General features: G+C 42.9%; 2 protein-coding genes across 3 annotated transcripts; both read right to left on the bottom strand.

Moving 5' to 3' along the window:
• Nucleotides 1-10,779: 10,779 nt before the first annotated feature.
• On the bottom strand, nucleotides 10,780-54,977 carry LRRC43 (leucine rich repeat containing 43). The gene is given in 17 exon segments (XM_040419661.1): nucleotides 10,780-11,015; nucleotides 14,990-15,080; nucleotides 15,815-16,012; nucleotides 16,689-16,796; nucleotides 17,782-17,918; nucleotides 20,364-20,439; nucleotides 39,589-39,761; nucleotides 40,963-40,984; nucleotides 42,227-42,305; nucleotides 43,548-43,594; nucleotides 43,596-43,659; nucleotides 43,661-43,813; nucleotides 48,265-48,404; nucleotides 48,510-48,620; nucleotides 54,306-54,323; nucleotides 54,325-54,555; nucleotides 54,749-54,977. Coding segments are annotated over 17 exon segments (1,839 nt in total). The 5' UTR covers nucleotides 54,836-54,977; the 3' UTR covers nucleotides 10,780-10,911.
• An 8,161-nt stretch (nucleotides 54,978-63,138) lies between these two features.
• LOC120988591 (MLX interacting protein) lies at nucleotides 63,139-142,902 on the bottom strand. Of its 2 annotated transcripts, none has more exons than XM_040416143.1 (17): nucleotides 142,475-142,902; nucleotides 113,197-113,303; nucleotides 112,066-112,151; nucleotides 107,260-107,349; nucleotides 105,583-105,624; nucleotides 100,402-100,558; nucleotides 100,142-100,231; nucleotides 96,130-96,233; nucleotides 95,226-95,808; nucleotides 92,464-92,585; nucleotides 90,197-90,371; nucleotides 87,428-87,540; nucleotides 80,408-80,509; nucleotides 78,892-79,019; nucleotides 77,749-77,872; nucleotides 74,616-74,745; nucleotides 63,139-64,298 (listed from the first exon to the last, which is right to left on the bottom strand). In XM_040416143.1, the coding sequence occupies exons 1-17, from the start codon at nucleotides 142,792-142,794 to the stop codon at nucleotides 64,189-64,191; spliced, it is 2,583 nt and encodes an 860-aa protein (XP_040272077.1). In that variant the 5' UTR covers nucleotides 142,795-142,902; the 3' UTR covers nucleotides 63,139-64,188. The 2 variants fall into 2 exon arrangements, with proteins under 2 accessions (XP_040272077.1, XP_040272078.1); XM_040416144.1 differs by having other exon boundaries at nucleotides 92,479-92,585.
• Between the last annotated feature and the right edge of the window lie 1,277 nt (nucleotides 142,903-144,179).

The following is a 144,179-nucleotide window of genomic DNA, read 5'->3' as shown; positions in this document are numbered from 1 at the left end:
CCGCCACCACAGAAACTACCACCTTGGTGAAAGTGTGAGGGGCAGAAGAAATGCCGAAGGGAAGGGCAACGAACTGAAGGTGTCTGGTGACACCCGACACCTGGACCGCGATCCTGAGATATTTCCTGGAAGCAGGATGAATCAGGATGTGCAAATATGCATCCTTGAGGTCCAGGGTTGCAATCACATCTCCAGGATTGAGAACGTGAACCACTGACCTGATGGTTTCCATACGAAACCTTACTTTCCTTACGTATCGATTGAAGAATCTCAAATCGATAATCATCCGGAGATCCCCTGACACCTTGGGAAGCAGAAACACTGGTGAATAAATCCCTAAGCCCCGTTCTCCGGCCGGAACCTCCTCCAGAGCCCCCTTGTGGATGTAATCCTGAATGTAAGCCTCCAGAACCGACTGCCTTGCGCCCTGTAGAAGTTTAGTTTTGATGAACCTGTCCGGAGGCAGAGAAAGAAGATTGATTGAGTACCCCTCTGAGATGACATTCAGGACCCAGGGATCCAAAATCTCTCGGATCCAGATGTCCTTGAAGTGGGAGAGTCGACCTCCGATGGGAAGATGAGGCAGGGGAGTGGGGAAGTCTTCTGGCAGGATGGCAGGAGTAACGGGAGTCATCCAAGGGCCTCGAGGAGGCCCGTACTCAGGAGGTGGATTTTTTTATCCTTGGCTCCTTCACGAGAGCGCCTCGAACCTCTTCGCTGCGCTCCCCAGTCCCTCCGGGCTCTTGACTGCTGGTCAGACCTACCACCACGGTTTTGTCTGCCCCGCCCCCGAAAGGACTGTTGGGGAAGACTCTTCCCCTTTTTATCTGACAGGCCTTCCATAATCTTATCCAACTCTGAGCCGAACAAACGGTTGGGCTCAAAGGGAAGGCTACATAAATTATATTTAGAGGAATTGTCAGCGGCCCAAGGCTTAAGCCACAAAGGCCTGCAGGCCGCTGACACCAGGGCCATGGTTTTGGCCGCCAACTTCAGCTGTTGTTGCGCTGTATCAGACAGGAAACCCATTGCCAGGTTGACAGTATTGAAAGCTAGCCAGAATGTCATCCCGAGACACCTTCTGATCCACATCCATCTGGATCTGGTTTAATTGAGACCGGAGGAAGGTAGAAACTTCTGTAGCAGCGATGGCCGTAGACGCGGAAGCTGCCGTATAACCTCTCCTGAATGTGCACTCTGCTCTCCTGTCAAGGGGATCCTGCAGACTCGACCCATCGTCCGCAGGAACCAGAGTGCGCTTGGACAGTTTGGGAATAGCCATGTCCACCTTGGAAATGGAACCCCACGATTCCACCAGGGGTTTTTCCATCGGAAACATGGTTCTGAATCTTTTAGTTAGAATCTGACCTTTTTCGGGTTTTTTCCACTCTGTGCGCATGACAGAGAGGAGGGTCTCATTCACTTTAAAGACACAAAGTGCCCGACTAGCAGTATCAGAGGAATCCCCCAGGTCAACATCATGGTCCCCCGACCTGATGGACTTAAGTAACTTTTGCGTCTTATCAGGAGGAACCCAAGGAGACTACGGAAGGTCTCTCTACTGGAGCCGAGGACTCCATAGGAGTCTGAGTAGGAAGCCGCTCATCCAGCAGGCTTATAACCCCTTTGATGGATCCATCAACATAGGTCTTCACCCACTGATACATATCCTGCATCGTAGGTTCGGTGGAAGGTTGGACCCTCGGACGGCAGCCGTCACACCTGGAGTAGGGACAGCTATCCTCCAAAAGTGCGCTACATCATAGCACAATAAATGTTTCCGCTTGGAACCCGCCTTTTTTTGCCATTCGAATCCCGTGGAGACTGCGGGAAAAAAAGGACAAGTAAAACATTTGTAAACAACCAATAAATGTTTCAGGAGAAAGGTAAAAGAAAGGCAGACCGGCGGAAGCTGAAAATGAGGACCAGAAATAAGGCACCAATAAGTGGAGGAACACCAGCTTATAGGATTCTGGGAGCTAGCTTAAAAAGCATGTGCAGCCAGAGAATGACCTGGTGCACAATGCTTCCTTAAATAGGGGAGGGGATGGGCTCAGAACTGAGTCGCCGCCCCAAGAGGAGAAAACACATATCAGTAAATAAAAAGTTTCCCCCCCCCAGGAAGGAATACAATAAATCCTCCAACCGGAGGAAAAATTGCTAATCATATATTAAAAAATCACAAAAGGACACAAAATCGCGTCGTAAAGGAAAAATTCCGGAAGTGAAGTCAGAGATTCCAACATCACTTCCGGAAGATGGTGGCGCCCAGCGGCCGCAAGGAAGAGGACCAGGGACGCCGAAATACACACCGCAGCGAAGCACCGCTGCGCAGCGCCGGCAGCAGGTAAGCTGTCGGACAAACCATCTAGTAAAAGCGAAGGCAAAGTCCGCAGATAAAATGAAAAAAAGATTCCCCCCTAAAGAGGAGGAATCACCGCCTAGTCCACCCACCCGGAGGACAGAAAAAAACACGATGGGCTGGAGGTGATTCCCTCCTTTATAGGGGAGGTTTAAGTGTTTAATTATTACTTGGGCTCATTAAAATTCCGCCGGTCCTACCAGTCCACAGGGGGGGGGGGGTTAACCCCATCTGTCCTGCTGGTAAGGGAATATCTGTTTAGGGTAGCAAACACAGACCAGGAGAGGAAGGAAGGCATAAAGGATGCTCCTGGCAAGATTATCCATACATCTGATGCTAATCTCCCATAAAAATGGTGTATGACACATTAACAAGAGGTGTAATAATGTGCTATGATGGATTTAGTAAAATTTTGAGATGATGTTTCAGGACTCTTTTATGCTGACCATACTATTAAGATGCTATTCAGAAGTTATATATATATTCCGTAAATCTATTCCAGAAATTTCTGCAACAAATCTGCCTTGTGTTAATATACCCTAGGAAAGGGGTCTGCAACCTGTGCCATGCGTGCCAGAGGTGGCGGCAGACCGCATTCTGCTGGCATGGCAGCTGTCACCAGATGACGGTAAGACTTTTCAGTCTTGTCACCATTTGTTGGATGCCCCACTGCCACGCTGTAACACTGAATGATCTTCAGACGTGTCATGCAGGACGCGCCAGCTAGACCCGCCCCTCACACTTACCGCCCTCTGCTACGCTACTGGATGGCCTCTACTGTACCACGCCGCTGCGCATCTTCTCCTCCTGAGGACTGCCATAAACAAAGGTATTTAAATCTACTGAGAGTTTGTGTGTGACCAGATTGGGGGTGAGGAAATGAGAGGGAGATGGGGAAATGAGCATGTGACCAGATTGGGACTGGGGGCAGGAAGGGGAGATGGGGAGACGATCATGTGACCATATTTGAGGGGGGGGGGGTTGAGCTTGGAAGATGGGGGAATGAGCATATGGCCAGATTTGCAGTAGGGGGAGGAAATTGAGCTTGGGGAGATGAGGGAACAAGCATGTGACCAGTTTGGGGGGGGGGGCAGGATTGTGAGCTTAGGGAGATGGGGGAATGATCACTGTGACCAGATTTGGGGGAGGTTGGTGAACCTGAATGCGATTGCTGGGAGAATAAGGGAGGCTGGTTATGAAGTGAAAACAGCTCTTTGACTACTTTAGGGGAAGGAGTGATGAGCCTGAAAATGACTACTTTGGGGGGTGCGGTGGAGATGGTGTCTGAATGTGATTAGTCTGTGAGGGGGTGAGATCTAATTGCGATTGGTGCTGCTCTGTGGGGTCACCAGTACAGTCCCTGACAAAAGTCTTGTCGCTTGTGTACAAATTGACCTGAAGTGCCGCTAAAATATATTTCTAATCAAGATTTTGTTACAAGAAATGGGTCATTTTAATCCCAACAGCTCTTGTAATAATGTTTCAGTGCAAAACGAAACTGACAAAAAGTATTCTAATATTCACAGCTTAGTAAAGCCCATTGAGTAAATTTTTGCCAAGACATAAGTGTTGTCGCCTTGTCATATGAGCTTCACCTGTGACTAATAATGGATCAATTAGGTCTTAGGTGTGTATAAAAAGAACCCCAGTACACTAGACCTTCACATCAACTGCAACTAGACCTCTGCAAACATACCTAAGATTCACCCGGAGACTAAAGTGTTGATTATCAAGAGGCTGAAGACCAGATCCACTGCTGATGTGGCAGACACCTTCAATGTGTCTTAGCGTCAAGTTCAGAGGATAAAAAAAAGATTTGAAGAGACTGGAGACGTTTTGGACAAGGCCAGGTCAGGCCGACCCCACAAGACAACTGCTCGAGAGGACCGTTTGTTGGCTCGAAAATCCAAGGCCAGCCCATTTTCCACTGCAGCAGAGCTCCTCGAGACCTGGTCACCTGAAGTCCCTGTGTCAACCAGAACAGTTTGTCGGATTCTGTCTCGAAATGGCCTCCATGGTCGAATCAGTGCCCATAAGCCAGCACTAAACAAAAGACAATAAAAAAAACGTGTGGCATTTGCCAAGGGCCACAGCCTGCTAAAAGGATGGACGCTGGACAAGTGGCAGAAGGTGGATTTTTCAGATGAATCTTCTGTTGAATTACACCACAGTTTAAACCACTGAGGAAGGGGTTCTCTACCCCAAAACGCGTTTGGTAAATAACAGTGAGGGAATATCAAGGAAGAGCTACCAAGAAAGAGCGCTCTGGTTCGCATAAACATATACCCGGGAAATCTAACAATATTTGAAAAAAAGACCTTTGTATCCAAATACGGAATAAAGCTCCGCCTGAACTCTTGATCACGTGACCTGCTTGAGAACCACGTGGGACGCCACGCAGGTCCTTGCAGGTCACACCGGAGACCAACATCACATAGGTCCTGGCAGACTACAGCGAAGACTAACTTCACCCTGCACAAGTGGAACGCCAAAAGCGGACGTCAAGAGCGGTAAAGTACTGCACCGTACCAGTAAGAGTACTGTCTGACAATTGGCCTTTTCTCATCCAGCATATGTAGTAGAATCCTAAGAGAAATTCCAAAATTGAGTCCTATTGTGTGGATACTATTGTGACACACACATTGTATGCGTCCAACTGACTTGTCTCCTCAGATAGGAGCCTATTGAGACTGTGGTGAACAACCATCCAATTCACCAATCAATTGAATTTACTGCTATTTTGCCAATTTGCACGGTTTCTCACCATATGTTACTAGACGTCTAATATGACTATGTCTTTTACCATTGATCATGGTTTTACTATTATGTTTTTAATCATTTTAATTATGTTTAGTGAATATATGTGATAAAGCATCCCCGATAAACCTTTATACACCTGTCCATTATTTGCCTTATATTGAGTGACCCCCAAATCCCCTTACAATTCACCCATATTTCTTTAAATTGTTGGAAAAACACTTCTGGGAGGCGGCGCTAGACAATGGCCCCGTTTTGTAGGAACTTCTGCCAGTAAGCCTATTTTCTCTGGTGCAAGATAAGGGGTGGACAAGAGTCCTCTGTCACAAAACTGGCTATCCACCTTCCCTGTAGGCACCGGCTGTATCACAGCACATTTACAGTCTTGTGACTGGATACAGCCATTCTCTCACAGCGAGACCACGCTCCAGCTTGTCCTCTCCCCAACTGCAGAGGTATCAAGCCTCACTATAAAGCAGAAAGGCCAGCAGCACCTCCGGTGTGGGGATACGTGGAACAGACCTGGATTGCGGGTGTCTGGGTGGATGCAACTCGGGATCAGATGCCAAGGAGTAAGCCTCTCTTATCGAATGCAGCCATAATACTCAGTTAAAGCCCCATGGAGATATGGGGTGTATGAACTAATAATCACCTCACTATACTCCAGCAGGCTGCTGGTGTTGTGCTTTAGACATTTGCTTCTCAGTGAACAGTGCTGTAAGCCCATTCAGTTTCCTCACTGAGTGGCGTTTTATACAGTGACCCTAGCCATCCTATTTAATTCTCAAATTCAACATGAAATCCTCGATACCCTAGAAGACCCAGTGGGCAGGTATCTCATAATTAAAGTGAGTATTAAGGGAACTGTTTATTGTATAGTGAATGTACACTCACCTAAAGAATTATTAGGAACACCTGTTCTATTTCTCATTAATGCAATTATCTAGTCAACCAATCACATGGCAGTTGCTTCAATGCATTTAGGGGTGTGGTCCTGGTCAAGACAATCTCCTGAACTCCAAACTGAATGTCAGAATGGGAAAGAAAGGTGATTTAAGCAATTTTGAGCGCGGCATGGTTGTTGGTGCCAGACAGGCCGGTCTGAGTATTTCACAATCTGCTCAGTTACTGGGATTTTCACGCACAACCATTTCTAGGGTTTACAAAGAATGGTGTGAAAAGGGAAATACATCCAGTATGCGGCAGTCCTGTGGGCAAAAATGCCTTGTGGATGCTAGAGGTCAAAGGAGAATGGGCCGACTGATTTAAGCTGATAGAAGAGCAACGTTGACTGAAATAACCACTCGTTACAACCGAGGTATGCAACAAAGCATTTGTGAAGCCACAACACGCACAACCTTGAGGCGGATGGGCTACAACAGCAGAAGACCCCACCGGGTACCACTCATCTCCACTACAAATAGGAAAAAGAGGCTACAATTTGCACGAGCTCACCAAAATTGGACTGTTGAAGACTGGAAAAATGTTGCCTGGTCTGATGAGTCTCGATTTCTGTTGAGACATTCAAATGGTAGAGTCCGAATTTGGCGTAAACAGAATGAGAACATGTATCCATCCTCTGATGGCTACTTCCAGCAGGATAATGCACCATGTCACAAAGCTCGAATCATTTCAAATTGGTTTCTTGAACATGACAATGAGTTCACTGTACTAAAATGGCCCCCACAGTCACCAGATCTCAACCCAATAGAGCACCTTTGGGATGTGGTGGAACGGGAGCTTCGTGCCCTGGATGTGCATCCCTCAAATCTCCATCAACTGCAAGATGCTATCCTATCAATATGGGCCAACATTTCTAAAGAATGCTATCAGCACCTTGTTGAATCAATGCCATATAGAATTAAGGCAGTTCTGAAGGCAAAAGGGGGTACAACACCGTATTAGTATGGTGTTCCTAATAATTCTTTAGGTGAGTGTATATACACCCAATACATCTAATCGCTCTTATTTTTCTTCCATCTTGGAGGTTATCTCTAGCTGGGATGTGGTGGATGGGAACTTCAGTGTCGTTCAGGATTTGAATTTGGATAGGTCGGGTACTCAGTCTTCCCCACCTCCCATTACACATAACGATCTTGCCTACTCCGATTCCGCATTCTAGGAGATGGTGATTTTCCTCTTATCCTTTTTGCTCTGCATAATATAAATATATTCTAAAGGGGTTTTGGGAATCCTATAAACTAGATAATGCTACCTACCTCGACAACATTAATCTTTTCTGGTCTGCTTTTAAAGCCGTTTTATGTGGCCAACTAATTTCCTACATATCCCACAAATGAAAACGGTTAATGGAATCTACCTTTAGAGTTCAGAAAACTCTCACTTGGGCTTATAGGGAGTTTAAATTGCTCAATATCCCAGAAACCTGTTGAGCATATCTAAATGCTAAGGTGTCTGCAGATGTGCTGGCTCATGAATTTAGATTATCAAAAACACAAATATTATCGCTGGGGGAATAAACTATATAGGTTTTTGGCTTCTCTTACCAGACCATTTCATGCATTTACTAGAGTCTCCAATCCAAGAGCCTCCTCTGGTTCTCTGGTGATGCATCCTAAACACATTAGTGAAGAGTTTAGAACTTTTTTTGCATCTCTCTATGATAAACCCTCCAATTGTACAGACGAGAACTCTACCTTTTTGCTTCAGGCTCAGTTGCCAGAGTTATCCGAGGATCAGAGGGCTGTCTTAAATTCCCTCATACGTTTAGAAGAGGTGCTCCAAACTATGAAAACCCTGTAACTTTCCAAGGCCCCATATTGTTTCCTCAAAAAGTATCACAGACGGGTTTAATAATATGTGTATTACAGTTCTCCCGAAACCAGGAAAAGACTATTCTCTATTAGGATCTTATCGTAGATAAGATATTGGCCAGTAGACAAACTTATTTTGCCTGATATCATTTGCTTATTTCAAATAGGTTTTCTTCAACGGAAATCTATTACATTTAATATACGGATGGCAATCTGTGCTATATCGCATTGTTGCTCTCAAAAATACATCAGGAGTATATTAGTTGGCTTCAATGCAGATAAGGCGTTTGACTGAGTGTTGTGTTTCCATCTTAATAGAATATTAACTCTACGCAACTTTGGCAAATATTTCTATGGTGCTGTCCAAAAAATGTACTTCCAACCAAAATCATTGATCTGGGTAAATAATATCTGTTGCTCCCTTTTTCCAGTACATATGGATGCTAGGCAGGGATGCCCTCTTTCTTCGTTATTATCTAACATTGCATTAGACCCCTTGCTATGTGCTGTATTGACCCTGAAACTAAACTATTGGCCACAGATGATTATCTCCAACCCAGAGCAGGCAATCCCGGGCATAGTGTCGGTTGGTTATTGAGGATTTTGGGGTATTTTCAGGATTTTTGTACAGCCAGGAACCATTTGGGTCACTTATTTAGGAATAATTTTACCTGCTAATCCCTCCTTGCTACGTATATAAATTGAATATTAAACCTACATAAGTAGCTCTTATCTCCATGGTTCAACTCCGACAGCACTTCTCTGTTTCATTCTCAGGTAAATGCCATCTTCTTAAACTGGTTGCGTTTCCTAAACATCTCTATCTACTTCAAACGTTGCCTATTTTGTTACATAAAACTGATGTCCAGTTGCTTCAGAGAACATTCTTGAAATGTATTTAGCTATTATTGCTAGACAACACTGCTATGAATTTCAGATCTGTCCTTGATTGGATTCGCAGATTCTCTCATTTTGCTAATCTGGACACGGAGAGGCAGGTGTTACCCATATTTCATTGGAGGCAATGTTGCATCTCCCTGCTGAATCTTTTCCCTCATCCATTCAAGACTTCCCAATCTTGTGATCCACTGTACGAGCTTGGAGAAAAGTTAGGAAATTATGTCAACTACACCCTTTTCAATCTTTTGTAGACCCCCTTGGATTTATTACACTCTGGCTACTCATGGTTGTTCATTAGTCTTAGAACTATTTAGATAACAATTATTTCATTCTTTCTTATGAATCTGCAGCTCAAAAGCCTCCTGCATTCAACAATCATTCGTTTCATTTTATTTTTTGGCAAGCCCGTAGTTTTTTGAGAAGCTGTCTATATGGGGTTACTCTGTAATCTTTGGGGGCATGCTTAAATGTATTCCTCAAGCATGCAAAATCTCAGACCTCGTCCACTAGCAATGTCTATAATTTCCTTAGACATTCATGGTCATGGAAAATAGTGGATACTTGCCCACAAAAATTGACTAGTGGTCTCCCTGATGTTCATGCCCTCCTTGTGCCACATAAAAAATTCACAAGCATAACCCAGATACCAGTAGTATTTCATAGAGCCTATATTACCCCATATATCTAACATAAAATTTATCAGAGAGATTCTTTTTGTTGGCACTGAACTTGGACACTGATGCTGTTGGCAGGAGTCTGCTATGTAACACGGCAGTAACCCAACCAGCTATAGCCTCCGCTTAGCTCCTGATTGGGTGCCATCTATGTACAGTGGATGTCAAGAAGGGGTTAAATGTAGCTACTTAGATTTGTTTTATATGTTAGGATATGTCACTTTGTGATGTGAAGGTTGCCTGGACCTTTACTAATTCTGAGAATGAAGCAGCAAAAACATTAGTATATATGTCCCCTACAGCTCCATTTAAGTGGACAGCAGTGAATAGGATGCAGCGCAAAATCAGTGATGCTTCCCATATACATAGTATTGTTGGACAAACCCACTGTCTTCAGCAGGACCATCCAACAATCTGATTTGAGATACTTGCGACTCTCCCCAACAGATAATGTCACAGGTGAAGAGGATTGGGTATGTTGAAATTCAGTGCACAATCTTTTTGTTCTCCTGGGAAACAAGCAGCTCCAGAGATGTCTGGCAGGAGCTTTCTCCATTTCCCCCTTGAAAACAAATACACATGCAGCCAAACCAAACATGTATGTCTATGGGAGAGTCGAGAGATGACTATTAGCTGAACAAGCGTTCAGCTAGCAGCTATTACATTTGTATGGGCACCTTTAGGATCAGTGGAAGTCCTGGTAGTCGGACCCCCACAGATCCTAAAGTGATGGCATGTTCTACCGATATTTTGTGGCAAAGCTTATTGTGTCTAATTAATTAGTGCCCTTGACTTGGTGTCAGTGGTTCATAAGTATTGTCAGCTCTCCTCTAGAAGTTTAGTAATACAGTCCCAATGTCCATTACAGTTTTAGTTCTGGAGTTCATTCGGTCAGGGTTCTGATGACTCAGACATTGTTGCTCAGCAGAGTATGTGAGATTAGATGAAGTCATTCAGGGGTCAGCATGCACATCTTGTATCCTGTCTTCTTGTATTCAGTGATCATCGTTTCACAGGATGATGTCATTATAGCTCCAACCCCATCACAAATCTTTACAGCACACATAGCAATATATTATTATGCATCATGGTGGTCTGTATAATGTGACATTTGTTACCTGTCTTAGCCATGACAGTTGCATCTTGGAACTGTTACATTTTGTTTTGTATTCATTAATTTAGGTATTTATTTTAAGAAACATTAAATGGCAGGCACTGAATTGGCAAAAAAAGATGTACAATTTGTGCACTGAAAAAATAGTGACACTTATAAAGCAATGAATACAATATGGCACTATAAATGGCTCGGCGATAAAGGAAAAGCAACAGTTTTTTTGTTTTTTTTGCAGTAAATTGAAATTGAACAAAATCGTTGGCATTTGTGCACATTACATTTCAAACACATTAACATAGGCACTGTGTCACAGTAATTAACCATTTGTTGTTAGACGCACACAAGCTGGACTTCCATCTCTACAGTTAGTGCTACTGGGGGAGGGGGCCCCGCTTCTGCTGGTTTCATTTCTGTATCTTTTTGTTTTTCTTTTCCTGTTTAACACACAAAGGAAATGGGATGAAGTGGAACAACAATAAAGCACAGGATAACAATAATAGCATACTATTGCAGTTTCTAAAATAAATCAGAGGATTGCATGTTAAGGTCCCTTATATCAAAAATATAAAAAATTCAAACCACCATTTCCCAATTTTTACACATAAAAATAAACAAAAAATTAAACATAATTGGCATCACTGTGTCCAAAAATGTTTGAGCTACTAAAATATTTATGTGAAGTGCGTAGAATAGAAAAAAAATTGGATTATTAGATTTTTTTTGTCACTTCACTCCCCCTCAAAACTGAATAAAAAGTTATCAAAAACTCAAAGTGATACCAATAAAAACTACAGTTTGCCCCACAAAAAAACTATCTACATAAATTTGGTATCACCATTATCATACTGACCCAGCAAGTCATTTTTAATACACAATGAATGGTGTAAAAATAAAACATAAAGCATTTTTTTTTTCAAATTTACCCCACAAATAATCTCCCCCCCCCCCCAATTTCCAATAAAACTATTGGTAAATTAAATGGTGCCATTAAAATTACAACTTCTCCTGCAAAAATAAACCCTCATGTGACTATTTGAATACAAAATTATAAAAGTTATGGCTCTTGGAATGTGGGAAGTAAAAACTACAGAAGTAAAGTACAAACAAATGTCCTGGTTCCTAAGGGGTTAAAGAGCAACTCTGCAAATATGTAACAATCTGACATTTAATTTTTACTTACAATACTTTGAGATGAGAAAGTATTCATATATATTTACAGAATGTATTGTACAAGGGTGCAAATACAGTATGCACACTGACATTAGAAGATAAAACATCTCATTTATTTAGCAACAGTGAGGTATCCTAGGTATGCTCCTATGCTGATATACAGTACGCCAAATGCACATATATCAGTGTAAGTATATGTTCAATTAAATGTACACTATTTCTGTTGAAATAATTGTCAGGAACAAACTAGAATTATTCTATATGTGTAGAGATTGCCCAGCACTCGATCCTGTATAGCACTGCAGCAGGAAGGAACAAGTCCAATATCCGTAATACAAGAGTCCCAGCATCTGCTATTCTGATCTTTAAAGTTTCTTTATTGTATTACTTTATTAAGAAAGTACAGGACGCGTTTTGGCCAGTCCTAACCTTTTTCAACTCCCTTTATCATAGAAGTAGGTTAAAACTAAAGCCGTCCATACACATTGTAATTCTCGGCTGGCAAATAAATTTGGCCGAATTGGGTCCATCATACCCATTCATGTAGTTTTGACCGACCACAGAAAAACCCGGCCAAGCAAATTTCAGCACACAGAAGCCTTTCCATTCGACCTTCACGAATAATGGTTTATAGGGATGAGCGAACTTCAGTTTTTAAAGTTCGAGTTCGGGTTCAGGTATATGGTGAATTGCGTTGTGGATTCCGCTACCACGGACCATAACGCAATTCAAGGACTGAATGAATAACGAAATGTCTTTAGAGGCATTCCGTTATGCATTCCGTTCATAATAGAAGTCTATGGCCTGCATAACGAATCCGTCCGGTTTCCGTTATGCAGGAGAGGACTCCCGCACTCCGTCATAATAGAAGTCTATGGCCAGCATAACGGAAACCGGACTGTTATGCTGGCCATAGACTTCTATTATGACGGAATGCATAATGGCTGCCTTGCCTTAATAGAGGATCCCTGGCAACAGGTCTATAGACCAATCATAAGGCTGATGTGGAGGTAATGTCTCAGCCTCCTTGTTATAAAATATTTTGATATAGCTGGTATGAACAGGTAACTCTTGCAGATTCTGTTGAACAGGTGGAACATAAAGAGGATATACTAGGCATTGGATGTAACATCTAGAACTCCAACAAAGAATCTGCCCTGAGTTCCAGGACAAGGCTGTCCAGGCAGAGCCAGGGTAATCCTAGCAGGAGAGAGTTGGTAGATGCAGGTAGAACAAACAAAAAGATCTTTTTTGTGTGGAGTGCCCCCGTGGGGCACGGCGACAAAGTGAATGGACTCTGTGAGAGCCCTCCCATCAATAGAATTCATCACAAGGGCAGGGGCTTCTCAGGGCACTAAACAGGTATTCATTATGGGATCACCACAGCCTGATGCAGGAAGTTTCCTGCCGAACCAGAATTTGGGAAGGCCGACACAGTAAACAGAGTACCACCAAAGGAAAGTATCACAGGTAAATTCCATCTAGAAGAGGACAGATCTTCCCGCCTTGCGGGTTAATGTGCGGACATAGTGTTCCTCCAAAATACAGTACAAACATAGGTGTCACGAATGATGTTACAGATAACTGGAAGTTATGGATAAACATCCGACTGGCTTGATCCCAAACTAAGGAGCATAAAGGTGACCCCTATAAAACCCTAAGACCTCACCCTGACTGCTAAGCACATACAAGGGTCTCAGAGGTAGACGATTGCATGCCCTCGTACCTAGACTGAGTGACACCTGAAAACCCTATAATAGTAAGGGGACACGACCACCGGCTCCCTGCACTAAATACGGAGGGAGTCAGGGTCACGTAGAATCAAGCTAGCAAGGAAACACAATACATGAAAGGACTTATCTGAACAAGCAGTAACAGAAGTCTCCAGCAGTGAACACTTCATACCAGGAAGTAGTATAAACCGCAAAGTGAGGCAGTATGGGAGGGAATATAAAGGGAGGCAATTAGTGTAAATAGGTGACAGCTGGGAGAAGGAAAGGAGATGACAAAGTGAAACCAAAACAAAGAACATCATGCAAGAGGTACAGAAGAACGTCTGCCAGACCTTCTCAGAGAGCTGGCGGTGACAATAGGTTGTTGGAATGCTTGCGCAGACACTCCTTTTCTGTCACCCTGACTGTGTCTACGTGCATGAGATCTGGTGTAGAAGTTGAGGCAGAAGTAGAAGAACACCAGTTTTTGAAACATATGTGCCTGTCAAGGTGGGCTTCACTCACGGGCTGCCTCATTGGCATGCACCCAGGACCGAAAGTCAATTTGGGTGGGAAGGGATATAAAGGTCTCTAGAGTGTATAGTATGTCTCGACCATTCAGTTCATCCTTGATTCGCTCTGACAAGCCTTCTCAAAAGGCTACCACTAGTGCTTCATTATTCCAGGCCAGCTCCGAGGCCAGTTTTCAGAACTGGATGGTGTATTGGCCAATAGAGTAGTTGCCCTGACGTTGCAGTAGAGAGGAGGCCACGGTAAAAGTTTGCATGGATTCTTTGTGAGCCATTGTGAAATGTGTCCAGGAACTCTTGCAGATTATTAGTGACCGGATCACTCCTCTCCCATAATGGCTTAGCCCAGGCTGGAGCTTCACCAGAAAGATATGAGATCAGAAATGCCACCTTGGCACGTTGGTATGAAACTGGTGCTACAGTAGTTGTTAGAGCGTTATGCTGGGCGTACATGTTGTGCAAATTTGACAGTATTTGCTGCTGGCATTCACGCTGATGAGCCAATTCTAGAAATACTTCAGGTAGACCCACTCGGGGTGGGCCAGCGGAATCCATGTGGAACCACTGTACCAACTAAACAGTTTGGCTTTGGGATAGTCCTAAGGGTGTTAAATTTCCTAAGGGTGTGAAAATTCTAATCACCCCCCTTTCCCCGTATTGCAAAATAAAAATAAGCAATAAAAAAAAAGATTATTAGCATTGCCACATTTCAAAATGTCAATACTAGTAAAATACAAGTGCGGCAATCTTTTTAAACAGCTGACCAGTGGGTGTCCCAGGAGTCGGACTACCATGATGTGATATTGATGATCTATCCAGAGAATAGGTAATCAATATCATAGTACTGCAAAACCCCTTTAAGATACTCACACTAATTCAACAACCAAACTCTGAGTACCTATTAGAACAGAAAGTGTACTATAAGCAGTTTTCTAATCTAAACCAATATGATATTTTGTTAATACAGCAGAAAATCAAATATGAGTCAGAGATTACCGGATGAAGATCGAAAGGTCTTAGGAGCTTCTACATTTTCCCTACCACTTTTCAGCTTGCGCTCCTTGGTTTTGTTGCTGTTTTGAGGACACTGAAATAAAAATGTGGTTGGAATCATAATTCTTATGGTTACAGATGCAAGAAGAATTGCGAATGTAAAGAGAAATATATGAAAACCACACTGACACTTTGTGTGTTTTAAAGGGTCACTGAGCCTTCCGAAAAGTTTTTATATGTAATAGCTACATATGAATGGTTTTAATTGGTGGAGATCTGAGTGCTGAGATCCCCACATCCCCACCGATCACAAGCACTCTCTCTTCTCACTGCAGGAGAAAAAGTCTATGGGCCCATCTTGATTCTGTCCCCTCAGCGAGAAGTGAGTGTATGGTATGTGAGCTCTTCTCTCATTCTAGTGATCAGTGCAGGTCTCAGACCCCATAATTCCAGTCAAAACCTTTGATATGTCACTATGACATATCAAATGTTTTTTGAAAGCTTGGTGACCCTTCAAACATTTGGGGAATTCGAATACCAATAATCCTAAAATGTACTTAAAGAGGACCATTTACCAGTCCTGACATTACCATATAAGTACCTGGCAGGGTAGGGCGTACTGATGGCATGTGATATCGCAAAGACGAGCGTCACAGCCAGGTGAGATTTTGTGCTGAATTGTGCTCTGTATGATATTAGTCAAAAATCGTTATAATGCATCATAAAGCGTTATAACCAGATAATCCTTGACAAATGTATTTTGATTTACACAGTCAATGGTAAGTGAACTATTGTAGTAGGAATACTCTAATAATGGGATTGCATCACCTTTTCATTTGCATGCTGTTGCTCTATGCTGCTGAAAAATGGCTCCAAGTTACAAACAGAAAATGTTTGCATCACCCCCGATACATGATTGTTTAAAGGCATTACAGCAGATCCAAGAGTCTTCACAATTGGGGGATCATGACAAAGTTCAATTAGATTTTCTTTTTTCTTCTTACTCTTTCCATCAGTTTTACTTCCCTGGGACAATAGAAATGAAGTTATAAAGTAATTTTCAACAAAACTGGCCTTATACAAAGCCAATAATTGGTGGGACACATATCGGGCATTTGGACGAAGTATTATTTCTGATAATTGCCCTATAAATGTAACAACAAACAGCCAACAAAAGAACAAATTCTTGGTTGTAAGCTGGCACAAAACATTTTTTGGTAACACATTACTCTGCAAATAGGGATGTGCTGCTAACAATTATATGACATGGGGACGACGACTGTAGTAAGGGCCGTCTATCTCGTACAATCTCTGTATGATTGCTGCATATAAATGTAGCTAACAAGTGGGAAAAGATCGGGATTGAATGTTCTTATGAATGTTCGTTCGCTGTCATTGTCCACTCCATCAGTCCCTGTTAAAAGGGCCTTTTTTTATTGTAGTGAATGGTATGAGCAGTGGTAATTACACTGCACCACCGCTGAAAAGGAGAAGATGGCGCACAGGTAATTTTTAAGAGGAAGCAGCTCTCTCAGAAGCGCTGCTACCCCTTCAAACACCTGCTCAGCGGGGGTGTCAGGAGTCACACCCACGCCAATTTTATATCAATAACCTATCCTGAGGATAAGATATCAGTATTACACCACTGCATAACCTCTTTAAAGATTATCATTTAGTTAGTCAAGACTTAAAACAAACTTACCCTAGAGCTACTTCTGGCCTTGTCCTTTTCCTTGTCCTTCCCACCAACTTTTTTGTCAAGTTTTGATACAGCAGCATTCTCCTCTGGATCTTTGGGCCATGAGAGGATCTAATAGAATCATGGATTTCTGCATGAATACCAATCTTGCAGAAGTAATATGGCGTAATTTGGTGCATCTAGGTTTAGAGAAATGATCTACGCCTAGTATGAAAATGGGGTATGGCTTACGAGAAAGCGGCATGGATTAATACGTATCATTTTGGACCATAATTGCACTACAATTCTAGAGTAAAATTCTGTCTCCAAATAAGCCAATCAATAGTAGGTATAAAGGTAGACAAAAGAGTCTATCCTTGCACCACATCCAGCCTGTGATAAATCTGGTGCATATCTAGACAGCTTATCTAAGTTTATTTAATCTACATAATTGGTAAACCTGCCCCGATAATTGTTAATTAATACTTTTCTGTTATTTAATATGTAGTTTAAAAGGGTTAACTGAGCCTGGCAAAAAAAAATGTTATAAAAATTTAAAATAAAACCCAAAACACTCAACGTTTAGGAGGTTCCTGGTTCCATCAACGGGGTTCCCATCCCCACTGCTTCCAGTCACCACTGGACTGCAAATGTGACTTGCCGCCTACATGGACATAACTGCTGCCAGTCAATGGCCTCAGCAGTGATGTGTGCAGGAACAGCATATGACTGCTCATCCTCATTGATTAGCCATCAGCAGTGACATGCATTTAGATGGCATGCTACATTTCCCAGGTTGCGGGGACCAGGCTTTTGTGCTGGACCCAGGATGCTCCAAAGTGAGTGTTTTTATTATAAAAAAAATTTTTCAATGCACTCCTGGTTTTGGCTTCAAAAGCTGCATCAAAAAATCTGAACATGTGACAGCACCCTCACCCAAATGTGGATGATCATGGGCAACTAAATTGCCACATGCCAGTCCAAATTACTTAAACCAGCATTACATGTACTAATATACAGCAGGAGTGTATTCTCTCCATAGTAAGTTTCTGATTACATTATCCTGTACTCAAATTAAGCATGTATACTTTGTATGGTGAAGGACTGTACACATTACCTTTTCCTCTCTGACAGTCACCTTCATTCCAGAGAGAAGAAAAGACTTTAAAGCCAATAAATCTGTAGATGTGTGTTCCTTCACATAATCGTACTCTATATTTTCATTCCAAAAGGATCCATCAGATTTGAAAAGACCTGGGACAGAATGATGAATTAAAACACATATGGAAGGAAATATAAAACAACAATTTATTGTAATGTACCCATGTGCACCTGCAAGATAAGAAAGTAACAGACAGATAGATTGCATATAGCGTCCTTCAAGAAAGCTCAGTGATACATCACTGTGGGAACAGGTTGGACGATATTTAAATATGTATAAGTGTATGAGAAACTCTGTAGATAAAATGACCCTTTCCTTTTCTAAGAAATGTAATAGGTGCTATCCACTTGTTGAGTGGTCTGAGGATGTCAAAAATCACAGAAAAAGATACAAAACATCCTGCACAATATGATAACTAAATATGCACAATAGATGCAAACATTATATATGGACTAAGCCCTCACTCGGATATGTTAAAATCTGAGACTTTCAGACAATATATTTTGATCAAAACACATCTGTGCCCACCTACCCGCGCCAAGGTGGTCTCAGTCACGCAGGTCCTATGCTAAACCTATCTATGCCGTTTGGCATCTACATTCAGGAGAGCAGACCCTGCACATATAGAGTGCTGCTCCTAGTTACCTCTGTGTGCACCAAGCAACCAATGAGAGAAGCAGCACACCTATATGTACCACCTAATCAAAGTCGCATGTGGGATAGGTGGGGCAAAAGTGCACAAGAACGCTACTCTTCAGAGATGTTTTGTATAATTTTCTGTGATTTTTAATAAATTTATGTGCTTGAAGGAGTGGCACCTTTAAGTGTGAATGCGCTCCTATTATCTGGGGAGTAGCATTCTTGTGCACTTTTTGCCCCACCTATGCCACATGCATAGATGGTACATTTAGGTGTGCGTGATACTCCTCTCATCGGTTGCTTTTTGCACACAGAGGAAACTAGGAGCAACACACTATATGTGCAGTGGCATAGGTAGGCTTAGAGTAGGACCTGCCTGACTGAGAACACCTTGGCGTGGGTAGGCGGGCACAAATGTGTTTTGATCAAAATATATTGGCTAAGAGTCTCAGATTTTATCATATCAGGTGAGGGCTTAGTCCATATATAATGTTTGCATTATTTTCCGTGATTTTTGGTCAGAGGATGTCCAAATATCTCAACAATTGTCAGTATAAAAAATTTAACAGTCACGAGTCATGAATATGTGAAAGAAGTTAATTATAAATAGAAACTGTTAACATAAATATTATTTTATGGGAATGATGCATAAATCAGTGGTATAAATGAAAAAGACAAGGCAGAGCAGAACTTTAGATCAGTCCAGCTGCCACACTGACTATTTCCACCAATTTTGCAGCTTAAAAAAATTTGGCAGTTATGGTGCATGTCATATTTGGGCAATAATTAGTGACTTTACATTTTTGAAAAGTAACAACAAACGAGGGTGCACCTGGGCAGCAAATGGTGTAAAAAAGAAAAAGAAATAAAAGCGCTTATACTTACATTACCTATTAACTGCCGCTGTAATGGTGCCAGGATCCCAACTGCACTCACTTTCTGCTCCTGTCTCAACACAGCAGAAAATGACTGGAATTGCTACTCAGCCAATGACTGGCTGAGGTGGTACATCTCTGCATCGATTGATTGGCTGAGAGGCATTCTTAGCCATTTACAGCTGTGTCAAGACAGAAGCAGGATGTAGCATGTGGCAGGGACCCCTGAACCACCAGAACAGCGGTGGTGGGGGGTCGGTGACGTAAATGAGCACTTTTATGTTTTTTTTATACCATTTGCTACCCACAAGAAATCTTTTTGGATTGGGCTGAAAGTGTGGTTCCTATCAGTCCAGTTCAAATTATAGTGAGAATCATGTATGCTCATAATAGGCATAGATTTCAGTTACTGCCTTTAAAGATCTCAGATGCGCTATTTGTTAGGAGGCATCCGCCTCTTAAAACATTTGCCGCATTTTACTCTAACACACGTCAGTATTAAGATTATTAATAAATGTCTTCATAAATCTCGCCTATGATATTATATTATTGTAAAATACAATATTAAAAAAATACATTTTGAAACAAACAAACAGAGATTAGTTGTGATGTCATAGAAGCTAAAATATACTCATGATTTCTCAACAGATCACCTAACAGAAACATAGTTGTGATTTCACAAGAGTTACCAGAAAGAAATCCACTTGCAGCTGACTTGGCAGAGAATAGTGATGTCTCAACTGCTTACCTGACTGGTATACTGTTCTAATATCATAAAATAAAACTGTGGCAACATTACATGAAATTCACAGCCTAAGGAGGTTTCTGTGGATCTTAAAATCCATAAAACACACACACAAAATTTTGCTGACAACAGCCTTTTAAAATTTGTTTAACTTTTTGTTTAGCGCTGTATATTTCATATCATGTTTTCACATAAGCATAGCTCTTTATATATGTAATATAAGAGGTTCAACTCAAGAATTGCTATTTTTACATTTTCAACAGCATAGACTAAGTTACCAGCATGAAGGTTTAGTGGGTAGAGTTGTTCCTCGTGTCCTTCGATGCTCTGTTGTGGCTGATCGCACGTATATGACTGAAATAAAATACAATGAAATGTACACACCTATTGGATTATACCAAGTCTGAACTTTTACTGAGAACAAGAAAAAATGGATTATAATCAACAATGCAATTTTTTCTTAACTTCAATTTAATATTAATCCACTTCAGAATGAACCATTAGTCATATTTTCTTCAGGATGCAGAATAATTTTTAAAGGGGTTGTCCGACTGTTTGTAACTGATGACCTATCCTCTGAATAATCCTTTTTTTTTTTTGTAGAATATAATACAAGGAACCATAAGTAAACTGCACAGTAAGTACTTAAACAAAAAATAGACATATGGAAAATAATATAGAAAATATAAATAGTATATAAAATATTAATTTATATAATAAAATATAATAAAAATAATAAAATAAAAAATAATAATTAACAAACGATTAATAAATTTATATAATATAACAAAATATAATAATGTAGAAAATAAATTATCTAAAACACTAATATAATAAAACACATATAAAATATAAGTAAAAAGTAAAAAATAATAAAAAGAAATAATACAAATAAATTATATTAAGAAATGAGATATATAAGCACAAATAGTTCACGTAATTAGGGATTCTTTATAAAGTAAGGGATAACGCTCATCTAGCTTGATTATCATGTACATGGGTATTTGTACAGCATTGCACTGTTTATGTCATTTGATGATGTTATTATAGCATATGGCCATTTCAATGAATATGGTGTTTCATGTGCGGTAATCTATTATGGTCATGGATTTTGGACAGTGCATTGCTGCACAATACACATTGTTTTCACATATATTTTAATTTGATGTTCCTTTGTTTGTCTCCTTTTTCCGTGGATAATGTTGACTTTTGTCTACTTAGACAAGGGCTGATTGCGCCTGGTATGTTTAATTATTCTTTTTATTGTTTCATTGTTTTTCTTTCTCTCCCCTTCCCTCCCTTGTTGCCATATTCCGCTTTGTCTCCTTGTCCGCAGGTCCCTTCCTTCCGGGTGTGTCTACGGCGCCTTACACCGTAGGACTTCCGGTGTTTGGCACGCAGTGTCTGTCCTGTGAGCGTGCGCGCCCTGCTATTTCCGGTAATTGGAACGCAGGACGCACCGGCTCGGCGGCACACGCTGGTGCATAGTATTTCTGATTACTGCCTATGACGGAACTTACATGGGCAGCAATAAGCGCATGTTTGAAGCGCACATTTGATATACCCAGCCCCCTCTTCCGTCCCTCATTCCTCCCACTAACCAGCCGAGCGGAAGGTTGCCGCCCCCATGCTCCACTCTGCCGCCTCGACACAGGTGAAATCAACCATTACTAGTGATTATTATGTGTATATATTCACCTATGTGTCATTCAGGAACAGGCACCCCTGAGGAAGCCAGCAGAGCCTGGCGATACGCGTTGGGCTTGTTCTGACCACCACACATACCCCCACCATGCTACTTTAAATGATAAGTATTGTAGCTTTTCATTTTTTTCATTGTTGATGGATTACATGTATTTTCAGCTGCTGTTTATCTGCATTTGTGGGGGTTTGTTCATGCATTTGTGGTGAGTCAGGGGGACATGTGTTTATATTCAGTTCACATGGCCCAGATTCATTGTATACAATGTTTTTAATTCATTCTCTGTCGTGTCTGTTGCTTTAAATAAATTTGATATTTTTATAGATGTGCGGCTATTATCTCGGTATTCTTTCTTCTCTTTTGTTTATCCTATCCTCTGAATAAGTCATCAGCATTTGATCAGTGGGGGTCCGACACCCAGGTAAGCAGCAAGAAGGCCACGACGCTCACAGGAGAGTAAGGGCATTCTCAAATAGCTGATCGACAGGGGTTTCGGCAGTCAGACCCCTACTGATCAGATGCTGATGACCTATGGATAGGTCATCACTTACAAAAAGTCAGATAACCTCTTTAAGTTGAAAAATAATATTTTGGCCATTATGTATTCAAACAGTAGATATCAAACAGTATCTAAACCAGGATAAACATGTTTAGGTCTAAGTGCATTGTTGCATTTACATGTACAGTTTATGCCAGCATTTGCCCATAGAAGATATGTTTTTTTATCTTTCACCAATAAAGCACAGCAAAAAGCAATCCCAAAACCACAAAAACACCACACATGTAAATACAGCCTAAAGGGTTCAAAATAATTATTAGTGAAAGAATTGTAATAGATTTTAAAAAATAACGTGTACATCCGGTATGCAGCACTTCCTGTTGCTGTATTCAAACAAACTCCTGATGCATTTCTCCTTTCTCTGCCACAGCTCAAGCACCACCCATAACAACACCCAGATACTTTATAGCTCCTCTTACCCATCTAGTTACATAGACATCAATAATCTTTACTGTATAACTATCTTAAAAAGACCTGTCACCATAAAATGCAGTGCAACCTGCAGGCAGCATGTTATAGGCAGGAGGAACTGAGCAGATTGATATAGTTTTATAGAAAAAGATTCAGCAAAATTTGTAATTTATAAATTTATATCTCTCCTCTCTGACTTCATCGTTCACCGGGAAGGTGATATCTGTGATTGATAGCATTCATTGTGTAAGTGTGTATACATAGGTAGATGTTGGTCACTGATAGCTGTTCATGGTGGAGGTGATGTCAGTGATTGATAGCATTCTCTGTGTCAGTGTGTATATAAAGATAGTTGTCAGTCACTGATAACATCTCAAATAAGAAAACTCCCAGCAGCTGTGTCTTGATGCAGGTAAACAATTTTATTCCATTTGTAGGAATGGTCCTATAACCAGGACGCGTTTCCGCGATGTGCCATTATCAACAGGTGTATCCAAATGTAGTGAGAACAAGATATATATACAAAAGGTACTGCCCACAGGGACGGGAGGCCCATCCCACAAGGAGAGTGTCCGCAAGAGGATACAAAACATCAATGTGAACATAAAAAAACATAGTAGAATCACAAAAAGCGCTAGGATAAGAGAACCGCCTTACATGTTGTAGTCTAATCCCGTAGTAGATAATTAAATAGTTGATGCCTGAATAAAATAAACAGTAAATCAATTGTGATCAATAAAAATATTACAAATGCATAATCTCATATTCCCTATATAGGCCTCTAGGGTGCAGTGTATCCAGTGTGTGGATCCAAAAGGCTTCTCTTCGTAAGAGGATTTTCTTAATATCACCCCTTCTGCGTGGTCTAGTCACCTGTTCCAGAACCTGGAACTTCAGCTGGGCTATGGAATGTCTACATTTATCGAAGTGATTTGGTATAGGTAACAACAAATTTTTTGTCCTAATAGTTGACTTGTGTTTATTAATTCTGTCTCTCACTGCCTGCATTGTCTCTCCAATGTATAGCAGACCACAAGGGCATTTAATGAGGTAAATAACATTAGAAGATTCACATGTAAAGAAACCCTTTACTTTGAATGAACGTCCAGTATGTGGATGATGAAATATAGGGCCCTTGATGATGTGCGAACATTGGAGACAATGCAGGCAGGGGAACGTGCCTTTACGTGGAGTTGACAGTACACTCTGGCGTGATATACGTTGGGTGTCTCCTATGTCTGCATTAACTAGCATATCCCTATAGCTAGGGTTCTTTCTATTGCAAATTAAAGGTGGGCTTTTAAACTCCATAACCTCTGGATAGGCTTCACCCAATAAGTGCCAATGTTTCCTGACAGTAATATCAATCTGTTTTGTTAAAAGGATGAAATTTATGTATAAATGCTACCCTAGCGGTGTCCCTTTTACTAGGGTTAGTTGTCATTTCAGATTGGTCAACACTACTACTGGCTAGGATATGTAGGGGATATCCTCGTTCCTTGAATCTTATGGTCATTTCTTCAAGTCTCTGGTTCTGTGTAGATGGATCCGAGACAATCCGTTTCACCCGCTGATATTGGGATTTAGGTATTGATTTCTTTAAAGAGGGGGATGTGCACTCGTATAGTGTAAAATGCTGTTTCTATCTGTGTCCTTCCTGTAAAAGGTCAGTGGATAGCTGGCCCTCTTGATTTTTCATAACCATCATATCCAAAAAGCTAACCATGTCCCTGTCACATGGCATGGTGAACTGTAAACCATCACAACATGTATTTAAAGGGATTCTGTCACCAGGTTTCACCCCTGTCAGCTAAACATATGCTGATGTTCAGGGCCTCATCAGGATTCCTAATGTGGACTTCTAAATGTGATCCGTAGCCTTATTTTGCTAAAAAACAGGTTTTACTAACCTGTCACTCAAAGAAATAAGGTGCCCAAGGGGATGTCAGGGGATGTCAAGGGATGCAAGGTGCCCGCTGCACCCACCGCCGTTCGTGCCCAGCGCCGCCTTTCCAGACTTCTGTACCGCCTCCTAATCTTCTGTGCCGCCTCTCGCTCTCCCTCCCTCCCCCCTCCTCCTGCTGTAAGATATCGCGCGTGCGCACAGGGCTCTGAGACGCTGGCGCCAGAGTGCAGGTCATACCTGGGTTGAGCGAAGTGCCGGCGCATGCGCACTTCGCTTCAAGAAGCCAAATCGAGAAGTCCGCACGGACGCATCAGGCAGAGCCCTGTGTGCACGCTCGAGATCTTACAGCAGCAGAAGGAGGGAGAAGGGGGGATGGAGGGAGAGCGAGAGGCGGCACAGAGGATTAGGAGGCGGTGCAGAAGTCTGGAAAGGCGGCGCTGGGCACGAATGGCGGTGGGTGCGGCGGGCACCTTGCATCCCTTGACATCCCCTTGGGCACCTTATTTCTTTGAGTGACAGGTTAGTAAAACCTGTTTTTTAGCAAAATAAGGCTACGGATCACATTTAGAAGCCCACATTAGGAATCCTGATGAGGCCCTGAACATCAGCATATGTTTAGCTGACAGGGGTGAAACCTGGTGACAGAATCCCTTTAAGTGGTCAATGAACGTCGACAGGGTCTCACGTGGCCCACACCAATATGCAAAAAATATCATCAATGAACCTTTTCCAAATGAGGAAATTTTTTCTATATAATTCATGTGTAAACACATGTTTCTTCAAATGAAGCCATGAATATATTTGCATAGGGTGGGGCCACGTTCGACCCCATCATTTACCTCAAGCTTCTGCAACAAATCGACTGGTGCGCGGGAGGCCCGCCCTTTTCAGAGAGGCAGTTGGCATCCGCGCGGAGGAGGCAGAGGCGAGCAGGCCGCAAACATCGCCGGCATCACACCGGAGAAGGGCTTGAATCAAGTGCAGACTCGGTCGCAGGTAAGAGTCAATCACTGGTAATGAATCTGTCGTCCCGGCGTTTAAGTAGCCAGCAAGTTGAAACATTACAGAAAGGCCTGTCATTTAGCCCCTCACCCAGATTCGATAGTTTTCAATTGGACATTGATATACAACAATTTTTTCACAAAGTGAGGCTGAAAGCCCACTTTGCTGAATCGGCCACATCTCTTCAGCGTACCGATATTAAGTCGGAGAAGACATGTCTATGTTTAAAAGATCTAGGATTGAGCACTAAGTCCAGGTTTATGACCCCCAAAATACATCACCCAGTGGAAACATATATACAGCTGGTAACTAAAGAAGTAAGGGAGCATTGTGACAAGATTAAGAATGGTGGACTTATTATGACACATAACATAACAAGAGAAGAAAAAGAAGCGATTAAGGCCCTCATGGAGGATAATTCCTTAACGATAAAACCTGCTGATAAGGGGGGCTCAATTGTGGTCGTGGATAAGGGGAAATATACAAGTGAGGTCATGAGACAGCTGTCTGATTCTCAAACATACCAACTCCTTGATAGAGACCTGGTCTTTAGAATTAAAGAGAAGATTACCACTATGGTCAACTATTTTGAGACAGCTGGGACAATCGACCAAAATATGAGTAGATATCTCATAAATCAGTCACCAATCACCCCGGTGCTATATATACTACCAAAGGTACACAAGACCCTTACAGACCCCCCCAGGATGCCCAATTGTGTCCTCAGTGGACTCTATTTTAAGACCATTAGCCATAGTACTAGAGAAGGCCTTAACGCCACTTGTAAAAAACACGAAGTCGTTTTTACTGGACACACCTCATTTTTTAAGGATTGTTAATGATTTGGGTCATGTTCCTGGAGACAGCCTCCTAGTGACTATCGACGTGGTTAGTTTATACACATCGATTGGCCACAGGGAGGGCATTCAGGCAGTCTCCATGGTCTTAGAAACTAGTGAATACCCGCCATCCATATGTGATTTCTTTGTACGGCTGTTAGAGATTGTCCTGATGGGAAATTATTTTTTGTTTGGAGATAATTATTACCTCCAGAAACGTGGGACCGCGATGGGGTCAAACGTGGCCCCGCCCTATGCAAATATATTCATGGCTTCATTTGAAGAAACCTGTGTTTACACTAATGACTTATATAGAAAAAAATGTTCTTATTTGGAAAAGGTTCATTGATGATATTTTTTGCATATGGGCGGGGCCACGTGAGACCCTGTCGACGTTCATTGACCACTTAAATACATGTTGTGATGGTTTACAGTTCACCATGCCATGTGACAGGGACATGGTTAGCTTTTTGGATATGATGGTTATGAAAAATCAAGAGGGCCAGCTATCCACTGACCGTTACAGGAAGGACACAGATAGAAACAGCATTTTACACTATACAAGTGCACATCCCCCCTCTTTAAAGAAATCAATACCTAAATCCCAATATCAGCGGGTGAAACGGATTGTCTCAGATCCATCTACACAGAATCAGAGACTTGAAGAAATGACCATAAGATTCAAGGAACGAGGATATCCCCTACATATCCTAGCCAGTAGTAGTGTTGACCAATCTGAAATGACAACTAACCTGTCACGGCTGAGGATGGGGGAAATCCTCAGCCGTGTGGAGCCCGGTGATGTTACGGCTGCTTGGCCATGAAGACAGGATTAGGGAGCAGGTCACCTCCTAAACGCATCCCTAACCTGACCCTGGCTCCTAGCTACATGAGCCAACCTTGATGGTAGGAGGGCCCATGCTCCGGAACCTAAAAGTCCCTGCTAGCCCTCAAGATGACCCTCACCTAGGAGCTGAGTAAGACAAGCCCACTCCTCCTAGACACGGAGGAGCCGGAGTCTCAACGGCCAAGCTGCAGGAAAAGGGGAGACAAACAGCTCTATGGATATGGCAGGTGAACAAAGAGTTCCACCTACCTGCCACAGCCTTGCTGACTGGATCCCTGTGTTAGCAGGGTGCAGATCACAAACGCATCCCCACACAGGGACCCAGATCCATAGCTGCACAAAATCACATATAAAACATCACACGGACATCACACATAACTAGAAATAACTTAAAGCGACATTATGGTTATGACCACAGGGGTGGCTCTTACTGGCAGGTAATAAAGACATGAGGCTGCTCTCAGCTAAGCATGGCTGAAGCAACCTGCAGGCCTGCAAAAGCAGTGAGGCTTTATAGGCCAAGAAGCCACACCCCACAGTCGGACACACCCAGTGCACACACACACTAGGAAGGAGATTAACCCTTCCAACACCAGGGAAGGGAAAACACCACTTAAAGGAGACGTGCACACAATAACATAAAAAGGAAGTGCACACATACACACATAACCCAAAACCGCATGCACAACGTAGCGAGCTGCAATGGCACAGCTCAGCCTGCTACGCTGCCACATACACACTGTTGCCAGCGGCAACCACAGGTGAGGCAAATACCACAGCCCTCACCTGTGATTAAACACCAAAGAAAACCGCTGACAACCGCATGCGGTTCAGGAGTCACGGTCATAGCCATGGCCGTGACACTCCCACCCCTCAAAGCCCCCCCACCAAAAAAAAGACACGTGAGGGACTCACACAAGGGGATGAGAGAAGGGGACGTCCACTCTCAGGACATGGTTCCCAGAAAGTCGCCGTCAGCTGCATCCTCTCCCAGCACAACACAGCCAGTCCGACGAGGCCTGCAGCCAACACCAGCGACACAGGAATGGAACCACTGAGAGTGGACGAGGGGACTCTCCACTCACGTCCCCACTCCAGTCGATGCCAGCAGACACTCCTAACCAGCATGCAGCCGGACCACTTACGGAGTGCTGCCAGCAGACGACCAGAGATGGGAACATGGAGAGGGACGAGGGATCCCCAACACGGACACGGAAGGTAAGGTGGCGGGGAATAAGCCACCAACCGTGCCGTTAACGGAGAATCCCCAGGAACGCTCTCCCTCCGGAGAACGCGCATGCAGGCCACAAGGATATGGCACTGCATGCTGCACCCTCTTTCGAAGGTGAGCAACTCGCACACCAAACAAACACCCTAGTGCTATAAAATCAGGGGGACGCCAAACGAGGCAACGGTGAAGGGAAGGCGGGGAAACGCCACTCACCGCGCCATCAGAGGCGAAACCCCCAGAACGCTCTCCCTCCGAAGAGCGCGCATGTAACCCTTCCGCAGAGGGCGGTACATGCTTCACCCTCTTTCGAGGGATGCATACTCCCACCCCTCAAAGCCCCTCCCAACAACAAAAGGGGAAAGTTGGTGAGGCATAAGAAACAATGGGAGGGGGGGAGGGGAAAGACAAACAAAAAGGGGACACCAACACGGACAACGGTGAGCTGGGAATGCCACTCACCGCGCCGTAAATGGTGAGAGCCCCATAACGCTCTCCCTCCGGAGAACGCGCATGCACCCCATCCGTAGACAGCAGTGCATGCTTTACCCTCTTTCGAGGGAGCGCCACGTAAGAAGCGACTGTGGTCATACTGTCACGGCTGAGGATGGGCGAAATCCTCAGCCGTGTGGAGCCCGGTGATGTTACGGCTGCTTGGCCATGAAGACAGGATTAGGGAGCAGGTCACCTCCTAAACGCATCCCTAACCTGACCCTGGCTCCTAGCTACATGAGCCAACCTTGATGGTAGGAGGGCCCATGCTCCGGAACCTAAAAGTCCCTGCTAGCCCTCAAGATGACCCTCACCTAGGAGCTGAGTAAGACAAGCCCACTCCTCCTAGACACGGAGGAGCAGGAGTCTCAACGGCCAAGCTGCAGGAAAAGGGGAGACATAAACAGCTCTATGGATATGGCAGGTGAACAAAGAGTTCCACCTACCTGCCACAGCCTTGCTGACTGGATCCCTGTGTTAGCAGGGTGCAGATCACAAACGCATCCCCACACAGGGACCCAGATCCATAGCTGCACAAAATCACATATAAAACATCACACGGACATCACACATAACTAGAAATAACTTAAAGCGACATTATGGTTATGACCACAGGGGTGGCTCTTACTGGCAGGTAATAAAGACATGAGGCTGCTCTCAGCTAAGCATGGCTGAAGCAACCTGCAGGCCTGCAAAAGCAGTGAGGCTTTATAGGCCAAGAAGCCACACCCCACAGTCGGACACACCCAGTGCACACACACACTAGGAAGGAGATTAACCCTTCCAACACCAGGGAAGGGAAAACACCACTTAAAGGAGACGTGCACACAATAACATAAAAAGGAAGTGCACACATACACACATAACCCAAAACCGCATGCACAACGTAGCGAGCTGCAATGGCACAGCTCAGCCTGCTACGCTGCCACATACACACTGTTGCCAGCGGCAACCACAGGTGAGGCAAATACCACAGCCCTCACCTGTGATTGAACACCAAAGAAAACCGCTGACAACCGCATGCGGTTCAGGAGTCACGGTCATAGCCATGGCCGTGACATAACCCTAGTAAAAGGGACACCGCTAGGATAGCATTTATACATAAATTTCATCCTTTTAACAAACAGATTGATAATACTGTCAGGAAACTTTGGCACTTATTGGGTAAAGCCTATCCAGAGGTTGTGGAGTTTAAAAGCCCACCTTTAATTTGCAATAGAATGAACCCTAGCTATAGGGATATGCTAGTTAATGCAGACATAGGAGGCACCCAACGTATATCACTCCAGAGTGTACTGTCAACTCCACATAAAGGCACGTTCCCCTGCCTGCATTGTCTCCAATGTTCGCACATTATCAAGGGCCCTATATTTCATCATCCAAATACTGGATGTTCATTCGAAGTAAAGGGTTTCTTTACATGTGAATCTGCTAATGTTATTTACCTCATTAAATGCCCTTGTGGTCTGCTATACATTGGAGAGACAATGCAGGCAGTTAGAGACAGAATTAATAAACACAAGTCAACTATCAGGACAAAAAATTTGTTGTTACCTATACCAAATCACTTCGATAAATGTAGACATTCCATAGCCCAGCTGAAGTTCCAGGTTCTGGAACAGGTGACTAGACCACGCAGAGGGGGTGATATTAAGAAAATCCTCTTACGAAGAGAAGCCTTTTGGATCCACACGCTGGATACACTGCACCCTAGAGGCCTATATAGGGAATATGAGATTATGCATTTGTAATATTTTTATTGATCACAACTGATTTACTGTTTATTTTTTTTCAGGCGTCAACTCTTTAATTATCTACTACGGGATTAGACTACAACATGTAAGGCGGTTCTCTTAACCTAGCGCTTTTTGTGATTCTACTATGTTTGTTTATGTTCATATTGATGTTTTGTATCCTCTTGCGGACACTCCCCTTGTGGGATGGGCCTCCCGTCCCTGTGGGCAGTACCTTTTGTATATATATCTTGTTCTCACTACATTTGGATACACCTGTTGATAAAGGCACATCGCCGAAACGCGTCCTGGTTATAGGACCATTCCTACAAATGGAATAAAATAGTTTACCTGCAGGAAGTTTTCTTATTTGATTATCGTGGAGTACGCTCTTCTCCCGGGCAGTGTGCACCTGAGCGAGTGCTGGTTTCTTCATACCTATCACTGATAACATCTCAACTCCCCCATGAACAAAGAAATTAGAAATAGCAGAGATATATACTAGGCATTCGGGAAGTCTTCAGACCCATTCACTTTTTTTTCACATTTTGTTATGTTGTGGCTAAAATATAAAAAGTTCACATTTTCCCATCATTCTGAACTCAATACCCCATAATGAGAAAGGGAAAACAGAATGTTCAAAATCTTTGCTAATTTATTGAAAAGGAAAAACTAAAAAGATGCAGACATAAGTATTCAGATCCTTTACTCAGGACTTAGTTGAAACCCTTTTGGCAGGGATTACAGCCTCCAGTCTTTGTATGATGCCACGAGGTTTGCACACATGGATTTGGGGATTTTCTGCCATTCTTCTCTACAGATTCTCTCATGCTCTGTAGTTGAATGGGGACCGTCAATGGACAGTCATTTTCAGGTCTATCTAGAGATGTCCGATTGGGTTCAAGTCAGGGCTCTGGCTAGGCCACTCAAGGACATCCACAGAGTTGTCCTTAAGCCACTCCTGTGTTGTCTTGGCTGTATGCCTAGGGTCATTGTCTTGTTGGAAGGTGAACCTTCAGCCCAGTCTAAGGTCCAGATCAGGTTTTTTTTATTAAGAAAATCTTTGTGCTTTGCTACATTCAGCTTTCCTTCTACCCTGACCAGTCTCCCTGTCCCAGCCACTGAAAAACACTCCCACAGTATGATGCTACCACCACCATGCTTCACTGTAGGGATGGTGCCTGGTTTTCTCCAAACATCACGCTTAGAAGTGAGGCTAGAAAGTTCAATCTTGGCTTCATCAGACCAAAAAATCTTGTTTCTAACAGCTTTTTTGCAAACTTTCCTGTGTCTTTTACTGTGGAGAGGCTTCTTTCTGGCCACTCTGCCATAAAGCTGAGATTGGTGGAGTGCTGCAGTGATGGTTGACCTTGTGGAAGTTTCTCCCATCTGCACATGGGATCTTTGGAGCTCAGAATGACCATTGGGTTCTCGGTCACGTTACCAAAGCCCTTCTCCCCCGATTACTTAGTTTGGTGAGGCAGCCAGCTCTTGGAAGAGTCTTGTTCCAAATCTCTTCCATTTAAGAATTAAGAACTTTCAGCGCAGCAGAAGTTTTTTGTATCCTTCTCCAGGGTACACAATCCTGCCTCTGAGATCTACAGGCAGTTCTTTCCTCTTCATGACTTGGTTTTTGCTCTGATATGCATTGTCAGCTGTGAGGCCTTATATAGACAGGGATATGTCTTTCCAAATCATGTCCAATTTACTGACTTTACCAAGGTATAGAAACATCTCAAAGATGATCAAGTGGAATGGGAGGCCCCAGAGCCAAATTTCAAGTGTCATGCCAACTGTCTGAATACTTGCATTGATTAAAATTCTTAGTTTTTCCTTTTTAATAAATTTGCAAACATTTCTAACATTCTGTTTTCATTTTTTATTTAGGCCAGATTGAGTGCAATTTGATGGGGGAAACTTGAATTTTTTTTATTTTAGCACAAGGTTGCAACATTAAAAAAAATAGAAAAAAGTGAAGACTTTCCAAATGCACAATAAATGTATAAGTTATAGGTTTTAGTGAACCTTTTCCTTCCAAACTATATATCAATCTACTCAGCACCTCCTGCTATATAACATGGTGCCTACAGTTTGCATTGCATTTCATGCTGACAGGTTCTCTTTAAAGGGAACCTGTCATCAACTTTGTGCTGCCCATACTAACAGCAGAATAAAGTAAAGAGTTCTTTTCAGCGGTCTGTCATTTATAAGTTAAAAGTAAGTAGTTGCGGGGCGTGGCCTGGACGTCTTCAGGAATGGCCGCGTGAAGACAGAGCTCCGCCGCCATTAGCTGCTAAAGGAGACTCTCCTACCGCGCCATCGCAGCACATGGGGAAAAAATTGCTGGGCAAGCCCTCCACCTCGTCCCGATCATCCGCCTGGGGGAATAAGACGCTCGATTCCTACCTCAGCCGTCCACTCCGCGCGGCTCCGTCCGGTTGCGGCCTGCTTCCATCTCAGGCCTCCGGCGCGTGTGAGGGTGAAGAGACGAGCGCACAGCCGCCGACAGGTACGAGCAGTAATCCAGCCTTACGGCTTCCTACATCCTCCCTGTCCCCACTAGCAAGGACTTTCCTACCCACTAGCGCTGTGGGGACACAGCTAAAACCCACAGGGGCAGGAGAGGGGCTACATCTAACAGGAGGCATAGCCGCCATTATGCCGCCAAAATCGGCAGCTAAACAAGCCAAACCAATGGCCACTCCATCCCAGAGGCGGCGAGATTGGGCCGAATCCTCTGAAGATCCCCCTAACCAGCAGCATCATAGAAGGAGAGAGGGAGGAGAAGCTGTTACTTGGGAGCAGGGAAGTGAATATGAGGACGAGGGAGAGGGAGATCTGCAACCTTCCCAGGGCCCTACAATACTTCAGCAGACATTACAACATTTGCCTACTAAGGATGATTTTAAAATGCTGGTCTCAGAAGTCAGAAATGCCTGTAAATCGGAAATCTCAACTTTAAGGCAGGATCTGAAGCACTTAGCAGACCGCATGGACACTATTGAAATAGACCATGATGACACCCGTAGAAGTGTGGCACATTTACAATCTGTTATTGCTTCTCAATCCCAAGTTATCAGGGACAATGCACGTCATCTGGAAGACCTAGATAACAGAGGGCGCAGAAATAACATCCGTGTACGGGGTTTGCCTGAAGCTAATGCGGAAGAAAATCTGCAGGAAATATTATCTGAACTTTTTAATGCTTTATTAGGCACACAGCCACCCCAGTTTATCAAGCTTGATCGAGCTCACAGAGCGCTGCGGCCTAAGTCCTCATCCACGCAGCCCAGAGACGTAATTTGCTGCGTGCACGATTTTCAGGTGAAGGAAAGCATTATGTCCAAAGCCAGGGAAGCACGCTCCATTGATTTCCATGGCGCTTCTGTTCATTTATATGAGGACTTATCTTGGTGCACACTCCAAAAAAGAAGAGTATTACAGCCTTTATTGCAACTGCTGAAGGAAAAGAAGATCCCTTATAGATGGGGGTTCCCGTTTGCATTAATAGTCACGAAAAATGGCAGATCCTCCATCTTGCGTCAGCATTCAGACCTCCCTGATTTTTGTGCTGCTTTGGGCATTGAGATTCCATCCATCACGGACTGGGAACTACCGGATCCACAGCCTGCCCTGGGTCCAATTTGGCAACCTGCCAGACAAAAGAGAAGAAGATCTTCCCCCGCTGGAGGGACCCCTCTACGTGAGCCACAAGATGAACCCCCATGATTGCTGCATGGACTTCATTAGCTTAAATTGTATCTCCTACTGTTCTTATTCGCCAGGAGGCGACGGCCTTATGGTTCTCTGTTTAAGGTCCTATGTTAGTAGAATTGGTTTATTGTTCAATTCTCTGGTTATTTCATGTTCTAATAAGCTTTGAAACCTGGCCCATCCTGTGCCAGTCCAGTCATGCTTCCAATAAGCAGACCAGTAGTTTCGCCCTCCCCCCCCAGCTTCTGTTGGTTGGGCTGGAGGGGCGGCAGTTTGCTGATATTAATATCACTAGTTGCTGCTCACTGATCTGTATCTGGGTGACAACACCCAATGTTCTGATACTAAATGGTGTATTCTTTATGTTTGTATGGTCTTGTGTCTCCCCCCCTTCCCTTTTGTGTCTCTTTTTATTGTTTTTTATACTCAGGTCTCCAGAACCCAAATCACAATCGACTGAATGCCTTAAGGTGTTTTCATCTATGACAGTGTCCTTGAGAAGGATCCATTGCAACCACATAGCAAGTACATATATTCCATGCTTTGAAAATGATTAAATATGTCTCGCTTAATGTAAAAGGTCTTAACTCTAATGTGAAGAGACGCCTGGCACTTACTGAGTGCAAGTCTCAGAAAGCTGACATAGTCTTTCTTCAGGAGACCCACTTTGATCACCAGGGCTCTTTCAAGTTTGCGCAATATTTATTCCCTCGTATATATTCTGCTTCCTCTGGGAGAAAGAGAGCGGGTGTTGCCATTCTCATATCTGCTGATTGCCCTTTACAGGTGGAAGATGCTATTATTGATTCAGCTGGCAGGTATATTATACTAAAAGCCACACTCAATGGTAGCCCACACGTACTGTGCAATTTATACGCTCCGAATACTGCCCAAATCCCTTTTCTTAATAAGGTGTTTTTGAAATTATCGAAGTTGCTCCCAGCTGCATTGCTAGTAGGAGGAGACTTTAATCTCTCCTTCTCCGAGCGTCTAGATAGATTAACCCTTCAGAATAGACCGCCTACTAAGGATCAGTGTCGAAACTCACGTCTTTTTAGGCGTCTTATTAGAAAATTCGAATTATATGACCTCTGGAGAATTAACTATCCCACTGCAAAAACGTTTTCTTTCTTCTCACATCCACATAATACACATTCCCATATAGACTACTTTTTTGGTAATATCCCAATTTTAAGGATGCTTGCAGATGCCGACATAGGACCAATTTCCTGGTCGGACCATGCTCCAGTGTCAATTAACATTAAAACATCAGGTTACTACCCTAGAGTATGTCATTGGCGCCTTAATGAATCCTTGCTACACCAGCTGCTGCTTAGGCAGGAGTTACGTGAGGGCCTCACAGAATACTTCACCTTAAATCAGTCCTCAGGACCCCCTATATCTATGATATGGGAAGCCCACAAGGCAGTCTTTAGAGGCGCATGTATAGCTATGGGGTCTCGACTGAAAAAAGACCGTACTATGCAACAACACAATATCACCTCACAGCTGAAGGATTTAGAAAAGATGCTAGAGTCCCGTTGCTCGCGGCCTCTGCTTAGGCGCATTATAACCCTGCGTGCTAGATTGAAGGAATTATTGTTTTATAAAACTGAGAAAAAATTACTATATTCGCGTCAAAGATTTTATATGTGGGGAAACAAACCGCATACCCTCCTGGCTCGACAGCTTCGGGACTCTGGCACTATAAACACTCCGACTGCAATGAGGCGAGGGGATGGGGCAATAGTGTATGACCCAGAGGTCATTTCCAACTTATTTCAAGATTATTATAAGGCACTTTACTCTATCCCTCAACAACTCCCATCTGACCCAGGGCGCAGTAGACTCCTCCTAGATTCCTTTCTTTCTAAGTGTGATCTTCCTCAGTTGTCAGGAGAAGCTCTTGCCTCATTAAACGCTCCCATTACTGTGGAGGAACTACAGGAAGTACTGAAACAGCTGCCCAATAATAAAGCCCCTGGGCCAGATGGTCTACCATACATCTATTACGCAACATTTTCTGATATTCTTTTGCCACATATGACGCTGTTGTTCAACTCTTTCCTACAAGGGTCACCAATACCCACTCCTATATAACTTTAATACCTAAACCGGGTAAAGATCCCCTAGAATGTGGAAATTATAGGCCCATTGCACTTCTTAATTCGGATCTGAAAATTTTCACGAAAACTCTGGCTAACCGACTTTCAGACTGGCTACCCCAACTGATCCATAAAGATCAAGTGGGCTTCGTTCGAAACCGACAGGGCGGAGATAATACAAGGCGCACCATTGATTTAATTGATATCACAAATAAGCGCAGAGACTCGGCGTTGTTGCTAAGTCTTGACGCAGAGAAAGCGTTTGATCGCTTAGGGTGGCCTTTTATGTTCTCTACCATGGAGGCCTTCGGTCTGAAAGGCCCTTTTCTTACAGCCCTCCATGTTCTATATGCCCAACCTACAGCGATAGTGAAAATGAAGCATGCTCATTCTTTGCCTTTTCCTATAAAAAATGGTACGCGACAGGGATGTCCACTGTCCCCTCTGCTCTTCGTTCTATGCATAGAACCCCTAGCGGCGGCCATTAGGTCTCATCCTGATATTCATGGGATTAAAGTGAATGCAGTAGAATTCAAACTTTCACTATTCGCAGATGATATCCTGCTAACATTAACTGACTTACATATTTCGCTTCCCAACCTCTTTAAATTACTAGAGACTTATGGTAGATTGTCCGGTTATAAAATTAATACCACAAAAACTGAGGCTCTCCCTCTTAACCTAGCCCCTGATATTTTGACCACCTTAAAATCTAGCTTTAATTTTCAATGGACGGAAACGTCCTTGAGGTATTTGGGGGTCAACTTAACCCCTACTTATTCCTCGTTGTATGCTCAAAATTTTCCATCTATGTTCCGAGAACTCAAGGCCTTACTGATTAAATGGATGCCTTTTCCCATTTCCCTTTTGGGCCGTATAGCATCAGTTAAGATGAATATTTTGCCTAAATTACTGTATTTGTTTGAAACTCTCCCAATTCCTGTCCCTGAGAAGGAGCTGCGTGATTTTCAGTCATCCATATTCAGGTTCATCTGGAATGGAAAGAGGCATCGCATAGCTTGCTCAATTTTAATGTCACCCAAAACTCAAGGTGGATTAGCAGTTCCAAATATTAAAAAATATTACTGGGCTACACACCTTAGAAGACTGCCAGCCTGGTCCAATATGTACGCGTACTCCAGATGGATGGAAATAGAGAAGTTGTGGATAGCCCCTGTACATCCGAACTCACTCATTTGGTACTCCCTACAACCCTCACTTAGACCTGAACTACTGGGTCCTATGTCTTTTACATGTAACATATGGTCGAGATGTAACAGACTGTTTTCACTTGCATCGGAAAAATCTTCTATGGTCTCCTTTCTGTATAACCCACTATTTAAGTTGGGAATGAGCACAGCTTTTCTTAAAACATGGTTTCCCAGGAAGTTGTTCAGATTTGCGGATGTTGTAAACTATAGGACTCTGGGCTTGTTCTCATTTGACGAGGTACGTTCCTTGCATCAATTACCAGAGTCTTGTAGGTATCAATATGTGCAGATTTGCCATTTTTTTTCGGACCTCTTTCACTCAACGAAGGTGTCAACCCCCACGCCGTTTGAGAAACTTTGTAAATTGACTGTTACAACGAAGGGTCTCATTTCAGACATTTATCTTATCCTATCATCCTCCTCTGTCACTCACTCCTACATGTCTAAATAGGAAGTAATTCTAGGCCATCCTATAACGTATGCAGAATGGAAACAGATATGGGAACGAGCAGCGAAGTCGTCCTCATGTATCACATATAGGGAAAACACATATAAAGTGCTTATGTTTTGGTATCATACCCCACAGCTATTAAAACACTTTAGCCAAGATATCTCTGATAGATGTTGGAGGTGTATGATAGGTGAGGGGACCCACCTTCACATTTTCTGGGAATGTCCTGTGATTGTGCCCTTTTGGAGAATGGTGGAGTCTGTCTTTTTTCAACTCCTCGCAATTCGTTTTCCTTTTACACCTTTTTTTTACTTATTGAATATGCCAAAAATGTCATTAAAAAAACAATTCCTCCTATTAGTCCTTCAGGTGTTAACGGCGGCCAGACGCCTAATTGCGAGGTTTTGGTTGAGGGCAGACGCGCCTACCCGAATGGACCTCATACATAGTGTAAGGGAAGTTAGGAAAATGGAATACTTAACTGCATGTATTACTAACTCAGTCGATAGATTTACAAAGATCTGGCAAACATGGGATGACGCTTTTGATCACTTACAATAAAAGACCTTTGATTACCAGTTAGATTATTATTTTTCCCCCTTCCTCTAATTTCCCCCCATGTGTCGTGTCATTGTAATTGTCTTATGTCCTTTTGTGGTTTCAGCCCTTAGTGCGTTTATTGGCCTCAGATGCAAAATGTATGTTTTGTATACTAATGTACATTTGTTGATATTGACGTTATGCAACATAGTATTGTACCTGTATTGCCTCTTACGATTGTGCTATGAGACAATGTACCTGTATTGTTTTTTCATTGATAAAAAAATCAATAAAATAAACAATTAAAAAAAAAAAAAAGTAAGTAGTTGCAGAGAACCAACATCACAATCATTGCAGACTGGGCCTGGAAAAGTCACGGCCACCTGAGAAGAGTCATGGTTATTCATGAATTCCTGTTCTCCCTGCCCACCTGCTGATGTCTGACCGTCTTCTACCCAGTTTTTTCCCTTTCTCTCTAGGAGAGAACTGCCAATCATCAGCAGATGGGCGGGAGAGCAGGAGATTATGAATAACCGTGACTCTTCTCAGGTAGATTTGACTCTTTTCAAGGCCTGGGCTGCAATGATTATGATGCTGATTCTCGGCAACCACTTACTTTTAGCTCATGAGTGACATACCGCTGAAATCAGCATTTCTGTCCCTTATTGCCCTCAGTGAGATCAGCATAAAGTTGATGACAGGTTCCCTTTAAGCGCAAGCTGGCTTTCTCAATTTAACTTCAGTAACAGATTTTCCATCTTACCTGGCATATGTCGCTGCTAGGCTGGTCTTCTATGAATTCATAGCATACATGATAAGTGACTGTAGTTACTGGATAGTCCCCTGAATTCTGCTGTTCTGCGTGTGCACTTGGGTTTGGAATACCTTGTACTTTCCTTATGCGGACATAAAACTTTGCTTTATTCTCCCTGTCTTCTGCAAGACAGAAAAAAAGGTTCATCCCATAAACAATTCATATCATTAGAACAGAAGTGAATCTGGACATAAAATACATTAATATGCAGTTTCATAAGGAAGATATATACAGTACAGACCAAAAGTTTGGACACACCTTCTCATTCAAAGATTTTTCTTTATTTTCATGACTATGAAAATTGTAGATTCACACTGAAGGCATCAAAACTATGAATTAACACATGTGGAATTATATACATAACAAACAAGTGTGAAACAACTGAAAATATGTCATATTCTAGGTTCTTCAAAGTAGCCACCTTTTGCTTTGATTACTGCTTTTCACACTCTTGGCATTCTCTTGATGAGCTTCAAGAGGTAGTCCCCTGAAATGGTTTTCACTTCACAGGTGTGCCCTGTCAGATTTAATAAGTGGGATTTCTTGCCTTATAAATGGGGTTGGGACCATCAGTTGCGTTGAGGAGAAGTCAGGTGGATACACAGCTGATAGTCCTACTGAATAGACTGTTAGAATTTGTATTATGGCAAGAAAAAAGCAGCTAAGTAAAGAAAAACGAGTGGCCATCATTACTTTAAGAAATGAAGGTCAGTCAGTCAGCCGAAAAATTGGGAAAACTTTGAAAGTAAGGGCTATTTGACCATGAAGGAGAGTGATGGGGTGCTGCGCCAGATGACCTGGCCTCCACAGTCACCGGACCTGAACCCAATCGAGATGGTTTGGGGTGAGCTGGACCACAGAGTGAAGGCGAAAGGGCCAACAAGTGCTAAGCATCTCTGGGAACTCCTTCAAGACTGTTGGAAGACCATTTCAGGGGACTACCTCTTAAAGCTCATCAAGAGAATGCCAAGAGTGTGCAAAGCAGTAATCAAAGCAAAAGGTGGCTACTTTGAAGAACCTAGAATATGACATATTTTCAGTTGTTTCACACTTGTTTGTTATGTATATAATTCCACATGTGTTAATTCATAGTTTTGATGCCTACATAGTCATGAAAATAAAGAAAACTCTTTGAAATAACGGAAATGTTGCAGTGTGCAATATGGCTACACTATAGTATAATGGTTTACAAAATCACTAGCAGAAGGACCCGGCTTCGCATGGGTATATTTCATCTATTTTATTTAATGTTTGTGTATGTCATTAAAAGACAGTATCCCCCTTAACAGTGACCTCTACAGCACCCCGCCCCTTAACACTGACCTACATAGCGGACCGTCCCCTTAACTGTGACCTCCACAGTTCCCTGTCCCCTTATCAGTGACCTCCACAGCAGCCCGTCCCTTTAACAGTGACCTCGACATCATCCCGCCCCCTTAACAGTGACCTCCACAGCAGCCTGCCCCTTCATTAGTGACCTCCACAGTACCCCATCTCCTTGACAGTGATTTCCACAATACCCAAAAAGACTGTGTGCTGTAAAAAAATCTAAAAGTGCTTCAACAAAGTATTAGTTTAAGGGTGTGCACACTTATGCAACCATATTATTTAATTTTTATATTTTTTCTTCCCTCTACTTAAAAGATTTCAGTTTGTTTTTAATTTGAGTTGTACAGTTTATAGGTCACATTAAAGGTGGAAAAAGTTCTGAAATGATTTATCTTTGTCTAATTTTTTTACAGCACAGAAACCTGACATTTTAACAGGGGTGTGTAGACTTTTTATATCCACTGTATATTCACTGATTAGAATCATATCAGCATCCTTACCTATTATGGGCAATGACATAGAATTCCCCTTTTTCTTTGTTTGTGCTTAGCTAGTATGGTGTTGGCCCCTCCTTCCTCCGCTCCATTGGCATTAATTTATCTACATATTTGTCTTATCTATCTATTTTTCACTCTCCATTTTTATGATTACTTCAAACAGGGGGCTATGATGAGAAATTATTGATTAACTAATTTTTAGATATGGTGGAGCGCATTTGCGTTCCACCTGTAATCAATGAATGTGTATGGAGTGTTGCTGCGTTCCACCAGTACTGGGGAATGATGACAATTAGTCTTCTTTCGACCTGTGGAGCTCGCTCTACATTCCAGAAGAATCAGGAACGCCTAATTTAGCCTCTGTCCAGCTTGTGGAACACATCTGCGACGAGAGCGCTCAACTCCATTTCCGGGCAAACGCACATGCGTTCCACAGCAGCGTTTTTGTTCATTCTGTGCCAATTATCACATGTATATGGGAATCAATAGCTGCCCCTCTGAGTTATTACTTGTAGGATATCTCCAGTGGGGGCAGACATGATTTAATATATATCTATGACCACTTATCTTATAAGTTTTTCCTGACATACACAGGAAATTGGGGGAGGGTTCCTAGGGGACTTCACCTATTTAAGGCGCCAGATATGAACTCACTGGAGACGCCTTGTATACAATAGCCCACACCTGAGCTTAGGCTTCTCAAATCCCTGACCAGGGGGCCCCATGTTTTGCTGGGTAACGTATAGTGCAGAGGTCAATACCACAGGACAGTCTCTGCTCTGTTTGTTGTTACCCAACATTCCATATTTTTTGTCCCCTAAGGACAGCACCAGTTGTGTGCTGGAGAAACGAAGCGTCAGGACGCTTTGAAATATTTTAGGAACGGTATATATATTTTTTCTGTCTTATCGTTTGGACAAGAACTTATCTGCTTGCAGGGTGCGAAAAGGTACCAGAGAGGGCTTAGACATGGAAAGGTGGGGTCGCCCCTTTCGGGGCGGGTGCTCTGCCTGTAGGAAGGGTGAGTTTTAGGGATATGGTAGAGACAGTAAAGTTTATTGTCCCATAGTCCCAGGACAGGTGTTCCTCAATATCAAGAGATGCAAGTCATCAAACCATGAGTAAGAAGAACACTTTTAGTGCCGCCTTTTGAAAACCTGTTCACTCTCTGTGCATTATTGGATAATCAAGGTGCATCATGATTTTTTTTTGGTTTAACCATGGGCTGAGTTCAGGGCCTCCCAGGGGTATACCCGATGGGTGGAAAGGGGTCTGCCTTAGGGATTTGTCAAGCCATATTTTTAATTTTATTTGCTTTTACCATTTCTTTGACGTCGCTATAATTGCAACATTAAAGGGATTCTGTCACCTCGTTTTAGGTTATAGAGCTGCGGACATGCACGGCTAGATCCCCGCTAGCATGTCCGCAGTATACCTGTCCTATAGGGCTGTGTGCTTTTATTGTGCTTAAAAAATGATTTTAGAGATATGTAAATGAGCCTGGTAAGGTGTATATTGCGGAGATGCTAGCGGCGATCTAGCCGTGCATGTCCGCAGCTCTATAACCTAAAACGAGGTGACAGAATCCCTTTAAACTGATTCTTATTTTTTATTTTTGACACTGGTGAGGAGTCTCACCTTTTGTTCTAATCCTTCCATTTTATGTTTATTCCTGGTTTTTTTTCTCTTGTGAAGTCCTGTCTTACACCATAAAATTCCTGCATCAGTATGATTATCATCCTTATTCATGTTATTGCTGAATACTGTATTCTTGACTTGCTTTTGATATACATCGTTATGTATATGCAGATTTATATAATAAAAATACTCTTTTTAGGCTGGAATTACATTAGACTTTTATGCGTTTTTGTGATCCAAAGCCAGGACTGGATCCAAAAGGAAGTATGAGGTGTCTTCTATCTTTTGTATCCAGTACCTGCTTTGGCAATAAAAACGACATAAAAAACCGACACAAAAAACATCAAAAAACTGTATGAGCGATGTAGAACATATTGGCCATTAAAACCTAATGATTTTTAAATGGACCATACATGTCATTACTTCATTAGTCATAATCTCAACCTTTTCTTTTGTGACAGTCCACTGTACTTATATTTTTCATCCGGGTAATATTAAAATTATCATCCCAGAAACACATAGCTTTGGCAGAGAGTCTATAGTATAGCCTCTATATTGGTAACAAAAGTCAGGGATTTCCTTGCAGCATGAGAATGCGGACAGATTTTTGTAAAGTAGAGATTCTGGATACTAGGTTAAAGAGATCAGTAAGATCATTGTAACTAAGGTCAAGAGAAACCAAATTTGGCCAAAAAAAAAAAATATAAATTCTGTTAAACTGTGACCTAAAGAAAAATGAGTCGGAAAATAGGTGGTGCAAATACCAGAAACCTTCTAGGTGATACACATTTTTGGATGTAGACAATTTAAATATTTTAGGAAACTCTTAGTCCTCATGCACACGGCCGTTGTGCAGCCGTTCCGTGCATTGGGGCCTGCAATTTGCAGTCCCCAATGCACGGGCAACGTCCGTGCGCGGCCGGGACGGATCGAGACCCATTGAACTTGAAAGGGTCCGTGATCCGTCCACACCGCAAAAAAATGTTCCATTTTTTTTCCAGTGCGGAGGCACGGACAGAAACACCACGGAAGCACTCCGTAGTGCTTTCGTGGGGTTCCCGTGCCTCTGTCCGCCACCGCAGTCCGGATTGGGAGCGCATCCGTGATGCGGGGAGCACACGGCTGGTGCCCGCATATTGCGGACCCATACATGGTACACATACATAGTATACATCATTTATTGGAAAAGATTCAGCAAAACTCTCTGCTCTTTCTATGCTTAACCCCTTAATGACCGGGCCATTTTGCACCTTCGTGACCAGGCTTATTTTGAAAATCTGACATGTAACACTTTATGTGGTAATAACTTTGGAACACTTTTACTTATCCAAGCCATTCTGAAATTGTTGCACATTGTACTTCATGACAGTCATAAATTTGAGTCAATATATTTCTCCTTTATTTATAAAAAAAAATCCCAAATTTACCCAAAAATTTGAAAAATTCACTTTTAAAACAGAAAGTGATCCATCATAAAATATTTATTAATTAATATTCTCCATATGTCCACTTTACGTTGGCATGATTTTGTAAATGTCATTTTATTTTTTGGGGACGTTAGAAGGCTTAGAATTTAAGAAGCAATTCTTAAAATTTTTGAGAATTTCCAAAACCCACTTTTTACGGACCAGTTAAGGTCTGAAGTCACTTTGTGGGGCTTACATAGTAGAAACCACCCATGAATGATCCCATTTTGGAAACTACACCCCTCAAGTTACTCAAAACTGATTTTACAAACTTTGTTAACCCTTTAGGTATTCCACAAGAATTAAAGGATAATGGAGATAAAATTTCTAAATTTCACTTTTTTGGCAGATTTTCCATTTTAATCCATTTTTTTCTTTAATCATCGAAGGTTAACAGCCAAATAAAGCTCAATATTTATTACAGTATTTATCATGATTCTGCGGTTTACAGAAACACCTCACATGTGGTGGTAAACTGCTGTATGGGCGCATGGCAGGGCGCAGAAGAAAAGGAGCGCCATATGGATTTTGGAAGGCAGATTTTTCTTGACTGGTTTTTAGACAACATGTCCCATTTGAAGCCCCCCAGATGCACCCTACAGTAGAAACAATCAAAAAGTGACCCCATTTGGAAACTACGGGATATGGTGACAGTTTTGTTGGTACTATTTTGGGGTACATATGATTTTTAATCGCTCTATATTATGTTTTTTGTGAGGCAAGGTAACCAAAGAATGGATGTTTTGGCACCGTTTTTATTTTTTGTTTTTTACAACATTAATCTGACAGGTTAGATCATATGCTATTTTTATAGAGCAGGTTGTTACGGATGCGATGATATCAAATATGTCTACTTTCTATGTTTGTTTCAGTTTTACATAATAAAGCATTTTTGAAAAAAAATGCTTTTGTGTCTCCATTTTCTGAATGCCATATTTTATTTATTTTTCTACCAATCGTCTTGTGCAGGGGCTCGTTTTTTTCAGGAAAAGTTGATGTTTTTATTGGTACCATTTTTGTGTACATATGATTTTTTTATCATTCATTATTACACTTTTTGGGGCAAGGTGAACAAAAATGTTTTTTATTATTTATTTATTTTTACGGCGTTCACCTGAGGGGTTAGGTCATGTTATATTTTTATAGAGCTGGTTGTTACTGACATGGCAATACCTAATATGTATATTTTTTATTATTTATTTAAGTTTTACACAATAATAGCATTTTTGAAACAAAAAAAATTGTGTTTCAGTGTCTTTTTGCAGGATAATATGACGGTTTGATTGGTTCTATTTTGGGAGGCATATGTCTTTTTGATCGCTTGGTGTTGCACCTTTTGTGATGGTAGGTGACAAAATAATGTCTTTTTGGGCACTGTTTTTATTTTATTTTTTACAGTGTTCATCTGAGAGGTTAGGTCATGTGATATTTTTATAGAGCTGGTTGCTTCGGACGCGGTGATACCAAACATGTTTAGGGTATTTTAATTTTTTTATTTTTACCCAATTATAAATGTGTGTATATGGGAAAATATTAGATTTTTTTTAAAACTTTTTTCCCCCCACTATTTTGACTCAGACCCATTTGGTTCTTGAAGATCCAGTGGGTCTGATGGCTCTACAATACACTGCAGTACACTGTATAGTGTACTGCAGTGTATTTTCATTCACAGTATATTTGATGAAGTGAGACAGCCCCTTTAATTATTTTTTTATTTTTTATTTGAAAGTGGCATTAATACCATGGTGTTGTACAGCAAGAGGGGATTACACATACATAATTTAAAAATATAGTAAACAATAAACTATTAGATTGGTACAGAGGGGGAGAGAACCCTGGCCAAAAGAGGTAAGGGTAAAAACTGCTTATTATATTTTATATTAATAAAACCACCCACTTCCCTAAGCATTAAAAAGACATACTTATTATAATGGATCTTTTCCAACAAAAGTATATATCAATCTGCTCAGCTCCTTCAGCACTATAACATACCTGCAGCTCAGATGTTTAGCTTAACAGATTCCCTTTAAGCTTTGATAAATGATTCTCTGTTAAAATATATAAATCTAATTAATGCCAGTTATGATGCCCTGTATACAGTGGCATGCAAAAGTTTTGGCACCCCAGCTCAAACTTAGCTTCTGTGAACAGTTAAGCAAGTTGAAATGATCTCAAAAATGCATAAAGTTAAAGATGAAACACACTTTTCAATATTTTAAGCAATAGCAATGTATTATTTTGGTTTTGTACAATAGAGTAAAAAAAAAAAAAGAAGAAGAAGAACCTCACAAAAGTAATTGAACCCAAGGAGATTTGAGCTCTCAGACTGAACTTTCCGACCTTAAATAGGCTATTAGGGTTAAAGCTTATTCACAATCATCATTAGGAAAGACCAGGTGATTCAAATTTCAAAGCTTAATAAATACCCAGACTCCATGGGTTGTTCTAAGCATCTGCCTAACACTCTGAAAATGAAAATGGTTGAGGTCCACAAAGTAGGAGAAAGCAAAGCCTTTCAGGTTGCCATTTCCTCAGTTTGAAATGTAATTAAGAAATGGCAGTTAACAGGAACAGTGGAGGTCATGAGAAGATCTGGAAGACCAAGAAGCATTTCAGAGACAGTTGCTCATAGGATTGCTAGAAAGGCAAATCAGAACCCCTGCTTGACTGAAAAAGACCTTCAGGAAGGTTTAGCAGACCGTGGAATTCTGGTACATTGTTCTACTGTTCGGGCAACACTTGCACAAATATGGCCTTCATGGAAGAGTTATCAAGAGAAAACATCTCCTGCATCCTCACCACAAAATTCTGCGTCAGAAGTTTGCCAATTAACATCTAAACAAGCCTGATGCATTTTTAAAACAAGTCATGTGGACCAATGAGGTTAAAATAGATATCTTTGGTCACAACGAGCAAAGGTATATTTGGAGAAAAAAAGGGCACAGAATTTAATGAAAAGAACACCTCTCCAACCATTAAAAATGGGGGTGGATCAGTCATGCTTTTGTGGTTGTGTTGCAGCAATGGCACAGGGAACATTTCAGGGTAGAAAGAAGAATGGATTCATTGAAATTCCAGCAACTTCTGGAAGCAAACAACAACACCAAATGTAAAGTAGATGAAGTTGAAAAGCAGATGGCTTTTACAAATGGATAATGATCCTAAACACACCTCAAATCCAAAATGCACAAGCTGAAGTTTTACCACACAGTCCCCTGATCTGAACATCATTGAAAATCTGTGGATTAGACCTCAAAAAGAGGCAGAGCATGCAAGATGCCCAGAAGCTCACAGACTGAAGACTTTTGCAAGGAAGAATGGATCAAAATCCCTCAAACAAGAACTGAAAGACTCTTAGCTGGCTACAAAAGTCATTTACAAGCTGTAATACTAGGGATTGCTACTGGGAACTAACCATGCAGAATATCCAAAGTTTTGCTTCGGGCCCTTTTCCTGTTTTGCTATTTTAAAAATGTAAAAGATGAAAATAAAAAACATTTTTGTGTACAATACAAAAAGGGAATGTGTCATATTTAACTGCATGCCTTTTGGAGATTACTTCATCTTCAACTTGCTTAACTGTTCACAGTAACATTAATTTTAACCAGGGGTGCCCCAGACTTTTGCATGCCACTGTAGATATTAGTGTAAACCTAAATGTATTCCAAATTCATCCATAAACCAAAATATCTTACCAGATGTCTGCAGTCAGGAACATACTCTCTGAAGAGCCATGAATTCTGTTATACGCAAGTCCTAAATGCTGTAACAATGGTGGAGGATTTACACTTACATCCTTTAAGCTTGAAATGTGATTAGAACATAACTCCAATATCTGAAACAAAGAATAACAAAGTATACCTGATAGTTTTTACTGCCATGAAACTGTGATTAGTCATGAAGAAATGGGTAGAGAAAAGACATTGATCAGTATATTCACCTTTAATTTTCTTGGAAGATTTCCAGAGTTCACTGTATTTAATTTATTTACACTTAACACAAGTTCTTCAAGGTTCTGAAATTTAAGTAGCTGTGCATCTACTTCAGTTACCTATGTAAGAGAGAGTGGTAAATACAGATTGTAAACATCAAGATCAATCATCTGAATTAAAGATTTCACCAGTTCGGGATTCGGTCTGAACTTCTCAAAAAGTTCGGATTCAGTCGAACCCAATTTTTTTGTGATTCATTTCGGGAGACAGCGAGACAGCGAGAGAGACAGCGAGAGAGAGAGAGACAGCGAGAGAGAGAGAGAGAGACAGCGAGAGAGACAGCGAGAGACAGCGAGAGAGAGAGAGAGAGAGACAGCGAGAGAGAGAGAGAGAGACAGCGAGAGAGAGAGAGAGACAGCGAGAGAGAGAGAGAGACAGCGAGAGAGACAGCGAGAGAGACAGCGAGAGAGAGAGACACAGCGAGAGAGAGAGAGAGAGAGAGACAGCGAGAGAGAGAGAGAGAGACAGCGAGAGAGAGAGAGAGACAGCGAGAGAGAGAGAGAGACAGCGAGAGAGAGAGAGAGACAGCGAGAGAGAGAGAGAGAGAGAGAGAGAGAGACAGCGAGAGAGAGAGAGACAGCGAGAGAGAGAGACAGCGAGAGAGAGAGACAGCGAGAGAGAGACAGCGAGAGAGAGAGAGAGACAGCGAGAGAGAGAGAGACAGCGAGAGAGAGAGAGAGAGACAGCGAGAGAGAGAGAGAGACAGCGAGAGAGAGAGAGAGCGAGAGAGAGACAGAGCGAGAGAGAGACAGCGAGAGAGAGAGACAGCGAGAGAGAGAGACAGCGAGAGAGAGAGACAGCGAGAGAGAGAGACAGCGAGAGAGAGAGACAGCGAGAGAGAGAGACAGCGAGAGAGAGAGACAGCGAGAGAGAGAGACAGCGAGAGAGAGACAGCGAGAGAGAGACAGCGAGAGAGAGACAGCGAGAGAGAGAGGCAACAGCGAGAGAGAGAACAGCGAGGAGAGAGAGAGCAGCGAGAGAGAGAGAGAGACCAGCGAGAGAGAGAGCGAAAGCGTAGACGAGAGAGAGGACAGCGAGAGAGAGAAGACAGAGCGAGAGAAGGAGAGAGTGAGCACAGCGAAGGAGAGAGAGAGACAGCGAGAGAGAGAGAGACAGCGAGAGAGAGAGAGAACAGAGACAGAGAGAGAGACAGAGGACAGAGAGAGAGACTGGTTCAATAATAAAAATTGTACCCACGGCCAGGTTCCCCCCTAAGGCCTTGCAAATAGAAATGTTGTTTTCTGCTTTTTCTCTGACTAAGGCCTCATGCACACAAACGTATTTTCTTTCCGTGTTCCGTTCCTTTTGTTTGTGGACTGCATGCAAAACCTCATCATTTCAATGGGTCAGCAAAAAAAACAGACGGTACTCCGTGTGCATCTGTTTCGTATGTCTGTTCCACAAAAAAATAGACATGTCCTATTATTGTCTGCATTACGACAAGGATAGTACTGTTCTATTGGGGGGCCAGCTGTTCGTTCTCCAAAACACGGAATGCAAACGGTCGTCTCATCCGTAATTTTTTGCTCCACAACAATACATACGGTCGTGAGCATGAGGCCTAAAGGCTTTCGTCCTGAAAGAACTAGTTGCAGATGTGAGTCTGGCTTAGGTATTTTTCTAGCTTTGTTACATAAGCCTTTTTAAAAGTCAGGAAAGTATCTCTGCCAATCCCCTGTGATAAAAAATAATGCAGTGTTCATTGCTGCTGTGTTTTCCTTACTGTTTATCTACTTACTGTACAGGCAGCAAGTAAGTATAATTATAGCTCTTTGCCGTTTCACTTCAATGGGACAGCTCCTTCCTAGTCACCTGAGGATACATTAATCAGTATAGCAAAGATAGCTAACGCCTTCAGCAATTTTATTCACTGTTTTGTATCAATTTCAGACAAAGACACCTCCAACAGTAACCTTTAACTGAAAAGGAGACAAGAGAATTACAACAGCCTACAAAGCTTACACCTCTCTCAATAAAGCATGCAAGCTAGTTATTTATCTTTTTTTTTTTTTTCTTAGGCCTGAGGAACATGACTTTTTAAACTCGTGCCCAAAATCATGCAGCATGCCACACAAAAAACATGCACTAGGTCATCGGTCTATTGCAGGCCCTCTCAATAAGATAATGCCCCCCCGTTAACCATTCCCAGACCCTCCGGGCAAGGTGGATGAGGAACCTGATAGTCACACACACCCCTCCCTAGAACTCAGGGCGTAGCCTGTAAGGGCGCCACAAATTCCTAGTGATAAAACAAATGTAACACAAAAGAAAAGTGAATACGTGCCAAAATTCCTCATTTTACACAAACCAAAGCTGAGCTAAAAAGAGGTTTGTGCGGTCAAAGTGTGTGAAAGTGAAGTGCATGCAAATGTGCTGTCACTCAGCAGGCTCCCACCCCTAGTGAGTTCAGGCACCCCAGGGTCACCACTTACCTGGGGCACTTCCTGCATCCCAGGCTTTCTAGCACATCTCAGTCCATGGCCTTGATCTGGCAGTCCTTAGTCAACTAGCATATTGCACCAATGGCCAAAGTCATACACCCTAGGGACAACCATTTTGTTCTCTGCTGTACTCAACATCTTAGAGGCCCAGACTAAACCTCCTGGATGGATAAGAACAAATACTACATTTAATCTTAGCCAAAAGGGCAAGCAGCTAGTTCTCTTTCTAGAAGGACAAGAGAACCAGAATGTCTCAAGAGACTTGTCTTACTTGGTTGACTTGCCTTGTGTGGGTACTCTTTGGAGTGCTGTTTATCATTAGGGAGACAAAAAAATAAGCATGAAAATTGTATGCCAGTGACACTAATTTTGGTTTCTAGGAAGGGGCATATGCAAATCACATATTTGCCTGGCATGAGAAAATATTAGCATTGTTTTCTGTTTTGGAAGAAAAGCTAATTTGAATGTTTTCCCAGAAAGCCAAAAAGGTATGGAAATTCGCTTGCCTGATAAAAAAAAAAAAAAAAGAGTGGATATCCTATCTAATGCCAGAAGAATTAAGATATGCGATTTGCGATATACTCTTCCTAAAAACCACGAGTAGTGTTGCTAGGCATACAATACACATGCATATTTTTTGGTATCCCTAATGATAAAAAGCACCCAAAGAGAACCCCACAAGGCCAGTCATATAAGAGACATTCTGGTTCTCTTGTTCTTCTAGAAAGAGAACTAGCTTGTACGTTTCATTGAGAGATGTATTTTGTGGGATGTTGTAATTCTCATGTCTCACTTTCAGTTGAATGTTACTTTGGAGGTCTCTCTGGTTCATATGACGTTGAATCAAAATAGTGAAATAAAATTGCTAAAAGGTGTTGTCTGCTCAGGTGAACAGCAGAACTATAATTATATCTACTTGCTGTTGCACAGCAAGAAAGTAAACAGTAAGAAGAACAAGGCAGCAAAACGAGCACTGCATTATTTTCACACAGCAAATTAGCCGAGATGACTTCCTGCGTTTTAACCATGCTTATGTAGCAAAGCAAGAAAAATAGCTGAGTCAGCCTCACATATTCATGTAGTTCTTTAAGGACAAAATCCCTAATTAGAAAACCTGATAAGAACAGCTTTTCTAGGTTGCGAGGCCTTAGGGGAATCTGCAGGGTGGGTACTATTTCTATATGGAGACCAATTGATATGCGTTATGACCTAATGTAGGCTAGACAATGCTCCTCTGGATTTTGAGTAAAATATATGCAAATTATCAATTTCTAACATCTTCTGGCATCAGACAGGTTTAGGAAAGCTATTTGAATATCTTTCCCAGAAACCCAGAGGGATATCACCTGGACTTACAATACTGCACATATGTACTAGTCTCTCTCTCTCCCTCTCTACAAGCAAAAAAATAAATAAAAAAATTGCCAAACTTTAAATGAAATAAAACTTGTCTAGTTCGCTGATCTCTAATCTGAATGCAGGGTGGGTCATTCAACCAAGACCTGTCGATCACTGTTAACCAGCATCTGGGCTCAACCACTGGGCCATCATAGACAATAGACTTTCTCCTGCACTACCTGTAAACTGGAACTTGAGCACCGACTCACAAACAATAAAGCAGTAAGCCAACCCAATTGGAAATAGATTTTGTTAATATTAGTACTTTTGTTTTCTGCTGCTATAAGTTGAAAACTCATTACCTAGTGGTCAGTGACATTTCTAATTCTGACTAAATAAATTTACTCTTTTCCTTAGTATGCTAGCCTAGGAGGACACCATTGTCTCTTATTAGTCACATCACAATGTAGTGTTCCTGTGAACCTCTCATTCATGAGATCAGTGATATAAAGGTAAACTGTAACCATGAACATGCAGGGCAATCTATGGGCAGCATATGTTATAGAGCGGGAGGAGCTGAGCAGATTGATGTATAGTTTTGTGGAAATAGATTCAGTATAAACTTGTAGTTCATTCATTTAAATTCCTGCTCATTCTGGGCTTTGAAGGTAAGGAGGCGGTCCTATTAGTGACTGACAGATTTTTTTGTATGCACAGTCATAGAAGGAAGGCTGTCAATCACTAATAGGACCAACTCCAAAGTCCAGGATGAGCAGGAATTTAAATGAATAAAATTCCTGTTTTACTGAATTGTTTCCCACAAATCTATTTAACAATATGCTCAGCTCCTCCTGCTTTTGTAACATGCTGCCCTACAGCTCAAACACATGTTCAACGTGACAAGGTGGGTTGAACATCCTGACGTCTCGCAGCCTGAATACTGGAGTCCATACTAGACCCCACATATGAACAGGTGTCAGACTGGGGTGCCTAGGGCCACCAGTAAAATTTATTTGGGGGTCCTTCTTATGGATACAGTCAAATATTACCTGCTCACACAGCAGAAGATGCTACCAGATTGAATATGAGGGTCCCGGCAGCAACTTTGAGAAGGTAGTCATGGGGAGAAGAGGATAATGGTAGCTTTCCTCTATACCTAGATCTCAGCTCTGATCATGTCTATAATAATAATAACTGGGGAGTTTCTTTAATAAACTATCAAGTTTTTTATATAACATAGGCTGGTGGAGGTGCTGCACATTGAATATATGTATGTAGTGCGGGTAAGTCTACTGTGTTATGTGCACTTGTGTAGGGGGGTGGGAGTTAGGGGCCCACCGGGAGATTCCCCTGTACCGCTGTGGGCAGTCCGAGCTGTATATGAACCCACTAGCTTTGAGTTGGAGAATAAATCAGCCCCTATCCTTTGGGTGGGGGAACTTCTCTTACTGTAGCATAAACAGTGACCCAAAATCTCCCAGTTTATCACCTCTGTTCTGTTCACTGCTTCAAATATGGGATCCTACAGAAAATCTTAATCAACATACATAGCTTACTCTTATCTAGAGTGGGTTTATAATAGCATGAGAGTACCTGTAAAGTTTTTCCCTGAATTGATGGATGGTCACTTTTGTGCTAACAATGAGGCCTGTCAACACCAAACCTGTGTTTGATCCATTGAACCACTGTTGAGGGCACAGTGGACAGGTTCTAAACTGTTTAATGGGAATAAAAGCAATGATACCAACATGTATCCTCCTATTTACTCCAATTAGACTTTATACATCTATACATCTTGCTAAGCTACCATTCAATATAAAAAAAAATTCTATGCTAATAGGATAGAATCCAAGTTCTATGAAGTTGGATAGTTTCACCTAAGCAAAAACTAACTGACAGCCTAGAGTCAAAATAAGGAGCCACCATCATACATTCTAGATTACAGTCCGCTACATTTACACCCACCTCTTTATCAACTATCCTGAAGCCGTTTGAAATAAGAATAGATGAACAGATCAGTGATGTTTTCCGGACATTTGACTGCAAGTTCCCTCAAGTGTTGAGCTTCAGAATTGTACTTGTCTTCAGGTTCCCACGGTGAGTTCTGTTGATTCAGAATATCCTGTAAAGTGCCCTGGCTCTCCTCATCTGGGTCACTGTCTTCCCAGTAGGTGTCTGCAGGAATTCTTCTTCCTTTAACCAGATGAGGCTTGTTCTAAGCAGAAATATACATACGGTTAATCTCAACAGTAGGGCACAAGGAAGTAAGATATAAAGTCAAATATAAAACCGCTTCTATAGAACATCCAGCATTTTATTAAGATATATTAACATTGCCTACATAAATGGGGAAGAACGTCACAGCCCCCCAAAAATTATGAAGACATTACAGATAAAGGATGTTTTACCCAGCTTCCAGAACCACAGGGAAAGGACTTCAAGCACAATGCTTCCAGTTGCTGCCTCAGAGCCTCAGACACAGTGATGTGATCCATGATGACATCTCAGTCCAGGGCAGCCACCATTCCTCCACTACTAGAATGGAGAACACGTGTGAGATTCAGGAGAAGCATTCTTCGTTGCCTGGAGACAGCGTTCTGTTGCTGCGTAACCACACAATATCCTGTTTGGCTAGTTTCAAATGCTTCCTTGTATTCTTGGCTTTCTTGTAGTTACACGATCTTGACAGCATGGATCTGCAGAGTTTATATGATGTGAAAGGAGGAAAAAGTCCACAACACTTTATTTGTAGAAAATTACAAAAAAGGCATCGGGTACACAGGTTAAGAAATTGCTTACACATTTCGCAAATGTACTTACTCATAGCTAAATTACACAGTGGAACATAAAGAGGGGAATTTATCAGGAGGGGAAAATTTGAAGTCAGTTTTCCTTGAGTCTGCGTTGGAGTACTTTGTGCCACATTTAGCAAATGTCTCATGTGGTTTGATAAATTTGTCTCATCCTGAAACCTAAGGCCTCTTTCACACGGGCGTCGTGTATGAGGGCCGGATAGGATGCGGGTGTGTCGCAGGAAAATGAACGATTTTTCAGCTCGAGTGCAAAGCGTTTTAATGCATTTTGCACGCGCGTGACAAAAATCGGCATGTTTGGTACCCAGACCCGAACCCGGACTTCTTAACAGAAGTTCAGGTTTGGGTTTGGAATCGGTGTTGTTTAGATTTTATTATTTTCCCTTAAAACATGGTTATATGGAAAAATAATAGCATTCTTAATACAGAATGCAAAGTAAATTAGGGATGGAGGGGTTAAATTTTTTTAAAAAATTTAACTCACCTCATCCACTTGTTTGCGCAGCCCGGCTTCTCTTCTTTCTTCTTCTTTGAGGACCTGGGAGAAAAGGACCTTTGGTGACGTCTCTGTGATCATCACATGGTCCATCATATGATCCATCACCATGGCTCCGTGCTCATAAGATGGTCCATCGCCATGGTGATGGACCATGTGATGAGCGCAGTGACGTCACCAAAGGTGCTTTTCTCCCAGGTCCTCAAAGAAGAAGAAAGAAGAGAAGCCGGGCTGCGCGAACAAGTGGATGAGGTGAGTTTAATTTTTTATTTTATTTTTTAACCCCTCCAACCCTAATTTACTTTGCATTGTGTATTAAGAATGCTATTATTTTTCATTATAACCATGTTATAAGGGAAAATAATAAAGATCGGGTCCCCATCCCGATGCGTGAAAATCGCACCGCATTCGCACTTGCTTGCGGATGCTTGCGATTTTCATGCACCCCCATTCACTACTATGGGGCCTGCGTTGCGTGAAAAATAGAGCCTGCTGCGATTTTTACGCAACGCACAAGTGATGCGTGAAAATCACCGCTCATGTGTACAGCCCCATAGAAATGAATGGGTCCGGAATCAGTGTAGTTTGTCAGAATTAGTGGGTTTTTTGTTTGTCCACCCGCCTCTTGAGGATTGACCACAAGTTCTTAATGGGATTAAGATCTGGGGGAGTTTCCAGGCCATGGGACCCAAAATGTCAACGATTTTGGTCCCCAAGCCACTTAGTTATCACTTTTGCCTTATGGCACGGTGCTCCATCGTGCTGGAAAATGCATTGTTCTTCACCAAACTGTTTGTTGGATTGTTGGAAGAAGTTGCTGGTTGGAGGGTGTTTTGGTACCATTCTTTATTCATGGCTGTGTTTTTGGGCAAAATTGTGAGTGAGCCCACTCCCTTGGATGAGATCAACCCCACACATGAATGGTCTCAGGATGCCTTACTGTTGGCATGACACAGGACTGATGGTAGCGCTCCACCTTTCTTCTCCGGACAAGCCTTTTTTCCAGATGCCCCAAACAATCGGAAAGAGGCTCTCATCGGAGAATATGACTTTGTTGCCCCAGTCCTCAGCAGTCCATTCACCGGATACTTTCTGCAGAAGATCAATCTGTCCCTGATGGTTTTTTTTGGGGGAGAAGTGCTTCTTTGCTTCCCTTCTTGACACCATGCCATCTTCCAAAAGTCTTCGCCTCACTGTGCGTGCAGATGCGCTCACAACCTGCCTGCTAGCCATCCTGAGCAAGCTCTGCACTGGTGGCACTGCTCCGATCCTGCAGCTGAATCCTCTTAGGAGACGATCCTGGCGCTTGCTGGACTTTCTGGACGCCCTGAAGCCTTCTTACAAGAATTGAACCTCTTTCTTTGAGTTCTTGATGATCCTATAATTGTTGATTGAGGTGCAATCTTAGTAGCCACAATACTCCTTGCCTGTGAAGCCATTTTTATGCAACGCAATGATGGCTGCACGCGTTCTTTGCAGTCACCATGGTTAACAATGGAAGAAAAATGATTTCAAGCATCACCCTCCTTTTAACATGTCAAGTCCTGCCATTTTTAAAACCCAATCAGCCTGACATAATGATCTCCAGCCTTGTGCTCGTCAACATTCTCACCTGAGTTAACAAGACGATTACTGAAATGATCTCAGCAGGTCCTTTAATGACAGCCTGAAATGCAGTGGAAAGGTTTTTTGGGATTAAGTTAATTTTCATGGCAAAGAAGGACTATGCAATTCATCTGATCACTCTTCATAACATTCTGGAGTATATGCAAATTGCTATTATAAAAACTTAAGCAGCAACTTTTCCAATTTCCAATATTTATGTAATTCTCAAAACTTTTGGCCACGACTGTACATGAAAACTAAACTATGGAAAACAGCCCGATACCATGATTGCTTATGAATTCCAGTAGGTAGCGTAGTCCAGGCATTTACTAAATCCCAGATTCGTCTATTCAGGACTGCCAAATATACAAACCACGATTCATCACTCCAGAGAATGTTTCCACTGCTCCATAGTCCAGAGCTGCATGCTTATGCTACTTTAGGGTGACGTTTGGCATTGTGCTCTCTGAATTTATATTAACCTTTTGATTTGTGGGTGAGTTACTCTTAAATGCTTCCATTATAAAATATTAGCACATACAATTTACTAGGACACACCCAGGGTCACCTCCATAGAGGCAGGTCTGCGACCGCATGAGGTGAGATGCTTACCTCGCCTAATAAAGTGGCACACCATGGGGGCAGCAGTTTGAAGGCCTGAAACCTATGAGGCAGTAGAACAGCGAACAGAACATTGCTACCTCCTGCGCCGGGACGTGTCAACGCTGGATGAGGCTTGTGCCCTGCGGTTAAAAAAATTGATTATGCAAACTTTATTAAATACATCTGGCCAATAATCTTACAAAATAGTCAGCAAAGAAACATTCAAGATTCCAATATTAGATACCACATTGTGGTGAATTTGGAAGTCAGTTACAGTCAGTAGAAGGTCACCATGAGGATTTAATTTGGGTTGTTGATCTTTCAGATATCCAGGTGGTACCTGTGAGTCAGGAGCAGCTTGATATATCTTTACCTACACGCTCCCTTCCTGACTGTGGGGTGGTCAGCCCAATAAGAGCAACTCCACAAATGGCTCTCACCTTTTAAGCCACAATTGGGCCCTTGAAACGTACATTATTCTGACCTGATGCATTTCCCCTTTACCAACTGATCAGATGTAAGGGATCCCACACTGAGACTCCAAGGTGTTCAACGTTCAGTTAGTGTCCCCCGATGTACCCATTATTGCAAGGGGGAAATAAGTCAAGAAGAGAGTAATGTATATGTCAAGATCCACATAGTGGTTGATTAGGCGAGAGCCATTGGAGAGTGGTCAGACGGGGAAGTGCAAGGAGAGTGTGTGGTTTAGATTTATATAGGGTATGTTTTTGTTGCAGTGGTATTATTGTGTTGGTCGTCCTAGGTAGTGGTGTTATTTCCAGTTATCTATGCATACAGAAGGGTCTGTAAATCAAAGCCCCCTCCCACTGGTGATGTATGATTAGTATATGGCACATCAACATTTATTTAAAAGGAAGAAAGTTTTTTTTGGGATCACCTATATATTTCTTCATTAAAACCATATGCTGACATTTTTAACCTGTTTTCATTTTGATGGTCGATTTTCTTCATATTTTTTTTTTGTTCTGTACTCGATTATGGGGGTGGCAGGGCTTGTTTGAGTTGCTACTCTGCCTTTTTAAAAGGGAACCTGTCACACTGAACATGGTGTTTGAGCTGAAGGAAGCATATTCTAGAGCAGGAGGAGCTGAGCAGATTGATATATAGCAGGGGTCAGCAACCTTCGGAAGTATGCATGCTGGGAGTTGTAGTTTCACAACAGCTGGAGTGGCGGAGGTTGCCTACCCCTGATATATAGTTTTGTGGGAAAAGATTCAGTAAAACTTGTATTGTATTTATTTATATTCCTGCTCATTCTGGGCTTTGAAGTCAGGGAGGTGGTCCTATCAGTGATTCAGCTACCTCTGTATACACAGTCATAGAAGGAAGGTTGTCAATCACTGATAGGACCATCTACTTGGCTTCAAAGCCCTGAATAAGCAGGAATTTAAATGAATAAAATGCAACTTATACTGAATCTTTTCCCACAAAACTATATATCAATCTGCTCAGTTCCTCCTGTAGATTACTTGGCATTTTCCTGGAACCAGGTTCCCTTTAACTGCAGTTCCATGATCAGTATGTTGCTTTACAGCAGCCACATGGATGTATTGAGACATTAGTCTAATGATGGCTCATTGACTTCTATGGGAGAATGTTCAGGGCATGCTCTGTGACCTTTGCAGCTGGGGGAGGAAGTGAACTGTGACCATTGTGAATGGTGGATCCTGTGTTATCTACAACTAGGCTTTATCAGACATTGTAATCCTGCTTGTGATAATGAGATGATTGCTGAGAAGTGATCTCTACAGAACAAGAAGTGTCAGACTATTGAGAGTGGAAGGTGCCAGAATGACCTAATGGAGAGGAATGCCTACTTGGGGTTCATGTTCTCATCAACCCCCTATTCCATATTTTCTCAGTACATCAGGTTGGAATATTATGGCATATGGTAGAAGGGGGATAATTACCGATTTTGCACTTGGACCCAGAAGCATTAAGTAACACCTCTGACTGTATGATAACACATGTACGTAGTATACAGCAAATAAGTGGCGCAGACTGTTAGGGCTAAAATTTATAATATATATATATATATATATATATATATATATATATATACACACACACACATATACACACACACACATACATATATATATATATATATACACACACACACACACATATATACATATACACACACACACACACACACACACACACACACACATTATGCCATTTATTTTTTGACAAATTAGAAACCAAAACAACTGGAAAAATGTCAAATTTGTATTGCTTTATTCTGTTGCTGGTAAACATTAAACCCATGCATGGGACTATAAATTCCATCAGCAATTAAAAGTCTGTTTAAGATAGCGTACACATCTTTAACCCCGTGCCAAGGTTTGTAACATGAAATAACATTGGGATTAGGATTCCCACTACAAAAGGTTATTATGAAGATGGAAAATGGCTTTTTGGAAACAACTCCAGAGTCAAATATTGCAATCTGGCCATCTCTTCAATTGTGCGGCTAGTTAAACTTTATAACTTTACAGATTACATCTGTCATCCACATTTGTGACAACACTAAATATGCACAACTAAACAAAAAAAAAACTGTAGGTTGGATCACTGTTACACAAAATTGATGCCAACACACTTTACTGTATATGAAAGCTGGAGGCTCACTTACATGGGCCGATTATCTGAAATAAATGCTCATATGTAGGCTTGATCCTGATAAATTGGCCTGTGTGCCATCGAACACCCAAACAACGGCAAAATGCTTGTTTGATGGCTGATCGGATTGTTTATGTGGCATACAAATTCATTGTTGTAAACAGTGGTGTGCTGTCGACAAACATTATGGGAGCGAACTATTATAGCAATGATCGATTGTCCCCATACAGACCCAATGATCGCGGCATGTAAATGCAGCTAACCAATGGACAATGATCAGGAACAAACGTTCATATGAAAGCTCATCATGGACATTAGCCTATGCAAATGGCCCCAAGTGTGTTTTTTCTACAAGTTGTAACACCAAACACCAAATCAGCTAATGGGTAGTCTGATACTCAGTACCCCAACAATGAGTCGTTTTAGGAACTGCTGGCTCATTAAACTATACAGTCGAAGAAGCCAAAAGAAAAAAGGCTCCGTTCCCGGCGTATGGTCCATACTCAGGTACTGTGGTTAAGCAACCATGCAAGTTAATGGGACCTCAGCTACATTATCCTGGCACTGGAAACTACACAGTGGACGGAGCATTCAGCTACCGCTACGTCCCCTGTACGGTTCTAGTGCAGCGGCTACCTGAAACAGCTTGGTCTGGTTAGGCTGCTGGGTAACAGAACAGGATCCCTGAGGAAAGGTTATCAATATCTAAGTCCTGGAAACCCTTTTAATTTTCAAGATTTCCCTTGAATGGGCTGTAAAATCAGATACAGCCAATGCATGGCATTCTTTTTTTTCCCTAAACTCAAACAAGCCCTTTAAACATGTTTAACACTTTATCTTACAAACTGATATCTCTTGCGAGCAAGGACTGTTCAAGATTTTCATTAGCAGTTACTTATCCATTCAAATACTGCAAAGTACAAAAGGGAAAAAGAGCATATAATAAAATAATTCTTGACAAATTTATTTTTTCATTTCTAAATCCCCATTAAAAAAAAGTCATGCAAAAGCTAAAAAAAAGGGACAAACGCATAAGATTCGAAAGAATCTGAGCACCAGGAACTTACACAACCTTGTAATGAAATAGATTCTTATATTGTGCCAAACTGTAAGCAATGCATGCTCTTTGAGAAGAATATCCCACATTTTACAGGGAAGACTTATACAAGTTTGTTTTTAAATGGAACAAACATGTAATGATTTCCATGATATCCGTTTTGGGGGGCGTTTTACCTCTCTTCCACCAATCAGCTGTTACCTCGTAGCTCTGGAACCACACAGCGCTGTCCATTCTGCAGTGGACGGAGCTGGAAACTGCAGCGCCATTTCCATTCACATCAATGGGAGCAGTACTGCAGTTACCTGCTCCTTCCAATATACAAGGGACCAGAGCTACAAGTTAAACAGCTGATCGGCAGGGTGCTGGGTGATGAACCCACACCAATTGGATATTGCAGGCATATCCAGAGGATAAATCCTGGACAACCCTATTTATGGCCCTTTGAGGCGTGTTCTGTATATCAGTAGTCTCATACCGTAAACCAAATTTAGACCAGTACAGGAGGTAGTTTACCTAGATCCAGCAATCATAGTCTATTGGAATGCAGGTTTTATTCTAATGAAACAGTGACCGATATACGTGCCAATGTACAATGTATTTGGGGAGCTAGATGGAGAGCTCCATATATTGAAAATCATAAGAAATAATACTATAACCAAAAGGTATTTTTGACTATTAAATACAATGAGAGCAACCACACTTTCTCCTTGAAATGTTTAACAACCATTTCTCAAAAAAAAAAAAAAAAAAAAAGTCTAGAAGAGCGTTCTGTAACAAAAACCACCAAATAAGCATGGAATCCTTATAAAATACCAATCACAAGCTTATATCAGAGTCTGCATTGTCAGGTAGGGAGAGGAAGGACAGCAGAAACCTCTGCCAGACCTCAGTTACCAGCATCACAGTGCGAATGTAGAAGAGCATGTAAATAAGAAAACATAAGTCCTGGTACATTATTGCAAATCACTTCAGAAATTTAAATAAAGAAGCAAAAACCTGAGTCAATTCAAATGTAACATAACAGCTTAATGGGAGCTTTTGAATATAATACCTAAAAGATGCTCATTCTGTTTTATTGAATAGTAGTAAAGGAAAAACTCCAACAAACTCTGTATAAAAGACTCATCAATTACCTCATCTTTGTGCCAACTTATTCGTACTTCCTTGCCAGTTCAAGGACCCCAGACCTCACAGCTAGCAATCAGAATTACTAGCACAGGTAAGGCTACTTTCACACTCGCGTTTGGTGCGGATCCATCATGGATCTACACAGACGGATCCGTTCAGATAATACAACTGTCTGCATCCATTCAGAACGGATCCGTTTGTATAATCTTTAACATAGCCAAGACGGATCCGTCTTGAACACCATTAAAAGTCAATAGAGGAGGCATCCGTTTTCAATTGTGCCATAGAAAACTGATCCATCTCCATTGACTTACATTGTGTGTCAGAACGGATCCGTTAGGCTCAGTTTCGTCAGACGGACACCAAAACGCTGCAAGCAGCGTTTTGGTGTCCGCCTCCAAAGCAGGATGGAGACGGAACCGAGGCAAACTGATGCATTCTGAGCGGATCCTTTTCCATTCAGAATGCATTAGGGCAAAACTGATCTGTTTTGGACCGCTAGTGAGAGAGCCCTGAACGGATCTCACAAACGGAAAGCCAAAACGCGAGTTTAAGACAATGATGTAGCTTAAGACAATGATGACCTAGTTGGATACTATGGGGTCCTGAGGCCCCATGAGAATCCTGTTCTGCAGAGCCCAGTGATAATTACTGCCACCGAGAAGTTCTACTTTCTACTATTTGCTTGTAGCTTCAACTTCTAGTAGCTTGGCATGGGAGCTGGCTATAGGCATCACTCAGCCATCAACTGAACAATCGTTCAGACATCCATCAATCCCCTTAAACAAGCATGTCCAGCTTGGCCAAACATTTAAATTGACCAAGACGACAAGTGATTACTAGACAGAATGACGCTTATCTCCACATCTGTCCAATCTTCCAAAAGCAGCCATTGAAGGAGGCCCCATAAACATCAGACTGATGGCAGATCCCATTAACATCCAAGGATTACTTTTACGTTGCGGCCGAGCCCCAGTAAACCCATGTGGATTATGTCTAATTGCTGTACTACACCAGAGTGCAATTAAAAGTAATCCACATGCGGTTACTGCGGCTTGGCCATAAGATGTACTGGCAACCTAATGGGTGACCGATATCTAGTGTCTTTTATACAGAACATGTGAGATCTCCTTTCATTATTGATATGTTACTATAGTACAGCTGCTAAAATGTTAAAGAATAAAAACACTTAAAACACGGAGGCGGTAAGGGTTCAGTGAAAACAAAAATCTTTATCAATTATATCACAAAAAACTTATTTCCCTTTGACAGTTTCATCAGCTTCATCTTCTTGGTTGCAGTAATCAGAACAGAAAGTTTCCAGCTGTTTCTGCTCTTTAAAGAAGAGATGCCTAGCACAAATCACCACGACAGCGATTCCTTGAATGCATTCAATGACCGATAATGCTCAGGCGGAGTGTTGAAAGACGTCTCACAGAGCAATGCAGGGTAACAGCACAAGCTTTTAGATCCACTCATAGGGAAGTCCATCTAGTTTCAAGTCTTACTGTTCCTAGTGACAGCCTGCTTGGCTTGCTCTGGCAAACTTAACGGATGAGATAAGATGGACGTCGTCGTGCTCAGATAACGCAAGGTCTTCAGCACCACTGTGGGAAGGATAAAGGTTTCGAAGATGAAATGAGTATTATCAAAAAGGAGAGATATATATATATTATATACACACACACACACACACATACATACATACAGTGAGAAACAGAAGTATTTGAACACCCTGCGATTTTGCAAGTTCTCCCACTTAGAAATCATGGAGGGGTCTGAAATTCACATTGTACAGTAGGTGTATTCCCACTAATTTTTAAAGACCTGTTACTGTGCCTTTAAAATGTCCACCTCTACTCCACTCATTAATCTAACTTAGTAGCACCTGTCTGAGCTCTTTAAAGACCCCTGTCCACCCCACAGTCATTCAGACGCCAACTACTACCATGGGAAAGACCAAAAAACACCAGAGACAAAATTGTGGACCTCCACAAGGCTGGAAAGGGCTACGGGGCAATTGCCAAGCAGCTTGGTGAAAATAGATCAACTGTTGGAGCAATTGTTAGAAAATGGAAGAGGCTAAAGACGACTGTCAGTCTCCCTCGGACTGGGGCTCCATGCAAGATCTCACCTCGTATGGTATCACTGATGATAGGAAAGGTGAGGAATCAGCCCAGAACTACAAGGGAGGAGCTGGTCAATGACATGAAGAGAGCTGGGACTACAGTTTCAAAAGGTCACTGTCGGTAGAACACTACGCAGTCATGGTTTTAAATCTTGCATTGCACGGAAGGTTCCCCTGCTCAAGTCATCACATGTCCAGGCCCGTCTGAAGTTTGCCAATGACCATCTGGATGATCCAGAAGAGGCATGGGAGAAAGTCATGTGGTCAGATAAGACCAAAGTAGAACTTTTTGGTCTAAACTTCACTCCCTACTGTGAAGCATGGGGGTGGTAACATCATGCTTTGGGGGTGCTTTTCTGCGAAGGGAACAGGGCGACTGCACTGTATTAAGGAGAAGATGAATAAGGCCATTTAATTGTGAGATTTTGAGCAACAACCTCCTTCCTTCAGTCAGATCATTGAAGATGGGTCGTGGCTGGGTCTTCCAACATGACAACGACCCGAAGAACACAGCCAGGATAACCAAGGAGTGGCTCCGTAAGAAGCATATCAAGGTTCTGGAGTGGCCTAGCCAATCTCCAGACCTAAATCCAAAAGAACATCCTTAGAGGGAGCTGAAACTCTGTGTTGCTCAGCAACAGCCCCGAAACTTCACAGATCTATAGGAGATCTGTGTGGGCCAAAATCCCTGTTGCAGTGTGTGCAAACCTGGTCAAGAACTACAGGAAACGTTTGACCTCTGTAATTGCAAACAAAGGCCTCTGTACCAAATATTAACACTGATTTTCTTCGGTGTTCAAATACTTATAGCAAAAAAAGCCAGTGGAGATAATATATCCAAAATAGTATCAATTTTATTGTATATTAAAATATGTAGAAAAAGGAAAGATGGAAAAAAGTATACAGAGAAGCGAAGGGCAAAATATACTACTGGACTGTCATGTATTCCTACAAGGCTGATAAGCACTTACTGGGTACCAGGTCAGACACTGACTCACAGACACCCAATGTGTGTACCACTGATGGAAAATAACAAACACCCCAGTGGGTGTGCAAGACAAATTCTTTAAAAATCATACAATGTGAATTCCTGAATTATTATTATTTTTTAAATTCTGTCTCTCACAGTGGGAATGCACCTACAAAGTGAATTTCAGACCTCTCCATGATTTCTAAGTGGGAGAACAAAATCGCAGGGTGTTCAACTACTTCTGTTCCTCACTGTAATAATATATATATATATATATATATATATATATATATATATATATATTTTCATTACGCCCCATGACAGCAGCTGTGAGAGATCCTCCCCCTTCTTTAAATAAGGTTCTGCACAGTGCATCCTCAGTTTCTTCCTATTTCCTGTCCTTAGGACAGGGGGATGGATCTTTCCCGAATCGTTTAGGGGGCTTCAGGGCTTCTAGGGTTTACATCCCATACCAATTAGAGGTCCTTGACGGCGCAGGTCTCCACTAGGAGCCTCTGTAAAAGCCCGGTGTATCGCGGCCCTCTTTTTGTTGCCATGAGGGGGTGGGGATGCCTGGCGGTCACCTCGTTACCTTCAGGCCTGCAGACGGGCGAAGTTCCGGAGGGAGGAGGAAGGCATCCTCTGCCTGGCTCGCCGGTACGGCGTGCTCCCGCAGGTCCCGTTTCCGGCACGCATCCACAGGCATGCCGGAAGTGACGTGTGCATTCCACACGGGACAGGGAAGGGCTGTGCGCAGCCCATAAAAAGAGGACGCCGGACAGCCAAGTTGGAAGGCAAGGTGTATACAGCGTGGGCGAGTTCAGCGGACAGCCAGACTTTCCTTCCAGAGTGTATCAGCAACATGCAGGAGGAAGGGGAAGCTCAGCAGCGCATGGAAAAATAGGAGCAGCACACAGAAACCGGCATGGTACTCCTGGGAGGGATAAGAGAGGTTGTTCCCCAGTCTCCCTTTGGGGAAATTATTTCTTTGTAATATTCTCGAGTAACTTGTATGGGCTATGTGTTGATACAGGTTAAAGAGGCCCCCAGGAAGGCTACCCACAAGTCAAAAGGGAGAGAATGTGGGATATGTAAAAAGAAGTTGAGCCCGTCTTATCCAAAAGCTTGTTTTAAACCCTGCCTGGACAAATTGGTAGCGGAAGAATCCCCATCTTTGTTCCAGAATATACAAGTAGTATAGGGACCCATGTCTCGTCAAACTCAAAGTGACAGATGCCCCGCCCCTTTTTCACACCATAACCCCTCCCAAAAATGCCCTAACCCCACCCAGATCCACCCATTTCTCTCCCCTCGCCTGTCCCAAACCACGGCTAAATGCCGCCCACTTTTATATGCTTTTCATATCATTTTATACGGCTTAATATAAATTTTATATCAAATGAAAAGCTTTTCATATCACTTTATAAGTCCTTATCAAATGATAAGCTTTTATTAAGTGATATGAAAAATGCATGGGCATATATAAAATTCATATCAAAATGATATCAAAGCACAAAATGATATAAAAAGGTATATAAAAGGCATATCAAGGTGATATCAATGCACAAAATCGTATCAAAATGTTATAAATGGTATAAAAAGTGTTAATAAAAGCTTATCATTTGATAAGGACTTATAAATACTTTTTATACCATTTATAACATTTTGATACGATTTTGTGCATTGATATCACCTTGATATGCCTTTTATATACCTTTTATATCATTTTGTGCTTTGATATCATTTTGATATGAATTTTATATATGCCCATGCAATTTTCATATCACTTTATAAAGGCCTTATCAAATGATAAGCTTTTTATAATCAATGCCTTACAGACAATGACATGTCTGGACAAGCCTTTTTGGTTTACCTCCCACCACACAACGGACAGATGTGTCAACACACTGACTTTGAATTAAAAACCTGAAATGTCACATTCCTGCTATAAATGTACATTTTCCCACAGGTCCACAAGCGTACAGTAGATTGAAACTTTTCATTTTCTACAAGACCACACACATGAGTATCAGGCCAGCAGCTGTGTCAACCTTAGAGGTGTTAATTTTCTCAGGATCTGTCCATAGCAGAGTTCATACAGAAACTACAGGGTGGGCCATTTATATGGATACACCTTAATAAAATGGGAATGGTTGGTGATATTAACTTCCTGTTTGTGGCACATTAGTATATGTGAGGGGGGAAACTTTTCAAGATGGGTGGTGACCATGGCGGCCATTTTGAAGTCGGCCATTTTGAATCCAACTTTTGTTTTTTCAATAGGAAGAGGGTCATGGGACATCAAACTTATTGGAAATTTCACACGAAAAACAATGGTGCGCTTGGTTTTAACACAACTTTATTTTTTTATGAGTTATTTACAAGTTTCTCTTTGTTTACAGCCATTGACATGTCACCGAGGTTAACACGTGAGGAGCGGATAGAAATTGTGTTGATGTCTGGTGAACGCAGTAACCGGGTCATTGCAGCAGATTTCAATGCAAGACACCCTACGAGACCACCCATCTCCCATGCTACAGTTAGCAAACTGCTTGCCAAGTTTCGTGAAACTGGTTCAGTGTTGGGATTTGCCAAAATGTGGACGCATGAAATCGGTCTCTAATGAAGAAACATCAGTGGCTGTCCTAGCTTCATTCAGCAAGAGCCCACAGCGTAGCACTCGCCGCATGTCACTGGAGAGTGGCATTAGTCGAACATCCCTTCGGCGGATATTAGCTACTCACAAATGGCACCCTTACAAACTCCAGCTACTGCAGCATCTCAACGAGGATGACCCAGATCGGTGCACTGAATTTGCAGAATGGGCAAAACAAAAATTGGAACAGGACCCTCAGTTTACGCAGAAGATTTTGTTCAGTGATGAGGCAAACTTTTATGTGAATGGTTAAGTTAACAAACAAAACCACCGCTATTGGTCTGACACTAACCCACATTGGATAGATCCCTCCAAGACTGTTGGAACAAAAAAATTGATGGTATGGTGTGGTATATGGGGTACAAAGATAGTGGGGCCATTCTTCATCAATGGAAACCTCAAGGCCAGTGGATATGCAAAATTGCTACATGATGATGTGTTTCCCTCTTTATGCACTGAAGCTGGCACGTTCCCCGAGTTTTTCCAGCAAGATTGTGCACTACCACATTATGGGTGTCAGGTCCGAGCATTCCTAGATGAACAGTTTCCTGGAAAGTGGATTGGTCGTCATGGGCCAGTTCAATGGCCCCCAAGGTCTCCCGATCTGACCCCCTTAGACTTTTATCTTTGGGGTCATCTGAAGGCAATTGTCTATGCTGTGAAGATACGAGATGTGCAGCACCTGAAACTACGGATACTGGAAGCCTGTGCTAGCATTTCTCCTGCGGTGTTGCTATCACTGTGTGAAGAGTGGGAGAAGAGGGTTGCATTGACAATCCAACACAATGGGCAGCACATTGAACACATTTTATAAGTGGTCAGAAACTTGTAAATAACTGATGAAAGAATAAAGTTACGTTAAAACCAAGCACACCATTGTTTCTTTTGTGAAATTCCCAATAAGTTTGATGTGTCACATGACCCTCTTCCTATTGAAAAAAAACAAAAGTTGGATTCAAAATGGCCGACTTCAAAATGGCCGCCATGGTCACCACCAATCTTGAAAAGTTTCCCCCCTCACATATACTAATGTGCCACAAACAGGAAGTTAATATCACCAACCATTCCCATTTTATTAAAGGTGTATCTATATAAATGGCCCACCCTGTAGTTTCTGTATTAACTCTGCTATAGACAGATCCCGAGAAAATTAACAAATCAGTTCTAGTCCCAGTTCCAACAGAAGAAATAGGCGAGGGGCTTTATTCGACGCTCTTTTTAGTCCCCAAACCAAAATGGGTCCTATTGAACTATAATAAATCTAAAGGAACTGAATTTATATCTAACATACCAAAAATTTCGCATGGAATCGATATCATCAACAATTCTGCATTTGTTTCCCAACTGTGTCATGGCCTCAATAGATATCAAGGACGCCTATTACCATGTACCCATTCACCCCTTCTCTCAGAAATATCTCAGGGTGGTAGTACAGGTAAAAGAATCAGTTGTCCACCTTCAGTTCAGGGCCCTCCCCTTTGGAATATCGCAGGCACCCAGAATTTTTTCAAAATTCATGGGGGAAGTGATGGCACAAATAAGGAGGTCAGACATTATAATAATTATTCCTTATCTAGATGACCTGCAAGTGGTGGGCAATCTCCAGAATCCCTTTCAGCTCAAGTTCAGGAAGTATTGAAGACATTAATGAACTTGGGCTGGATTATAAATTGGAAAAAATCGTGTCCGACGCAGAGTTTCCAATGCACCTTACTAAGAATTTAACTAGATTCCTTATCCCAAAAGTCCTACCTCCCAAGGGGGAAGCTTCTGTCAATTCAACAAAGGATAGAGTAATTTAGCAGGATCAATGACATCCTATATACCAGCAGTAAAATGGGCACAGTTACGATCCAGAATTCTTCAGATGCACATCCTTTCTATCTGGGACAAGGACCTAGTTTCTCTAGATCTCAAAGTTCCGCTACCCTTGTCGGTAAGAGACTCCCTAATATCGTGGACAAGGTCAGAGAACCTAAGTCAAGGGGTGGAATGGATAAAGGACAATTCTCTAATCATCACAACCGACACCAGTCCCCAAGGGTGAGGGGCTCACTCAGTTTTGAGGTTTTCCCCAGGGGCAGTGGTCAGTGTTCCAAAGCCAACAATCCCAAAACTACAGAGAGCTAAGAGCGATATACTGTGCCCTGATACAATGGTTTCCCTCCCTAAAAAACAGACATGTCAGGATTCTGTCAGACAGTGCGACAGCGGTAGCCTACATCAACAAGCGGGGGGGGAAATCTCCTCAACTTCTAAAATGGTCATCCAAGATCTTCCAGTCGTTAGAAGGTGAAGTCTGTTCTCTTTTAGCAGTTCATCTAAAAAGGGTCAGAAAACTCCCAGGCAGTCTTCCTGAGCAGGCACAAGGTCAGTTAGGGCGAGGAGGTGTTCGATCAGATAGGTCTATTGATGGGAACCCCAAAAGATGCACTATTTGCTTCCCAAACAAGAAATACAAAAAGGTTTTTTTCCCCCTCAACCCAAGGGATCAGTGCCAAGGGGATCGATGCGCTGTCACAACCTTGGGGCCAAGATCTAGTGTATGCATTCCCACCTCTCACACTTTTACCCAGAGTAATCCAGAAAATAAGGAGGGAGGAGGCAACGGTAATCTTAATAGCCCCCTATTGGCCAAAGACAGTATGGTTTACTTGGTTAAGGAAGCTGTCTTTTGCAGATCCCTGGATACTTCCAGAGAGGGAGGATTTGTTGTTTCAGGGGCCCCTTCATCATCCCGAGATAGGGAATCTACACTTACAGCATGGATATTGAAAGGAAATTCCTTAGAGCCAGGGGATTATCAGATCAGGTAGTAGAGACACTACTAGCCAGTAGGAAAAAAGTTACCACTGAGAATTTGGAAAACCTTTATTAGGTTTGCGGGCACGGGTTTGGATCTGTCAGCCCCACCAGAGATCACTCCGATTTTAGATTTCTTGCAGGAAGGTCTAAATAAAAAATTTAGGCCTAGCACACAATTTTTAGGTCTCTGCCCTTAGTGTATTGTTTGACTGTACTTTTGCATTTCATCCTTGGATCAAAAGATTCATAAAATGCATCAATTAGATCAAATCAATTCCCTAAACCCAGATCATCTCCCTGGGATTTAAATATTGTCCTTTCCATGCTCACGCAAAGTCCTTTCGAGCCATTGGACTCAATCTCCCTGAAGATGCTGTCTTACAAGATGGCCTTTCTTGTAGCCATTACATCAGCCATATGAGTAGGGGAGATTTCGGTCTTATCTGCGTCCCCTCCTTATACCTTAATTTTGGAGAACAGAATTGTGTTGAGACCGAACCCGGCCTTTCTCCCTAAAGTAGTTTCTGATTTCCACAGGTCCCAAGAAATCAATTTGCTGTCCTTCTGCCAAAATCCCAAAAATCAAAGGGAGGAAAAATTCCATGCGCTAGATGTAAGGAGATGCATGTGAAAATACTTAGACGCAACAAAAGGGTGGAGAAAAGCCCCTCAATTATTTGTTCAATTCCAGGGCCCAAACAAAGGTTTAAAAGTTACTAGCCGTACGATTGCCAGATGGATAATGAGAACCATAAGGCTAGCCTACTCTTCTGCAGATCTTCAGGTACCTTTAGGGTTCTTGGCCCATTCTACAAGGGCTATAATGGCTTCCTGGGTAGAAAAAGGCTGTGCCACAATTAACCAAATTTGTAGAGCAGCTACGTTGAGCTCTCCAAGCATGTTTTATAGACATTATAGATTAGATCTATCTTCTGCTCAGGACTTGGCCTTTGGGAGAAAAGTCTTGCAGGCAGTAATCCCACCCTAAAGTTATCTAGTCTATTCTCTCACAGGTGCTGTCATGGGGCGTAATGGAAATACATATATTACTCTTACCGGTAATCTGTTTTCCCATGAGCCCATGACAGCACCTACTTTATTCCCACCCTGTGTGTATATATATAAAAAATAAATAAAAATATATTATATATTAATAAAAAGATATATATAGATGTACATAGTGTTAAAGTAGTCTTAACCTCTTGGGGACACATAACGTACTGGTACCGAGCGGTGATCGGAACTGGGTGCCTGCTGAAATCAATCAGCAGGCACCCTGGGACAATGCGTGGGGGGGTCCTGTATCGGTCAATTCAGATTTGCGGCGTTTACGGGTCGTTCCGGAGGACGGTTGGCGGTGCCATCGGGTCCCCGTGATGCTGTAATGGGGACCCGTTGGCATGGAAGGCAGCACAATGCCTTCCTTAGGCATCGGCGCTGCCTTCCGGTGAAGAGCCTGTGAGATCCAGCCCCCTGGATCTCACAGGCAGGAAGCTGTATGAGTAATACACACTGTATTACCACATACAGCCAATGCATTCCAATACAGAAGTATTGGAATGCATTGTAAAGGGGATCAGACCCCCAAAAGTTGAAGTCCCAAAGTGGGACAAAAAAAAAAGTGAAAAAAATAAATAAAAAAGAAAGGTTTTCCCCCCCCAAAAATTCAACGTTTCAAGTAAAAATAAACAAAAACTTCATTTTCCCCAAATAAAAGTTAAAAAAAAATTGTTACCTTACATCACAAAAAGTGTAATAGCAAGCGATCAAAAAGTCATACGCACCCCAAAATATCAAACTGTCATCTCATCCCGACAAAAAATAAATAAAACTATGGCTTTCAGAATGTGGAGACACTAAAGAATAATTTATAAAAAAAAAAAAAAAAAAAAAAAAAAAGAAAAAAAAAAAGGAGCTTTGTTATGTAAAACAACCAACCAAAAAAAAAAAAAAAGTTGTCTGATTTGGTATTGTCGCGTCTGAGACAACCTGCTCTATAAAAATACCACATGATCTAACCGGTCAGATGAATGTTGTAAATAACAAAAAATAAAAAAGGGGCCAAAACAGCAATTTCTTGTTATCTTGCCTCACAAAAAGTGTAATATAGAGCAACCAAAAATCATATGTACCCTAAAATAGTACCAACAAAACTGCCACCCTATCCCGTAGTTTCTAAAATGGGGTCACTTTTTTGGAGTTTCTACTCTAGAGGTGCATCAGGGGGGCTTCAAATGGGACATGGTGTAAAAAAAACAGTCCAGCAAAATCTGCCTTCCAAAAACCGTATGGCATTCCTTTCCTTCTGTGCCCTGCTGTGTGCCCGTACAGCAGTTTACGACCACATAACAGGCTGTTTCTGTAAACTACAGAATCAGGGCCATAAATATTGAGTTTTGTTTGGCTGTTAACCGTTGCTTTGTAACTGGAAAAAATTTATTAAAATGGAAAATCTGCCAAAAAAGTGAGATTTTGAAATGTTATCTCTATTTTCCATTAATTCTTGTGGAACACCTAAAGGGTTAACAAAGTTAGTAAAATCAGTTTTGAATACCTTTAGGGGTGTAGTTTCTAGAATGGGGTCATTTTTGGGTGGTTTCTATTATGTAAGCCTCACAGTGACTTCAGACCTGAACTGATCCTTAAAAAGCGGGCTTTTGAAAATTTCGGAAAAATTTCAAGATTTGCTTCTAAACTTCTAAGCCTTGTAACATCTCCAAAAAAGAAAATGTCATTCCCAAAATGATCCAAACATGAAGTAGACATATGGGGAATGTAAAGTAATAACCATTTTTGTAGGTATTACTATGTATCATAGAAGTAGAGAAATTGAAACTTGGAAATTTGCTAATTTTTCCCAATTTTTTTGTAAATTTGGTATTTTACCAGTGTCATGAAGTACAATATGTGACGATAAAACTATCTCAGAATGGCCTGGATAAGTCAAAGCGTTTTAAAGTTATCACCACATAAATTGACACTGGTCAGATTTGCAAAAAATGGCCTGGTCCTTAAGGTGAAAATGAGCCCGGTCCCTAAGGGGTTAAAAGAAGAAATATGCAGTCAGTCATATATTTAAGATTCTTTCTTTATGTATAGTATGTTAGTTTCTTTGTATTCAGAATATGGAAGGTCCTAGGAATCTTGTCACAAACTGAGGATGGACTGTGGAGAACCCCATTTAAAGATCCGGGAAGTTCCTGTTTCCTGTCTGGAAGGGGGAGGATCTCTCACAGTTGCTGTCATGGGTTCATGGAAAACAGATTATATACACACACATATAATTAATATATATGATATATATATATATATATTTTTTTTTTTAAATTATTTTTATTTTTTTTCAGCAGAACCATGGTACTTACTGGGTCTCAAAGACGGTAGGGAGCAATGCTGATCTAGCCATTCTAGAGTAGTACTGTATAACTCATCGATGTTGGTTGTCGATACCATGTCATTGAAGGAATCAAATAATGGTTTAATGATGATGCTGAACTGGATTGACATACTTCGTTAAGGAGAGTTACGAGCACCATTATATACTACATGAGGTTTCCATTCACTGACTGGAGTTCTTCACTAAACACTCTGAGGTAATAACGTAAATTTAGCTTTGAGCCCCCATCCTGGAGCTCTACATCTTCCCAAGGTTTTTTCCTACCTGAATGCAGCCATTTCAGAGATGATCTATAGTCCTCTATTAGACTGCAGTTGACATTTTGACCTGCCATGACAACTTAGCAGCACAGACATGAGCCACATGGTAGTCAATATAAGAAATACTGCCTCTCACTACTAAAACACTACTGAAAATAGAAGATATGAGCATCTTTCTGACCTGGCTGAATGCTTCATTTGAGAGAACCTACCACACTTTTTCAAAACATTCAATACTATTCGGCATAAAACGTTGGTACATAAAATGAGAATGCTTGGACTGAGGGTAAATGTGTGTATGTAGTTAAGTACCTGGTTAATAACGGTATATACCCTAATTGGGTCACCGACACCAGTGGGGTACCACAAGGGTCAGTGTTGGGCCATATTCTCTTCAATATATGGTGCCTTGAAAAGTATACATACCCCTTGAACTTTTCCACATTTTTCCACGTTACACCGAGAAACTTAAATGTATTTTATTGGGATTTTATGCGATGGACCAACACAAAAGTAGTGTGAAGTGAAAAGAAAATGATACATTGTTTTTAAAATTTATAATAAATAAAAATCTAAAAAGGTGTGGCATGCATATGTATTCAGCCCCCCTGAGTCAATACTTTCTTAGGACCACCTGTCACTGCAATTACAGCAGCAAATCTTTTGGGAACTTTTTGCCCATTCTTCTTCGCTAAAGCTGTCAGATTGTAGGGAGAGCGTCTGAACAGCAATTTTCAAATCTTGCCACAGATTCAATGGGATTTAGGTCTCGACTTTGGGCCATTCTAACACGAGTACACTTTGATCTAAACAAGGAATGCCTAACCTGCGGCCCTCCAGCTGTTGCAAAACTACAAGTTCCATCATGCCTGGACAGGATACAGCTATCAAAGTACGTTGGGAGTTATAGTTTTTCAACAGCTGGAGGGCCTGGTTGTATGTTTAGGCTCGTTGTTCTGCTGGAAGGTGAACCTCTGTCCCAGTCTCAAGTCTTTTGCGGCCTCTGCCAGGTTTTCCTCCAGGATTGCCATGTATTTAGCTCCATCCATCTTCCCATCAACACTGACCAGCTTCCCTGTCACTGCTGAAGAAAAGCATTCCCACAGCATGGTTTCACAGTGGGGATAGTGTGTTCTGGGTTATGTGCAGTGTTAGTTTTCCTCCACACATAACGTTTTGCATTTAGTACAACTTGAGTCTCATCTGATCAGAGCACCTTCTTCCACATGTCTGCCATGTCCCCTACATAGCTTGTGGCAGACTGCAAACAGGACTTCTTATGGCTTGCTTTACAAAAGGCTTTCTTCTTGGCACTTTTTCATAAAGTCCAGATTTGTGGAGTACACGACCAATAGTTGTCCTGTGGACAGATTCTCCCACCTGAGCTGTGGATCTTTGCAGCTCCTCCAGAGTGACCATGGGCCTCTTGGCTGTTTCTCTACTTAGTGTTCTCCTTGCCTGGGCTGTCAGTTTAGGTGGACGGCCATGTCTTGGTAGATCTGCAGTTGTGCCAAACTCCTTCCATTTTCAGATGACTGATTGAACATATACCTTTTTTAACCTAACCCTGCTTTACACTTCGACAACTTTATCCCTGACCTGTATGGTGTGCTCCTTGGTTTTCACGCTGCTGTTTGATCACTAACAAACCTCGGAGGCCTTCACTGGACAGCTGTAGTTATACTGAGAATACATTTTTGGTCACACTGGATTTTATTTAGGGGTATTAGAGTACGGGGGGCTGAATATAAATGCATGCTACACAGTTCAGAATTGTATTTAATAAATATTTGGAAAACCATGTATCATTTTCTTTTCACTGCAAAGAAAAAGGGGATCAGCACATCCCAATGCGCAGGTGCGCGCTGCCATGGCTAGAAACACAAAGAAAAAAAAGAAAAAACGCAATGCAACAGCAGTCTGCAAACCAAATAAAGTACAATAATGCCATAGTAATAGGCCATTTTGGCACCAAAAATGATAAAAAGCAGAGAGTGGACCCAGCATGCATGTGGAACCTGCACTCCCTGAATTATGGCACATAACTGGTAGCATTTAGTGTTAGGTTACAGAGATCTCCTTGACGTGTGGCAGACGAGCCCAAATAATTTTGTACAAAATTTGCCAAGAATCTCAAATTTACAAAATAAGCATAACATTAGCACCAGAATATTTTCTATTACTATGGCATTATTGTACTTTATTTGGTTTGCAGAGTGCAGTTGCATTGTGTTTTTTTCTTTCTTTGTGTTTCTAGCCATGGCAGCACGCACCTGCGCATTTGGATGTGCTGACAGACCCCCTTTTTCTTTGACTCCGTTTAGTCTTGCACCCCTTACCAGTCTGCCCCATAGGCGGATTTTAATTAGTGTAAGTATAAAGCTGTAGCCTGCTCTCCCTTCACTCACTGGAAGCCTTTTGGCACCAGGAAAGGTATAGAATGGACTCTCATTGCATTCATTGGAAGCCGTCTGGCACCAGGAGAGGTATAGAGTGGGCTCAGCATGCAAGTTGGTGCCTGCATCACCTGAATTTAATGGAGGCCATTTTGGCACCACAAATGATAAAAAGCAGAGTGGACCCAGCATGCATGTGGAACCTGCACTTCCTGAATTTTATGGTGGTCGTTACGGCACATTACAGGTAGCATTTAGTGTTAGGTTCCCTAACGTGCATGGGGCATTATATTGATTACCCAGATGACAGTTCATCAATATCAGAAAGCTGGAATACCCCTTTAAGATCTTTGTGGAGAAACAACTAAATATATGCAGCTCTTCTAGGTCTATAGTTCTATAAAAATAAAAAAAAACACAACACTGCTTGATCCAGAAAGGATACAATCCAGAACTTCCAGTTCTCAAGTGTTCTGCTTTTCACATACTTGTCAAATAGATCCCTTGTGTGCTCAACCCTCTGCGGAGCGATCGGCACGCCAGTGGCTGGAAGCTGCGCTTGATAGGAACTGAAAATAACAGCAAATGTCATGAACTTACACCTTCCTCTAGGGTTAACACTTCACAAGAAGATGTAGGTCTTAAGCCTCATTCACACGTCAGTGTTTCGGTCAGTGATTTCCATCAGGGATTGTAGGCCAAAACCAGGATTGGGTATAATGGAAAGATCTGCACCTGTTCTGTGTTTAGAGATGCCCCTGGTTTTGGCTCAAAAATCACTGACCAAAGACCAAAACACGGACGTGTGAATGAGGCATTAAAAGTGAAAGCCCATCCAAAATGGATATTCTGACTTGTCAGAAACGTTGCATCAATGCATTAAAATCTATAACTGAATTTGCAACCACTAGTTCAGTGCTGCCCTCCATTCTTCAGCTGGTCTTAGGCCCCTTGCAGACGAGCAGTCCTCCCGCTGCGAGTCCGCATCGCAGCACCCGGCCTGACCTCCCAGCACTGAAGGGATTCACATAGCATTAAATGGATTTATGATGCCATGTAACCCTTACAGTTCTGGAATGTATTGGATAACACTGTCAGCATTATGCCAGTGTTATCCAATACATTACAGAACTGTAAGGGTTACATAGCATCATAAAATCAATGTAATGCTATGTGACCCCCGGCAGCGCTGGGAGGTCAGGTCGGGAGCTGCGTTGTGGACTCGCTGCGGGAGGAACGCTCGTCTGCAAGGGGCCTTAGAAAGGTCAAAATCACTGAGCCCGGACCACCACTGCCTTCCAGGTAAGTGACTGCCACAATGACTGGACAATTCCAGTTTGCATAGAATGTTGGGTGAAATGATGAACATGTCAATGATGTCTAAGGAGTTTGGGTGCCCTACAGTTCAGGAAATCTGTACATTTTAGAAAATGTGGGTGGGCAGGGTTCCTCTTTAAGCTTCCCTCTTCAGTCAGCAAGAAGAAAAAATATATATTGGTGCATAACTTGGCAGATATGCCATTCAAGCTGAGGAGATTTTACGGCCAGGTTTCAGAGAAGGTGAAGGCTACAAATGTACAATACAAACCTGATAGCATGATGCAACTCTTCTACCTCTTCCTTCAGTCGTCTGGATTCTTCTAACACGTGGTTCCTTTCTTGCTGAAGTTTGGCAATATACGCCACTGTTTTCTGTAGCGTAATTGCATGGCTGATCTGTCAGAAAACAGATAGGCAAACATGGAATCAAATGTAGACTTTATAATGGACCAAGGATGAATAAAGTCCACAAGTGTTAGGCTACTTTCACATATGCGTTTTTTGCTCGATCCGGCATGGATCAGCAAAAACGCTTCAGTTAGGATAATACAACCGTCTGCATCCGTTATGAATGGGTCCGGTTGTATTATTTCTCAATTAGCCATGATGAATCCGGCATTAATACCATTGTATGTGGCGGATCAGTTTTCTTCCGTGACGCGTTTTTCTGTCAACCATGGGAAAGCAACTAAACGGAATGCGTTCTGGTGAACTCCGTTCAGTTCGTTTTATCCCCATTGACAATGAATGGGGACAAAACGGAAGTGTTTTCCTCCGGTATCGAGATCCTCTGCCTCAATACTGAAAAGGAAAAACGCAGATGTAAAAATAGCCTTATGATAAACCTGATGTCCTTGCCTGAAGTACTGATAACAACTCTGCATGGTTTCTTCAGGAGTGAAACAGGGCGGGCTCACTTTGACATCACTGCAGCCAATCGCTGGCCACAGGGGTGACCTGCCCCACTTCGATTCATGGTGACGCAAGGAGGCAGGTCAATTGGCTGCTGCAGTGTCAAAGCAGATGTTGACAGAGGAGGACCCAAGGGAGACAGCTGAGGCCAGGGAACAAAAGAGTCGGGACAGGGGCAGGGAGCAGGGAAGTATGCTTCCTTTTGCAGGTCTGCCCTGGATAAATCAACCCAGAAGGTGGCCAGCCCCTTTAAAGTGTACCCAATCCATAGATCCAAATCAAATGCTTCCACTTTAATGTAGCATGTCACTGCATAAGGGTGCATTCACACGACCGTATGTATTTTGCAGCTCGCAAAATGCTGATAAGGTCCGTATTGCATCTTTTTTTTTTGCGGATCCATTGTAACAATGCCATCCTTGTCCACAAAACTGACAAAATTAGGACATGTTCTATCTTTTTTAAGGGACTGCAAAAAGGACATAAGGATGCTGACGGCACACACTGCGCCGTCCGGATTTTTTGCGGACCCATTTACATGAATGGCTCTGCAAAAAATGTGGATCAGATGCAGTCCAAAAATATGGTCGTGCGAATGCGGCCTAACACTACCAAGTCATTGCGTTCTACTAGTTACAGTGGGCGGCCTGGGTCCATTTTCGTACTGGGTGACTCCATTTTAATGACTGCATGTACTGTATGTGTATTTTTGGATTCAGAATTATTGGTTGTCGTGTACATTTATTTGCTATAGGAGATGTTGTGTTGCTGAGTGAGACATTGGGCATTATACCCGTGCAGCCTAGCCATCATTCAGGGTAACATCGGACACCGGACATACAGCAGTTTCCGTGGCATGTGGATTTAGTTACCGGTTTGTTGCTTGAAGACACAAAACTGTTTAGTGTGTTAAAGGCAAGTTTTATATTAAACCTCCTCTTCTGTTCTGCAGAAATATGCTTCAACCTTTGTGTCTGTAAGAAAGGAATTTGTTTGTTTGAGAGAGTGTTGGACACAAAGTAGGATTCATGGCAGGTCGGGTAATCAGTAATGAATGATCATTGTTATTCTCTAAAATCACCTGGATTGTAAACAGAAAACTCAAATAAGGTATCCTCTTGTAGCCCGACCAATACACCAATAAATACTTACTAAGACACAATCCAGTGTTAGGTCCCACCTGTCATCTTCCTAGTCCTTCAGCAAGAACATTTAAATCAATGACCTGCTTGATATTGAGGACAATGACACCCATCGAGTGGTGGGATATTTTTTGCAGGGAATGAACAGTCAGTTCTTGAAGTTCATGTGATTGGCAGCAGGAAAAAATGTGTAAGTATGGAAATGACTTTGACAAGGGTCAAATTGTAACAGGTAAACAAATGGGTCAGATCATCTCCAAAAGAGCAGGTGTTCTGCAGTGTTTCTGGTATGAAGTGGATAGTACCTACCAAAAGCGGTCCAAGGAAGGACAACTGGTGAATTGGTTTAAGGGTTATGGATGCCGATAGCTCATTGGTGCGCATAAAGAGCTAGCCTGCCTGGTACGATTGCTCAAAAAGCTACTGTAGTACAAGTTGCTGGCTATGATAGATGTACAGTGGGTATAAAAAGTCTACACACCCCTGTTAAAATGTCAGGTTTCTGTGATGTAAAAAAATGAGACAAAGAAATCATTTCAGAACTTTTTCCACCTTTAATGTGACCTATAAACTGTACAACTCAATTGAAAAACTAACTAAAAATCTTTTAGGTAGAGGGAAGAAAAAAATATAAAAATAAAATAATATGGTTGCATAAGTGTGCACACCCTTAAACTAATACGGTGTTGAAGCACCTTTTGATTTTATTATAGCATTCAGACTCATACCCAAAAAGACTATCAGCATGGCACATTTTGGCTTGGCAAGATTTGCCCACTGTTCTTTGCAAAACCACTCCAAATCCAGTGGCGGATTATAATTGGGGCGTTTGGGTCGGCAGCCCCGGGCCCAGGGTGAGTGAAGGGCCCACCACCAGACCCAAAGTTACTAAAATATATCTGCAGTAGCGACGCACAGCCAGCGCTTCACTTACACGCGCCGCTGCGCTGCCTGCTGCAGTGCAGACAGTAACAACCGGCCGGCTTGCTTGATCCCGCCCCCGTCAGCGCCGCGGTGGAAGGAGTTAAAAATGAAGCAGGGCAGATTCGGCGAAAGACAGAGTGCCGAGGAGAGGAGGGGGGGCACGTGACTCAGTCAGTAACTCACTGTAGCTCCGCCTCCTCCGTCACAGAACACAGAAGGCGCGCTGCAGTGCTTTATTCCCGCCACCGATGTGCCCGCCCCCGATCTTCTCAGTGCCACCACTACTATTGCCAGGAGTCAGGACAGCCTGGCTGGAGTGGCTGGGTCTGTGAGAGAAAGCAGCAAGGAGGGAGGACCTGCTTCGTCGGGGTTAACTTCCAGCATTCCAGTGAGCAGGCACAGCAGCAGCCAAAGCTAGTACATTTTAATGAATGGTGATGGCCTGGGCAGCAGGGCAGTGGGACTGTGGGTTGTGTCTGTGAGTGAGAGGCAGAGCAGCAGTGGCCATTTTAGTCAGATTACAGGTTACAGCCACTCTGCAGCTTTGGCTCTAATCTGACTGAAATGGCTGCTGCTGTCTGGCCTCTGCTCTGCCTCTTTTTCACAGGTGCCACTGCCCATCACAAAGTGTGTTTGACTATAAAAATGGTGGATTATTACACCAAGTGTTTGATATTAAAATGGTGGATTACAATTGATCCTTCTCTTTACAGGTGCCTAGCCCAGCACACCAAGTTTTTGACCATCAAAATCATGAATTATTAATCTCTGTATGATATAGGGATTTATAATCCAGCATTTTGATGTTCAAACACTTGGTGTGCTGGTCTGGGCACGTGTGAGGAGAAGGATCAATAGTAATCCACCATTTTGATGTTCAAACACTACCACGCTACCACGGACCATAAGTTATGATTCCTGTTTGCAGAATCCATAACGGAATTCTTAGATAACCCATACCTTATATACCGTTTACCGAACTTGAAAACAGAAGTTCGCTCAACACTACTGGGCACCTGTGAGGAGAGAGACAGAGCAGTGGCACAGAGACATTGGCCAGCAGCCGCCATTTTAGTCAGATTACAGGTTACAGCCACTCTGCAGCTTTGGCTCTAATCTGACTGAAATGGCTGCTGCTGTCTGGCCTCTGCTCTGCCTCTTTTTCACAGGTGCCACTGCCCATCACAAAGTGTGTTTGACTATAAAAATGGTGGATTATTACACCAAGTGTTTGATATTAAAATGGTGGATTACAATTGATCCTTCTCTTTAAAGGTGCCTAGCCCAACACACCAAGTTATTGACCATCAAAATGGTGGATTATTAATCCTGTATGATACAGGGATTAATAATCCACCATTTTGATGTTCAAACACTTGGTGTGCTGGTCTGGGCACGTGTGAGGAGAAGGATCAAAAGTAATCCACCATTTTGATGTTCAAACACTACCACGGACCCTAAATTATGATTCCTGTTTGCAGAATCCATAACGGAATTCTTAGATAACCCATACCTTATATACCGAACTTGAAAACAGAAGTTCGCTCAACACTACTGGGCACCTGTGAGGAGAGAGACAGAGCAGTGGCACAGAGACATTGGCCAGCAGCCGCCATTTCAGTCAGAACAGAGCCAAACCTCCAGAGTGGTTCCTCCTCAAATATAGAGATTACTAATCCACCATCATGTTATATTTATTCTACAGATCTGCTTATTCCACCATCATTACCTCCTGTGAAATCCAGCATCTCACAGAAGTAAAAAACACAAGGGCAGGCAGCCCTACAAGAGGATCACAAGCCATTCATTTTGACGGTAAGAAGCTGTGTCTGTGCAAACTGTTTGGTAGGCAGGTCGCTGGTGAGAAATTCCCTTTAAAGGGGTTGGCCACTTTCTGGTAATTGTTGACCAATGTGTTTCTGAGATGATATGACACTTACCTATAGTCCTTGGTGAAATTCTGCACCATTTTCTATATTTCATAAGGTATTCTCCCTTGTTTACAAAGTCTCTTGTGCTGTCCACACAGAGGTCCTGTCCATAAGATGGCCGATAATGGAGGGTCATGTGACCAGGCAAATCACCTCCATGTGATGTCTCCTCTATTCAAAGCCACTGCATCTGCCATCTGTACTTGTTCTGTTGGGGGTTTAGTACAGGTGCAGTGTGTTTGAATGGATGAGCCATCAAATGGAGGCGACATTATACACTGCTAGTTTCCATAGGTACGACCACCCTATAATCCAGCAGCGGTGGTCGTGCTTGCACACTATAGGAGAAAGTTCCAGACTCACTGGTGGCCGGGACCACATGGGTGCACAATCTTTCCTATAGTGTGCTATCATTACCACTACTGATGGATTGCAGGGTGGTCATAATAAGCATGAAAATGAGCAGTTTTATAATGTGATGGAAAAATGCATCCAGCAAAGGAAGCAATATGGACAATCACAATACATTAGTAAGTGTCTTGTATTAACTTTCTCTACATGATAAATGCCACTTACTGAAGTGAGACAAAGCCTTATACTGGGGTCTCATTATACACAAGGCACATTTACTTGCGCCAACCTTGGAGGTAGTTACTGTGTGGAGAGTGCACATATGATTTTTTTTAATATTTTTTGTAATATTTTCGGATGCTAGATTGTTCGTTTCCTGAACATGATTATGGGGGATGTTATAAATGTATGTGGTCTGTAAGAGTGTATGTCCTCTGACACTTACTATTGTATACAGTATGGCACTATTGTACATTTTCCAAACTGGTTGTACAGAAAACTGACTTAGTTGTCCCGAGCAACCAATCAGATCCCACCTTTCATTTTTCAGATCTCATTTGGGAAATGAAAGGTGGAATCTGATTGTTTGCTATAAGTAACCAAGTCACTTTTCCTTTTAATTTAGTTTGGATAAATCTTTCCCTGTAATAAAAAAAATAATAATCCATTTAATATATTATTTGAAGGACCATTTACCATTGTTATAAAAACTTCAATAAAGGTTTGAAGTTTGCAAAGAATTTCATGTTGTGTAGTTATCTTTAAATATTTACTATAAATATGGGGCAGAACACCGAATTGGGGGGGGGGGGGGGGGCGGGGTCATTGATAAATAGAGGAAAGGGGCCCAAGTTTGGGAAACAGCCCCGGACCTATGATGCACTTAATCCGCCCCTGTCCAAATCTGTCAGATTGCGAGGGCATCTCCTGTGCACAGCCCTCTTCAGATCACCCCACAGATTTTCAATCTGATTCAGGTCTGGGCTCTGGCTGGGCCATTCCAAAACTTTAATCTTCTTCTGGTGAAGCCATTCCTTTGTTGATTTGGATGTATGCTTTCGGTCGTTGTCGTGCTGAAAGATGAAGTTCCTCTTCATATTCAGCTTTCTAGCAGAAGCCTGAATGTTTTGTGCCAATATTGACTGGTATTTGGAACTGTTCATAATTCCCTCTAGCTTAACTAAGGCCCCAGTTCCAGCTGAAGAAAAACAGCCCCTTGGCATGATGCTGCCACCACCATGCTTCCCTGTGGGTATGGTGTTCTTTTGGTGATGTGCAGTGTTGTTTTTGCGACAAACATATCTTTCGGAATTATGGCCAAAAAGTTCAACCTTGGTTTCATCAGACCATAACACCTTTTCCCACATGCTTTTGGGAGACTTCAGATGCGTTTTTGCAAAATGTAGCCTGGCTTGGACGGTTTTCTTCCTAAGGAAAGGCTTTCGTCTTGCCACTCTACCCATAGCCCAGACATATGAAGAATACGGAGATTGTTGTCACATGTACCACACAGCCAGTACTTGCCAGATATTCCTGCAGCTCCTTTAATGTTGCTGTAGGCCTCTTGGTAGCCTCCCAGACCAGTTTTCTTCTCGTCTTTTCATCATTTTTGGAGGGACGTCCAGTTCTTGGTAATGTCACTGTTGTGCCATATTTTCTCCACTTGATGATGACTGTCTTCACTGTGTTCCATGGTATATCTAATGCCTTGGAAATTCTTTTGTACCCTTCTCCTGACTGATACCTTTTAACAATGAGATCCCTCTGATGCTTTGGAAGCTCTCTGTGGACCATGGCTTTTGCTGTGGGATGCGACTAAGAAACTTCCAGGAAAGACCAACTAGAGCAGCTGAACTTTATTTGGGGTTAATCAGAGGCACTTTAATGATGGCAGGTGTATACTGACTCCTATTTAACATGATTTTGAATGTGATTGCTCAATTCTGAACACAGCTACAGCCCCAGTTTATAAGATGGTGTGCACACTTATGCAACCACATTATTTTAGTTTTTTTTGTTTTCTTCCCTCCACCTAAAAGATTTCAGTTTGTTTTTCAATTGAGTTGTACAGTTTATAGGTCACATTAAAGGTGGAAAAAGTTCTGAAATGATTTATCTTTGTCTCATGTTTTTACAGCACAGAAACCTGTCATTTTAACAGGGGTGTGTAGACTTTTTATATCCACTGTATATATCAGGGATCAGCAACCTTCGGCACTCCAGCTGCTGTGAAACTACAACTCCCAGCATGCAAATATGCTCAGCTATTCTCAGAACTCCCATAGAAGTGAATGGAGCATTCTGGGAGTTGTAGTTTCAGAACATCTGGAGTGCCGGAGGTTGCTGATCCCTGGTATATATGATATCAGGAAATATAGCGCATCACAGTTTCCGTGTATGGGGCTGTGTAGCTGTGACCAGCTGTGTCAGAGGGCTCATAATGAACCTTCTCCCCTGCAGAACACACCTAAAATGTGCATATGAGCATTAGAAGTGGACCAAGGAGCAATGGAATAAGGTGACCTGGTCATGTTTTCTTTCATGTGGACAGCCAGGCTTACCTGGGTGCAAGATAGCACCAGGATGCACTATGGAAGTAAAGCAAGATGGCGAAGGCAGTATGATGCTTTGGGCAATGTTCTGCTTTGAAACCTTGGCATTTAGGCTACTTTCACATTAGTGTTTTTTGCGGATCCGTCATGGATCTGCAAAAACGCTTCCGTTACAATAATACAACCTCCTGCATCAGTCATGAACGAATCCGGTTGTATTAAGTCTTATATAGCCATGACGGATCCGTCTTGAACACCATTGAAAGTCAATGGGGGACGAATCCGTTTTCTATTGTGTCAGAGTGAACGGATCCGTCCCCATTGACTTATTGTGTGTCAGGACGGAACCGTCTTGCACCGCACCACATCGCGGACAGAAAAACCCTGCTTGCAGCGTTATATTGTCCGCGATGGGAGCGCAACCAAATGAACGGAATGCATTTTGCTGCATTCCGTTTCATTCAGTTTTGTCCCCATGGATAATGAATGGGGGCAAAACTGAAGCATTTTCCTCCACTATTGAGATCCTATGACGGATCTCAATAGCGGAATTGAAAGTCCATCCGGGTGAGAGCTGTTTTGACGGCAGAAGTGGGATCTACACAACATTAGGCAGTGGTTTAATGTTATGGCTGAACATTGTGAACAGTAAAAAAATAAAAAATAAAGTTTACAAGTGGCAAACAACAGCAACGAGCATTCTTAGGAACCTTTATTCATCAGACCATTGGCCCATGTAAATTGGCCTTTACAGTACAGTTATGTACTTCTGTCTGTAAATATCACAAAAATTGGCAGATTTGTATGCCCTAAATAACTAATGACTGCAGGCAGATCATGATAATTATATAACTTCATTATACAACGAATAACCCCGCATACCACTGAATGTATATTTGATGGTTACAGTATATGAAAATCCAGGGTTCACAATGCACTGAAAGCAGGCAAATACGCTATGAAATATCAACCTTTCTGGGTTGCTACTATACCTTGAGTGCAGAGCTTTGTTGGTCAGCAGTGTTTTTTCCTGAGCTATGCGGTGGACTGAGGCTGTGTTCAGATGCACACGGTGATCCTTGCCTTGAATTCTGACAATCTCGGTCTTGAAACACAAAATACAGTTAGTGATAAAAATAAAATGTACAGGCAGATACAAAACCAAATTATCAGTTCAAGTCTAAGAAGAATTTAGTGTCCCCGCAGGTAGAGGAGATCACTGGTGAGTAGTGTTTCCCCCTATGTGGCAGCAAATGTGCGAACCCTACCAAACAATTGCACATACCTTCGCTTCCTGGCTATATATCCACATATGCGATGTGGTCTATTGTCTGCTGTGACTGAAGTACATGCTCTTGCACATTTATTTCCCTATGTAACTAAGGGCCCTTTTACACATGCAGACGATGGGGTCAATTATCGTGAATTAACTTTCATAAGAATTCTAGTTTGTCAGGTGAGAACATTTTCATGGGGCATTAAATGTTGTTGGTTGGCAACGTATTGCCCTGTGTGAATATGGGATGCACTGCCGACAATCTGCAATCTCACTATAATTATGGTTCACTTTGTAACAGACTGGTAAGGTACTTTAAACGAGCACCGATTGACTATCATCAATCAGCACTCATACCAGCCTGCAATTGGCCGGTAGGAAAGGAACCCAACTTTGTGTGTTGTGCATAATACCTTAGCCTCCTGGACTCCTGTGTCTGTGGCATACAGAGTAGGATTTTGGGTGACATCAGAGTAATTAGACTTTAAACTAAATCCATTATTACCAACTGGAAGCTAAGAACACATTACATTAAAGGGAACCCGACAACACGGAACGTAGTGTAATCTGCAGGGATCATGTTATAGAGCAGGAGAAGCTGAGCAGATTGACAAAGCTCTCTGGAAAACATTTAAGCTAAACTTGTAAGTTATAAATGTAAATTTCTTTTCAATGAGTGATGGTATTGTGTGTGTAAATGTGTAAACACAGATAGCTGTCAGTCACTGATAACACCTCCATAACCCCCCTGTATATCAGTGTATACACACTTAGGCCTCTTTCACACTTGCGTTGTCCGGATCCGGCATGTACTCCACTTGCCGGAATTACACTCCGGATCCGGAAAAACGCAAGTGTACTGAAAGCATTTGAAGACGGAACCGTCTTCCAAATGCGTTCAGTGTTACTATGGCACCCAGGACGCTATTAAAGTCCTGGTTGCCATAGTGGGAGCGGGGGAGCAGTATACTTACAGTCTGTGCGGCTCCCGGGGCGCTCCAGAATGACGTCAGAGCGCCCCATGCGCATGAATGACGTGTCCATGCGATCACGTGATCCATGCGCGTGGGGCGCCCTGACGTCACTCTGGAGCGCCCCGGGAGCCGCACGGACGGCAAGTATACTGCTCCCCCGCTCCCCGCTACACTTTACCATGGCTGCCAGGACTTTAGCGTCCCGGCAGCCATGGTAACCATTCAGAAAAAGCCAAATGTCGGGTCCGGCAATGCGCCGAAACGACGTTTAGCTTAAGGCCGGATCCGGATCAATGCCTTTCAATGGGCATTAATTCCGGATCCGGCCTTGCGGCAAGTGTTCCGGATTTTTGGCCGGAGCAAAAAGCGCAGCATGCTGCGGTATTTTCTCCGGCCAAAAAACGTTCCGTTCCGGAACTGAAGACATCCTGATGCATCCTGAACGGATTTCTCTCCATTCAGAATGCATTAGGATAATCCTGATCAGGATTCTTCCGGCATAGAGCCCCGACGATAGAACTCTATGCCGGAAGACAAGAACGCAAGTGTGAAAGAGCCCTTAGGGTACTTTCACACTTGCGTTTTTCTTTTCCGGCATAGAGTTCCGTCCTAGGGGCTCGATACCGAAAAAGAACTGATCAGTTTTACCCCCATGCATTCTGAATGGAGAGCAATCCGTTCAGGATGCATCAGGACGTCTTCAGTTCAGTCTTTTTGACTGTTCAGGACGGAGATAATACCGCAGCATGCTACAGTTTTATCTCTGGCCAAAAAAAAAACTTAACACTTGCCTGACTGCCGGATCCGGCATTTTTTTCCATAGCAAAGTATTAGTGCATTAAAAATACTGCAATGCCGGATCCGGCCTTCCGATCTGCGCATGCACAGACCTTTAAAAAAAAAAAAGTGATTTTTTTATTTTTTTTATTTTTTAAACGGATCCGTTTGTCCGTATGACAAACGGACAGACGGATCCGTTCTTGCAATGCATTTGTTAGCAGGATCCGCATCGGTCTACAAATGCTGTCTGTTTGCATGCAGATTGCGGGATCCGGCAGGCAGTTCTGGCGACGGAGCTGCTTGCCGGATCACTCTGCCGCAAGTGTGAAAGTAGCCTTACACAGACAATGCTATCAATCACTGAAAACACCTCCCCCGTATTCAATGAAATCAGAAATAGCAGAGATCTAAATGTACAAATTAAAAGTTTTATTGAATCTTTCCCACAAAACTATCCATCAATCCGCTCAGCTTCTCCTGCTCTATAACATGCTGATTGCACAGCATTTTTGGGTAACAGAACCTCAACGGTGCTAATGTTCAAAACACAGGATAAGAACACCCAGCTGTGTATCTATATATTTTACTTAAATCCACGCATACACTTACATAATCCACCAATGTCTGAGTTAAGAGGTCTATCAAAACTAAATGGACAACGAATAAACAGACAAATAACGGATATATTGCAATTAAATACATCATAGCATGGTGTATTCTCCTGAGCTCACAGGATGAAGGTGAGGTGCTGCAGTTCTGTAAGGGGGTCATCTCTCTCTTCACTACGTTCTCTTGACTTGGACTAGGAAAGAGTCGAGAAACAGCAGACTGGGACTTCTGGTTGCCCTGGGATTGCTTAGATGGTCCAACAAGAATACTCCCATGAAACTCTGGCATTCCAGAGGCCTGTTAGATGGAGATATAGTAGTGGATATGGTGTTCTACAACCAGCTGTCATACAATACTGAGCAAAAGTTTTAGGCAGGTGTGGAACGAATGCAGAAATTTAAGAATGCTTTAAAAATAGAAGTGTTAAATATTTATTTTTTTATCAGTGAAGAAAATGCAAAGCGAATGAACAAAAGAGAAAACTAAATCAAATCAATATTTGGTGTGACCACCCTTCAATGCCCTCAAAATGGCATCAACTTTTCTAGGTACACTGACTAGAACACAGTTTTTGAACGAACCCAGCAGTGAGATTGTTCCAGACATTTTGGAGAACGAACCACAGATCCTCTGTGGATGTAGGCTTGTTCAAATCCTTCTGTTGCTTCATGTAATCCCAGACAGACTCTATGATACTGAGATTAAGGCTCTGTGGGGTCCATATCATCACTTCGAGGACTCCTTGTTCTTACACTTACGATAGTTCTTAAAAGGGATTCTGTCATGAGATTTTACCCCTATAACCTAAACATATGCTCATGTCCGGAGTAATAATAAGAATCCTAAGCTGGCATTATTAAACTTCACTGTGGCTCCATTTGCACAAATAACAGGTTTTTATAACCTGTCAATCACTCAGCCGGCGCATGCGCACTTCGCTCAACGAAGCCGCTGCCAAGAGTCCGCGGCGCATCAGGCTGAGCCTAGTGCGCAGGCGCGGGATCTGGCAGAGCGACGGGTAGGATTGCGGCGGCGGAGCTGAGCTAGGGAAGGCAGCGCTGGGCACCGGACGGCGAGGGGTGCAGCCAGGCACCCTGTATTAACGGACCTCCCCTTGGGCACCTTAAGTGAGTGATTAACAGGTTATAAAAACCTGTTTTCTGTGCAAATAGAGCTACAGTGAGGTTTAATAATGCCAGCTTAGGATTCTTATTATTACTCCGGACATGAGCATATGTTTAGGTTATGGGGGTAAAATCTCATGACAGAATCCCTTTAATTACATTGGCTGTATTTTTGGCATGGTTGTCCTGCTGCAGAATAAGTTTGGAGACAATCAGATGTCTCCCTGATGGTACTGCAAGATGGACAAGAATCTGCCTGTATTTCTCAGCATTGAGGACACCATTAATCCTGTCTAAATTCCCAACTCCATTTGCTGAAAACAGCAGACGAAAGAGACATCATGCTTACTTCCTTTCGAAATCAGAAGATGTCCAGCCCAGCCATCAGCTCAGTGCTGGCAAAAACCAGGGGGACCCATGTACACCCATCTACTGTATGGAGAAGTCTGGGCAGAAGTGGTCTTCATGAAACAGATGCAGCAAAAAAGACCAAACGACTCAACTATGCATGAAAACAAAGGAATTTTTGAAATATTGATATATAACAGATGGCAGTTTGTTCGCCACCCTGGAAAGTGGTACAGTAATTTAAGTCTGCAGGCAACAGTGAAGTATGGTGGAGGCTCCTTGCAAGTTTGGGACTGCATGTCAACAAATGGAGTTGGGTATTTGGTCAGGATTAATGGTGTCCTCGATGCTGAGAAATACAGGCAGATACTTATCCAAATGAAGTACCATCTGACTTGCTCCAAATTTATTCTGCAGCAGGACAATGACTCCAAACGTACAGCCAATGTGATTAAGAACTATCTTCAGCATAAAGAAGAACAAGTCCTGGAAGTGACGATGTGCCCTTGCAGAGCCCTGATCTTAGCATCGAGTCTGTCTTGGATTACATAAGACCGAAGGATTGGAGCAAGCCTACATCCACAGAAGATCTGTGGTTAGTCTTCCAAGATGTTTGGAACAACTTAGAAGATCTGATGCTGTTCTGAAGGCAAAGGGTAGTCACACCAAACATTTAATCTATATTTCTCTTTTGTTCATTTACTTTGCATTTTGTTCACTGATGGAATGTAAACCGTTAACACAATTTTTGAAAGCATTCTTACTTTGCAGCATTTTTTCCACCTAAAACATTTCCACATGAACCAGCTACCATAGAGGGTTTTACAGAAAAAAAAAAAAGTCGTGAATATTCCTCCACATTGTCCATTTACATGAACAGGTAATGCAAGTAATGGTAAAAGCCAACAGTGTCTTACTCCTGAAAGTCCAGCTGGTGCGATGACAACACTGGACTGCGTGATTCTTGGTGCTATTAAGGTGTCTGTCTTGAGGGAGGCAGGAGATACGATCACAGCTTGAGTTTGACCTGAAAAGTGTGCTGAAAGAGACAGGAACAGTCAGAATTCAGGCCATGCAATACCTACTGTACCCATAGGACAAGGGTGATGATAGACGATTACTATACTCAAAGGGCTATAACACTTTCACCACATAAACGTTATTCTTCATACAACAAAAAGATCATACAATATTCAAATATACTTTCTGTATCAATTCCTGACAGGTTCACAAGATCTCTGCTTACAGTCCTTTTTACTAGAATATGCTATCGATATTAGATTGGTGGGAGTCAGAATCTCAGGGCAGGTTTAAAACACCAATTCCCGGCGACGGTTTAAACCTGCACTTGTGACAGTAAGTGCGAGGGTTCAGAGCTGAATCTGGACATACCCAGAATTTCATCCAGGCAGCCCCCTGTTATGAGCATCGGAGCATTTCATGCTCTTCCTTGCCCTGCGCTGGATCGCACGGGGCAAGGGCTTTTTTGTTTATAACACACTGCTGGGCGGAGGCTCCTGCCTACCAGTGTTCCTGGTGAAGCTACCAGCTCTGATGGGCGGGCTTTAGCGCTGCCCTATCTGTTTTACAGGCTAGTGCAACGCTAAAGCCCGCCCATCAGAGCCTAGCAGTCCTTATGGAGAGCCTGATATGTAACTGGAACTCCATAAAATGCCTTTGCCTGCGCGATTCAGCGTAGGGTAAGGGAGAGCATCGGAGCGTGAAATTGCTGCTTGGGTGAAATTCGGGGTGTGTACGGGTTTAGCTCTGAATGTGGACAACCATTTTAATTGACGCTGGGGAGTCAAGTAGTTATGCGACCACAGATACCCCCCCTGATTTCTGAATTCAATTATATTCCCATCCTGAGGCAACTAGAGTAGGAGGAAAAAACATGGCATCTGGCGCTGGCAACACAGAGGGACAGCCTCTGAGGAGGGATTTTGTACTGCACTTCCGTTTCTGATGCGGCTGGAGCAGTTTATTGTCTTGCATCAAGGTATTTGGCTCCGCTGAGGTATTTTGTGCCTCAATATGGTATTGCTGACCTTGCCTACATGTGTTGCTCTTCCTCGTTTCAATTTGGACCCACTAACAACAAGGGGCCAATTTTACATTTATCCAAAGGCCACTTTAAGTTCCCAGTCTGGCCCTGACCAACGGGGCTAGTAAAGTATCCACAAGAACTACTTTACATGCAAGACAGAGGAAGACTGAGGAAGTGAGGGGGAGAGCTTGGATCTACTGAAAAAAAAAAAAAAAAACCACACACTATCTCATGGCATAAAACTGCATTGAAGATCTCCTCTTAACAGTTACTGTATTGTAGACTGCGTGAAAGTCTTTACCCTAGGCCCGACACCATCACTCTCTTACCGTCTCCATGTCATAATACGAAATCCGGCTGTTATCGCATCTACCACTAGGGGTCCCCGTTTACTTTCAGCTTGATAAAAACCATTTCCACTGGTTCTTTATTTTTAAATTGTGATATGGGATTGAGACCATTCCCTCTAGGTGATCATCACAATTACAGTTGAGGATATCTACTGAACACCTAAACTAGAATGGGGGCTACTAACGAAGCTGCCATTTACACAAATGCTTTTACCAGGACACGTGGAACAACAGGAATTATTTTAAAGACATTTTGGCATGGACACCCTTAATGACCATTCTCGGTGCGGTTTTAGCTTTAAACTGCCATTCTGTGATCTTCAGTGCTGCCTCCCATTGAAAAGAGCCATATGTAGAAATCACTTGGCCATTGTTAGAATTTTGGCATCTGTGTCCGCGCTGAAATTCCGCAGGGAAAAAACATTGTCATGCATGGAATATTGTTGAGCATGCAATTATCTGGAAAGGACCGTTCCTTCCTGATATCTGCCTCATCAGTGTAGGTTAAGAGGTGTATTTACACTCCGCAATCACTTCCACTTTATGGGGACAGCAGCTGCAATCGCTCATGCTCATACAGATTCATTGTTTCTGGACAGCAGATCGCTGGTCACACAGCATGATTTAATGTGCTACATAAACATGAACAGGCATACAAACCTTTGTTACCAATAATCAGCCCGTGTAAATTTGCAATTATTTGGAGCCAAAATAATTTTTCCTTCTTAGATAGAAATATCGGCTTCTGGAGATGGGGGGTGCATTCAACATTGTAGGAGAAATGTTTTTTTTCCCAACCCTATCACCTTACTAGGTAGGGACCTAAAACAACCCAGTCGACTTCCAGCTAACTACATGTACAATTTTGACTGTGGGTGATGTTCCAACACACACTGAAGGCAAGCAGTATTAGGTTCCATTCACACGTCCACAAATGGGTCCGGGTGCGGACCCATTCATTTTCTATGGGGACGGAATGGATGCGGACAGCACACAGTGTCTTCGGATCCGCAGCTCCGCAAAAGATAGAACATGTCCTATTCCTGTCCGCAGCTGCGGACAAGAATAGGAGAATAGGCATTTCTATAGAGGTGCCGGGCGGGTGTGTTGCGGATCCGCAATTTGCTGGTCCGCAACACACCACGGACGGGTGAATGGAGCCTTAAGGTAAAAAAAAAAAAAAGCCTGAAAATAAGGTGACGTTTGTGCAAGACATGTTCATTCTGCCACAAATCCTGATTTTCATGAAGATTTATCGACACACTGCCTTATATAATCTTACCAGGAGTAAATAGCAAGGACACAGTCTCTGGCTGGGGAGCAGGTACAATTTTCTGAGGCTGCTTTTTCTTGGCTCCGGAGTTGGAGATAGTAAAGTATGTATTAGAATGAGGGGCATTTTGCTGCGCAACCCCTGAAATGTTGCAAGGCACTTGTTGCTGAGTAGCAAGAATGAGGTTCTGGCTCTGGCTGAAGGTAGTTGCAGAAGGATTATGAGCAAGTGTAGCAGAGGCCGTGTGCGTGATTACTGAGGAGTTACACAGGGAGAACTTCTCACTGTCTGGGTTAACAAAGGAAGGCAGGGGTGTCAGGCGACGATTTGGAGGCACGGTTGGTGGAGCAGCAGGGGTTTGGAAGATCGTCACTGGAGGGGAAAAGACAGGGACAAAACCGTGCTGGCTGCTTATAGCAGTCTCTGAGTTAAACTTGACTGGCCCGTTGACAGCAGCGATGCTGCCTAGACTGGATGCTCGCCCTCTTCTCACTTCAGGTACTCGAGGAAGGATGGAAGGAGGACCTGGGGACGGGATTAACTCCTCATCAAGATTCACTGGTGCCAGCGTGCTTGATGGCAAAATAGAAGGCTGTAAGAGATAGGTTTGGTGAGTACTACAAAATTCAATACTGCACTAATATCCTGCAGCACAACAAAAACCGTTTCCAGCAGACTCACAGTTCAGTACAAGAGACACACGATCAGATATAAACTGACTGCAACATAAAACATTATGATACAGTCCGCCGGGGAGATCCGGCAGACACACGGACCGTGTTTCTTGGGCTGATCGCGCTCGTGTGCATAAGCACTGAACATGTACAACTCATTTACTGAATAAAGCAAGCCTCCCCTACATACAGACACCTAAATGCTTGAAGGAGTAAAATACCAATAAAGGGCATCTTACCGCCTGATTACAGGAACGCAACGCAGGGTCAGGCAGTGGAACGGCAGGCACAGAAGAGGAAGAGCCGAATAAGGTGGATGACAGCGATTTGGAAGAGAAGATATCTGTAAAATGAAAAGAAAAAAGGTTAAGTAATAGCTTCTCATAAATAGCGATGACCTATCATCTGGATAGTTAATCAGTATCTGATCGGTGGGGGTCTGCCGCTTGGGATCCCTGCTCATCAGCTACAGTAATGCCATGGCCTTCTTGCGGCTTTCCCTATGCCAGTGACGACACGTTCATCTGTCATGTGGCCTAGGCGCAGCTCAGCCCCATAGAAGTGAATGGGGCTGAGCTGCGATACCAAACACAGCTACTATAGAATGTACGGTGCTCATAGGAGCGCCAGTGCCTTCTCAAACATCTGATCGGCGGGGGTCCCAGGTGTTGGCCCCCCACGATCAGATAATGATGACCTTTCCAGGCGTTATGACCACCCTGCAATCCAGCAGCGGTGTGACTTTTCAGGAAAGGGTCATGGCCTAATGTGTTATACTGAATGCCAAACTTGCTCGACAATTCCAAATAGTTGATATAAAGTTAGCTAAAACGGTCTATCCCTGTTCCAGAGTTCTGATCCAACCTGAGCCCCTGTGATAAATCGGGTCCAGGCCTAGACAACCTGTCCAAGTTTACGCCATCTACAGAATTAGCCCCACAGAATTTTAATTAAAGATTCCCCAGAACAGTTATTTGTTGGTGAATTTAACAAATCAGACATGTCCGGAGGTCTGTCCCGTCCTCCATTAGGTTGCTCATAAATGATGGGTCCTGGCAGCATGACTCACATGCAGCTCAACGCTAATTGCCATTTTGAAACAAACAGCATGTACAGGCGTGGCCTGGCAATTAGCGGTGAGCTGCATGCAGATCGGGACACAAGGTGTACTGCATTGTGCCTGATTTAGTCCCAAAATCAGAACCCGAATTGTGATCAAACTGCTAACGTAGGGACTACTACCACTCTACGTGTGATAAAGATCACATGGAGTGACTAACCTGCAAGACCTGTTTTTGATTTGACTCCTCAAGCTCTACCCAACTTTTTACCTCATCAACGGACAATTACGAGTTTTATTTCCTCGTTGTAGCCAGTGACTGAATGAATCATGCATCATTAAGATTTATGTAATGGATGTTAAACTAACATACAGAAACTGAGCCCAACACATGGCTCAGTGAACATCAGCACAGGCCTTAGCATTCTAATACAATAAGAAACACCAACACATGAACTCGCATAAAAAAAATACATCAATCTTTATGGTTACCAAAAAGAGCATAAAAATGAAGTAAGATCCACATAAAACACAAGACAAGGAACTAGGGGGACATGTGGTGGTTGAAAGTATTGAAAGTAGAAATGGCATTCAGGCTTGCGGCTAGATTACCTATACTCAAACACCCATAACTTGTCACATGGTCAGGGTAAGTGTGGATGGGGCGGATTTTTGTCCGACTAACCCAGTGTAGGTAATCTAGCCGCAAGCCTGAATGTGGTTTCTACTTTCGACTACCAGATGTCCCTCTAGTTCGTCTTGTGCTTTAATAAAGATTGTTGATTTTAAGTTTTACCTTTGTCTTTTATGCGAGTTCATTTGTTGGGGTTGCTTGATGATACACATTGTACGTTTAAGGCCTCATGCACATGACCATATCCGTTTTGTGGCCCACGAATCGCAGATCTGCAAAACATGGATACTGGCCGTGTGTGCCCCGTACGTTCCCATTCAGCAGGTCCGCCACTTTTGCATAAATGCCTATTCTTGTCTGTAATACGGACAAGAATGCGACACATTCTATTTTACTCTGAGCCATGGAACCGACACACTGATGCGGACGGCACACTATGCGCTGTCCGCATCTTCAGGGGCCCCATAGAAATTAATGGGTTGGCAATTGGCATCCGATCCACAAAAAACACAGATAGGATGTGGACCAAAAATACACCGGTAGTTGTGTGCATGGGACCTAATAGGAATAATGCAATTAAAAAAAAATAATAAAATAGGACAATCTGGTAAACTGCACACAAAAAAAAATTAAAAAATAATAAATTGTTAGAAATATTTCTGACAGACATCACGTTTCAACCAATTAAACTCTTAGCTATCGAAGACATGAAGATAAATCAGCATTAAAACGGCCAAACAATGAACAAACAGTATTGTGCTCACATGATGCATTACACCCTGTTTAGCCTAGGAGGTTATAAACAGAAAGTAACTATAAATGGTGCAGCTAATTATCATAATGATTATGGTACTGGAAAATCCAGAACGCTTCTCTGACTAATAGGTGGCTTTGCAAAACTCCTCCTCACGGTTCTGGTCTGTTCACCCTTTCTATTCGAAAGAAACAGAATGAACTCAAAGAAAGAAATGTTCTGCACCGGGGGGTTTAGAACACACTGGGGGACATTTACTAGGCATGTTGCACCAGAATTATGGTGTAAAATGTGCAAAAAAAAAAGAATGGAGTTTTAATTTGCGCCAAATTTATCAACTGTTTTCTCCAGAATCTTCACCATAAAGAATGCATCACATCAGAAATGAGTTATAGATTTAAAAGTGGGCGGGGCTATCAAATTGCGCATATTACGCCTTACGGGCAGAAATGGCTCAAATTGTTGTGGACAATTAAGCCAGCTTATGTGGTGGTGTTTTGTGTAAAAAATGGAATTTATGGCAGAAAGATGCAACTTTTTGTCAAAAAGTTGCATTTAAGAAAAGGCAGCTTGTCGTGGGAGCAAGTGATGGGTAAGCATTAAAGCAGGGCGCATTTATTTTTATCTAATAGAAATGAGCTGAGCTGACAGGAGGTTGTCAGGAAATGGACATTTAAAAAAAATAAATAAATGGCCCGCATCTGAAACAAAAGTCGCAATTTACCATAGGAAATGTCGCAAATATGGGTCTCAAGGGTTGGCTGAAATTGCGCATTTCAGTTTAAAAAGGTCACATTTTAGTGCTATTGGCATTACAATGTTTCAAAATCGAGAGAAATAAGCTGATAATGAAGTTTATATATATATAAAAAAAAGTCACATTTGTAATGTTAGTATTTTTTTGGGCGCAAATGACACCATTATTGATAAAATGTCCCTCAATGAGTTTGAGGGCTCTACTGCTTAATGGCTGGATCTAAGGCCTCCATACACATTAGTGTATTGTGCAGTGAACCGGCCCAGAATGGCAGGTCCAACTGACCGTCCTAATGTGGGGGAGGCGAGAAGGTTCTGGTGAAATGAGTATTGTCTCCTGGAGGCAGCTTATCTCCCCATTGAATACACACACATGTTCGGCCAAGCCGGGTGTGTACGTGCATGATGGAGTCCGGAGAGATTGCTTGGCCGACAGCTGTTGATTGTGTATGGTCACCTTTAGATACTCAAGGGCACTGCTTTAGTGGCAAGCTATGTGCCAACAATACATTTTATATGGAATTAATACAGTAGAGTTTTTAAATCATTGCTTCCCAGCATTCTATAATCGCAATGCCCACAAAAAAATTAAAAAAAAACACGAATTGCAAGCGCTAACGGATTTACATAAAAACCTTGTGAAGAATATGTTCAGCCGTCTCTGCATATATACAGTCTATATGCCCGCTCTGAATGCTTAGAGGGTCACAGAACCATAAAGGAACAATGTCCATGTCTACGTCCAATATTATTAATGGACAACTGACCTCGCAGTTTTTTGGCAAAGTACTTATTTTTCAAGCCAACACAAAGGGGGATCCAAAGCCTCGAGCTATTCCTATGCCATGACGCCAGGGAGTGTTAAATGATCACAAGTAAATGTAAGCGAGTGCACGCAGGCGGATCTACCACATCTATTCACGTACACCGATAACACCGTTTGTCCAAAGCGATTTATTCGGTTCCTAATGGTCATCATCCGCGTACCCTTCCCATAATTGGCCAAAGCAATAGGACATTGTTCTTCATAGTAGAACATCCACTAACCTGGAAAGGATTCAAATGTATCCATCAAGTCCAAGTTGGGCTGCAGTGGAAAAAGCTCTGGTTGGATCATGTCTGCATTCCCTGAATGTGCTGTAATGAAGGGGAAAGGATTAGCAGACGTTCTCCTGTTTAAAGGGACAGCGTATTAATTATTCTAAAGGGAAGCGAAGTATAGGGCGTACACTTGAAATCTCTGCACAAGTCATTAGTAAGTAGTACAGTGGTCCGGTAGTGTAGTAAGGCAGATGGAGGACACTTACCATTCTCTTTTGGATTGTGCTGATGTGAATAAATAGTAGAAAATAAAGTGTCACTGAATTCTGCCATAAGCATCTCCATGTCCAGAAGAGGCTCTTCTTCCATCGGGACTGGCGTTTCTCTGCCATCCACGCTGGTATGCCAAAGAATGTCATCGTCCTGCAAGAAAAACAGAAATCCTTTACCAGTTCTCGCCCGTCTTTGCTACTCATAGTCTGCCTCCTGTCACATACGGATCCTGCAGAGGTTTTACTGTGGATCTGCCAGAATTCACCAGATCCATAGCATGGCACAATTCAACAGAAAATCTGGTATACAAAAATCCTTGCACCACTTGCTCACGACCTTTGAATGATATTTTGTAAAACTGCGATTACTAGTACTGTATATTGCACTTTGATACAGATTTTGGTTTAGCCATTCGCACTAGGAATCCAGCACAAATCCGCCATGTCTAAATGTGGCCCAAAATAAAAGCACGTCTCGCGCTCCAGAATCCCGCCTGTGGGTGCACTGGACAGCACCTCTGTAGTTCTCTAGCCGTATTCATTGGCAGTAATAGGGATATATTAACAGGATTCGCAGCAGAAATCTAGAGCCGGCACATCGATTCTGCAGCAGATATACAGGATAATTAGCTCAATTGTCATTCAAATTGGACAAATCTATGGCAGAACAGAGAACATGCTGCATAGTCCATCGGGATATTTTTTGCGGCATGGGAATGGGCTATGAAATGCCCCATTCACTGGATTCAAAATGTCGGAACATTTCACGTGAATTTAGGTGTGGAATCAGTGCCCAAATCCTCATCCAATCTTACATCTCACAAAGATGGCCATACACCTTCAATAGGTATTTCCCATACACCTGGACACATTGTTCGGCTGAGCATGAGGGGAACAAGTCTCCTGTGATAAAGGAACGGGCATCCAACTTGCCAACCCCTCTTTCCCCAGACATCTGCCATGGGGGAGCTGGCGCCATATCTCTCTCTAAAAAGGCTCTGATGTGTGTGGGCACCATTATAGCGATCCCCAGGCCAATCACCTCTTCGTAGGCTGAGGCCACACTATGGCATAGAGAGTGTGGGCATAGAGAGTGTGGGTCCAGCATATTTATCTTTTCTTATGCCAGTCTCAGTGTAGGAAGATGAGCGAAATCTATGCCAGCTCCGAGCTGGTGTAGATTTCACTTTAAACGTGTGCCTTATCATAAATTAGGTGCAGGGCATATCATAGACCATAAAATGCGACATTCTTCTGGCTTGTATGAAAAAGCCATGATATTCTGGTGGGGGGTTTTTTAGAAGCATTTTTTAGTTTTTGAGTTTTTTTTATTCACACAACCTTTTTTAGCCCCAGACTTTTTATCCTATACAGAAGTCTATGGGAAAAACATCTGGCGGGGAGGGGGGGGGGGGGGGGGGAACCATCCTTGGAGCAAAAGCATGCTGCAATTTAAAAAAAATGCCAAGAGAACAAAAAATAAATAAAAACAAAACAAATAAGATAGTCTTAACACCACTTGAAAAAAAAAAAACTGTTTTATAATGTCCTATTAGTCAACATGTCTAATCACCATGTACCTTTTGCTCTCCCTCTACAACCCTGCCCAAATAAAAGCCTTTTTTTCTGGATTTCATTTGTGCATCCCAGGTCAATTTAAAGCTTCAGATTTTATAGCTACGTGTGGATGAGATTTTTTTAAATCTCCCTCACATTGCTGGCTAATAAGCAGCCTTCATGCCCTATGTTAATGTACTGTAACAGTCAAGCAGCCCAGTGATCAGCCGTCGGCATTAAAGGGAACCTGTCACTTCCAAAAACCATCCCAAGCCGCCAGCAGTACCCGAGAGTAGCCAGCAGCGTGTTTCCGACTATCATTTTCTTCCTGAAGGCAGATGAAGCAAAAGCTCCGAAAACGTTATTTTATCCCCTGTCCGCATGATTTTCTGGACACGCTTGAAGTCAGGGGGGCAGCGGCCTCCTTTCTTCAAGTCCAGGTAACCGCGCCCCCTTCCCTGCCCCTTCGCTGTGACTGACAGCCGGCTGTTCGGCAAAGGCAGCCAGCTGTCGGGCATAAGCGCTGTCAGTCACAGCGAAGGGGCAGGGAAGCGGGCGCGGTTACCTGGACTTGAAGCAAGGAGGCCGCTGCCCCCCTGACTTCAAGCATGTCCAGAAAATCACGCGGGCAGGGGATAAAAGTAAGTTTTTGAACTTTTGCTTCATCTGCCTTCAGGGGAAAAAAAAGATAGTCGGAAACACGCTGATGGCTACTCTCAGGTACTGCTGGCGGCTTGGGATGGTTTTTGGAAGTGACAGGTTCCCTTTAAAGCAATGCTTCATGTTGGAACTACTTTAAAGAGGACATGTCGCCACTCCTGACATGTCTGTTTAATAGCTTCATGTATTCCCCATGTCCTAACAATTCTGGAGCATCTATTCTTATGGCTGTATGTTGTGTCATTTCTTTATTATTTCTACTAGAAGTTATGAATGAATTTCTAGCAGTCTGCAGTAAGGGCACAGAGGGGAGGTAACCAGTTGGGGGGGGGGGGGGGGCCATTTTCAGACTGTGCAGGGAACCCCCCCCCCCCCCCCACCCCCACCCCCAACCGGTTACCACCCTCTGAACCCTTACTGTAGACTGCTAGCAATTCATTCATAACTTCTAGTAGAAATAATAAAGGAATGACAACATACAGACATAAGAATAGAGGCTCCAGAATTGTTAGTATGTGGGGAATGCATGAAGCTATTAAAATAGGCAGGTCAGGAGTGATGACAGGTCCTCTTTAACCCCTTCCCAACTGCCATAGGGCTATATACGTGCTATTTGCACATGCCCCGTGCAGCTAGCACGTATATACATGTGCTGGCAGCGTTTTAATCCCAGCGCTGATCAGCACTGGGATTAAAGCTCCTGCAATCTAGCAGGAGCAGTTCCGGGTCCCGGCTGACAGATGCAGCAGGGACCCTGAGGAGAAGACCAGAGCGGTTTATTACTGCTTCTGTCTTCTCCTGTGCCGGCAGGAGGACAGCGCTGAACGAGCGCAAGGGGGAGGAAGCAGGAAGCGGAGCCGCCTCCTCTGTTAGTCCCGGCGGTCACATGACCTCCTGGGGGACAGATTATGTGGCAAAAAAAAAATTAAAATAAGTGAAAAAAGAAAAAAGAAACAGTCACCATAATCGCCCCGTTCTCTCAAACCTATACATGTTATATATGAAAACGATCATCACAAAATAGGTAACCCATTGCAATAATTAATGTTTGTGTCAGTTTTAATATTTAAGAAATAAAAAGCTATAATTAAAAAATATATACTTTATAATAATTATTAGCAGTTTTCCTCCAAATTAAACAAAAAAAAAACAAAAAAAAAAATACAAAAAAAATCCCCAAAAAATTAAAAGAATCTCAATTTTTTTTTGTAGTCAAACAAATAAAAAAAAAATACGTCGCTAAACCACCAGGTGCATAAAATCACAAAAAGCTGCCCTTTTTGGGCCCGGTCATGAAAGGGTTAAGGGTACTTTCACAATTGCGTTAGAAGAATCAGTCAGGGAGTGCCGTTGCCAGAGCTGTCAGCCGGATCCGGAAATCGGTATGCAAATGGTTTCATTTGTTTCCGGATTCGGATCCGTCTGACAAATGCATTGAAATACCGAATCAGTCTCTCCAGTGTCATTCGGAAAAACGGATCGGGTATTTTATTTTTCACATTTTTAAAGGTCTGCGCAGACCAGAAAACCGGATCCGTCAATGCGGCAATTTCCGGAACACTTGGTACCGGATCCGGCATTAATACATTTCAATGGAAATTAATGCCGGATCCGGCAAATACCGTAAAAGGGACGGAACGGAAGACATCCTGATGCATACTGAACGGATTGCTTTCCATTCAGAATGCATTAGGATAAAACTGATGCGTTTTTTTCCAGTATTGAGCCCCTATGACGGAACTCAATACCGGAAAACTTTAACGCTAGTGTGAAAGTAGCCTAAGAATGCAAATATATCAATTTCCTATTTAAAGAAATTGCTACCACAACCTTCAGGAGTTCTTATCAAGCTTTACGTTGCACATTTCCTGCGCGTATTACAACCTGCACATTTCAACCAAAATAGTGAAGTGGCCTATGTAATTCTGCAGGCTGCACAGGAAAGCTTGTGCTCGTCTCCAGGCAATGCAAAGCAGTCTGATGTATGCAAAATTGTCCAAATACCTTCTAACACCCAGCAGAATTGTGAATGCTGCTCTGGGTTATAACACAGGCTTTAACTCGGACCATTACAAGGAGTAAGGCCATATATTTATAAAGTAATGCCACCGTTTTCTGCATATTGTATCTGGGTAAAAGGATCGCTGGTGCGGTCAACATTTTCTGCAGCAGATAGTTCCATCTAAACAGCCTCTGCTGCCAGCAAACAATGATTCTGTATGGGGGATCAGCGATGATACTAGCAACCGCTCCTTCCTATACTGTGAAGGGGATCGCTGCATGTAGATGCAGCTCTATACCTCCTCGCTGACGAGCAGGCTATTGTCAGGAAGGGCCCTTTACACGGGCAGAGAATCTTAAAGATAATTGTAAACAAGCAGATCATGCGGTGTAAATACAATCTCCTGCCGGCAAACAACGATTCAGTATGGGGACGAGTGACGGCATTAGCGATCGCTCCTCCTCACACTGTGGAGGAGATTGCTGCATGTAAATACAGTGCTCTCCTCCACCAGCAAGCAGCAGTTTGTCGAGAAAGAATGCTTCCTTCCAATAATCTGCTGCTCTGTCGTCCTGTGTAAAGGGATCTTTCCTTCCTTACAATCGTCTGCTCCATCAGACCATGTAAAAGGGGCCTTTACAGTTCATCTGTCCTAATTTCCACAACTTGGAAATATGGGTACATGGCCATTAATAGGACAGCAAGATAAGAAACAAGTCATGATTTACTTCCTGGCTCCTATCCAGTCCCCTGCAAAAATAAAAAAAATTAAAAAAATGGCTGCTATCCATCTACTCAACATAACTTGAAAGGCAACGATTTTGGTGTCGGTCCTAACAAGGAGTCTTGAGTACTGGATGTGGCAATACGTTCCTGGCTCTGGGCACAGTCACTCATCACATTCTGCTCCAACCAGTTGGTTTCGATACAGCGCTGAAGGGGGAAAGTTAAATTACCTTAACCAGGCTGGAGAGATCTTCATCTTTGTGCTTTTGTAACTGTAAAAAAATGGAAGAAAAAAATAAATAAATAAATTTCCATGTGGTCACCGACTCCTAATCTCCTGGCATTTTTCCTGGCGTGAACATTTCCCTGGCACCCAAACAGGTATCTCATTGTGAGGGAAAACAGTAACTGTTCGGGGCAGGCCGGGGTAATAAACAAAGCCAAATTTATCATTATCTTGTAACGCGTTTCTCTGATGCCAAAGAACAATGCCAGTGCCAGAACGAACTGGAAGAAGCTGTTCTTTTGGAGAAATGAGAAGCCTACTGCTGGCAATCATTTATTAAAGTGGAACAACTCTGGATGAAAAATAATCTATATGGGAAGCGCTACCATATTACTCCTAGCACTTACAGGGAATTAACCATATCCAGATTTATTGCAGAAGTTTCTGAAAACTCCATTCTAACTATCTAAACAGCTTTGTGTCTGCAGTGTGTGAATAATGTTCTGCAAGCCTCATTCAGATGGATAGGAAGGTTACAGAAATGTCTGCAACAAATCTGTCACGTGTGAATACAATGTAATTAGGAGATGCGACAAAGACGGCCGTATGGCGAGACAGTCTCTGACAATGTCTGTGAAATAAGAGGTGATTAGCGCCACTCCCTTAGGTGTAGTATATTCAGTACATACAATCACAGAAAATAATGCACTATAATAATAGATGCAAGCATAACATATGGACTAAGCCCTCACTCCATTGATAAAATTGGAGCAACTTGATCAACATTTTGATCAAAACACATCTAAGCCCACCTACCAAGCGACAAGGTGGTCTCAGTTCAGGCGGGTCCTACGCTAAACCTGCCTATGCCGTTATGCATTTATGTTCAGGAGCGCAGACCCCGCACATATGTGTTGCTCCTAGTTACCTCCATGTGCAGCAGCAACCGGTGGGAGGAGGAGGAGCACACCCCTATATGTACCACCTTAAATCAAGGTCGCCTATTAGATAGGTGGGGCAAAAGTGCACATGAATACTACTCCCAAAATAGCAGCGCATTCACAAATGAAGGTGCCACTCCTTAAAGACAAGTTAAACAAATCACGGAAAAAAAATAAAAAATAAAACATCCTGCATGATATGATAATGAATGTTGCGGATGTACATGGTAGTATATTCAGTACATAGGTCAAAAGTGTACTTGAGATAGTTGGATGGAAACAGGTAAAGGGGGACTCCCAGGTCCCAAGTAGGGGATAAATAGGTGATCTTGTGACAAAAATAATCAAGATAATAAAAATATAGGAAGCATAGGGATCAATAAATAATGACGTAATAAATTTTGAAACTATATAATAAATAAAAGTAAAATTTGTATGCACTCACTTCGCTGGGGGGTAGTCAGCAGTATAAGCTCAAGACACCTGTAACCCTGAACCCCCCCCAGCCAGGATTGCATGTAGAGGTGTCAAAGATTGATGGCAGCACACTTCAGGAGGCTTCTGATCAATCCCTTTATTTCAGTAAATGTATGGTTGGTTTGGCAGACAATACACTAATATGTATGGGGGCCTTTAGACAAATCTTTTAATATTCTAATTTGTTCAATCGTTGCCTCTAATTTTTTCTGTATTTTTTTCTAGGAAAAAAAAATACCCTCAAAGAAAAATGTAAATCTTACCCTTTTCTTGAAATAGGTCCTCCACTTGTGATATTCTCTTACCACTATCTCTATTCTTCTTTTCCAATACTTTCCTTCTGTTGCAATGGCCTATAGAGAGATAGGATACTTACAGAACACTGACCGTGCATCGCATACAAATATATAATAAGGGGCAGGAAGGGGGCGACTAAACATCACAGTTGGTTTCAATCACGTGGAGAGCAGATACAGTCAAGTCCATATATATTGGGACATCAACACAATTGTAACATTTTTGGCTCTATACACCACCCCAATGGATTTGAAATGAAACAAACAAGATGTGCTTTAACTGCAGACTGTCAGCTTTAATTTGAGGGTGTTTACATCCAAATCAGGTGAACGGTGTAGGAATTACAACAGTTTGCATATGTGCCTCCCACTTGTTAAGGGACCAAAAGTAATGGGACAGAATAATAATCATAAATCAAACTTTCACTTTTTAATACTTGGTTGCAAATCCTTTGCAGTCAATTACAGCCTGAAGTCTGGAATGCATAGACATCACCAGATGCTGGGTTTCATCCCTGGTGATGGTCTGCCAGGCCTCTACTGCAACAGTCTTCAGTTCCTGCTTGTTCTTGGGGCATTTTCCCTTCAGTTTTGTCTTCAGCAAGTGAAATGCATGCTCAATCGGATTCAGGTCAGATGATTGACTTGGCCATTGCATAACATTCAACTCTTTGGTTGCTTTTGCAGTATGCACTGTGAAGTGCCGCTCAATGATTTCTGAAGAATTTGGCTGAATATGAGCAGATAATATTGCCCGAAACACTTCAGAATTCATCCTGCTGCTTTTGTCAGCAGTCCCATCACCATTAAATACAAGAGAACCAGTTCCATTGGCAGCCATACATGCCCACGCCATGACACTACCACCACCATGCTTCACTGATGAGGTGGTATGCTTAGGATCATGAGCAGTTCCTTTCCTCCTCCATGCTCTACTCTTTCCATCACTCTGGTACAAGTTGATCTTGGTCTCATCTGTCCATAGGATGTTGTTCCAGAACTGTGAAGGCTTTTTTAGATGTCGTTTGGCAAACTCTAATCTGGTCTTCCTGTTTTTAAGGCTCACCAATGGTTTACATCTTGTGGTGAACCCTCTGTATTCATTCTGGTGAAGTCTTCTCTTGATTATTGACTTTGATCTGGCCAACTGTTGAAGGGTGTTTTTTTCACCAGGGAAAGAATTCTTCGGTCATCCACCACAGTTGTTTTCCGTTGTCTTCTGGATCTTTTGGTGTTGCTGAGCTCACCGATGCGTTCCTTCTTTTTAAGAATGTTCCAAACAGTTTTGGCCACGTCTAATGTTTTTGCCATCTCTCTGATGGGTTTGTTTTGTTTTTTCAGCCTAATGATGGCTTGCTTCACTGATAGTGACAGCTCTTTGGATCTCATCTTGAGAGTTGACAGCAACAGATTCCAAATACAAATAGCACACTTGAAATTAACTCTGGACCTTTTATCTGCTCATTGTAATTGGGATACTGAGGGAATAACACACACCTGGCCATGGAACAGCTGAGAAGCCAATTGTCATTACTTTTGGCCCCGTAACAAGTGGGAGGCACATATGCAATTGTAATTCCTACACCGTTCACCTGATTTGGATGTAAATACCCTCAAATTAAAGCTGACAGTCTGCAGTTAAAGCACATCTTGTTCGTTCCATTTCAAATCCATTGTGGTGGTGTATAGAGCCAAAAATGTTAGAATTGTGCTGATGTCCCATTATTTATGGACCCGACTGTATACTCTCACGCTGCGTTTTGCAATGTCCGTCCGAGGTGTAGGTCTGGAGGCTTTCGTCCATAGGCTACCATATTCAGAAGAATACTGTCTAGAATAGCGAAGAACACGTCAGCAGAAAAATAGGTATACCTGCGTATACCAATGTGAAAGAGGCCCGAAGGACACTGTTTTGGACTGAACAGGGACCTATGGATACTCCTGAATCAAGTCATTTTTATTGCAGTTTAGGCAATAGTAAAATATACAAAACAAACACATCCTCGGCTCCACCCCACCCCAGGAACAAGTATGATATTAATATCGACTGACAGACAAGTCCCAGTGTGCAGAGGGACTTGTAATAGGGAAGCAATAGGAAAGGTCATGTCGGAGTTCTCGAACACAAGCTAGCGTAACCATATATTAGAGTGCTGCCATTACTCATGCTAACAGTAGTGCGAGTGAGAGGTAGAGGGGTTATGCCTGGGGTATCCAGCCATTTGGACCACAATGTCCCAAATTTAAAGTTGGAATTTCATTTCAAATAAACTCCAGTTCAGTAGTTTTCTAATAAATTCCCCCATGGATGGAGGTTTAACATCTAACTAGGGCTGGACAATTACTTTCCAAGCTATATAAAGCAACCTAGCTATGACTTCTCACCTTAACTGATCCCAAGATCATCTACATAGCCAAGAATGCACGCAAGGGGTGTAAACCTATGAATACGTTTGATGTATTTGACGCACACCACAAACAGACACTGTAAAATACAGTGTGAAAGGAGTCCAATCCTCAGCTTGAGCCATCTTTTATCCCTTATGGTCACTATTTAGGCTCTTGCCTCTTCTTCCCCCCCCCCCCATGCTGCAGAATCCAGGGAGGTAGCAAAATTATGGCAGCCATCTAATAGTAATGCATAGCCCGTGAATTTCATACATAATATAATGCAGTGGCTGATCAATGCAGAAACCACACAGGGAAGGGCTTTTTTGTAAATTTTTAAATGCATTCTAGCCACAAGTAGAGTCCATCACTGATATTAATCCCTTAAGGACTCAGGGCGTACCAGTACGTCCTAAGTTTAAATCGCTATTGCAGCGCGGCGGGGGTTAATCGCAACAGGATGTCCGCTGAAATCATTCAGCGGGCATCCTGAATGTTTGCGGCATCCTGAATGTTTGCGGCTTTTGCGGGCATCCTGAATGTTTGCGGCTTTTACCTTATACGGCGGTTGCGGGCGGCGGTGCCATCGGGTCCCCATGCTGCTGTAGGGGGGACCCGATGGCATGGAAGGCAGCGCGATGCCTAAGGAAGGCATCGCGCTGCCTTCCGGTGACGAGCCTGTGAGATCCAGCCCCCTGGATCTCACAGGCCGGAAGCTGTATGAGTAATACACACAGTATTACTCATACAGCCAATGCATTCCAATACAGAACCCCAAAAGTTGAAGTCCCAAAGTGGGACAAAAATAAAGTTAAAAAAAAGTTGAAAAAATAAAGTTTTCCCCACCAAAAATTCAAAGTTTCAAGTAAAAATAAACAAAAACTTCATTTTCCCCAAATAAAGTTAAAAAAATTGGTAAAAAATAGGGGGGGAAAAATAATAAGTATACATATTAGGTATCGCCGCGTCCGTATCGAACAGCTCTATAAACATATCACATGACCTAACCCCTTCAGATAAACACCGTAAAAAAAAGAAAACTGTGCTAAATAAACCATTTTTTGTCACCTTACATCACAAAAAGTGTAATAGCAAGCGATCAAAAAGTCATATGCACCCCAAAATAGTGCCAATAAAACAGTCGTCTCATCCCGAAAAAATCATACCCTACCCAAAGTAATCGCCCAAAAACTGAAAAAATTATGGCTCTCAGACTATGGAAACACTAAAACATGTTTTTCTTTGCTTTAAAAATGAAATCATTGTGTAAAACTTACATAAATAAAAAAAATGTATACATATTAGGTAACGCCACATCCGTGACAACCTGGTCTATAAAATTACCACATGATCTAACCTGTCAGATGAATGTTGTAAATAACAAAAAATAAAAACGGTGCCAAAACAGCTATTTCTTGTTACCTTGCCTCACAAAAAGTGTAATATAGAGCAACCTAAAAATCATATGTACCCTAAACTAGTACCAACAAAACTGCCACCCTATCCCGTAGTTTCTAAAATGGGGTCACTTTTTTGGAGTTTCTACTCTAGGGGTGCTTCAAATGGGACATGGTGTCAAAAAAACCAGTCCAGCAAAACCTGCCTTCCAAAACCCGTATGGCATTCCTTTCCTTCTGCGCCCTGCCGTGTGCCCGTACAGAGGTTTACGACCACATATGGGGTGTTTCTGTAAACTACAGAATCAGGGCCATAAATATTGAGTTTGGTTTGGCTATTAACCCTTGCTTTGTAACTGGAAAAAATTAAAATAGAAAATCTGCCAAAAAAGTGAAATTTTGAAATTGTATCTCTATTTTCTATTAATTCTTGTGGAACACCTAAAGGGTTAACGACGTTTGTAAAATCAGTTTTGAATACCTTGAGGGGTGTAGTTTCTAGAATGGGGTAATTTTTGGGTGGTTTCTATTATGTAAGCCTCGCAAAGTGACTTCAGACCTGAACTGGTCCCTAAAAATTGGGTTTTTGAAAATTTCAGAAAAATTTCAAGATTTGCTTCTAAACGTCTAAGCCTTGTAACATCCCCAAAAAATAAAATATCATTCCCAAAATGATCCAAACACGAAGTAGACATATGGGGAATGTAAAGTAATAACAATTTTTGGAGGTATTACTATGTATTATAAAAGTAGAGAAATTGAAACTTGGAAATTTGCAATTTTTTACATATTTTTGGTAAATTTGGTATTTTTTTTATAAATAAAAATGATTTTTTTTTACTTCATTTTACCAGTGTCATGAAGTACAATATGTGACGAAAAATCGACAGGGTTCCCTACTGCAGAGCGTTTGATCAGTGGACATGTTTACCGAGGCCAGTGATCAGGTACCCTGTGTAAAGGGCCTATCATATTAACACATTCATACCTCTGGTCTTCTAGGTTCATAAAAATCAACCGATGCATCCAATGGGGTCACAAAATGGCACACTGGGTTTTGTCTTTTTTCAATATCTGGTAAGCACAAAATAATCTGTATAAGAACACAGGGTGGACAATCATATGATAAATGCTGGAAACTAGAAAGTTGCTCTTTCCCCAATATACATGCATATCAGTCATTAAAGGAGTTCTCTGGGATTAATTTAAATTGGCGCCTGAAACTTGTCCTAGAAGGTAAGCAGGACTGGTTGCCTCCACTTGCAGAGCTGCCTGGGGGATGAGGGGCTGGAATTTAATACACTGCTCTACAATAGATGGTAATGATGTGATCCTACCTATGATATGTCATCATGGCTGAGCAGCCCGACAGGAACACTCGTCAATGTGTAGTATGTACCAGGGTGTACTGTGAAGTGAGGTCTCACTTTCTTACCCACCTAGGCAGCTCAGCAAGTGGTGGCAACCAGTCCTTCTCATATTCTAAGACAGACTGCTGGCGGCCATTTTGAAGGGGTTGTATCATCATAGCTAGGATATTCCCCTAATGTATGATAGGTGCGTGTCCCACCTCTTGGACCCGTACCTATCTTTAGAATGGAGCCCGCAAAGTAAAGGAGGGCGCACTTCATTTCTATGGGACTGCCAAAAATAGCTGAAAATTTCAGTCAACCCCACAGAAGTGAAAGGAGCGCGCTGCTCGGCCATTTTTGGCACCCCAATAGAGATGAATGGCACTGTGATGGCCACGGAGCATGCGTGGTGCACCCTCCTTCACTTTGCCGGATCCGTCCTGACACAGGTAAGATCAGAAGGGAAGGGATAACTCAAACATACAGTCACTGATAAGAAGATTATCTTCACTTCAGTTTACATCATGCACCTTTCTAACAGGTCAGGGAACAAAAGTTCTGTGGGAGCGCTTCTATAAGTATTTTGTTTTGGAGCATCACAAGTACTGACAAAGGATTAGTTATACAGAAAGTGGGGGCGGGAAAGAAAAACACGGCAACCTGACAAAACTTCTGGTGTGGTTGTGCAACACTAAATTCCAATATTAAGACACAGCCAGGAGGAAAATACTTCTTGTAACACCCCGTGCATTCTGGTTTATACTTACACTGCATGTACCAAGCGCGCCAAATAGCATTGTTCAGCCGGATTTTATCCCTCCACTGAAGCTTCAAGCCTTTAAAGTTCTTCCATTTTGGAGAAACCAATTTCCCACTAAAAGAGAAAAAAAAAAAAAATCAAGTTATGTGCGGGCGGTCGTAATAATAACCACCATCAGGGTAAATACACACGTTCAGGATTTATGTGTGGATAATCTGCACTGAAATCCGCAGGTGATCGCAGGGAAATCCGTTAAATCAATCCGCATCAATTGGTGCAGATTTTCCACATGCGGATTTTACTCTCCCTATTGAAGTGAATGGAAAAAATCCGGTCAGGAAAAATACTAATAAATTGACATGCTACAAATTTTTAAATCCGCATCGTAGATTAAAAGCCGCATCGTGTGTATGAGAATTTAAAGTTTCTTATAGAATACAAAGCAAACGACCTACGGTGTGATTTTTCCACATGCAAATCCGCACACAATCTTGATCGTGTGCATTTACCCCAATAACAACCTGAGAAAAACGCTTCCATAATAGGAATCAGGCGGAATTCGAGTGATTCTGATATCACCTATAACGAGAATCTGTATTTAGCTTACCGAGCCAGAAAGGTGTCAGAAAGGTGCACCTTTCCAAACCACGTGCTATTTCCTGAACTGACTGGCCTTTGCTCTTTTTTTACGAAAACTTGTCACGCTGAACATGCTGACAGACCTGCGGACAGCATGCTATAAAGCAGGAGGAGATGAGCAGACTGATATATAGTTTTATGGGAAAAGATGCTCATAGGTATATCAGCTGTTTCTAAGCTCAGGAGTCCAGTGGGCGGTCCTACTTAGTGATTGACTACAGTGATTGACAGGAAGACTGTCAATCACTGATGAGACGGCCCACTGGACTCCTAAGCATAGAAAGAGCAGAGGTTTAAACGAATATGGGAATCTTTTCCCATAAACTATATATGTATGTAGGTTCTCTTTAAAGGGACTGTGCCTGGTGACCGATTCCCGTTCACGGTTTTTATAAACAGCGCTCAATCACTGTATAATGGAAAAGTCTACAAGTCACACTGTCTAGACCAGATACAATTGTGTCATTCTAGAAGTATTAGATCTGTACAGGTTTTAGACTCTGGCGTTCATCCACAGCAAACAGATGGTAATAAAAGGTGAGGAAACAAAGTATACTAGAAAGCAGCCAAACTTTTCATTATATAGGCATTAAGCTTTATAGACATAAAAAGGGAAACCTTAAGAGGAACAAGCCCGCTAGCAGTACGTAGACAGAAGACTGGTACCGGCTGTTCTGACCTTGGCTCCGAGACTAGACACAGTTTCTCAGAACTGAGAACACAGAGCCACTGGTGCCAAACTGTGCCAGATATCCGGCATGTGTTCCAGTAAACCCAACAACGGGACCTTTAGCGGAGGACAGTCCTCAGATAACGCCGATCCATGCCCAGACGCAGTGTGGGAGTAGACAGGGACACGTACAAAGTCAGCTACCGACCCCCGCCTCGTAAAACAAACCTATGCAATTCTGCTTAATAACAGGATTTACTCTTCACAAGGGAGGATTTCATTTTAAGGATTCTTTATATGATGCGATGAGTAGATGGAAACCATCACACTCTCTACTGGGAGTGCTGGACAAGTCTCTATTAGACTGCGCCTATTGCTTTTTAAAAGGGAACCTATCGGGATCTTTTCACTCATCCAGTACTCAAGATTTCATATGAGGGGAGACAATCGCTTTCAGAATGGAGCGGTGGCATTAAGGCCCCATTAAACGAACTGACTTAAAAAAAAGGGATTGTCCCACAAAAAATATTCTACAGTTTTGAAACCAGCACCTGGATCTGAATACTATTGTAATTGCATGTAATTAAAAATTTGGCCTAACCAGCGAGTTATTCAATAAAGTGATCGCTAACGCCATCGCTCGTCCCCATACAGAATCACTGTTTGCCCGTAGCAGACTGATGTTTAGATGGCACAATCTGCTGCAGCAAATGATGATTTTGGTGACCGCACAAGTGATCATACTGCTCGTTCATCAGGTAATCCGCCGTACCTTTACACCGGCAGATTATGGCTAACGAGTGTTCCTATTAACCCTTGTTGGCGATTATCTGGCCAATGCTCGGCCAGACTCCCAGCACCTCTAGAAAACAGCTGATCCTGCGGGGCGGGGGAACCGCAGACAGACATATTTCTGCTGCAGGGGAAATGTAGTATTTCATGGGATTATTCAGAAGAATGGCTGTTGATAATACATGGAAAGCTCAAGTCCTGCCAAAGCGGCTCCATTCTGGTTTACAGAGGGGGTCCTGTGTGAGGACCCCCTATTTTATAATGTTCATATGTCCTAAATAGGTTATTTGGATAGGGGCTCTATTCATTGGGCAATTGTATACAACAAAAGGATGAAAAGTACAAGCAGTTATAATGGTTTCATAGCAGCGACACAGGGACATTAACATTCCTGTAATTATGACCAGTAACTCTAATTTTATTCCGAGCATCAAATTTTTATGGCATTGAACAATACATTTAAAGGGGTTATCCAAAGCCTAAAACATGCCCCCCAATGCCAGGGCCCCTTATATAGATTATACTTACCCCGCTTCCTGGCACCCATGTCTCTCCTTCGCGCGAATCAAAACATCCGGCGATGGGGGGCAGCCAATAGCAGGCCGTGATGGGGACGAGCCTCCCTAGTGTAACCCACAATGCTAAGGAGGCTCGTCCCTGTCATTGCCTGCCCTCTGTCGCCGGATGTCGGGGAGCAGGGTAAGTATAATCTATATGAGAGGCATGTGTTAGACTTTGGATAACCCCTTTAAAACTAATATACTGCATTAACTGTAGCTGCATGTGCTGCAGGCAAACAGTGATGCCACTTTTTGAAGCCTTAAAAGGGTTGGACATTGGGGGCATATCAATGTCGGATAAGTGCCTGGAGAGTGTGGCCACCATTCACTTCTATGGGGCTTATGGAAATAGCCGAGCCAGCGGAGGAGAGTCACAGGCTGGTATGACTTAAATGGGGATATCCAATGATTAATGTAAAATATAAAAAAAATCAGACATTATATAGTACATGACAGTCTCTAACAATTCAGAATCAGCCATGTACCTCACATGGAGCAATGAATGTGGAGATCTGAGCTGGACAGAGAAATTAGAAAAAGAGCAAAAAGCAGATGGCGGTATACAGCTAGATTTCAGTGATCACTCTTTTTTGTGGGACAACCCCTTTAAGGCCAATACTGGATTTTTAATCCTTTAGGATTTATACATAGGATTCTATGCAGTCACTGAGTTCCTACATGGCGTCTAAGGCTACTTTCACACTAGCGTTTTAGTTTTCCGGTATTGAGATCCGTCATAGGGGCTCAATACCGGAAAAAAACGCTTCAGTTTTGTTCCCTTTAATTGTCAATAGGGATAAAACGTAACTGAACAGAAGGGAATGCTCCAAAATGCATTCCGTTCCGTTTAGTTGCGTTCCCAGACCGGAGAGCAAACCGCAACATGTTGTATTTTGCTTTCCGTCCTAGGATGGGGAGCAAGACGGATCCGGCATGACCCCCAATGTAAGTCAATGGGGACGGATCCGTTTTCTCTGACACAATAGAAAACAGATCAGTCATCCATTGACTTTCAGTGGAGTTCATGACGGATCCGTCTTGGCTATGTTACAGATAATATAACCGGATCTGTTCATGGATGCATGCGGTTGTATTATCAGTAACGGAAGCGTTTTGGCTGAGCCCTGCCGGATCCAGTAAAAACAATAGTGTGAAAGTAGCCTAATAAACCTCAAATTTGTTGCATTATATTTAAACTGACATTATAATTGCCTTTTATGACAGGATAATCTATTTTTACACCGGATTATACTAGCATTAAACCTAGTCTGTGCCAAAGTAAACCAGCCATATCCACTTAATCCTTCATTATGAAGTATAATGTGACTCCTATCTATGGGGAAGAACACGGCAGCCTTTCATCCCAAACAAAATAAGGAAAAATACATCAATGATGCAATTATGTATGGATCTATATAGATGTACAGTCTCAAAAAAAGGCAGTGTCACAAGATCAAAATGTACATCGCTTAAAAAAAATCATACGTGTACAGGCACACGGAAGAGGAAAAGTCACATGTTAAGGGAAGGTTAGGAGATACAAATAATGTAATATTATTATTATTATTATTATTAATAATAATAATAAACAACAGCCAATGTCACTATAAAAGTTAAAAAAATTATGGAAGAGAAAAATAAATAAATCCAATCAGTAATTTTATGTAAATTCTAGGATTTGAGGAGGATGGTCAAGCAGCATCAATCTCATCCTTTATACACAGAAAAATACTAGAAAAATACTTAACGCGGCTGTTCGGCCATGAGCTAAAAGTGATTAGAGATGAGCGAATTTCATATTTAGAAATTCGTTCTCACTTCGTTCGTTGGTAAAAGGTGAATTGCGTTATGGATTCCGTTACCACGGACCATAACGCAATTCTATAATGGAATCCATAACGGAATGCCTCCAAAAAGGTCCTCCCCTGCATAACGGAAACGGGACGGATCTGTTTTGCAGCCCATAGACTTCTATTATGACGGAATGAATAACGGAATGCCTCTATAAGCATTCAGTTATGGATTCAGTCATAGAATTGCGCCGTGGTCCGTGGTAACGGAATCCATAATGCAATTCACCTTTTAACAACAAACAAAGTGAGAACGAATTTCATAAGCGGAAATTCGCTCATCTCTAAAAGTGAGATTTAATGCAGTGCCTATAGGGGATGATTAGTTCCCTCTGATCTTGCTCCTTAGCTGCTTTGTAGCTCAGCTACACTAAGGCCCAGCTGTGATCTGGGACTACAGTTTATGTGCAATGTCTAAAGGGAGCCTGAAGTAGTCTAAGACACACCCCTGTTTCATCATTGGTTGAGGCAGCTGCTCTTTCCCCTCAGATTGGCTGCTATGTATAAACACAAGTCTGCAGCAGGCTCACCGGTGAAGTCAGTTCTATTAGAACAAGAGTGGAATGATTAGACTAAACAAGGACAAAATGAGTATAATACTAGTGTTAATTACACTATAAAACCTGAATCAAAAGAACGCAGATCACACTTGCTAGATCAAGTGTCCGCATTATTGACTTAACAGGTTTAACCTTTCTAGTCCGCCCCTGATCAAACAAATATTAACCCCGGTAAATCTGTCTACTCGACAGAGCACATATCCAGAGTTTAACCTTTATCCAAGTTAGACAGACATTTGAGAAGCAGACCTGTCCTCCCAGGCAGCACTTCACATTTCTAACACCTCATGTAGAAGAGCTGGTGCAGGCAGACAATGAAGCATTTGCTCACACCAACCAGTCAGATCACTTCTTTTAGTTCTAAACTCAGAAGAGGAAAAAAAAGCTGAGATCTGATTGGCTGATTTCCACAGCAGGTCCAGGGAGGTCGCTTTCAAACGTTTATCTTAGGCGAGACCTTCTATGGTTCATGACCAAAATCTGCCCACATGAGAACTAAAGATTCACAAGGGCCCTCTCACATATCGGAACCCAATGGCATATCGGAACCCAATGAAAAACAGTCCCTGAATGCTGACCGTGCGCAGAACTTGGTCATGTCACATTTGTATATGATGAAGGCTCGAAATTTTGTCAAATAATAAAGTAAGAGGACCATGTCAAGTTTTATTAAACATTTTTATTACCCGGAGTTAACTTCTGATTCTGACTATACGTGATCTTCTGGGCCCACCAATTTTCAGTGGAACCAGCTGACCATCTAATGTATATAGACTACCCCTGATGCCAGCTGTTAAAGAAGAGAAAAATTTAGCTGTTGGATTTCTACATGACTGATCCTTCTGATCTTGGAGATAAGCTGTGGTTAGAGCAGTGGCTGACCAAAGCATATGTACAGGGACAAGGAGAGATATCTGCTCATTTGGTTATACACATCTAACGTGTATGGCCAGCCTTAAAAATGGTTTCCGGGAGAAAAATACTGATGAGTTGGATCCCCACCGATCAGATATTAATGGTGATAGGTCAACAGCAACCCAACCAATCAACTGTTGGCGCTGAGGCCCCCGGCAATCAACGTGATGTCACGTTCATTGGTCACATGAACTAGGAGATCACTGAAATTCAAAAAAATGGACCTGGGATGCAATACAAAGCACCGCCGGTACCCAAAGTATGGAGGTGTGCTTGATTGGTTGTGAAGAGGCCACAGCGCTAACCGAAGCACTGTGGCTCTTTAAACAGCTGATCGGTCTATACTCCCACCGATCAGATGTTGATGACCTATCCTGACAGACTATCAATACTGAACTCATGAAAAAAAAACTTTTGGCCGAGTGTGCGCGTTTGCAATTGGTAGAGAGGAGAAAGCCGCCGACATACACCACTGATGGTGGATTATGGTTTGGGAGACCAAAAGGATTGGGCATTGAAATTCTGTGAGAGCGCCACATACACACTATTGGCCGGCCCCACCAAAAAAATGGCAGGTTTCGACTGACAATACTCTGTTATGGGGCCTTTAGACTTCTGCTTTTTTCCCCACAGATATAGCTATATTCCAGCTAAAGCCATAAACTTCTAGAGTCCCCAGACATTTGCTACTGGGTGAAACAAGCATCCTGCTGTGAAGGTTTTATCTGTTACGCTGCGTTCAGACCTGAGCGTACGGGATGGAGCGCTCTGTATGCGCGATATATATAGACCATATCACCTTGTCTGGTCCACCTGGATAGAAGAGAAAACACATGCATTTTACATTCATTTTCCAAGTCTCAACAATTATACTGAGGCAAGGCCCTGCTGTCATGATACATTAGGGGGGTTGCAGATTTATCATGGTAGAAAGTCAGTTTTGGCGTGATTTGTACCACATTTATCAAATGTTAAATTTAGTGCATATCTAAAGATGGTTAATCCTGTACATATGCCAAATTTTTTGTGCAAAAAGTCACCATAAGTTGCGAATTTTTAACAAAAAAAAAAAAACAGCATTCAAGGCTTCATAAAATTTCCCCGCTAAGTAGTGATAATAAGGCTGGCATCTGCTCAAATGTGATGTATGGCTATTTAACCCTATAAAAATATCAGAAGTAAGCCGTGCTGGATAAAGGGGAGAAGCAGACATCTAATTTTAGGAATTGACACCGACTGTATCACCTTCCATCCAGTTCTCTGTAAGGATCATGTTCTTCAACCCCCCCGTCCAGCTCTAAAAATATCCAAGACGAGGAATCCCAGAAAACAACGTGCCCTCGGAATTCAGATTGTCAGTGTATACCCATATTACACATAGGCCGTCCGCCAAAGCTACAACGTTACTATTCAACCACTGTGCACACAGAACTTACAGGGTTAATATTTATACATGTTCTGACCTAGTGCTTAGTATCAGCAAGAGCCTGGGAGGCAAACTCAGGGCACAGATATCTGTCCTTGGCTAAAGGAATGCAAGATGCAGTATAATTTCTACTTATAAAGCATGGAAAGACTTTACAAGGACAGATCATGTGTATACAAGACTACAATAAAAAAAGAAAAAAAAAGTCCTGAAAACAAAACAGACTATACTCTGAAAACAACATTTCTATCAAAAAGATAATGGGGGGGAAAAAAAAAAAATAGATTCCTGGAGGGCTTTCAGTCTTCGGAATCCCTTAAGGCCTCTTTCACATGGGCGTCCCGGATTTGCTCTGGATGAGACGTGTGTGCATTGTGGGAAACCCGCGCGAGTGCGCAATTTCAGTCAGTTTTGATTGCGTTGCGTGGTTCAGTTTTTTCCGCGCGAGTGCAATGCATTTTGCACGGGTGTGATAAAAAATTTAAAAAAATGAATGTGGTACCCAGACCCGAACCCGGACTTCTTCAGGTTTGGGTTAGGTGTTGTGTATATTTTATTATTTTCCCTTATAACATGGTTATAAGAGAAAATAGCATTCTTAATACAGAATGCCTACTATAATGTTGCTTGAGGGGTTAAAATAAAATTTACTCCCCTCATCCTCTTGTTCGCGCAGCCGGCATAGTCTTCTTGCTTCATCTTTCAGGACCTGCAAAAAGACCTTTGATGACGTAATCGCGCTCACCACGTGGCGAGTGCGGCGACGTCAGCTGAATGAAGATAGAAGATCCGTCATGAACGGATCCAGTTGTATTATGTCTTCTATAGCCATGATGAATACGTCATGAACACCATTGAAAGTCAATGGGGGACAGATCAGTTTTCTATTGTGTCAGAGAAGACGGATCCGTCCCCATTGACTTACATTGTGCGTCAGGATCCTTTTCCATTCAGAATGCATTAGGGCAAAACTGATCCGTTTTGGAACGCTTGTGAGGGCCCTGAACGGATCTTAGAAACGGAAAGCCAAAACGCCAGTGTGAAAGTAGCCATAGTGTTTTGTTTTTTTGTTTTGTTTTTATATGCCAGCCTAAGCATAGTATCCCATAGGGATATTTGTAAGCCCTTAGATTAAAGGGAATGTGTCATCAGAAATAATCTTTCGTTTAGGACTTCTCAGCAGTTATCTCATTATAATCACAGACGGATAACACAGGATCCACCATTCACAATAAATGCTCACAGCTTATGTACCCCCCCAACACACACACATAATGACTTCTACAAAAGGTCACAGGGCAAGTCTTGAAATCTTTCCCATAAAAACCAATCTCCTGTCTATTCTGGTCTAGGTGGCTGCTTTGAAGGGATGTTCCCACAGGATATGCCGTAGATTCGTAGAAGGTATGATAGATCCAGATCTCACCACTGACATATTTCAAGAAAGGTCCCTTCCCATACAACTATTTTCAAAGCTCTAAAGAAGTGAATAGTTGTGCATGTGTGGCCACTTCTCCACTCATAGCGTTAGCAAGACTGGGTTGGTGGGCCCGTTCTAGAAACAGGAGGGGCGCATATCCATCAGAAATTTATGCCATATCATGGAAAAAATGCTGTTAAAAGGGTTTCCAAGATTTTTTTAACTGATGACCTATACTCTGGATAGATCAGCAGCATCTGTTCGGTGGGTGTCTGACACCCGGGACCCCGCCGATCAGCGGATTATCGCAGCCTTCTCACCGTTTACCGCAGGCTAAGCTCCGCTCAAGTGAACAGAGCTTAGCCCCGCTCAGGCCAGTGATACTAGTCGTGATGTCACTAGGCCTGGAGCCGATCGGCGTGGGTCCCAGGTGTCGGACCCCCGCCGATCAGATGCTGATGACCTATCCAGGAGGATAGCTCATCAGTTTTAAAGAACTGCAGAACCCCTTTAAATGGAAATACACTGTAAAGGGTGTATTAGACACCCCAATCACGCAGACAGTTGTCGGGAGGCAAGCGTTCACTCTTAAGTGAGATAGATTGGATTTGCAATAAAATGCTAATGTAACAAATGTGCCCAATGGACTTTTCAGATCATAGAAATCACCTTCATTACACTAATTTAGTAAGTAGTGCAGGTCCTGGTCTATAAACGCTGTGGGATTCTGTACAAAAACAGTTTCTACACGAACCGCTGATGAGAAGCTCAAAGCAGCGAAAATGACTTCTGGGAGATACCAGGCTCTCTGGTAATGTTTTACAACAGGCCACACAGATTTATTTTACTAAAAGGAGGTCACCTTCAACTTCACCCTGAAGGTGGCCATACACATTAGTCTAAAGCTGTGATGAAACTACAACTCCCAAGATGCACACTTGCTTGGCTGTCGTAGTTTCACCACAGCTGGAGTGTCGGAGGTTAGCCATCACTGGTCTAAAGTTACTCAATACAGAAGATTTCAACCAAAATGGTTGGTCAGCTAAAACGGATGTTACATTTCACATGACGAACAAAGATAAACCATCATTGGCCAGTTTCAGACGAGAGAGTTCCCTGCAAGAAACATACTTTCCTGGCCTGGGTTCTTTCCTATAAGGGGTTAATGATGGCCAAGCTATATAAATTCTTATATTTATGTAAAACTACCTAGTTGGAGCACCAGGGGCCTGGCCATAGAGCTGGAGCACTGCTAGCACAATGTGCTCTCTGTACTCGCCTTTGAGTGACAGGGCTAGTCTTCTCGTCAAGCCCTGCGCAGTGGATCTAGGGATCTCGAAAAGCAGTGCTCAGATCCACTGAGAAGACGCTGAGTCAATGAGCTGACTTGGCACTTGTGCAGTGGATCTTCTGCCGCTTATCAAGCGCAGGAAGTAGCATATGATTCACTGCGCCAGTGCCGGTTCAGTGAATCGGCATCTGCGCAGTGGATCGGTTGAGCACAACTTTCACGGCCATCGTTAAATCTTTATAAAAAAAGAAAGATTGTTTGACTCAACATGATCAACCCTACCAGGCAATACGCCTGGTTTTATAGGGCTGATCATGCTGACAGAGGATCTTTAATGTGCGTGGCCACCTTTACAGTACAGCTCAAAAGTTGTAGTCCAATTATCAAAAATCATTCAGGTACTGCTGGACTGACAGGACTTGGAAAGGGAAGGCGACTGCAACATGGCAAGCACCTAGGGGAGACAAATGGCTAAGACACCATCTGTTCTTTCACTTGGCTTTAGTCACACACTTCATAGGGCAAACTGCTATGGTACCAAATGCTTTTATTGACAATGTTTCAGTTTTTTTGGCTAAAAAAAATAAAAAAAACAAAAACTTTAAAATGTTAGTCTACTATGTAGCTGGAATCCCTACTATAAGGATTAGATAAAGTCATTTTGTTATATGGAGAACATTTTACTGCATGGACATTGTCGATACGAAAAGAAGCGCCTTCACAAGTGCTGATGACTTCAAGTGGCCTCATAGAGATGACTGCATGCCCCTAGTGTGAACACTTCATGAAACAATTACTTGTCACTCATCGCTCCAACCACTGCCAAGACTTCACTGGCTGCAGCAAACCCGCAACCTCTGGAGATATCCCAGCAGAAGGAAAGTACACAGCACTCTGCAATGCCTAGGTCAGGGATCAGCAACCTTCGGTACTCCAGCTGCTGTGAAACTACAACTCCCAGCATTCAAACTTACTTGGCTGTTCTTGTAACTCCTACAGAAGGATTCTGAGAGTTGTAGTTTCACAACAGCTGGAGGTTGCCGATCCCTGGTATAGATGGTCAGGACCCGAAATGAGGTTACAAAGCAAAAAATAAAACTATAACTACAATGCTACTGCGTAGAGAAGGATCAGATCTCTCCTGACATACCTTCACTGGAAGCCTCCATACTGTGCCATGCATGCTACCATGATTTAAAAGTAAAATGTATAAAAAGGTACTTTTTTGTGGGATGCCTCTGTTTATTATGGTGTTTATGGTATTTCATACAGGGGGGGGGGAAAGGTATGCTGATTCCGTACCATAAAGGATCTAAAAAAAAAAAAACTTGATAGCGAGAATTCTTCTGTGGCATACGAAAACAATAAGAGATATATAGAACGCACCAGCCATGCCATCCTCTAGTAATAAAGCGGTTGTAGATTCCTCCACGCAGAACAAAAAATATAAAAATACAAGAAATCCAACCCAAAGTCACATATGTTATATTACGTACAGTTGTTTAACCAGGATAAACCACAGGTATGCTCAGCTTCATATAAATGCTGAATATAGTAAAACTGTGAATGGGTGCTAAAATGCCTTTTCGGATTTCATGCGAAGCATATCTTGCCACGTGGCACTCATAAAAAAAAGACAAAAAAAGGGGTCAGTCATATTTGTATTTGGAATCTGTTGCTGTCAACTCTCAAGATGAGATCCAAAGAGCTGTCACTATCAGTCAAGCAAGCCATCATTAGGCTGAAAAAACACAACAAACCCATCAGAGAGATAGCAAAAACATTAGGCGTGGCCAAAACAACTGTTTGGAACATTCTTAAAAAGAAGGAACGCATCGGTGAGCTCAGCAACACCAAAAGACCCGGAAGACCACGGAAAACAACTGTGGTGGATGACCGAAGAATTCTTTCCCTGGTGAAGAAAACACCCTTCACAACAGTTGGCCAGATCAAGAACACTCTCCAGGAGGTAGGTGTATGTGTGTCAAAGTCAACAATCAAGAGAAGACTTCACCAGAGTGAATACAGAGGGTTCACCACAAGATGTAAACCATTGGTGAGCCTCAAAAACAGGAAGGCCAGATTAGAGTTTGCCAAACGACATCTAAAAAAGCCTTCACAGTTCTGGAACAACATCCTATGGACAGATGAGAGTCTGACCAAGATCAACTTGTACGTGAGTAAGTGATGGGAAGAGAAGAGTATGGAGACAGTTGAAGTAGAGGCCTGGCAGAGCATCGCCAGGGATGAAACCCAGCGTCTGGTGATGTCTATGCGTTCCAGACTTCAGGCTGTAATTGGCTGCAAAGGATTTGCAACAAAGTATTAAAAAGTGAAAGTTTGATTTATGATTATGACTCTGTCCCATTACTTTTGGTTCCTTAACAAGTGGGAGGCACATATGCAAACTGTTGTAATTCCTACACCGTTCACCTGATTTGGATGTAAATACCCTCAAATTAAAGCGGACAGTCTGCAGTTAAAGCACATCTTGTTTGTTTAATTTCAAATCCATTGTGGTGGTGTATAGAGCCAAAAATGTTAGTATTGTGTCGGTGTCCCAATATTTATTGACCTGACTGTATATGTAACAGACCCCAAAGTTGATCAGGTGGACACTTACCTTAAGGGGCTGAGTACATCATGCAAGTTCTTCTACACATGTACTGGTAATGCTCCTGACAGGCACAAACATGGACAACCCCAAATAACCCATTTCCTGGTACTTGAATACTGCTGACCTATGCCCAGGATAGGTCATCAATATCAGATTGGTGGAGGTCCTCCACCCCACACCTCCACTGATACGCTGTTTGGGACTATACGCCGACACTGTATAATTTCTGGTACCACATACAGCAGCTTGGCTCCATTCATTTAATTAGACCTGAACTGCAGCACTCCGGCCACTACACAGCGGACAGAACCTCGTGCTCCCGACTCCATCCATTGTATCGTTTCCAGAACAATCAATAAGTGGGGGTGCTGAGTGGAAGGATATTAATGACCAATATCTAAGTACTGGAAAAGCCCTCTAATACTATATATCAGGATAAAGAAGAAACCACAGCAGGCACACAAGGGCACCATCCCACAACGGTTATGTGGATTTCCACACTGAAATCTGCGTCAAACACTTAACACAAGCATCTGATTGATCTACATGGGAACCTGTGCCATAGAGAACAGGTCAGGCCAGAATTTCTGGCACATGAATGTGTATAAAATATCCTTGCTGGATGAGACTGAAGTTTTAACACAATATGTCACCAGAAAATGTATCAAATCATTAGCAGAGGGCCTGTTCACATCAGCGCTGTATTTTCCGTATGTCTGTTCAGACAAAGGAACAGAGATGGGTGGGGGGGGACACAACAACAACTCTGCTCTGTCTCTGGAGGAAAGGGCAGCATATAGCACTAAGGTCAAAAATAATAGATCAGACAAACCGAGCACTAATGAAGCTCAAAATAACAAACAGGGATTAAAACTGAGCTTTTTGTTTTCTTCCATTTTTCTGTTCCTCGGACAGAAAAGACCGATGTGAACAAGCCCCAAACAAGCAGAGCTAGTCACAACCAACTACCCATCTGACTCAGCAGACCTCAATAGGTCCTATGTTCTACCACAAAAATGCTGAGTTTGTCTCACGTGATGGACACACAAAGCACCTGTTAACGGTGCATAAAATGTTTAGGGCCTTCCGGCTAACTCTTCAAGGCCACAAACCATCAGTGTGAAGGAATATGGAGTGCAGGCAAGGGTTGTGTACACGCACAAGATCATTACTTTGTGAAGGCCGCAGTGATCTTCAGAAGATCCATGCAGAGTCACAGCTTTTACAGGAGCATATAGGGAAGAAAGAATTTCTGGCTTAGATTTACAGTTTTTTCTTATGCTGAAACTTGTTACCTTTAGTTTTTTTTACAAAACTGAGTTTTTGAGGCATTTTTGCACCTGGTGTTTTTAATGCCTTTTTTTTCTATAGGGAAGTATGTGCCCCCTTTTAATATCATCTTTGTGTTACATATGTATAACATATTGCACCAATTTTTGGGTTTGCATTTATCACAATGCAAAACTGATAAAATTGGACTTACTTTATAATTGTGCCTGGCTTTGTGATTTTACCCTCTGTGCTCCCAATATTCAGAAGTAATGGGTGGGAAAGTGGTTAGCTAGGCGAGTAGGTGTACACCAGATTTAATGTGTGACTCCAGTGGAGGTGGAGTAAAAACTGGAGTAACATATTTGGATATATTTAAAGGGGTTCTGCACTTTGTTTTAACTGACGATCTATCCTCTGGATAGATCAGCTTTTTGAGAAGGCAGCAGCGCTCCAGTAGCGCCGCGGCCTTCTCACCGTTTACCGCCAGCCCACTGACGTCACGACTAGTATCAACTAGCGTTTTCGGAAGTCCCATAGTGGTGAATGTAGAGCAAACCTCTCAAGTGCAGTCAACGCTCCCTACACCGCTATGGGAATGCCAGAAATATGGTCACCGCTTGGCTATATTTGGAAATCCCACAGCAGTGAATAGGCGCTCACGCGCAGCTGCTTTTTGTTTACTTTGGGTGCCTTATTCTGGAGGTGGGACCTGCACCTAGCGGACATTGATGGTGTATGCTAGTGATATGCCATCAGTGTTTGAGATAGGCCAACCCCTTTAAAGAAGTGCTAAATTTATGGCAACGCACACTCAAATAGAGGCGTTGTTAAAGATTTTGATTGGGAGCCCTTTACTTTAAACCTCTAACAAGGTGCATCTGCTTGCCACGTGGCATCGGCAGGTCCACCATTACACAGTAACCAGCACAATGGAGACAAGTTCTCACTATACATTTACTATAATTTCAGCACTTAACTACTGATCGACATGATCAGAACTGACTAAATCATAGACAAACTGCAGCATGTAAACCGAGGCCCGTGTGCTGGGGCAGCTGCGACTTCTACGCAGCCATATGTCACGTAATAAACATCCTCCACTTCACTAGTTTCAGCAATTTCCTTAAAATATTTTTCTCTCTTTCTGCCAATTACTGTCAGAGTGCCCAGAAAAGACGGAAATGTGATGGAAAAGTTTGCGCAATCTACAGAAAAAAAAAAAAAAAGAAAAAAAAAAAGCAGAGCACTTCTGCAAAACTGCCTTTCTTTCCAGGATATGAACAGAGCAAGCTTGGAGGAAAATGCAGCAGGAGGGCTGACCACAAGGGGCAGCACCAGGCGCAGCATCTCCCCCGGGGGGAGGATTTATATAGTCACAGATATGGGAAAACCTATTTAAATGGGAGAGCCGGAGTGAAAGAGCTCTAATCCCTGAAGACATGCCTGGCACACGCTGCTTGTTTGTGCTAAACCCACAGAAAGCAACAGCCCGCCAAACACAGGAACGTAAAACAGCTGCTGCTGGGCGCTTTAAAGAGACTGATTTATCCGTTTCATTAGGCCCGCTTATTCTCTAGCACAAACAGAAGGATTTTTCAGGCTCACTTTCCAGAAGGCCCCTAAACCGAATTCTAATAAAGCGTGAAATAGGTATCCGTTTGTGGAGAACACAATCCATGTGGTCATGTCTGCACAGTGACGTGGCTGCGAAAAAACTCAACCCGGATAGCTAAGAACTGAGCCGCGATTCCCTACTGCACAATGATAAAATGGTAATGATCCTGATAATGGAGAATTAACATCTGACCACAGAAAAAAGCCTGGACTAAAACGGAGCCCGTGTCTATGGCGACATTAGTGACAACATGGTCAATAGTTTATCTGTGAACGATCAGTGTTTGGTCTGTGTGTCCGTTTTTTTCCCTCAGTCTATCATCCTTATGCCACAGACACTGCTCAGCTGAAAATTAAATTTCAAGAACATCTCCTAGAAACAATCCGCGAAACACGTATGCCATCCATGTTGTGTCCATGTTTTTTCACAGATCCACAAATTATAATGGGCGTGATGGATCCATAAACAGACAAAAATCAGGCACGCTTCTGTGGTGTAACCCTGGTAAATCATGTATGTGTGAATACACATTAAAAATCAATGGTTATGTGTGCCGTCCATGGAGTCCGTGATACACTGACATCTGAATAAGGCCTCATGCACGTTTGTATTTTTGGTCCACATCCGATTCCCACTTCTTGCGGATCAGATGCAAACCCATTCTATCCAATGAGGCCGCAAAAGATGCGGACAAGACGACTGTGTGCTGTGCACGTTCGTATGTCCATTCTGTAGTCTTGCAAAAAAAAAAACATTTTCTATTCTTGTCCGTTCTGCGGACAGGACTTAAAAAAATGGCAGCATGCACTCAGCTGGTACCAGGGTTTTGCGGATCCACGATTTGTGGACTGATACAGTCATGTGCATGAGGCCTAAATGTGAAAAGCAAAAGATGCAGAATTCCTACTATCCATTCCAACTTGAATGTATCAGCAAACCGTTTTATTTTTTTCCGGCGTGGAGGGACAGATCAAAATACCGCAGATGCGCTCTGTATTGCTTTCCGTGGCCTTCTGCTCTGCATCTTCCAGATTGAGACACAATTCAAGTTGGGTCCGCATCTGCCAGTGAACCGCAATACGGGCTCGGCCAACATGCCTACCCGATGTGAAGCCTACTCAGAAATCAGGTGTAATTATTTGATTTGCATCTCTTCTGTGTTTCTGACCCACACCTGGCTTTCGAAATAACTGACCAAATAACATAAGGCATCTTACACACAAAAGTATTTTCATTCCGTTACTTTTTTTGCGGACCGTATACGGAACCACTCATTTCATGGGTCCGCAAAAAAAAAAAAAGAAAAAAACGGAAGGTGTGCATTCCGTTTCCGTATTTCCGTTCCGCAAAAACAGAACATTACCTATTATTGTCCACATTACGGACAAGAATAGTACTGTTCTATTAGGGGCCATTTGTTCCGTTCCGCAAAATACGGAAAGCACACGGATGTCATCCGTATTTTTTGCGGCCCGCAAGATACATACGCTTGTGTGCAAGAGGCCTAAGAGTCCTCTCAATGATATCCACAAGCTTAGGAGTCATCTATATGTAAACGGACAGCACTGATCGCTGCCCAGTCTGAGATTTACAGAAGAGCAGGAGACATCCTTCAGCAAATCCCATGCATGCTCGGCTCATCACTGCAGTGAACAGGTGCAGTCCTGCTTTTGCAACAAATTGCTCTTGTTTAGTCCTGGCACTGCGCCTGGTCATTCCCCTAGCAAGTGCACAGGAGAGGAGCCCTGCAAGCAAACAAGCCAGACGTGTACAGAATACAAATGTCCAGAGCACAAGTCCACAGCGCATGCGCCAAATATCTTAGGTAAGATGCTTCTAGGGTAATGCTGCTGAGCTTATACACTCACCTAAAGAATTATTAGGAACACCAGACTAATACGGTGTTGGACCCCCTTTTGCCTTCAGAACTGCCTTAATTCTACGTGGCATTAATTCAACAAGGTGCTGATAGCATTCTTTAGAAATGTTGGCCCATATTGATAGGATAGCATCTTGCAGTTGATGGAGATTTGAGGGATGCACATCCAAGGCACGAAGCTCCTGTTCCACCACATCCCAAAGATGCTTTATTGGGTTGAGATCTAGTGACTGTGGGGCCATTTTAGTACAGTGAACTCATTGTCATGTTCAAGAAACCAATTTGAAATGATTCGAGCTTTGTGACATGGTGCATTATCCTGCTGGAAGTAGCCATCAGAGGATGGATACAGGTTCTCATTCTGTTTACGCCAAATTCAGACTCTACCATTTGAATGTCTCAACAGAAATCGAGACTCATCAGACCAGGCAACATTTTCCAGTCTTCAACAGTCCAATTTTGGTGAGCTCGTGCAAATTGTAGCCTCTTTTTTCTATTTGTAGTGGAGATGAGTGGTACCCGGTGGGGTCTTCTGCTGTTGTAGCCCATCCGCCTCAAGGTTGTGCGTGTTGTGGCTTCACAAATGCTTTGCTGCATACCTCGGTTGTAACGAGTGGTTATTTCAGTCAACGTTGCTCTTCTATCAGCTTGAATCAGTCGGCCATTCTCCTCTGACCTCTAGCATCCACAAGGCATTTTTGCCCACAGGACTGCCGCATACTGGATGTTTTTCCCTTTTCACACCATTCTTTGTAAACCCTAGAAATGGTTGTGCGTGAAAATCCCAGTAACTGAGCAGATTGTAAAATACTCAGACCGGCCCGTCTGGCACCAACAACCATGCCACGCTCAAAATTGCTTAAATCACCTTTCTTTCCCATTCTGACATTCAGTTTGGAGTTCAGGAGATTGTCTTGACCAGGACCACACCCCTAAATGCATTGAAGCAACTGCCATGTGATTGGTTGACTAGATAATTGCATTAATGAGAAATAGAACAGGTGTTCCTAATAATTCTTTAGGCGAGTGTATATCAGACCTTCACACTTGAAATCATTTTGCGCCACAGGCAAAAACTGCATTCCTTACATATAAATAGTTTTGTTTTTTTTACATTTGCAAGTTTTAGTAAGTTTTGCAGTAATGTACATCACAGGCCAAAACAACGCCCTAAAAACGATGAACGGTAGACTGAACAAACAGAACAGTCTTATGTCATCTAAAAAAATAAAACGATTCCATGGGCAGTCCGCAATCACTCATTAATTGAAATGGACTATTCTCATCGGCAATAAGAATAGGAGATCATCTATAAGAAGCAGAATAGCTACAAAGATTCACCAGAAATACAGATGTGTGCACGACCCCACAGAAATGAATGGGTCAGCGTGCGATCCGCAAAAAAATGCAGCTAGCACACTTATAATAAAAAAATAAATAAGGTCGTGTGCATAAGGCCTAACTCTGAACCAGATTTGGATAAGGATTTGCCATTCCGCTGCAGTCTTGAGACAAATTTCCATCTGCATAAAGGACATCCATGAGATTATATATATATATTCATCATCATATCAGCAGATCTTTGACAAAGCATATTATTAGGTTTAAGTGATTCAGACTAGAGCATATCTCAGAAGGAGCCATGCTAAGCATTCCCTGGTGTAGAAGTAGAGGAGTCCCAATGGTTTATGTGACAAACAGAAAATCTCCAACCCCCACGGCCACAAACAGGCTCCATATGCCAAGGCGTTTCCACAGGCACTGCTGTGACTAGCATGGACGTGTGCAGACCGCCGCCTCAAGAGCGTCCTTGGTTCCATTCAAAATCTGACATGACGTCAGACACGCTCATGGCTAGTGTACAACCATACACGTACAATATTGTACTGTACAGGATTTTAGGAAATTCTTACCTATTTAATCTAGAGCCAAAGGGTTATCATGGATATGAGAACAATCGCTTAACATTCTGTTACTTCTGTATCCATAATTAGATTTACACACCCCGATCACACATCACCACAAGTTTCCATTAGGGGTTAGTAGTTCACTGCCAAACCACTGCACAGTAATAACTATGTGCCAGATATGGCGGCAACCTTCTCTGCAGACCATGGAAACATCATCAGGTGACCAGGGAAGAACCATGGCCCTTTATGCACCAACATCTCCTATCAAACATGGAAGACAATTATGCCTCGTGCACATGTCCATATGTCTTTTACAGTCCGCAAAATATGGATACCACCCGTGTTGCATCCACATTTTTTGTGAACCCATTGACTTCAATAGGTCTATAGTCCACATTATGCTGCCAAGTATAGGACATGTTTTATTTTTTTTGCAGAACGGACATACGGATGAGGGAAGCACATGGACCATCCATATGCTTTCTGTATCCGCATGTCCATTCTGCAAAAAAGGTAGATTATGACCACGGACCCGTTGAAGTCAAAGAAACACAGACGATATATAGACCACATCCGTATTTTGTGCAGTCGTGTGCAGTACAAGTAGCTATGGAATTTTATTCACAAGGACAAAGAAGCGTCTATGGGAAATGTTTGCCTGCTTTCAGCGCAGTGTCAGGGCTCATGCCTACGACAGTGTGCTAGCCGAGCCCATGCTGTGGACAGCAAATTGCTGTCCGCAATGCACGGGCACCCACCGTGGGGCAGCCGCATGCAGATCGTGGACACATTCACTTGAATGGGGTTCCGCAATCCGCATCCGACTGTCCGCACCGCAAAAAAGTAGTGCATGCAGTAAGTTTTTGCCGTGCGGAGGCCCGTACAGTTAACCCACGGAAGCAATCCGTAGTGCTTCCGTTCCGTGCCTCCCTTCCGCATCTCCCGGATTGCGGACCCATTCAAGTGAATGGGTCCGCGATCCGTGATGCACACGGCCGGTGCCCGTGTACTGCGGGCCGCAATACGGCCACGACCGTGTGCATTAGCCCTCAGGCAGTAAATATACAAGAAGCCATGATGGAGCTGCGAGTAAATCCTCAGCTCTCATTTATTTTCATGAGACGCAGGATGGTTTCTGGACGGCTTACACGGACATGGCCATTGTGGGTGGATATAACTATGCGGTCACCATCTTGTACGTTTATTGCAGCACACGACTATAAATGGATTGTCTGGGAACTTTATAGCTCGCTCACTCCTATCATTTTGGGTTTATTCACAGGAAATTGCAACACTTTGGGTTATGCTGAAAATGACAAAACCACACATGCCTCGTCAGTCAGGGAAAACGCACAAAGAAAATCCATACCAGCAGAAGAAGCGATTCATGCTGAAACAGTAAATAGACTTTACAAAAACGTAAATGCATCATAGCAACATATCAAAAAGGTTGCGATTGTTGGGGGTTCAAGCGCTGAGACCCCTGCCTGTCGCTAACAGCGCTGTGTCTACTCATTGCTAAAAAAAGGAAAGGAAAATGGCCTCCATAGAAAGTCTGTGGGGTCCATTTACTAACATTTTTACGCCAATTTTTTGCATAAAAAGTCACAAGACCCCCTTTTTTTTTTTTTAATGCCCGTGCGACAATATTTTGTCACATGGGTGTTTTTACACCACCATCGCAACTTTGGAATGGAAGGGGCCAGGGATTTGGCAGATTTTTTACACACCTGAAAACAGGCATAAAAGAAGAGTAAAAAACTATTTCAGTCAGGGGCCTCAGCTCTCAGACTCTATGGCATATCAAAAGTTGTTTTTATAATGTGTGGTTTACTGTTTAGGCATTGCCTGGACTGGGTACCATTGAACCCACCTCAGCCGAGGACAGGACTGGTATAAACCAAATTATGGCACTGCAAATAATACATAATATACACAGGGCCGGCCTTAGGTGTTCAGGCGCCCTGTGCAAGCTAACCTTGTGGCGCCCCTTCCCCCCCCCCAAAAAAAAACAAAACAAAAAAATAAAAACACACTGCTTGTTGCTGGCATCATGGCATAGGCTGGCTGACTATCCAACCAAGTAGTTACCAGCCCGCACACCCCAAAGGCCGGTGTAATGTTATACTTCCCTACTTCGTGAGATTTGCCTATCTTCGTCACTTCCGGTCGCACCGGACATGACGTGAAGAGGAGGTGTGCAGCACCGTGCAGGCGCACAACGACAGGTTAGGGAAATTTCACAGCAGAGTGCGCATGCGCTGGGAGCCTCGCCGGCGGTTAGGGTAGGGAAAAATTATGGGCCAGTGCACAGGTGCGGTGATCGGATGGATGTTCTCAGCTGGACACCGGCCGACACTGCGCATGCGCTGGGAGCCTCACCAGCGGTTAGGGAAGGGAAAAATTACGTACGGGCCAGTGCTTTTTCCCTACCCTAACCGCTGGTGAGGCTCCCAGCGCATGCGCAGTGTCGGCCGGTGTCCAGCTGAGAACATCCATCCGATCACCGCACCTGTGCACTGGCCCATAATTTTTCCCTACCCTAACCGCCGGCGAGGCTCCCAGCGCATGCGCACTCTGCTGTGAAATTTCCCTAACCAGTCGTTGTGCGCAGTGCGCCCCCCCCCAATATAATAAACATTGGTGGCGCAGTGCGCCCCCCCCCCAACACCCCAGTATGATAAACATTGGTGGCGCAGTGGGCCCCCCCCCAACACCCCAGTATGATAAACATTGGTGGCGCAGTGGGCCCCCCAATATAATAAACATTGGTGGCGCAGTGCGCCCCCCCCCCCCAACACCCCAGTATAATAAACATTGGTGGCGCAGTGCGCCCCCCCCAATATAATAAACATTGGCACAGTGCGCCCCCCCAATATAATAAACATTGGTGGTGCAGTGCGCCCCCCAACACCCCAGTATAATAAACATTGGTGGCGCAGTGCGCCCCCCCATTATAATAAACATTGGTGGTGCAGTGCGCCCCCCCCCCCAATATAATAAACATTGGTGGCGCAGTGCCCCCCCAATATAATAAACATTGGTGGTGCAGTGCGCCCCCCCCTCAATATAATAAACATTGGCACAGTGCGCCCCCCCAATATAATAAACATTGGTGGCGCAATATAATAAACATTCGTGGTGCAGTGCGCCCCCCCTCAATATAATAAACATTGGTGGCGCAGTGGGCAGTGCCAATGAGGGTTAAAAAATAAAAAAATAATTAACTCACCTCCTCCAATTGATCGTCTCCTGTTCTTTCTTCAGGACCTGTCAAAGGACCTGTGGTGACATCACTGTGCTCATCACATGATCCATCACATGGTAATGGACCATGTGATGAGCTCAGTGACGTCACCACAGGTCCTGAAGAAAGAACAGGAGACCGGCAGCTACGCGATCAACTAGAGGAGGTGAGTTAATTTTTTTTATTATTTTTTAACCCTCATTGGCACTTCCCACTGAGCCACCAATGTTTCTTATACTGGGGTGTTGGGGGGGGGGGGGGGGGGTGCCACCAACGTTTCTTATACAAATACAGGAGGCGGGTGCCGGAATCAAATAGCCGGCACCTGACCTTTGTGACAGGGAGCTGCGATCAGCGGCAGTTAACCCCTCAGGTACCGCACCTGAAGGGTTAACTCAACTGCAGCTGATCGCAGCTCCCTGTCACAAAGGTCGGGTGCCGGCTATTTGATTCCAGCACCCGCCTCCTGTATTTGTATTTCAGGTCAGTTATCTTCATTGGTGGCGCAGTGGCCACAGCCCCTCCCCTCCTCCTCCTGTCTCTCTTCTTATTGGCAGCGGCGGGGGCAGCAGGCAGGTCAGACACAGGGGAGGAGGAATCAGGTCAGACAGGGGAGGGGGAGATGGAGGGGGCGCCCCGAGGGAGAACACAAGTACAGCCTCGCCTGCCGCATATTACATTGCGAGCTGTCGGGTGCCCAGCACCCCTGTTGCTATGGCGCCCTGTGCGGCCGCACACCCCAAAGGCCGGCCCTGAATATACAGACCAAGAAGTGTGCTCCTCCAAAAACACCCCCATTCTATAAGCTTTCTATAATCATGACCATCCTAAGTATACTGTATTAATGGCTGATGAGAATATCCCTTTAATAAAGCATTTCCTACATGACTGACAGTCTTGCTCCACTAAGCACAAATAACGAAAGCTTTAAGGGATCTATACAACATGGATCGTGAAGAAGACAACCACAGCCTGATCAGATTGCACGAACTGCAATGCCAGACACAACCCATGGACAGGGGAGGTGCTGTTTTTAGAAGAAAATGATAATTACACTTACCGGTTAATTGTATTTTCCAGAACCCATGACAGCACCATAGAGAGAGAGAGAGAGATGGATCCGTCCCACAACTGGACGGGAAGCCCCAGAGCCATCAAAAAGGGAACACCCACTTCCTCCCTCAGTGTGGGAGAGCTCTTAGGGTTTTATAGGGCTCACCTATAAGCTCCTTAGTTTGGGATCAAGCCAGTCGCTCGTTTATTTATAAGTTCCAGTTATCTGCTAACTTCCTCCGTGACACCAGGCCCTGAAGCCCAACAAATATTCAAACCTATCAATCATGCTAAAGGCACCAAACAGATTAATACCAACCACACAACAAATATTTTCTGTATAACCTAAGTTCATAAGGTGTTCCTTGTTTCACAGCCCTGGAGGCTGCATGTACCAGGCTCCTCTGTCCGGAGTACAGGAAACCACACTGAGGGAGGAAGTGGGTGTTCCCTTTTTGATTGCTCTGGGGCTTCCCGTCCAGTTGCGGGGGTGGATCCATCTCTCTCTATGGTGCTGTCATGGGTGAAGGGAAAACCGGCCATGTTTTTCTAATCCTGGACAACTTTAAGGCCTTCTACACATTCAAATACCACCTAACATGAGAACAGGGCCCCCTAAAAGCCCATGGCAGTTATGGACACTGCCTGCACTCTTTCAGCTCAACTGAGGGCATCAGCTTTAACGGTTTCATTGGGAATGCGCCGAAAATGTCACTTATCCTCAGTTAAACTGGAATAGCGCAGGATGTGTTTGGAGCTGCGCCTGTAGGCTATGCTGAAGAGAAAGGGTGGGCTGGGTTATTGGCCTCTCGTGGCGTAGCCGGGTGCGGGGCAACGGCACTGCTGAGGGCGTAGCGTATGAGTGGAGGAGAGGCGTCCTTGGGCTCTGTAGGGGCCTGGGCACCTTTGAATGAAACTAACGCCCCTCTGGGCACCTTAATGCCTCATTAGCAAATGGACAAAATTTGATTTTATGAAGATATAAAAAAAGAGAGCTCCAAGGAAAAATACCTATAGAAAGAAGGTATGAAGCACTATAAGGACATACTTTTGGTTTAATATTGATTCTCTAGGTGACAGATTTGCTTTAATGTAGATTCACTGGAGAATATAAACTGGTTGCAAAGAGGGACGTATAGTGTAAACTTCAGGCCCCATTCACATGACTGTAGTTTTGGTCTGCATACATTTTCTGTGGATCGAATGCGGACCCATTCATTTCAATGGAGCTGTAAAAAAAAAAAAAAAAAAAAAAAAAACACGTGGACAGCAAACCATCTGCTGTTGGCATCCGTATATCTGATCCGTGACCCTGCAAAAAAGATAGAACATGTCCACAAGACAATACGGTTGCGAGACTGTTACGGTCGTGTGCATAAGGCCTTATGCAAATATTGACCCAGATTCAGAACTTAGGACCTTAGAGTGATGTGGTACTTACTTACAATGTGGCTATTTTACATAAATTTACTAGATTTAAGGGCTCATGCACATGAACGTATGTATTTTTGCAGTCCGCAAAAAATACAGATGACGCCTGTGTAACATCCGCATTGCATCTGTTTTTTTTTTTGCGTATCCATACGGAAACAGATGGCACACGAGTCATTTCTGTTTTTGCGGACATATTGAAGTGAACGAACACGGAAAAAAAAGCGGAACGAACACGGAAAAAAATAATAATAATTATATATATATATATATATATATATATATATATATATATATATATATATATACGCATGAGCCCTAAGGCTGTGGATATGGTCTTGTTTGTCCATGACACCCATCGCATGACCACAGATCACTGTGAAGCAGTACAGCCATTAAACTGTATGGGGTCTTACACAGAATCACAAAAAAAAATAAAAAAGTTAAATAAAAAATCTAGAGCTGAGAGCTTTAGGGTACAGTTACTCCGCGATTTGGAGTGTGACAGCCAAGTATCGCAGTGTATCAGGGCAGCCGTAGAAATGATTGGGGTCGCAGTGCAACTGTGACACATCAAAAAAATTAAAATACTATATTGTTGGATTTTGGCCGGTTCACATGTCGCTGCAAACATGCAAGTCTCAATTCAACCCCTGTCATTCCAGAAAGTGCTGTGCAGCCGTACCCTAACATGCTCATTCCCAAGTGTATAACAGACGCACAATTACCCATATTTAGAGCAGTAAACCTTGTAGAATATAAACTTTACAAACTCATCAATAACTTCAGCTACTTTGACATCAGCATTTTTGCTGGATCCGTCATGGATCAGTAAAACTCTTCCGTTAGGATAATACAACCGTCTGCATCTGTTCTGTACGGATCCGGTTGTATTATCTCTATGGCCATGACAGATCCGGCACTAAATCTATTGTAAGTCAATGGGCACCGGATCCGTTTTCGTTTGTGTCCTTTTTGTGTGTCATGCCGGATCCGTCTTGATCAGAATCCCAGAACGCACACAAAAATGTGCAGCTTTTTTTCTGTCCAGAATGGGAACAACAAAACTGAATGCATTCTGGTTAGGGCTGCAGTAAACGATTATTGTAGTAATCGAGTATTCTATTGATTATTTTTTACGATTAATCGAGTAATCTGATTAACTCATCCGACCCCCTACCATCAGTCCCCAACACCCTTCGATCCCCCCTGTGTGATCAGCCCAAGTGCATCAGTTCCCCCAGTGCCATCAGCTCCGTTCCCCCAGCCCAGTGTTTTCAGCTGCACTGCCCCAGTGCCATCAGCCCCTCCATTGCCATGTCCCCCACTGCCATCAGAGCAGCCCCTCCATGTCCCCCAGTGCCATCAGATCAGCCCCTCCATGTCCCCCACTCCCATCAGCCCCTCCATGTCCCCCAGTGCCATCAGATCAGCCCCTCCATGTCCCCCACTCCCATCTGCCCCTCCATGCCATCCATTGCCAGCTGTCCCCCTTCAGTGTCATGTCCCCAGCGCCAGTGAAATAAAATACTTACCTTTCCTGTAGGGGCGGCGCTCCACAGCTCCTTCCTCTTCTCCTCAGCGCGCTGCACTGGATCCTGACGTCACACAGCGCTGTGACGTGCACTATGGCCTGGCGATGTGTCAGGATCCAGTGCAGCGCGGTACGGGCCGGCGGGTGACCACGGAGCAGTAAGTAATAGCAAGCGTTTCACTCCCGCTCCGTGGTCACATGACACAAACGAGTCCTCGATGCAAAAAATTTGCATTGATTTTTTATTTTTGTGTCGAATTACTTGATTCAATCGAGTAATCGTTTCAGCCCTAATTCTGGTGTACTCTGTTCCGTTTTGTTTTGTCCCCTTTGGCAATGGATGAGGACAAAACTGAAGCGTTTTCCTCCAGTTTTGAGATCCTATGACGGAAAAGGAAAACGTAGATGTGAAAGTAGCCCAAAAGAAACCCCCCAAAAATCCCACATTATCTATAAACATAAAGATAGCCCTGTACAGGGAGGAGGCTGCGCAGTTTACCCAATGTACATGGCATCACACAGTCCAGGCGGCAGACTGCGCTCCTAGGACGAGGGACAATGGAAGCAGCTGGTGGAATTTTTACCATTCTAAAATACAGTATATGACTGCCCTCCTCCCAGATATCACAGAAACCTGGCGTCTGGTATATGCCCGTACAAATCTATTTCTGCCCCAACACCCCCACCCCCTCCAGAGGAAGTGCCAGAGATATCAGGGGACGCTCCCATATTAAAATATCAACAATGACCTCCAAAGTTAGGGGGGGGAAAGAATCCCCCTCTTACACAGCTGTTTCTGTAGCTTCCATACGGTTTGTATGGAATAGCAGGGGCATGGTCATGGTCACAGTCGCTGCTCCACACAAAAGGGGGCATTTATCAACCTCCTAAGGCAGAAAAATGCCATCATCAAAAGTCACAAGATGTGACACACACCCAGGGTCACACTGGTCCATCACAGTATCGGAGGATCCTCAGGAGGGCCCAGGCTCTAATATTGTGGGCCCTAAAGTTTCAGGAGAAAAAAACAACAACATGTGGCTGCTGTGGGAGCCAATCACTTGCCACTAGGGCCAATTATTTTATTTTTATTGATGATACAGGAGTTGGGCCCCAAGAATATTTTCTTCTGGATGGTCTAAGGAACCACTAGTCCGACACTGCGCACACCCCGTTTGGACAGAATTTTCCGACTTATTGGGGGTTTTGCGCTCCAATCACCACTAGATGGAGCAGGGCGAGCAGTGGGCGGTATGGGGGCAGGTATAGCCAGCCAGGTACATTTACTAGAATCTAAACCACACGTAGATTAGAACCGAAATCTCCACCAACACTGGCTCATCCTACAAGTGCTGCTCCTGACCACCCCATATCTTCTCATAAAAGGAGAGGGGGATAAGCTGCCGCCAGACATCTCAGGTAGCCGCTTATCCCTCTCGAGAAAAATAAATAAATCAGGCAGTAGAAATCCAACATTCCCGAACCTTTAGATCATCTGGTCCCAACAAAATAATGTACAGCCATCCTAAGCACACAGCAGTGGAGGTTCTGCCTATTTTCGTGCAGTTTTCGAAGGGGTTCTGCGCCCAAATCCACAGATTTTGTCACGGCTTTGACCCAAATCTCACCCTTATGCTATGCAAAATCCGCACAAACAACTGACATGCTACAGATGTCAAAATCCGCACTGCAGGAAAAAAGTTTCAAGAACGTGTACGTGAAATTTTTAAAACTTTCATCTACGTAGCTGGTACAGTGCAGATTTCCCACAGGTAAATCCACCCGTAATGCACACCGTGTGAACATACCCTAAGGCTTCATACCTGTACCATAGACACCCTATAGCAGGCATGCTCAACCTGTGGCCCTCCAGCTGTTGCAAAACTCCAACTCCCAGCATGCCCGAACAGCCTACAGCAGGGCTTTGTGGGAGTTGTAGTTTTACAACAACTGCAGGGCCGCAGGTTGAGCATGCCTGCCCTATAGCGTCTCCAAGCAGCACCCCTCAAAGCAATGAGGGCAAACGATTAGTGATGGCACTGTCCAATACATATATATTACGAGCTTCCATAAAGTGACATGTGCTTTATTCACCAACAAGGCGCAACGTTTCGGTTCACTCCATGGAACCTTTTTCAAGCAGAGGTTCCATGGAGTGAACCGAAACGTCGCGCCTTATTGGTGAACAAAGCACATGTCACTTTATGGAAGTGCCGCGGTACTCATATATTTTATGGATGTTTAGGCGGTAGGACCACTGCCTCAGCCGCTGGCACTCCGCTTTGTACGTTTGTTTGGTTGGTGGTGCTGCCCAGGAGTGTTTGTTTTGTGTGTATGTAATATATATATATATATATATATATACACATATACATATACACACACACCAGGGGCAGCACCTGGCTGAGGGCAGAGCACCCAGGGTTACCCTCCTGCTGATAGTTGCCCCTGATTTGTATCAGGTAGGAGATTAAGGAGATTACAGTCTACATACACCGCTACAGAGCATGTTGTCGCTATATAAGAAGGGAATCCATAATGTTCTCTGCATTGTGCCAGCAGACAAGAGGCTCTGCCTGGCACCCATCACTGGTGGCACAGTACCTGTACGCCAGGGTCATGCACTCCAGCAGCTTGGTGAGGGACGCGTCTATTGACAGATGGCATGTGCTGGTCTTGCCGAAGCTGTACGTCTGGCAGGCCTGCTCGTTCACCGTGTCGAAGTCGTAGCCTTTCTTGGGCGGGTGCTCGCTGTGCGGGGAGGACACCATGAAGTGGCCGCTGTGGATGATTTGAGCCTCGGTGCTGTCCAATTTCTTGAGCAGCAGGTTCGGCTCGTCCGTGTCCGAGTCATCGTCCGGCTCCTGCTTCACGATGACAGCGGCGTGCGCCAGGCGCATGGGCAGCGCTGTAGCCATCATCATCCTCCTTCCGGCAGCCAGCACCGGGACATTCCCGTCCGCGGAACCGATTTCTCGCTGCGTTATTGTCACAGACGAGGCCAGTCTCAAAGGGGGCCTCACTGACGTCACGCGTCACCCGCCCTATTAAAGCCGGCTATACTGCAAAATAAGGCAAAGGGGGAGGAGTCTTGCTTGCGATTGGCTGCTAAGTTGACCAGCCCTCGACAACGCCCACTCAGTGACGTAGACGGACGGTTCCTGGGTGTGTGTTTTGCTGCTGATCGGTGGAGTCTGGCAGATGCTTCCACTTTCTTTTGTTCCCTGTCCGTGCCTCTTGCTGGGTGGGATTTGCAGACTGTGACTGTTCTCTAGAGATTACAGCTGGATGTCTACCGCTGGTTACAACAGTTGTCCTTTAAGGCCTGGGCTACACTGTGACTTTTGTGGCCAGACAGCTTGATTATAGCTATTGACTATTAACTATTGACTACATTTAGGGAATGAGGTACCACTTGGAACTGAACCCGAGTTCGGGAAATGTTTTTTTTTACAGTACAAATGAATTGATGAAGTTATTGCGCAAAGCCAATAACTTTGGCTCATTGGACAGTTCCTGCTCCATACAGTATTAGAACGAAGTTTTATGCGAATCGACTTCGGATTTATCCGAAGTCAATCCACTCATCCCTAGCTACATTCACACAACAGCACTATTTTTTTTTCTTCTGCATGATGGAAAAAAAAAGCACCGGGCCCTGTCTTGGGGCGTAATCCACTGGGAAGCATAAAAAAATATATGTATTAACATGCAGCAATGACCTCCACTATATCGGGATGAGCAATGGCTGCCGCAGTCACTCTTCCTTATACAGATTCGTTGTTGCTGAGCAGTAGATCCCTGTTCACACAGCACAATCTGCTGCCCAGAAACAATCATTCAGGTCAGGGGCGGACACAGACAGCAGAGTGCCCCTCCACCCCCCATGCCAAAATCTCAACCTAACCTATTCCTTCCTAACATAGCACTAGGTAATATTTGATTGGCTGCTTTAAGCTCCACCCAGTTTTCCAAATTTTAAAGGGATTCTGTCACCAGGTTTTGGCCTATCGAGATACGGACATGCACAGCTAGATCGCCGCTAGCATGTCCGCAATATGTCTGTCCTATAGGGCTGTGTGGTTTTAATTTCTTTAAAAAATGATTTTATAGATATTTAAATGAGTCTTAAATGTGTCCAAGGGGCTGTACTAACCTTCCTGGAGCCCAGACGTGCTCAGCCACGCCCGCCTATGAAGGAGCCCAGCACCGCCTATGTCCTCCGAATCTCCTCCTTTCATCAACGATAGATAGCCGTAATCTCGCGATGCGCAGTGCCGGTATAGTGTTCCTTCCCTCTGCTGGCATC

The sequence above is a fragment of the Bufo bufo genome, chromosome 2, assembly GCF_905171765.1.
Source record: "Bufo bufo chromosome 2, aBufBuf1.1, whole genome shotgun sequence".
Taxonomy (NCBI): Eukaryota; Metazoa; Chordata; class Amphibia; order Anura; family Bufonidae; genus Bufo; species Bufo bufo.
This window is presented reverse-complemented; position numbering and strand designations above follow the sequence as displayed.

Bases quoted from the DNA above. Each gene is read 5' to 3' on its own strand.
- LOC120988591 (XM_040416143.1), bottom strand. From the start codon at position 142,794: ATGATGATGGCTACAGCGCTGCCCATGCGCCTGGCGCACGCCGCTGTC. The intron at 107,350-112,065 runs GTATGAATGTGT...ATCTCTCTATAG, and splicing joins ATGAACCTAGAAGACCAGAG to GCCATTGCAACAGAAGGAAA. The intron at 105,625-107,259 runs GTAAGATTTACA...ATTTTTTTACAG, and splicing joins GGACCTATTTCAAGAAAAGG to TTACAAAAGCACAAAGATGA.